At 36.6% G+C, this 144,179-nt stretch overlaps 1 protein-coding gene across 1 annotated transcript; it reads left to right on the top strand.

The window, feature by feature from the left end:
* Window positions 1-40,546: 40,546 nt before the first annotated feature.
* DNAJC10 (DnaJ heat shock protein family (Hsp40) member C10) lies at window positions 40,547-97,351 on the top strand. Its single transcript, XM_047773021.1, has 24 exons — window positions 40,547-40,781; window positions 41,359-41,423; window positions 42,292-42,639; window positions 44,143-44,308; window positions 46,351-46,401; window positions 52,094-52,176; window positions 52,617-52,748; window positions 53,327-53,420; window positions 54,914-54,991; window positions 65,062-65,105; window positions 65,734-65,871; window positions 68,924-69,013; window positions 70,132-70,245; window positions 72,166-72,280; window positions 77,157-77,284; window positions 77,589-77,705; window positions 82,229-82,330; window positions 83,810-83,965; window positions 85,055-85,188; window positions 86,096-86,149; window positions 86,680-86,827; window positions 93,247-93,366; window positions 95,327-95,431; window positions 96,555-97,351. Exons 3-24 carry the CDS (start codon window positions 42,436-42,438, stop codon window positions 96,564-96,566), a joined length of 2,385 nt encoding a protein of 794 aa, XP_047628977.1. The 5' UTR covers window positions 40,547-40,781; window positions 41,359-41,423; window positions 42,292-42,435; the 3' UTR covers window positions 96,567-97,351.
* The last annotated feature ends 46,828 nt before the right edge of the window (window positions 97,352-144,179 follow it).

Genomic DNA, 144,179 nt, shown 5'->3' on the forward strand with positions numbered 1-144,179 from the left:
ACTAGCAACCATGCGCACAAGCAGTGGCAATGAAGGCACTGAGAGAAACCTCTGGTAGATGTGGTGGAAAGTGGAAAGTGCTGATTCTCAAATAACAACTGAAGTAAGAGAAATCACAAAATTGTGCTATAGTGCCACCTACTGAAAAACAAAGGAAAGGCCTCTAATTACTAACGAATTGTTAGAATCAAGTGAAAAAAAGAAAGGTGTTCAGTACTTCAAATGTGCCAGCAGAGGAACAACTTGTCAAGTATGATGAAAAACCATGGGAATACTATGTTACAAAATAAAAATAACAGTTCTCTAGAAACCAAATTTAATGTCATGGAAATTGCAATGTAAATTACAGAGAGTTCAAGACAGCCATCATACACTCAAGGAACCACAGAAAAACTGAGAAAAGCAGTTTAGTTAGTTCAGGAATAAAATTAACAGAAGGAATACTGTATCAAAGAGATTAAAACTCTAAAAAACAACCAAATAGGAGTTCTTTTGTGGCAGCAGGTTAAAGATCCAGCATTGTCACTGCAGTGGCTTAGGTTATTGCTGTGGCACAGGTTTGATCCCTGGCCCAGGAACTTCCACATGCCATGGGTGTAGTCAAAATTGTTTTCATTTTTAAAAAATTAAAAAAAAATTAAAAAAAAACCCAAACAGAAACTATAAAGCTGAAAAACTCAATAAATGAGATAAAGAGCACATTAAAAAAAAAAACACTGGAAATAGAGCAGACAATATAAAAGAGAGAATTAGCAAGTTCAAAGATAGAAATCTAGAAATGATACAGGTAGAAGAGGCAGAACTGAGATCTTTAAAAAAAAATGAAGAAATTCTATGAAAATGATCCCACTTCATTAAGAAGGGCGACTTAAGGATAATGGATATGTCAAAAGAGGAAGCGAGAGAGAAGGAAGCAGAGAGTTGATTTAAAAAAATAATAGTGGAGGAATTCCCAAACTTGGGGAAGAAACTGGATATACAAGACCATGAAACTAAAAGACCTGATTTCCTTAACACAAAAAGACCTTCTCTGAGACACACTATATAGAAACTTTCAAAAGTCAACGACAAATAATTTTGAAAGCAGCCGCGGGGGGGGGGGGGGGGGGGGGGGGGGTGGAGTTGATAACCTACAAAGTAACTCCCATTAGGCAGATCTCTCAGCAGAAACTCTACAGATCAGGAGCAAGTAGAATGACATACTTAAAATATTGAAAGATAAATGCTGTCATCCAAGGACACTCTACCCAGAAAAGTTACCTTCTAACTAAAATGAAAAAAGCAAAAGTATACAAAACTTTAAGAGATAGACAGACAGCATCAGAAAATCGAAACTCTGTATCAGTATAAGTTGTTAAGCACTTAGGTCATAAAGGTTAAAGGGTGGAAAAAATGGTAAAAATAATCACAACTACCTCAATTTCATAATGATCTCATAACATAAAAAGGAATAATTCAAGACAACAGAGACATAAAAGGGGAAGAGGAAAAAGCAGAACCCAAATAATCAAATGAAGATGAGATGCTATCGGTAGAAAATGAACTATTTTATCTATTTTTTTTATAAACCTCACATAACCACAAAACATAAATCTAGAGCAGAAACATGAAACATGAAAAAAGAAGGAACTGAGAAAAACAGTGAGGAAACTACCAAATTAAAAGTACAGCCAGAAACACAAGAGGGAAAAAAGGAGATATTGAGCAACCCAAAAACAAAAGATAAAATGGTAGTACTAAGTCCTCATTTATCAATAATCACCCTAAATATGAAAGGCCTAAATTCACTAATCAAAAAACACAGAGTGGCTAGATGGATTAAGAAACAAGACCCAACTATATGCTGCCTCCAGGGAACGCATCTCGGTTCTAAAGACAAACACAGATTTAACATGAAGGGATGAAAGATGACAATCCAAGCAAGAAGCAGTCAAAAAAAAGCAGGTGTAGCCATACTTATATGAGACAAAATAGACTGCAATCCAAAAAAAAAAAAAGAAAAAAAAAGGTAACAAGAGACAAGGATAGGCATTGTATAATGATAAAGGGGACAATTCAAGACATAACAATTACTAACAATCATTAATACATATGCGCCTAACTAGGAGCACCAAAATACATAAGGCAGTTAATTACTAATAGACCTAATGGAATAAACTGACAGCAACAAAGTAATGATAGGGGACTTTAACAACCCACTTACATCAGTGAATAGATCATCCAGACAGAAAGTCAACAAGGAAATAATAGCCTTAAATGAAACATTAGGTCAGATGGACTTGATAGATTTATAAAGAACATTTCACCCAAATGTAGCTGAATACATATTCTTCCCAAATACACAAATAGCATCTTTTCTGACCACCAATACTGGAATTCATCTTCTAAAAGAAAGCTGAAAAAAAAAAACCCACAAATGAATGGAGATTGAATAACATGCGACTGAACAACTATTGGTACTAAAAGGAAAGTTTTTAGCAAGAAAACCTCAAGAAAAAGACAAGTCTCAAAGAGTTATTAGTGAAAGAAGGCTCGTGAGAAAATAGATTATGAAACCCAGAGTTCTAATCGAAGAAATGAAAGGCGATTGATTTTTACATAGAGAAAAAAATGGGCAAAAAATTTTAAAGACAAAAAATATGAAAGAATTTATAAAAGTGATTTGTGTAATCATAGGATTATTGATGCTTTTTTAAAACTTCATTACCTTTTCCATATTTTGAAAGTAAATTATTTTTGTAATCTAAAAAGCAATCACTATTATGGGCAAATTTAAAAATCTGGAAAAAGCATTCAAATTATAAAATTTAAGAATTTAATAGCTATAACTGATAAAATATTTCTTTCTTTGAAAGACACCTTTTAGGAAGTTCCCGTCGTGGCGCAGTGATTAACGAATCCGACTAGGAACCATGAGGTTGCGGGTTCGGTCCCTGCCCTTGCTCAGTGGGTTAACGATCCGGCGTTGCCCTGAGCTGTGGTGTAGGTTGCAGATGCGGCTCGGATCCCCCGTTGCTGTGGCTCTGGCGTAGGCCGGTGGCTACAGCTCCGATTCAACCCCTAGCCTGGGAACCTCCATATGCCAAGGGAGCGGCCCAAGAAATAGCAACAACAACAACAACAACAATAACAACAACAAAAAAAGACAAAAAAAAAAGAAAGACACCTTTTAGAATTTCATTGCTCATGTGATTTCAAAACCAAGCATATCCTGAACTATATGGAGCATACAATGATATAATTTCTTGTAGATCACTGTTATAAAATCATGGTGTAAGTTTAAATCATAGAACTACATATTTATGTATAGTTTTTTAAACACTTCTAAAATTTATTTTTAAGTTACTTCTCATTACATAATGTCTTGGATGTTAGGCATTGACTTTTTGTTCTCATTTTTTTTCTCTCTCTTGAGTTTGTTAGGCTGATTGCTATAGCTGTTCTAAAAGTTATAGATGGATTCATCATTTGAGAATGTCAAAAGGCCAAATTTTCCCAAATCCCAATCCTTCTGGTCTACCAAGATGCCAGAAATTCCCACCATTAGAGTCATTCCTGTCCCTGAAGATATTATGTCTCCAGGAAGCCTCTATTAAAATAGGAATGTGTTAGGGGAAAATGAGGCTCATGAAAGCAGTAGTGCCTATTGGCATGATGAAAAGAACATGTGCCTTGGGGTCTGACACATCTAGGTTTAATTGTTGGCTCAGCCTTTTGCCACTTATCTATGTGACCATAGAAATTTGTTCAACATATCTGAATCTTAAGTTCCTTACCTACTATTCTTTTAAAGACTCATAATATTCTTTTAGTTATTATTTGGTATAATTTGAGGAAGTAAGGAAACTGGATCTTAGTATGCTCTGTCATATTTCCAGAAGGATACATACATCTTTTCTACACCACTCCTTCCCCAGAAAAGGAAGAGAGGCTGACCTGATTGATTTACAGGGTCAGTGCTTCATTAATCTATGCTGGCCAGAAAGCAAGATACTATACTGCTACATAGATAGGAGACTACCTCTTGTCTTCTGGGGCCTGCCTGCACTCTTACACAGTAGGTACCTGTAGTTTGGTTTTTTTAAATTTTGTATTAAATATTATACCAATTTCTGCTGTAATAGCAAAGTGACTGAATTATACACATATATACATACTTTTTAAATATTCCTTTCCATTACGGTTACCCAGGATAATATATATATAGTTCCTTGTGTTATACAATAGGACCTCATGTCTATCCATTCTATATGTGATAGCTTGCATCTACTAACCCCAAGCTCCGAGTCCATCCCACTCCCTCCCTGCTCCCCCTCGGCAACCGCAAGTCTGTCCTTGATGTCTGTGAGTTTGTTCTTGTTTTGCAGATATGTTCATTTGTGTCATGTTTTAGATTCTACATGTAAGTGATATCATATGGCATTTGTCGTTCTCTTTCTGTATTACTTCACTTAATATGATAAGCTCTAGTTGCATCCACGTTGCTGCAAATGACATTATTTCATGTTTACAGCTGGGTAGTATTCCATTGTATATATGTTAGGTACCTGTGTTTTTAATCTTTATGTGTTAAGCAGACCAAGAGGGTCTGCTTTCTAACCTGCAAGCAGATAGATAAATAACAGGCTGATGGATTCCAAAATCTAAGCTTGGAAGGAACTAGGAGGCATTTCACAGCCTTCAAATCAACTTTACCAGTCGTATATTTGAAACCTTGAGCACTATTTGAATTAGGTCTCTGATGCTATATTCTATTGACCAGAACCCTGGCAGGGAAAAGAGGTGGGTGATATAATTGAGGCAATAACCCCTACTATATAACTCAAATAATAAATGTAAAATAACAGTCACTGTGCCTGGAGCCAGGTAGGTACTCTACAAATGCTAGTTCCTCCCCTACTCCTTGAGGAATTTACCAAGTTGAAAATTTGTTCTATTTTATATTAAATTCCTCTCTTGCATCAGAACAGCAGCAAAGACAGTCAGCATTTTCCTCTGCCACTACAAGGTTGTTATCATTCACAGAATGCAACTCCCTTATACAGGTCTCATATACCCTGTTGCTAGTCCTAAAATACAGCTCCTCAGGACAACTTTCAAGCACCAGATTTTAGAATGCTGATTAGGTATTTATAAGGAAAAAGTGGTTCTTTGCTTCCTACTCTAATGTCTTATGAGAATATATCCTAGATCCTAAATATACCTTTGGATCCTAAAATTCAACTTTTGAGAATCTAAAGGTAAGAAGTCTAATGCAGCAAAGATTTGGAGTTCTGTTGTGGTGTAGCAGGGTAAGGATCCAGCATTGTCACTGCAGCAGCTTGCATTGGTGCTGTGGTGCAGGTTCAGTCTCTGGCCTGGGAACTTCCACATGCCATTGGAGCAGCCAAAAATAAATAAATAAACAAAACAGCAAAGAATTTATGCAAAACGATACATCAGCACTGTTTATATTAGTAAAGGAAAATCTAGAAGCAAATTAAAAACTGGAAATAACCATAGGGTGACTGGTTAAATAAATTATGCTAAATTCATTTGGTGAAATATACGGTACCTTATCGTTAAATATATGTTTTAAAAGATTATGTTGTAATATTGAAAATATTTATATTAGGAGTTTGAGTAGAAAGAACAGAATAAATATTTTTACAGATCTGTTAAAAACAGAAATGAGGCACAGAAAAGTGCTGATAGTAGTTATATTGGGATAGTGGATCCATGAGCATCATATTCTTTTTCTACTCCTTTTTGTGCCTGTTCTTATTATGAATAAATATATTTTTTTCTTATTAAAGCCAAGAGACATTTGCATATAGTGAGCACACAACATACCCCATCACCAAAGCAAAGGGGTAAAACATCCTGGCTATGCCTTCATCTCCCCTTTAAGGCTATTCTTAATGTTCATTTCAAGCTGATTTCATCTCTAAAAATACTCATGTGGGAGAACATGAGAACACAGTGTATTTGGCCCTGAGACCTCTAGTTCCCAAGGAATGTCTACAGACACTTGGCAGCACTTGTCAACTAACAGGAGGATCAGGCAATAATGTTTTTCAGTTATTCTTAAGTATTAAAGACTACAAGACTATCCCTGACATAGCCCTTGTCAGTAATAATGTTAGTGTCTTGATCCCTGTTTGACTCAAATCTCTGTGATTATTCTCTTTTAATCATAACTCAAGAAGCAATAAGTATTAATACTCAGGCCTCAGCTCTCACCCTGAATCTTTCCAAAGGAAACCAGGCTAAGAAATTACATTCATCAAGGTAACTCATGCTTCTAGACAAAGCTCTGTATGAAATAGCTGACTATACCCTCTCAGGAGGCAATTTACTCAATTTCTTTTCCCAGTAAAGAAATGGGTATGACCTGCTGATTATTGCAGGTTTATAGGTGCTGCATTTTGGTTAATGTACCAAATTTTAGGACCAAATTTTCCCTACTTTTTAGCTTCTAAAAATTGATATTATCATCTCCCTGAGGAGATAATAAAGCACTATGATTTTGATATACATAATATACTTTGCTGAAAACATTTAAAATCAAGAATTTAGATTATGATTTTACACTATAACGTAATTGTTATCCCCCCAAAAAAAGGAAAAAAAAAAGAGGCATTTCCTTGTGGCTCAGCGGTTAACAAACCCAGCTAGGATCCATCAGGACACAGGTTCAACCCCTGGACTCGCTCAGTGGGTTAATGATCTGGCATTGCTGTGAGCTGTGGTGTAGGTCACAGACGCAGCTCAGATCCCGTGTTGCTGTGGCTGTGACATAGGCTTGCGGCTACAGCTCCAATTCGACCCCTAGCCTGGAAACCTCCGTATGCCGCAGGTGTGGCCCTAAAATAGAAAAAAAGAGAGCGAATTATTAAGGAGTTTCTGCTGTGATACAATGGGATCGGCAGCCTCTCTGCAGTGCTGGGACAGAGGTTCAATCCCTAGGCCAGCACAGTGGGTTAAGGATCCAGCATTACCTCAGCTGTAGCAACAAGTCACAACTGTGGCTGGGATCTGATCCCTGGCCCTGGAACTCCATATGCTGGAGGGCAGTTGAAAAAAGGAGTTATCTTACTTGAGTAAATTCCTCTTCAAAAAATAATAATAATAATAGAATATAGAAGGTTATTTTAAAGTGTGTAGAATTTTAGATGACAGTCATGGGCACTTAAGAAATATTTCCCCTAAGCCTAGCAACATAATAAAATACCATTATCTACTGTAAGAATATTTCTGTAGAAAGAATATGTTTGTTTGCTTTTTCTTTTTATGTTACTGTTTGTGAAGGCTTATTATGTATCAGCCTTTTTAAAGACATGTTTTTTTACAATTCTTGAAACAAATCATCATTATGACTATTTTATAGATAAGGGTAAAAGAGGTTAGCTCATTTGTTCAGAGCTAAAATGACATAACTGGAATTCAAGCCCAGGTCTGTCTCAAAGTCCTGTGATCACTACTCTGAAGGTGCTGCCAGGTCATCAAACTCTGTTTCTCTCCTGAAGAAAATGGACAAGAGCTTATTCTCCAACTTTCCCTTTTCATGAGGAAAGCCACTTTCTCTCTGCCTTTGTCATTATATCACTCTTCTTAAAATCACAAGTACTTTTATGTAGGCCACATTTTCCAAGAATAAAAGTTAGTGTTTGCTCTCAGTTTGGCTGCAATGTGAGGACACCTTACTCTCGTGGCTTAACTATCTCCAGAATACAACATAAGGCAAATTAGTTCTGGGGGATTTTCCCATTTAAAAAAAAAATGTAACTCACAGAATGCATGTTCTTATTAATTTTCCTTAAATAAAATATCTCTTTTCTGATATGAATGTTCTGCTTACTTCATGCCCTGTTCTGGTTATATTTTATTTTCATTCTAAACATTGTCTGCTTATTTTTTAAACCTGTGTCTAAATAACTAAGAATGCTAGATGTGTCTGAAACTACCTTCTTGCTTTCACTCTCTTGTAATTCTAGACAGTCTTCAAAGACATGACAGAGGAGATGTGATCTCCAGAGTCTGTGGTCAAAGAATAGAACCTTTATTCCAGTAAAAGTAACTGACTGAGACAATGCTAACAAGACAAATTTAATCATTGTTTAGATGATTCCTGCATTTTATGGTAATATTTATTCAAAGACTGAAAATAAACAAACAAGTACAATCTAAGGTAGGCAAAATTTGGGGCTGTAGATGCTAGGTTTCACTAAAGAAACCAATATAGAAATGAAATTCTAATTGTGAATGAAACCTTACCAAGTGTAATGAGTAATAATTTATTCATTTGAATATTTATTGGATACACACAATATGCAAAGCACTGTGCTGCATTCACTGAAGGGTGCAAAGATGAATGGGTAGGTTCTCTGCCCTTACAAACTTGCACTCAAGCGAGAGAAAGGAGAAATGTACACAAAAGTTTGTACAGGACACCCGTCATAATATATGTGCATGGGAGTTCCCTTCATGGCGCAGTGGTTAACGAATCCGACTAGGAACCATGAGGTTGCGGGTTCGATCCCTGGCCTCGCTCAGTGGGTTAAGGATCTGGTGTTGCCGTAAGCTGTGGTGTAGGTCGCAGATGCAGCTCGGATTTAGCATTGCTGTGGCTCTGGCATAGGCCGGTGGCTATAGCTCCGATTAGACCCCTAGCTTGGGAACCTCCATATGCCGAGGGAGCGGCCCTAGAAAAAACGATGTGTGTGTGTGTGCGTGCACGCGTGCGTGCGTGCGGTGAATTATCAGATGAGGTCAGAGAAAATAGATACTCGTCTTATTTTTCATAATTATAAAATAATTATGAAAAGACATTCCTAAATAAGGAAATTTTTGTCATTAATATTAAACGAGAGCAATATTTTTAAAAGCTATTTTCTTAATTATTTAGGTGACCTTATTATAGGCCATATTAATAATTTTTGCATTCAGTTAATCTAAATTCTTTATTAGCAAAGTGACTAGTGTTGCCCCCTCACCACACCACTGATGTGATTAGTATAAATTCAAGTCTTCTCTTATTAGAAAAAAAATTAGTAAATAGTCAAAATATATCAGTTTGGATTTTTGTGAATTATTCACTCTCTTTTTGATCTGTCAGATGGGTAAATCACACAAAGTACTTTCTAAAAAGATAACCGTTACTGTTTAATGTTTCAATTATAATGGCAAATAGAGCTGGAAGTTAATGATATGAAACCGTTCATGTATTTTAAGTTTATTGTTAAAGTGGAACAGAACCAACCAACTTGTTTTAGATAGACTAATAAAGCAAAATAGAATTTCTTTTCAGAAAGGGGTGCGGGGAAGTACTTCAAGATATGTATTTCATGTTATGTAAAAAATCCTACTTGGGATTTGCTCTTATTTCTAATAACTCTTCAGTCTCCGATGGCAATTTATTTTTAAGTTTCTCCTAAACTAATTCCAATTTACATTCTGGAAGAAACAGGCCTATCTTCTACTCACTAATTTTCACTGACCTTGAAAGGTTAGTGGCTCCCCATTCTAAAAGATCTCTGATTAAAATGTGGGGGTTTTTTGTCTTTTTTTTTTTTTTTTTGGCTTTTTAGGGCTGCACCCATGGCATATTGAGGTTCCCAGGCTAGGGATCTAATTGGAGCTACAGCTGCCAGTCTACGCCATAGCCACAGCAAAGCCAGAACCGAGCCGCATCTGCACCCTACACCACAACTCATGGCAACACCGGATCCCAAACCCACTGAGTGAGGCCAGGGATCGAACCCGCAACCTCGTGGTTCCTCATTGGATTCATTTCCACTGTGCCACGACAGGAACTCCCTGATTAAAATGTTTTTATAAGCAGAGGGAACAGTTGGAAATTCTGATTCTGAACAGGGAGCTGGAATGATCTGAGAGAAAACAAAGAATTTTAACATAGCTAAGCAGGATTTACCTCTTTAGTTGAGTCAAATTTATGTCTCTATTCTACAAAAATTATTTATTAAAAATCTATTATGGTCCAGACCTCTTCCAATACAAAACCTAAAGAAGAAGAAATATCACAAAAGAAATTAAAAGTCTTTTCTTGCTTTTGATAGCCTGGGGAGGTAATCAGGCCAGGTTATGAATTCCAGCTCTACCAAATAGCTGTGTTTCCTTGAACAAATCATTTCACTGTTCTGAACCTAGGATTCCTCATCCATGAAATGAGTCAATTATGCATACCTCCAAAGAGACTGAGGAATAAAAGTAATAAAAGACATAAAGTAGTTAGTAGAATACCTGATGTAGTACAAACCATCTATAAATGATTAAGTTTCTAGCTCTAGTCAGATCTCATTGCCTTAGTTACATGAATGTAGGGGTTATAGGAAAAATATTACCAGCTATAAAATTTCAGTTCTTTGAAGCTCATATTTCCTACTCTTATTTCTTCATACCTCTCCAATCAGTTTTGCCTTTCAATCACCAAGTTGCTGCAGGTGTTTAGGACTTTGTAAAATTTAACATCCAAGGTGATTGATCCAGGAGTTCCTGTCATGGCTCAGTGGTTAGTGAACCCAACTAGCATCCATGAAGAAGTGGGTTCAATTCCTGGCCTTGCTCAGTGGTTAAGGATCCAGTGTCGCTATAGCTGTGGTGTAGGCTGGCAGCTGTAGCTCCAATTGGACCCCTAGCCTGGGAACCTCCATATGCCGAAGGTGCGGCCCTAAAAGGCAAAAAGACAAAAAAAAAAAAAGAAGAAGAAGAAACCAAGGTGATTGATCTGGCAGCGAATCTAGAGCTAGAGAGGGAAATGGAGACACACAGGATACACAAACTAAAAATGGAGTTGAGATCATTAAAATGAGTAAGGGTGTTAGGTAAATATTCAGCTACACAATTCTTGGGATAGAATGGGAAAATTAAGTCTACTTGGCACTTGGATTGACCAGTGGTTCTCAAACTCTTGTCTCAAGATCCTTTTACACCCTTAAAAACTGAGAATTTCAGGAGTTCCCATTGTGGCTCAGCAGAAGCGAATCTGACTAGAAACCATTAGGTTGCGGGTTCGATCCCTGGTCTCGCTCAGTGGGTTAGGATCTGGGCATTGCTGGCCATGAGCAGTGGTGTAGGTCACAGGTGCAGCTTGATTCTCGCGTTGCTATGGCTGTGGTGTAGGCCAGCAGCTGTGGTGTAGATCGCAGATGTGGCTCAGATCTCATGTTGCTGTGGCTGTGCAGTAGGCTGGCAGCTATAGCTCCAATTGGATCCCTAGCCTGGGAACCTCCATATGCCACTAGTGCAGCCCTAAAAAGCAAAAAAAAAAAAAAAAAGAACTTCAAAAAGCCTTAGTTTATGTCTATTGTCTATTAATATTAGAAATTAAACTGAACATTTAAAAATATTTTATTCATTTTAAAATGACAAATCCATTACATATTAAAATATATGTTTATGAAAAATTCCCCCCAAATTAATGAAGATGACAGTATTTTACATTTCTACAAATTTTGTTTATGTCTGGTTTTATAAAAGAGGGCTAGATTTTTATATGCATTTCTACATTCAGTCTGCTATGATATGACACATCACGTGGCCACTGGGAAATTTCACTATATACTTGTAACAGAATGAGAGTGAACAAAACACAATTAACATCTCATTATTATGAAAGTGTATTTGACCTCATGGATATGTGAAAAGATACTGGAGTCCCCAAGAGGCCCTAGGTCATACTTTATGTCCTTAAGACTGATTGAAGTGTTTAAAGATTTTTTTCCCTCAGATATATCCTGCATACATGAAGGTTTTTTTTTTTTTTACAACTGACAAATTGATAAAGTAGAAACAAAATCAAACAAAACCTTTAGTGTTTAAGAATGTAGAAAAGAATATTGAAAACTTCTAGGTATCCTCAAGGACCAGTTATCACATACAATGATTTTTCAAACAAAAATCCTATATGAAGTGAAGGCTTGCTCTCTGGAAAAACACTTTTCTCTCACAGCATAATTTGGTAGCTCATTTTGCCCTATTAATAGTGGTTGGCACTCTTTGCTGGCTCAGTGGCATTTTTATGAATTGAACAAAAACAATAATAATGAAGATAGGAAGAGATAGGCATAGTGACAGATGTTTGCTTCAATCAACTTGGTGACATTCCACCCCTTAGCTTTGTAAATTTAAAAAGTTACTCAGTGGGTTGAAGGTTTGGGATTAGCATATTAATGTTGTAGTGTATGGAATGATTGCCCAACAAGGACCTATATAGCACAGAAAACTCCACCCGATATTCTGTGATAATCTAAATGGGAAAAAGAACAGATGTGTGTGTGTGTATATATATATATATATATATATATATATATATATATATACTTCTGAAAAAAGAATGGATATGTGTATATATATACTTGGATCACTCTGTCATATAGCAGAAATTACCACAAGATTATAAATCAAATATACATCAAAGAACTTTTAAGAGAATTTTTAAGGGGGAGTTCCCATCATGGCTCAGCAGAAACGAATCTGACTGGCAAGTACCCATGAGGAGGCAGGTTCAATCCCTGGCCTTGCTCAGTGGGTTAAGGAACAGGTGCTCCTGTGAGCTGTGGTGTAGGTCACAGAAGGGCCTTGGATCCCACGTTGCTGTGGCTGTGGTGGAGGCCAACAGCTACAGTTCCAATTCAACCCCTAGCCTGGGAACCTCCATATGACATGGGTGTGGTCCTAAAATGACCAAAAGAAAATTTTTTTAAGGAGTCCCTGTTGTGGCTCAGTGATAATAAACCCAATTAGTATCCATGAGGATGCAGATTAGATCCCTGGTTCCACTCAGTGGGTTAAGGATCTGTCATTGCCATGTGCTGCAGTGTAGGTCTCAGACACGGCTTGGATGTGGCATTGAATGTGTCTGTGGTATAGGCTAGCAGCTGCAGCTTTGTTTTGACCCCTAGCTGGGAACTTCCATATGCCTATAGGTGCAGCCCTAAAAAAAAATAAAATGAAAAATAAATATTTTGTAAAAAGTTATTCAACTAATTAACATTGCTGATTAATAAAGGGAAAGGTATTGAAGAGAACATTTTTACAAGTAGACTGGGTCTTTGCACAATAAATTGATCTTGATTTGGCAAGAACTAACCTTTCAAATAAAAAAAAATTATGGCAATAGAATTAACTACAGAATAATGCTGATTTCATTATGATGTTCTAAAACTTTCTTATAAATAGAGTAATTGCATTAAAGTATCCACTACTATTGAGAGAACATATCAGATTTTTGTGATCAGTTATGCCAAAATAATTGTTCGATCTAATACTAAGCTCTTGTTGAAATGTCTATTACAGAAATTAAAACCTTTCAGTGGAGAACAGGATAGAAGCCTATATCAATATGTGAGAGGCTGCTATTAGATATAACAAGTCAAAAAGGTATCATCACCTGGTCAGGCACTTGTATCCAGACAGATAGGATACAGTAGTTCACTGTTTAAAAATTTCAAAGAGCCTTTCATTGTCTGCTCCCTTTCCTGAAATTCTATTCCCTCATTTAGAGATAAAGAATGCTTGTCCTTTTTAGTTAGCATCTCCATTCAACATTGAGGAGGATTCTCTGCATATTAGTATGCATTTGAAATTTAAAATTTTTATTTAATATTAGTTTTGAGTATATATTAATTTAGGCAAAAGGTGCATTTAGTTCTATTTGATGTTTTAAAATATTGAGAAGGGGAAAAATAAATAAACCCTGGAAACAGTATTTGCTAAAGAAACTCCTTTAGGTATAAAATAAACTCACCAAGAAGCAAGGAGTCATAAACTTGAAGGTGATTACAATGAGTAATATATTCCAAGATGGCCAAAATAAACTTTTTGATTGAAAAAGACAGCTTAAACACACACACACACCTATATTCTTTTGTTTGTTTTCTTGTTCTAGTCACAAAAATTTAAAGGGCACATGGCTGCTAAAGCAAGCAGAAGTTGCACAAAATAAATAATGGTTCTGTCTTATCCATAAAAATTCTGGTTAAATAGAAACCAGATACATATTAGCGATGTAAGAAAGTCTAGGCCCTCAAAGCATTTTGATTTTATACTGGTTGTAAAAAAAGGAGTATGAAAGAGTAGCAGTGGTTTAAACGAGTTTCAAGATTTTTAGGATCAGAGGTGAGAGAAAATTTATGCTTCTTCTTAAAGCAGAATGAGGCAACTCAGAAGTAAATTTGGCAGTGAAAATAATAGAGTAGGCATAACAATTATTATGTGTCAGGCACTGTTCCTAAGTGGGTCACTTCTACAATGGTTCTTTTCTTCCTCATAACAATTATTTGAGGTAAGCACAAGTTTATTCCCTTTTTTCATCTAAGTAGTCCATGGGCCAAAGAAGAATGGGAAACTAGAAAATATTTTTTAACTGAATAAGAATGAAAACACAAGTGAGATGCTAATAAAATGGTACTAGAAAGAAATTGATAGAGGAAGAGGGACCAAGATGGCAACATGAGAGCCTCCAGAATTTCCCTCCTTCCACCAATGTATCAAATGGAGCTACACATGGAGCAATTTCCTCTGAAAGAAATCCATGAACTAGCTGAGTAACTCCTACACAGTGGGCAAGTGAAAATGTACTCACAAAGGTAGGTAGGAAAAGCTGAGATACCTTCTTGCCACAAACCACACTCAACACAGCACCATACAATCAGGAAGGAACCCCCTGGTTCCAACTTCTCCCTGAGAAATTCTCCCAACTTTTAAGACTCCCACCCAAGAGACAGACCCCCAAGACACCTGGCTCTTGAAGGCCAAGAGAGCTTACATCCATGAGATCCCTAAAACTGTGGGAAAGAAAGAAACAGTTCTTAAAGGGTGCATGAACATTTGCCACTGCTATCACCCTGGGGTTCCGGGGAAAAGGAACAGGCAAATATGCCCATCTTTCCTGGCTCACTCCAACAATGAAACCAGGTCACCAGTATCTCTCTGAAAAGAGCTTCTGGAGCTCCACTTTTCCAGCTGCTGCCTGAGGGATGGGACTCTGAATTGCCTGGCTCTAAGAGACAACATGATTTGATTCACAAGTCCCAAGGACTGTAAGCAACCAAAGTAGCAGTTTTTAACAGGTGTGGGCATGAGCACTGTCCCTGGCTATCCCTTTAGGGCTCAATACAGAGGGAGCAGGTAAAAATACCAATTTCCTAGTCTTTCCCTAAAAGGCATCTGACTGCATACTTCACAAGTTGCTGTTTTAGGATCCAGCTTGCAATGTGACATGTATCTAGTCTGATGGTGATCCTCACAGAGACTGGGGGAGCTGGTGGTCATACCTCTCACATTCTCACAAAACTTGCATGCATGAGTCCTACAGGACAATTTCCAAAAAAAAAGCAGTTTTTAAGTTATGTAGGAGCAACCCCCAGAGCTGTACACCTGTGACCTAACAGATATAGAGAGATAATTTCAGCCAACCAGAAGCAGACTGCACATTCTCCTTATATACCTATCATTCTCTAGGACAGATCATATGTTGGGCCAAAAAACAAATCAGTAATTTAAGAAGGTAAAAATCATATCAAACATCTTTTCCAACTGCAATGGTATAAATCTAGAAACCAATTACAAAAATAAAACTGGAAAATTCAAAAATATATTGCAATTAAACAACATGCTGCTAAACATCCAGTGGGTCAAAGAAGAAATCAAAAGAGAAAAAGACTTTGAGACAAATGAAAATGGACATATAACATACCAAAACTTATGGGATGCTGCAAAAGCATTCTAAGAGGGAAGTTTATAGCATTAAATACCTACTTTATGAAAAAAGAAAGACCTTATCTAAACAACCTAACTTTACACCTCAAGGAAGTAGAAAAAGAAGAACCAAACTAAGCCCACAGTTTGTAGAAGGAAAGAAATAAGATCATAGCAGAAAAAAATGAAATGGAACCTGAAAAGAACAATGAAACAAAGAACTGGTTTTTTGAAAATATAAACAAAATACTCAAGCCATTAGCTAGACTTGCCAAGAGAAAATGAGATAGGACTTAAAATTATATAAATGAAAGAGGAGACATTACAATTGATAACACAGTAAAACAAAGAATCATAAGAGACTACTGTGAACAATCATATGCCAACAAATTAGATAACCTAGAAGAAATTAGTAAATTTCTAAAAACATTCAACCTACCAAAACTAATCATGAAGAAATAGAAAATTTGATAAACTCATTACTAGTGGGGAGACTGAATCAATAGTCAAAAATTTCCCACCAAAGAAAAGCCCAGGAACAGATAGCTTCACAGGTGAATTCTACAAAATATTCTAAGAAGAATTATCACAAATCCTTTTCAAACTCTTCCAAAAAATTAAAGAGAAGGGAACATTTCCAAACTTATTTTTTACAAGACCAGCATTAACCTCCTACAAAGCCAGATATGGCCAATATAAGAAAAGAAAATTACAGGTCAATATCCCTAATGAATACAGATGCAAAGATCTTCAGCAAAATATCACCAAACCAATCCCAACAATACATGTAAAGAATCAAACACCATGATTAAGTGGGATTTTTCCCTGGAACACATGAATGGTTCAACATATATAAACAAATTTAATATTAACCCATTAACAAAATAAAAGATAAAAATCATATGATCACCTCAATAGATACTGAAAAAATATTTGACAAAATTCCACATTCTTTCTTGATAAAAACTCACAACAAACTTGGTATAGAAGGAAAATATCTGAAAATAATAAAGGCCTTATGTGACAGGCCCACAGATAAAATTGTACTCAGTAGTAAAAAAGCTGAAAGCTTTTTCTCTAAAATCAGGAAGACATTCTCATCACTTTTATTCAATATTAGAAATCCTAGCCAGAGCAAATAGGCAAGAAAAAAAATACATCCAAATTCAAAAGGAAAAAGTAAAATTGCCTCTATTTGCAGATAACATTTTATACACAGAAAATACCAAAGACTGCACCCAAAACCTATTACAACTAATAAACAAATTCAGTAAGTTTGCAGAAATCAAGATACAAAAATCAGTTGTGTTTTTATACTCTAACAACATATAACAACATATATCAGAAGAAAAATTAAGAAAATGACTTCCTTTACAAATGCCTTAGCAGGAATAAAATTTCTAGGAATAAATTCAACCAAGGAGGTGAAAGGTCTGTAACCTGTGAACTATAAAACTAGAAAGAAACTGAAAAAAAAAAACACAATCAAATGGAAAGATGTTTCATGCTCATGGATTGAGAGAATTAATACTGTTAAAATGCCCATACTACACAAAGCAGCCTATGGATTTAGTGCAACCCTATCAAAATTCCAATGGCATTTTTTGCAAAAATGAAATAATCTTGAAATTCATACAGAACCAAAAAAGACCTCAAATAGTCAAAGCAATCTTGAGAAAGAACAGCAAAGCTTGAGACATTATAGTTCTTGATTTCAAACTATACTGCAAAACTATAGTAGTTAAAACAGTAATGCATTGGCACTTTTTTTAAAAAGGCATATAGATCAAAGGAATAGACTGGAGAGCCCAGAATTAAACTCACTCATATATGATCAGTTCATTTAGGACAAAATAGAGAAGAATATACAATGAAGGAAAGATAGGCTTTTTATATTTTTTTATTTTTATTTTTTTCATTTTTATTTTTTAATTTTTTTTGTCTTTTTGCTATTTCTTGGGCTGCTCGCGTGGCATATGGAGGTTCCCAGGCTAGGGGTCTAATCGAGCTGTAGCCACTGGCCTACGCCATTGCCACAGTAATGCGGGATCCGAGCCGCGTCTGCAACCTACATCACAGCTCACGGCAACGCCAGATCTTTAACCCACTGAGCAAGCGCAGGGATCGAACCCACAACCTCATGGTTCCTAGTCGGATTCGTTAACCACTGCGCCATGATGGGAACTCCCAAGATAGTCTTTTTTAATAAATGGTGTTGGGAAAACTGGACAGCCACATGTAAAGGAATGAAACTGCACTACTCTCTTACACCATACACAAAAGTCAACTCAAAATGGACTAAAAACGGGAACATAAGACCTGAAACCATTAGACTTTTAGAAGAAAACACAGATGGTGAGCTCCTTGATATTGGTCTTGGCTATGATTTTTTTTATTTGACACCAAAACAAAGCCAACAAAAGCAAAAACAAATAAATGGGACTGTATCAGATTAAAAGCTCAGCTCACCAAAAGAAACCATCAACAAAATGAAAAGGCAACCTACCAAATATGAGAAAATATTTGCAAACCACATCTCTGGTAAGGAGTTAATTCCCAAAATATACAAGGAACTCATACAACTCACTATCAAAAAAATAATAATAATAGTAACCCAATTATAAAATGGGCAAAGAGCTAAATAGACATTTTCCCAAAGAAGACATAAAAATATCCAACAGGTACATGAAAAGGTGCTCAACATCACTAATTGTCAGGGAAATGCAAATCAAAACCAGTAAGTTATCATCTCACTCTTGTCAGTACGTCTGTTATCAAAAAGACAGGAAATAGGAGTTCCTGTTGTGGCTCAGCAGGTTAAGAATGTCCATAAGGATGTGGGTTAAGGATCTTGTGTTGCTGCAGGAGTGGCTTGAATCTGGTGTTGCCATGGTCGTGGTATAGCGCTGCAGTTACAGATCCAATTCAAACCCTAACCTGAGAACTTCCATAGGTGCACAACCATAAAAAGAAAAAAAGATAAGAAATAAATTTTGGCAAAGATGTGCAAAAAAGGGAATCATTGTGAAACTGTTGATAGGAATGTAAATTGGTAAAACCACTATGGAAAACAGTGCAGAGATTACTCAAAAAGTCAAAAAGAAGAGTTCCCTTGTGGCACAGTGGGTTAAAGATCTGGCATTGTCACTGCATTGGCTTGGGTTACTGCTGTGGACTGACTCAAACCCTGGCCCAGGAACTTCCATGTGCCATGAACATGGCCAAAAATAAATAAATAAAATAAAATCTCTTAGAAAACTACACAGTTAAAAAAAGTTTAAAACAATTACCATATGACCCAGCAGTCCCACTTCTGGATATATAACCAAAGGAAATGAAATCATTACTCAAAAAGATATTTGTACTTGTGCATTAAAACATGATTCATAGCAGCCAAGATATGGAAACAACGTAAGTGTCTGCCATTAGATGAATGGATAAGGGAAATGTGAAAGATAGATACATACATATATATACATACACACACACACACACGAATATTATTCAGTTTTTAAAAAACAAGAAAATCCTGCCATTTGAAACAACACGGATAAATCTGCAGAGCATTATGCTGAGTGAAATAAACCACACACAAGACAAACAATGCATTGTATTACTTCTATTTGGAATTAAAAAACATTCAAATTTATAGAAAAATAGAGTAGAATGGTAGTTGCCAGGGCGGGGGGGGGTTGGGAGAATAGAGAGACTGGTAAAAAGGTACAAATTTTCGGGTGTAAGATGAATAAGTCAGACAATACCACTAATGTAAAGTATAGTGACTATAGTTGATAATTCTGTATTTTATCACTGGTATTTGCTAACATAAAATTTATATGTTAACAACAACAAAAAAGCAAATAAGTGATGAATGTGTTAATTCAATGGTAGGAATTATTTCACAATAAATATGTATATCAATAAATCATAATTTTGTCAATTATACTTCAATATAGTAAAAAAAGGAATTTATAGCTTTATATATTTATTCTAGAAAAAGAACAAATGTCTCAAATCAATAACTTAAACTTCCATCTTAAGTAAAACATTTAGATCAATTAAACCCAACGAGAGCAAAAAAAGACAATAAAAAGAAAAAAATCAATAAAATAAAAAAACAAAAATTAAAACAAACCCTGATTTTTCAAAAAGATCCAAAAAATTTATCAGTCATTAGTTTAATCAAGAAAAATGATAAAAATAAGGTACAATTAACCAAGGTCAGGAATGAAACAGGAGGATCACTATATATTCCCTAGACACTAAGGATAATAAGGGAATAGTATGTATAATTTTGTACCAATAAATTTTACAAATTAAATAAAATGGACAAACTACTTGAAAGAAAAAAATTACTCAAGAAATGGAAAATCCAAATATCCTAATAAAGAAATATATATAATTTTAAAATTATATGAAAACCTTTTTATAAAGAGTTCCAAGTCCATGTAAATTCAATGTGACTTCACAAAATATTTAAGGAAAAAATAAAAATAAATCTACCTTTAAAAAATAAATAAATAAATAAATAAATCTACCTTTAAAAATCAAGGAAAAAATACACCTCCCAACTCACTTTATGAGGCCAGCATTACACCTGTCCCAAAAAAGCAAACTCTTGAACCTGGCTATCCAAATTCAAATTCCAGTTCTGTCCCCACTAGCTGCACACCCTTTGACAAGGTAGTGAATTCTTTGTGCCTCACTTCCCCCTCTGTAAAACTGACACAATAATTTCTACCTCAGAGGGTTTTATAAGAATTAAATGAATTATTGTGTGAAAAGTACTTCAAACAGTGCCTGGTTTATAGCTCATACCATACATGCTAGCCATTTCCTGGTTTTCAATTTATTTCTCTCATTATCCTTTAAATTGATTCTTCTCACTTTTCTTCGTAGTGGCCATTCAGATGGGGTATAGAGGATAACAGGAAAGGAGAATTTTCTCAAAAAGTAGAAAGAGAAACCATGGAAAATGTGGTAAAAAGACCACCTCAGGAAGCTCTCATATTTGTTAACTACAAAACTTAATTTTCCTGCTTTGCTTTTCCCATCTTACAGGATGTGATATATGCTCAGGATTTTGATGTGTTTATGTCTGTTTCCTATTATACATTTTTTCAAATGTGAATTTTTCCTGAAGCAATCTTGTTGTTTTTCCAACCTTGTATATTGGTGTTTGGGGTTCCTGATAATGATGTTCTTAGGACAGGCGCATCCCTACCACTAATTCATTCTAGGCCCATAACAAGGGTTGGATCCCAACATAGTCCAGATGGAGCAGCAGAAGACCTGCTACAGCAAGTAACAGCATGTTCACAAAAAGGGTTATTAGTGGGAAAAACTGGGGGAATCCAAATGAGTAGTAGAGGAGTACTCTTGTGGAACAGCAGATTAAGGATTCAGTGTTGTCACTGCAGTAGCTTGGATTGCTGCTGTGGCACAGGTTCGATGCCTGGCCACAGGTTCAAGGGGGGACCAGTGCCCTTTTGCCAAACTTCTGCATGCCATGGTCATGACCTAAATTTTCTTAAATAAATTAATTAAGAAAAAAAAATAAAACAGCAGAGCTAATGGTATAGTACCAATGTTGAAACCTTAGTTTCACAAATATCCCATGACTTTGTAAGATGTTAGCATTGGAAAAGCTAGGTGAAGAAACTCTACTATCTTTGTTCCTTTTCCATAAATCTAAAATTATTATAAATTTTGTTAAATTTCAAGAAAGATAATTAAAAATTAAAAAATAGAACTTTCAATTTATACTGACAGGACCCTGGAGAGCATGTGGAAAATTAATTCCAAGGATATTTAGACCAAGAGGTCCAGAATATATGACTCAGTGGGGCCAAATTCATTGACATAAGCGCACTTTCTCATTTAATATTTTGTCTTTAACACCTGAAGTAGTCTTAATAATCTGTTAGGTTTACTAAATGAAGCCTGGATTAAATGATGGTGTGTGGCTAATGAGATCAGAATGTCGAACTTCCTTGGAATATTGTAGAGGTAGAAGTCTAAGTGCTCAGGAAAATGGGTAAATTGAAATGGAGCTATTATACTCTGTCACTCCCAAACCATCCCTTCAGGAGAACCAAAAGAATATTACCTTCACCAAAGTATTAATAAATGCACTGGGAAGAGGGGCAGCAGCATCCTCAAAGAGCTCTGTGTGGTACATTCTATAGGTTAGAAATGTTGGTGGGGAAGGTTGTAGTAGAAATGGGCTGCTTGATCTCATTAAGAATAAGATCCCAGAACTGTAGAGACCAGGTGGTAGAGTTCAGCTGGCAGAGATAGAAGGGTACAATCATTATGACGGTGGAATGAAAATCAAAGTATTTTGACCCGAAGTTATCTGTAGCAATGCTTAATTGACTACAGGTCCCAATAAATAAAAAAGATAGGCCGCTACTAAGGTACTGTTTGACATTTATAGAAGGTCTGCAGAGCAGAAAAATAACTCAAGTCACCATAGCTGGAATTCTTACCTGGCTCTTACCTGGCTCCCAGAAGTAACCAGCTCCCAAACATGGAGTCCCTCAGTTGACAGAAATTCCTACAAGATGACAACGGAAATATACTGTGATTTTTATCTATGGGCCCTCCCGAGAGAGACTAGTGCCCTTTTGCCAAAAGCCCTTGCAAAGGTGAAATAACCAGGTCTTCTGGGAATTTTCAGATACTAGTTCTGAGTTTTCGCTGATCCTGGAAACTCGGCATGCCACCATGATCCACTAAGCAAAGTAGGATTTACGGAGTTTTAGCCTGAGTCTAATTAGTGGGCCAAGAGGATGTGGACCCATCCTGTGGTTATTTCCCCCGTCCTAGAATCTGTAACATAAATAGATATGCTTGGTAACTGGTACAATCTCAGAATCCCTGGAGTTGGTTCCTTGAGGGGAGGCGGGGCTTTTATGATAGAAAGGGCCAAATGGAAACATCTGAAACTGTTGCACACAGACACAAAGAAAGCAATCTAAAAGCAAGATCACATCTCTGGGTGAATTTCAACACTAGTACTACCATTAAAGGCCTGAGACAGGCAGGGTTAGTAGTTCCTAATATGTCCTCATTTAACTTGTCTTTTGGCTGGGCCAAAAGTCATTGACTCTTGGAGGAAAAAAAATAGTGATGCCAAAGGAAGTTATATTTTCAAATATAGTTTCTTAGCTGAAAAAAATCTAGCACAGTCTTTGGCATGGTATGCAGCTGTTAACCTGTTAAACTCTGGGTTTTTTCAACTGGATAAGAGCAAACAGAAGCAATTTGCAGGTACCTGGCACTGACAACAATATATTTTTTATAATCTTATCCCAGGATTAAGTCAAATCTCCTATTACCCTAATATGGTCTAGTGGGGCTTTGATCATCCTGATATCCTAAAGACCATAATACTGATACTGATCCATTATATTAATGTGGAGCAGGTAAATAGAATATACCAGGCCTTACTAAGACATACACATGCAAGAGAATACAGGATGTGCTACACTGGTAAAATTTCTAGAGGTCCAGTGGCCTAGGACATGTTGAAATATTTCTCTTAAAGTAGTATAATGGTATGAGTTGATATAAGTTATAATGCTATAAGTGGTATAAATAGTATAATGGTATGATTTCTCCATCTGTCATGAAAGAAGAAGTTAAACATTTTGTGGCTTCTGGAATTTTGGAGGCAATATTTATAGTATTTGGATGTTTTATAATATTTATAATATTTACTCCAACTCATTTATCAATTAATTCATGAGACTTGTCATCTTTTAGATGGACCTGAGTTAAGAAAGGGTCTGAAATAAGTAGATCTAATGATGTGATGCAAATGGTCCTATCACTTGGAACTTAGGACCAGCAGAACTAATGATATTGAAAGTGTTGGAGTTCCTGTCGTGGCTCAGTGGTTAACGAATCTGACTAGGAGCCATGAGGTTGCGGGTTCCATCCCTGGCCTTGCTTAGTGGGTTAAGGATCTGGTGTTGCCCTGAGCTGTGGTGTAGGCCACAGATACGGCTCAGATATGGTGTTGGTGTGGCTCTGGCCTAGGCTGGCAGCTACAGCTCCTATTGGACCCCTAGCCTGGGAACATTCATATGCCACGGGTGTGGCCCCAGAGAAAAAAAAAAGAAAGTGCCTTTGGCAGACGAGACACTATGAGGTGCTTCTGATATGCCCCAATAGAAGAATCACAGCCTAGCCTTTAGAATTTTGTTATACGGCAGCTGTATCCTCTTTTACCAATGTGAAATTAGCTCTCAGCTTTCTCCTAGACCCTGGTAGATAGTAAATGCCTGACCCTGGGCTACCAAGTAAACTGAACCATAAACTGTGTGCTATCTGATCCACCAAACCATAAATAAATTTCTAGAACTTCTCCTGTTGCCACCACACTCTCCCACACAATAGAGATAAGAATGAGTGCATGTGTAATAAGAATGGTAAGTGTAGTGTCCATGTGACAGAGTGTCTGTGCCCAGAAGTGCAATGTTACAAGGGACAAGGTAGAAGATGGGCATGGCCCTGGTTGGGTGGCCACAACAGTGGGTCAGGAGATAGCAGTGCCTCCATATTGGTGTCCATCCAGCCACTGGCACAGGATGTAGTCTAGGCTTCCTAACTGATTGACCAAGTTGGGGTAGGAGAGAAAAGGAGAGATTGTGGCCCAGCAGAAACAAATCTGACTAATATCCATGAGCATATAGGTTCAATCCCTGGCCTAGCTCGATGGGTCGGGGATCCAGCATTGCCGTGAGCTGTGGTGCAGGTCACAGATGCAACTCGGGTCCCAAGTTGCTGTGGCTGTGGCATAGGCTGGCAGTTACAGCTCCAATTTGACCCCTACCTGGGAATTTCAATGTGTCACAAGTGCAGCTCTAGAAAGCAAAAACAAACAAACAAAAATCTTCAGCCATTCCACCATCAGAATATTCCATTAGTAGTTTCACTTCCAGTTCCAGCTGACCTCTCCTCTTCTGCTTCACCTCCTGTGCAACTCCCTGTCAGGCCTTATTAACAGGCATAGAATATTGACAGTCGGTATCTCCCCAGGTCTTGACATTCTTAGCAAGTGTATTGCTTAAGAAACTTGGGACTTTGAAGGACTAGTTCCTGCAACGAGTTGGCATTATCTATTCCAGTCCTTGAAACTAGTCGTACTGCTCTATTTGGGCTTTTCCCACTTCTGCAGTAGGACTTTCATCTGTGGTGCCTTGGTATGCTGGGCCAGACGCCCTACTTTGGGGGGCCAATTGTTAATCGAACAATATCAATTACTCCAGGGCTGTATAAAACTCCTAAGAAAGAAGTAGTAGTTGTGCAGGTCTTCCATTACCTATCACATCCTGGGCTAGGACCCAGGCATCTAGAAGGGCAGATATTAAACTCAGAAAGACCATCCTGGCCCTAGTGCTGTGGGATTTTGATTTGAAAAACACTAGTCCCTAATGCCATGATCAAGGCTCAGGATCTAAAGCTCGTGGTTGCACATGTGGAACCAGTGGCTTGATCTTAAAATTCTGCCAGGATTTGAGGTCCTTAAATACTCAGCTAAGGCTGATTTCTATGAAAATTAGCAAAAGGTCAAATCCCTTTCTGAGAAGTAAACCTGCAAGGAATAAGTCTCAGACAAACATAAGCTAAACTTTTTTTTTTTTTGCCCTTTTAGGGCCACACCCACGGCATATGGAGGTTCCCAGGCTAGAGGTCTAAACAGAGCTGTAGCCACCAGCCTATGCCAGATCTGAGCTGCATCTGTGGCCTACACCACAGCTCACGGCAACGCTGGATCCTTAACCCACTAAGCAAGGCCAGGGATCAAACTGGCAACCTCATGGTTCCTAGTCGGATTTGTTTCCACTGCACCACAATGAGAACTCCTAAACTTTTATTCTGCTTTATTCCTTTATATATTTTCAGTGTACATATTTAAAGTTCTTTTTGTAATGAAAAATCTCCCATTTCCTTTCATGCAAAATCTTCCCTCTTTTTAGACCTAATTGATTCTTTCATAGGAAAAAAAAAAGCTTTTAACTGCAACAAAATGTATAAGGTTATCTCTCTCACAGAGAATAAGTATATTACATTATGATATAAAACAGTGTTGGTTCCTTTCCTTTACCCCTTCTTCACCTCTTATTTTAAATTAGATGGTTTTTGGAGTTCCCGTCGTGGCGCAGTGGTTAACGAATCTGACTAGGAACCATGAGGTTGCGGGTTCGGTCCCTGCCCTTGCTCAGTGGGTTAACGATCTGGCGTTGCCATGAGCTGTGGTGAAGGTTGCAGACGCGGCTCGGATCCCGCGTTGCTGTGGCTCTGGCGTAGGCCGGTGGCTACAGCTCCGATTCAACCCCTAGCCTAGGAACCTCCATATGCCACGGGAGCGGCCCAAGAAATGGCAAAAAGACAAAAAAAAAAAAAAAGATGGTTTTTGAGGGGGGTTATTTTTTGTTTTGGGGATTTTTTTTTTTTGCGGGGGGGCTTTTTAGGGCCACATCTGAGGCATATATAGAAAGTTCCCAGGCTAGGGGTTGAATCAGATATACAGTTGCCTGCATACACCACAGCCATAGCAACGCAGGATCCACGCAGCACCTGCAGTCTACACCACAGTTATGGCAATGCAGGATCTCCCACCCACTGAGCAAGGCCAGGAATCGAACCTACATCCTCACGGAAACTAGTCAGATTCATTTCCGCTGCACCACAACAGGAACTCCTTAAATTAGATGTTTTAAAAGAAAAAATAAACCAATTTCTCATATAGTGCTTATCACTGATGTCTGATTTATACAAATACATACCAGGTTTACAATTCTTGATGAGAGCTCATCTTTCTTGGAAGTTTTCTCCCACGTTTGCCCTTTCTTTTGATACTATTTCATATTTGTATGTGCCCCAGAATCTGCTTTAACTGGTAGATTAGCACCTCCCAGGGCTTCTGTCCTATGTGGCTGGCACAATTCTAAGCCCTACTACTAAGAAATGTGGCATATTCCTCTTCTCAATCTTATGCAGTTAACTCTACTGACATTGCCACCAGAAATTAAGCTCATTTATCACCACAAATCCCAGGAAGAAATGAAAATCCATTTGTTCCTGAGCAGGCAGTGCAGTCCCATCTTTTGGTTTTGTGATAAGAGCACTGTTTTACCAGCAGAAACTCTCATTCATTAGTAGTGGAAATGCATGATGGTATAGCCATTTTGGAAGTGTTTACAAACTTCTTTTTAAAATAAGCATACATGTACCATACAACCTAGCAATCACACTCTAGCAGCTTTATTTGCAATAGTCCAAAACTGAAAACAAACAAAATGTTCTACAATAGAGGAATGCTTAAACATACCATGGGATACTTTTTAGAAACAAAACCAATGGAACAAACTATTGACATCTGCAACAACTTGGATGAATCTGAAGGGAATTAGGTTGAATGAAAACTCAAATGTCAAAATGTCACTGGCTTATATAACATTTTCCAAATGGCAACATTAAAAAGATGGAAATATGTTTGTCAGGTGAGGGGTTATAGGGTGGGGGAGGGTAATCTTGTGACTAAACAGGTGACATAAAAAAGACCTTTGTGTGGTGGTGAGATAGTTCTATATATTGAGTGTAATGCTGGTGACACCATGGCACAGAACTATGCAAACATATCAATGTCAATTTCTTTATTTTAACATTATAATTATGTAAAATATACTCACTCGGAAAAATTGAGTGAAGGCTCACAGGACATATTTGTATTCTCTTTTTTAAATTTCTATGAATCTATCATAATTTTAAAATAAAAGATTAAAAATAAATAAACTTAATGGCTCTATATCTTTTTTTTTGTCTTTTTGTCTTTTTTAGGGCTGCATCTGCAGCATAAGGAGGTTCCCAGGCTAGAGGTCTAATCAGAGCTGCAGCTGCCAGCCTGCACTACAGTCACAGCAACACCAGATGCAAGCCGAGTCTGCTACCTACACCAGAACTCACAGCAACTCCGGATCCCCAACTCACTGGGCAACGCCAGGGATTGAACCTGTATCCTCATGGATACTAGTTGGGTTTGTTAACCATTGAGTTGCGACAGGAACTCCTATTTTTTTAATTGAATTCGAAGTTAAAAACTTTCTCATAGATAAAATCCTAGACCCAGATAGCTTCTTTGGTGAATTATACCAATATTCAAGGAAGAAATAATTCCAAGTCTACACAAACTCTTCCAAAAAATTGAAAAGGAGTGAATGCATCCCAGCTCATTCTATGAGTACATCATTATGCTGATACCAAAACCAAGCCAAGACATTACAGAAAACTGGAAGCTAATATCCCTCATGGAAAGAGAAGCAAAAATCCTAAACAAATTTCAGAACATCAAGTATAACAATATTTTAGAAGGAACTAGATTATGACTAAGTGAATTTATCAAAGAATTCGAGGGTGGTTTAGCCCTCTCCAATTCACTATGTTAACAAACTGGAGGGGGAAAAAAATGTGATCATCTCAATAAATATAAACAATTCATTTCAGAAAATCTAACATCCATTCCTAATAAAGCCTCTCAACCAACTAGGAGAAGGGAATTTTCTTAATTTGATAAAAGTCATCTACCAAAAAAAAAAAAAAAACCTATAGCTAACATCATACTTATTGGTGAAACACTGAATACTTTCCCCTTAAGATTACAAACAATTTGTTCAGCACTTCTCTGCCTTGTACTGAGGTTCTAGTCAGTGCAGTAAGGCAAATAAGAGACATAAATAGTATTGGTTGGAAAGAAGAAATAAAATGTCTTAATTCATAGACAATATATTTTTAACAGAAAATCCATTGTAATCTACAAAGTTACCAGTTAGTTAATTTAATGATGTTGCAAGATATAAAATATGTAAAAATAATTGTTACTGTATACTCACCATGAACAAAAAATACTGAAAAATGTAAATTATAAAATTGAAAACAGCATAAAAAATAAAGTTAATACTCTCTCAGAACTTTGAGGAAAACATGTCTTATAGTATTTAGTTTGCCATTAATCTGAATACCATGTGTGCTTTTTTCTTCAGAAGCATTTATTATTTTGTTCATTCCTTTGAGCTTGTTTTATCACAAAATATGTTTTTCATTCATGTTGTTCAGTACAGTATTAATCCTATTAATCTAAAAAGTTGAATCTCCTACTATAGTGAATTTGTCTTTGAAATTTCTTACACAGCCTCTTCTCTCTCATCTCATCTTGGAATCTCTACTAGAGTTCCCAACTTCTCAAATCAATAGATCTATCTTTTTGTAATGTAGTCCTAGAAAATTCCCCATTTGATCTTCCAGCTTGCTGGTTTTCTGTGGCCATCTCTCTACTCAGTCCATCTTTGTGATTTTTATTTTAATGATTATATTCTTAATTTGCAGTTGCATTGAATTTGCTTCTTTGTTACAACAACCTGTCTTGGTCTCCAAATTTTTTGGGGGGAAAGGGGGACAAAGGGAAGAGGGGTGTACTTTTATCAGTATATTTATTTACAAATAACTTTGCTACTCTTAATTCACATATTAAATTTACTAATCTATTCCTTCAACAAATACTAAAATCTACTCTTTAACAGACACTTCTAGGATATCACAGAAAAAGGCAGACACTATTTTCTTTTTTTTTCTTTTTTTTTCTTTTTTTTTATTACTCAAATGAATTTATCACATCTGTAGTTGTATAATGATCATAACAATCTGATTTCACAGGATTTCCATCCCACAGCCCAGGCACATCCCCCCACCTCAGACACTATTTTCTGACTCCACGTATCTGCCATTCTAGTAATATAAGTAAAGTTGAATTTTTATCATTATTTTTTGCTAAAAATAAAGAATTAAAATTTTTTCCTCCTTGCCCTTAGCCCCTAAAGATCACCTGTGTGCCTCCTGGGGTATACATAACCCACTCTGTGTGCACTATTAACCTTTCTTTTGTTAGTCCTATTTTTTGTTTGTTTTATTGTTTTTTGTTTTTTAGTTTTGTACCTTTTTGGCTGAGTTGTTCTTCAAATTTTGATGGTTCTTAGTTATGCTATCATTGTTTTTATAATTCATCTTGACAGTCTATGTGTATATATTATTATGTATAGTAGGATCTCCATTCTGTTCATGAAGGAAGGAAAAATGTGCCACAGAGGAATGTGTTAATCATTAATTTTCTGAGTATGCCATCTTCTCCTCTCTTCTAGAAAACCAGGACCTTTCCTTGACACTTTGAAAAATCTCATGTCCTCACTGTACCTATCTGGCAGCAGATGCCTCCACAGTTTACTTCTTGATTAGTCGGAGGAGAAAAGAGTTAACATAGCAAACCTGATTGCTATCCTTGGAAAGTCTTGCTGGCAAGTTGGTCTTTGTCTGTGGTCTGGAACTTGGCTGGTAAACAATTTCCAGATGCAAAACTTTCCTTAAATGGCAAAAATAATTCACTGTACCTAAACTCTAAAAGAATGTGTTTTGTGCTGAACATTTACTTTCCTTCTGGAGGTCTATGATTTTGGTATCTGCTAAGCAGAGAACACCTCCCGCTTGCCAATAAAAATCTTAGCCACTTACTCTCAAATGAGCTTTCCTGGTACACAACTTTTGCATGTGTTGAAACAATTTGCACATATTGTTACAATTCATTGCTGGAATTGTGCATTCCCCACTAGAAGCTTCCACCTGGTTTTCTCCAGACTCTGTGCATGCATTTTTTTCCCTTGCTGATTTTGCTTTGTATATTTTCCCTATAGTAAATCTAGCCATGAATACAGTTATATTCTTAGTCAGATGGGTAATTCTAGTAAATCACTAAACTTGGGGATAATCTTGAGGATACCAAATACAGGGGTCCATCTGTATAACTACCCTAAATTCAGTGCCTCAACCAACCAAGATCTCCAAGTTCCTTCATCCCCACATCATTCTCTTCTTTACTTAAAAACACCCAGAGCCGGGAGTTCCCATTGTGGCTCAGCGGAAACGAATCCACTAGGAACCATGATGTTGTGGGTTCAATCCCTGGCCTCGCTCAGTGGGTTAAGGATCCAGCGTTGCCGTGAGCTGTGGTATAGGAGGCAGACGTGGCTCAGATCTGGCGTCGCTGTGGCTGTGGCGTAGGCCTGCAGCTATAGTGCCGATTAGACCCTAGCCTGGGAACCTCCAAATGCTGCAGCATATGGAAGTTCCCAGGCTAGGGGTCTAATCAGAGATGTGGCTGCCAGCCTACACCACAGCCACAGCAACATGGGATCCAAGCTGCCTCTGTGACCTACACCACAGCTTAAACTAGTGAGAGAGGCCAGGAATAAAATTTACATCCTCACGGACACTATGTTAGGTTCCTAACCCACTCAGTCACAAGGGGAACTCCATAAACTTCTCTATCATCTCTAAAGATTTGAGATGTGATAAGCTGTCAGGCACATTTTACCCATTTATAACCCTGGTCCACTATTTTTTATCAAGTAAAATGGGAAAAAAAATTTTCATTAGTACTGTCAACTTATATTTGCTTTTTGTTTGCTTTCGTTTCAACTTAGCAATTATTTATTTAGTAATATTGCCCAAAAAAGCCGATGTATACAAAATATATATACAGATATGTGTATATATATGTATACATTATTATGTATGTTTTATTATGACTTTTTAAAGTATTTAATTACCACATAACTTTTTTGACACTATAAACTATAGTGTCAAAATAATTGGAATGTAGGAAAATAAGCATAAAAAAATGGTCAGTTATAGCTAAAGGAAGATCTGTTTATTGGAGATGAAAATGTGAAATTACAATTATCATAGAAATATAAGCAACTGCAAATTTAACTAAATTCAACACATATACTAAATATCAATTCTACCAGTAGGTGCTATAGGTGATTTTAAGACATCAGCCAATTTGTCTTTATAAATTAGGTCTCATCTAATAGAGTATTACAATTTACCCCCCAAATCAAGCACCTGTGAGATTATTATAAAAATTTCTATGAACATTCTATGAAAAAAAACCCACCTTATTTAGCTTAAATAAATGCTGTCCAAACTATTTCAATTAATTAAATGATCATAGACCCCAGATCAAGACTGGCCAGGTTTGGAGTTCCCGTCATAGCTCAGCAGTAACGAATCCGACTAGTATGGATGAGATGGCAGGTTTGAGCCCTGGCTTCACTCAGTGGGTTAAGGATCTGGTATTGTAGTGAGCTGTGGTGTAAGTCACAGATGTGGCTTGGATCTGGTCTTGCTGTGGCTATGGTATAGGCTGGCAGCTGCAACTCCAATTGGACCCCTCGCCTGGGAACTTCCCTATGCCACGGGTGCAGCCCTAAAAAGACAAAACAAAAACAAAAAAAACAAAAAACCCAGCCCAGTTAGAAACCAGATTCTACTACTTACTAACTTGTAACATTGGGCAAGTAGCTTAAACTGTCTTAACCTCAGTTTCCTCATCTGTAAACTGACATAATGATTGCACTTACCTCCCAGAGTTGTTATGACGATTAAATGTGTTCCTATAAGTAAAGTTCTAGATATGGTGCCTGGGACATATAATGCATATGTAAGTTTCAGTTATTCAGTTACAATTATCATTTCACAGGGTTATAGTTTCATGTCATTCATTTACATTTGAATATCTTTAGACAAGTCACTCATCAACCTTCCTGGGCCTCAGTTTCCTCCTTTATGAATGTAAGAAATAAACTTCATGACCTCAAAGATTCTACCTGGTTCTAAAATTCCAAATTTATTAAAGAATTATTTTTTTATTTAGAAACACCTGTACTGTCCTCTCATTCAATTCTTCACTTGAGCCTAAAACTTGAGTCCCTGTGAAATGTATTGTTTATATCACTCATTCAACATTTATTATATTTCTACATGTGAATTTTTGATCTTCATGCCTGTCCTCCAGACCAGACAATATGAACCTAGGGACAAAAGATCTTCTTTCCTCTTTGTACATAAAAAAATATTGATTCTTCATTCCATCATAATGTGTGTATTGAATAAGTGCCAAGCATTGTTCTAGTCAGGCACCGAGGGAAAAAAGTAAATAAAATCTGATTCCTCGTCTCAAAGAATTCATTACAGTAGACCAACCACTGAAATATAATTACAATATTGTATGATAAATAGAATAATAAAGGATGGGGTGATCAAATATGCTTGAATGGCGCACAGAAAATTATTTTTTAGAAGAAACATGAACTACTTCTTAAAAGATGAATAGCAATTCCCCAGATGGAACTAAAAATGAAATGAAACAGTCCCCTTGTTATAACATATCTGATGTATATATGATGGGGCTGTTGTTGTATCAAGTTTTGATTTATTATACTGAGTCTGGCAAGGCTTTGGTTTCCCTGAAGCAAGTGGACATCAATTATCTGAAGTAGAGATCTCTCTTCAAACATCTTTCTCTTTCCTACTATGATGAACTCATCATCCTATATATTCTGCCATTTTTTTTCTTGAATCTGTTTATTTTTCTTCATCTGCACTGACTCCATCCTAGTCCAAGTCATTATCATCTATAATCTGGGCCACTGCAGTAGTCTCCTAGCCAGTTTTCCTATATTTACTATTGCCCTCTTACTATACATTATTCAAACTATAGCTAAAATGATTATTAAAAGATAATCCTGGCCCTTCCCCATCATGAATAATTCAGACTGAAAGCCATTAGGTGGCTTTGGCGCAATGTTAGAGCCAACCAAGGTGAGGAGAGTGTTTATATTAGGGGATGGTAGAGAGATGAGGGAGTCAGTGGCTGCATACTGGAGCTATTTCAGGGTGTCCCTGTGGGAGGGCAGCCTGGCATAGGTTGGAATGTGTGAAGTGAGTGGAGCATCTGCTCAGGAGAGCAGTCCAGTATAAAGTATGGGAGCCCAAGTGGGCTGAAGAGGGCAACTGCACAGGAGAGGTGCTAGCATCAGCAACAGTTATACAGGGAGAATTGAACATTATGTATATATACAGCAAGGACAATGGGAATCAGTTTTCTCATTGTCAGGGAGAGATGCTGCATATATGAAAAGGAGAAGAGAGTAAATGAAATGACTCCTGTATTACCATATTGGAATTTAAGGTACTGGTGTGAACTCAAAGTTTTATACATATGTAAATGTGAACATGTGTGTGTGAATGTGTATCCCTACAAACATGTATTCCCAACTACTGTCCACTGATAAGACCTGGGAGTAACAGCATTCCAAAAGCATGCAGCATGGTTAGCATGAAGAACTTGCTATCTAAATACCATTCTCCAAAATAACAAGGACTTATAGAAATGGCAGCAGGAAAAATCCTGGATGAGTCTAGAACATCTTACCATACACTAAAAGAAGCATACTCAAAAAATGATAAAGGAGTTTCCGTCGTAGCGCAGTGGTTAACGAACCTGACTAGGAACCACGAGGTTGCGGGTTCGATCCCTGGCCTGGCTCAGGGGGTTAAGGATTCGGCATTGCTGTGAGCTGTGGTGTAGGTCGCAAACGCGGCTCGGATCTGGCGTTGCTGTGGCTCTGGCGTAGGCTGGCAGCTACAGCTCCGATTGGACCCCTATCCTGGGAATCTTCATATGCCACGGGAGTGGCCCTAGAAAAGGCAAAAAGACAAAAAAAAAAAAAGATAAGGATTGTTGGAGTTCTTTTATGGCTCAGTGGGTTAAGGATCTGGCCTTGTCACTACAGCAGCTTGGGTCACTGCTGTGGTGTGGGTTCAGTCCCTGGCCCGGGAACTTCTACATGCCACAGGTATGACAAAAACAAACAAACAAACAAACAATGATGGAGATTGTCAAAGAAATGTGAAAGTCAGTTTAAAAGAGTTCCAAATGGTCAAATCTAGAAAATTTTAGGCATCTAAATAATAATAATGGAATAATGGATTTTAACCCTTTAAATAAAATAGGAATCTATGAATCCATAACATAAATCAGTGAGTAAATTGAAAGTTTGATGAAGTTTTAAAGTATCTCCTCACAAAACTCTTCTTAATTTCAAAAAGGAAAAATGTGACTTTACAGTGGAAAGGCCCCACAGACATTTCTTGAATCAAACGATCAAATTTAACACTACCAATAATGGGTTAAATCAGTATTTGGGACCACATGATAACATGCAATTAAAAAAATACTGTCACTTCTATTATATTCCTGATAGAGATGCATAACTTAAATGTAGTCATGAGGAAACATCAGACAAACCAAAAAGAGAGACAGCTGAAAAATAACTGACCTGTATTCTTCGCAAGTTCAAGGCACTGAAAGTTACAGAAAAACTGAAGAACTGTTTCTTCGACCTGACGGAGAATAAAAAGTTATGACAACTAAATGAAACTTGTAGTTCTGCTCTGGATCCTACAAAGACATTACTGGGACAACTGGCAGAAGCTGCAAAAGATATGAGGATGAGATGGTGATAATGTATGTTAATTTTCTGATTTTTAATGATCATGTTGTGGACATATAAGAAAATGTCCTTGTTTGTGAAAAATACACACCACAGTTTTGGAAAATAATGGGGAAACGTCAGCAACTTACTCTCAAATGGTTGAGGAAAACAAAGTTATTCGCACAATACTTTGAACTTTTTTGTAACTTTGAGATTGTTTCCAATTTTTTTAAAGCAAAATAAAAATGATGATGATGATGACATTCCACTGCCTACAATTTCTCTGTGACTTTTTATTGCTCTTAGAAAGAAGACGAGAATCCTTAAAATGAACTATAAGACTGCATGAACTTGTTCCCGTCTACTTTTTCAGTGTCATAGTGTTGACTCTTTTTGGCATACTGCATTCTGTTCATTTTGTTTCTTAAACAACCCATGGATTTTTGAAGTACAAAGCCTATGCACTTGCTGTTCCCTCTACCTATAACATTCCCTAACTCCTTACCCATATACATTAAATTTCTTTTTTATTTTATTAATTTTGATAATACCTTTTCAAAACCTTTGTCCCCCAAAGTAGGTCAGTTCCCCATTATTTACTCTCACAGCTCTGTGTATTTTCCCTTCATAATTTAGATTAGCTTGAATAAAAGATTAACATGTCTTCCATCATCCTACTTCTTTGGGGCAGAGTTACATCTTTGCTTACCACAGTACTCAAAGGACCTAGCCCAAAGGACAATAAATGATTTTAATAAATAAATGAATTGTTTACGATCAATCCATTCACTTGTGCTCTTGACTCTCTGCTGTCTCTGCAGCATCCTCCCTCTATTTTTTGGGTCTTAACCAGCTATTAAACTTATTCAAGTCTTGGCTGATAGCATTTCCTCTTTTGAATCCACATCCTCCTTGAATTACCTGCTTCTCTCTTCATCCAAACTTTCAAGAGAGTCTTATAGATTTACAATTTTCATTTCCTCCCATTCAATTTCCAGTCCACTGAAATCTGACTTTCACCCTTACCATCCACTAAAGGTGTACTTCCTATGGGGGCTATAACCTCCTAAATGCTAGATCCAATAAACAAGTTTTAGTCAGTATCTTACCTGAATCATTTGTATTAACTTCTTTGATGTTTAGTTCTTTTTGAGAATCTCTGATCATCTCCTTGATGTGCTCTTCTTTTTCAGGTCACTTCTCAAATTAACAAGTTTCATTCAAAAAAAATATTTATTTAGTATTTATCACATGCCAGGAACAACTGGGGATACAATAGTAATTAAAACAAACAAAAATCCCTATCCCTGTCTTTTTGGAGCTTACACTCTTTTTAAAATTAAGGTAGAATTCACATGTAACATTATATTAGTTTTGGGTGTATAACATAATGATTTGATGTTTGTATATATTGTGAAATGATTGCCACAATAAGAATTTTACAGAACTTGCTTCTTGTGATGAGAAACTTTAAGATTGATTCTCTTGGAGTTCCCGTGGTGGCGCAGTGGTTAACGAATCTGACTAGGAACCATGAGGTTGCGGGTTCGGTCCCTGCCCTTGCTCAGTGGGTTAACGATCTGGCGTTGCCGTGAGCTGTGGTGTAGGTTGCAGACGCGGCTCGGATCCCGCGTTGCTGTGGCTCTGGTGTAGGCCGGTGGCTACAGCTCCGATTCAACCCCTAGCCTGGGAACCTCCATATGCCGCGGGAGCGGCCCAAGAAATAGCAACAACAACAACAACAACAATAACAACAAAAGAAAAAAAAAAGATTGATTCTCTTAACTTTCAAATATACAACATGGTATTACTAACTATAGTTGTCATGCTGTACATTACATCCCCAGGACTTATTTATCTTATAACTGGAGATTTGTACCTTTTGACACCTTCCATTTTACCTACCCCCACCCTCTGGTAATCACCAATCTGTTCTCTGTATCTATGAGCTTGTTTTTTGTTTTGTTTTGGGGTTTTCTTTAGAATGCACATATAAGTGAGATCACACGGTATTTTCTCTGCCAACTTATTCCTCTTAGCATAACACCCTCAAAGTCCATTCATGTTGTCTCAAATTATTTCATCCTTTTTTATGGCTGAGTAAGATATATACTTTCCTTATCTATTCATCCTTTAATGGACATTTAGGCTGTTTCCATAATCTTGGCTACTGTAAATAATGAGCATACAGATGCACATATCATTTCTAATTAGTATTTTCATTTTCTCCTGATTAAAAAATACCAAGACATAGAATTGCTGGATCATATGGTAGTTCTATTTTTAGCTTTTTGAGGAACCTCCATAGTGGTTTCCCCAATTCATATTCCTGTTAACAGTGCCTGTGTTCCCTTTTGTGCATATCCACTCCAGCATTTGTCTCTTTATGACTATAGCCATTCTAACAGGTGTGAGGTGATATCTCATTTTGGTTTTGAGTTGCATTTCTGTGATGATTATATAATAGGGAAGAAGCTTTTTATTCTAAGTTAATAACAAAAGGGCTGTTGCCTATAAGCTTAAATTATCACAATGGCCCATCTCTGGGACCCCTGCCTCCCAGGTAATAAGTATTAAACTAAAATGCCTTCGTTTAGCTCATGGGAAACATTCTGACCAGGCTCACTTGTGAGTGACTGTAAGCAGAAAGAAATTAACACATCTCCAGAGGCTTTCCAGACCAGGAAATAGTTTGACTTTACTCCTCCCCTTTTAGTATAAAAGAAGCTTGGGAGTGCCCATCGTGGCATAGCGGAAACGAATCCGACTAAGAACCATGAGGTTACGTGTTCGTGTTCTATCCCTCACCTCCCTCAGTGGGTTAAGGATCTGGCGTTGCTATCAGCTGTGGTGTAGGTCGCAGAGGCGGCTTGGATCCCGGATCCCGATTGGCTGTGGCTGTGGCGTAGGCCGGCAGCAACAGCTCCCATTAGACCCCTAGCCTGGGAACCTCCATATGACGCAGGTGCAGCCCTCAAAAGACAAAAAAGCAGCCTGAATTCTAGTTCAGGCAAGATGGTTTTTTGGCACATGAATATGCCATCTTCTTGGCCTGCTGGCTTTCTGAATAAAGTCACTATTCCTTGCCCCAACAAGTTATTATTTATTGGTTGATTGTGCAGCAAGCAGCAAGCTTGGACTCCGTTGATGTTGAGCATCTTTTCATGTAAGCATTGGCTGTGTGTATTTCTTTGGAAAAACGTCTATTCAGATCCTCTGCCCACTTTTTAATTGGATTTTTTGTTTGTTTTGGGTTTTTTGTTTTTTGGGGTTTTTTTTTTTTGGCTATTCAGTTATATGAATTCCTTATATATGTTGGATATAAACCCTTTATCAGATATATGATTTGCAAACATTTTCTTTCTTTCCATAGATATTGATGTTTCATTGGCTGTGAAACATTCTTCATATTAGAATTCCCCAAGATTTTATCCTTGGTCCACAGCTTTTCTTATTCTGCATACTTTCTCTTGGTAATCATGTTCATACTCATGGGTCTAACCACCACCACAGATAATTGATAAAATTGTCTATTTGATTTTCCATGAATTTTATGCTGTATATCTTTATTTGGACATATCCTAGTAAAACTGAAATAGACATATCCAGATCAGAATCCTTTTTCTTTTCCCTAAACACATCTTCATTCAGTGAGTGGTACTCAGACACCTAAATCAGAAGTTAACCTTAAATCCTTTATCGCTCATATCAACAAAGCACCATTTCTTGCCCAATTTACTCTGTCTTAACATTCTCCTAACTGCTCTCCTTTTCTCCAGTCATGTCCTGTTTGTATGCACTCTCTCATAGCTACAGAATGATCTAAAATACAGACTCAGTACCTTACTTAAAAGCTTTAATTAGCTTTCTCATTACCTGCAAGATACGGCTTCATGGTGGAGTAAAACCCCCATCATCTAGCCCCTGCTTGATTCTCTAGTTTTATTTCTGCTTTTCAATTTAAAGATTTTGGTGGCTCACAATGCGGCATAATGATTAACATTACAGTCTTTGGAGCTAGGGTGTTCAGGTGTGTATAGTTTCCTCACCTGTGAAGTGGATATAATAAATCCCTATCATATAAGATTATTTGGATTCAGGCATGTTGGGTTTCAATGTTCTTCCCTTTGTTCAATCTGTTACCGTTTATCCTGATATTTTTCCACCTTCTGAATTTTTTATGAAAGTCTCACTCACTTCTGTCTCCAGGATTAAGTCTGTAGATTTTGCTTTTGTTGTCTTTACAGTTTTTAAATTGAGTTGTAAGATATAGCTCAGGAAAATGTACTCTTTTCAATGTCATGTGTTTACCAGAAGTCCACATGTTAATTTACTCTAAGGAAATTATGAATTAAGAACACAACAATATAGGTTAGACAATGTTTATTGCTTCTTAATTTATAATGGAAGAAAAGACTATTGTCAAAGTAGCTAATATAAGATTAAAGAATTTATGTTAAAAAAAAAAGATTATTTGGAGGACTGAATTAACTCATGTGTGCTTAGACCAGTTCCTGGCACTTACTAGCTGTTATATTAGGTTGCTTCTATTATTTCTGTCTTTGTTCTGACTACTTTCTCTTACTTCTAGAAATGTCTTCGTTTTGTTACGGATCCTGCATGGTCAGCATTTTTTAATAAGCTGCTATTTGATTTGCTACACGAAATTGTTACCAATTACAATTTATTTCATACTATGGTTGATGTCATAAGCCAGCATCCTCTTCATCATGATGTTTTTTTCTCTTTTGATGGTTGCAAATGCAGCTAGTTCAATTCTAGTTATATTGCAGACCAAAAATGCAGTTTCTATTCCATATTACTTAGACATAAAGATGCGAGAGAGGAGTATGGACAACTCCTCAAATTCCAGTTGGAATGACTAGGAAGACGGGCAATGCCGCAGAATGCTCTAATGTTTGTTACCCACACACATCCATGAATATTTTTATTTTCCCCAAATTTCCTACTATCTCTTCAACCCTCTAAATTGACACTACAATCAATGTCATTTCAGTCAAGCTACCCCTTTCCCGCAAAATTTCCCCTTTCTGCCCCCCACCCCTCAACCAGAAAAATCCTCTATAGCCCTACCTTGCCCGACCTTTCCCTTTAAGAACAGGGTCAGAGGGAAACTACACGCCTAAACCCGCCCTCCGCGGGGCAGGGGTTCCCGTCACCACAGCAACTGGAGCAGGAAGGGGCGGGCCTTGTCGTCTCACATCTAGCCTGCGGCATGCGCTGGCTGCGTTGACGTGGGGGCGCGGGCTTCGTCGGTACGGCGCTTCCCGCAGCTCGGGTTGGAGCCGGAGCCGGAGCCGGAGCCGGATTCTGCACAGACAGCCACGTCAACCTAAACCTACACCTCCCTCCCCACCCTGCGGTGCCCACAGGTCCTTCGGCTAGTCCTCCCTAGCGGCGTTCTCCACGCCTTTCCCACAATGCCCCGCGCCAGTCCCCGCCCCTCCTCGCCTTGGAGACCGCCGCGCGAGGAACGGACCAGAGCCGGCCGCACTCTTTGCTGCGGGTGCGGCTGGTTCTCCCCCGTTCCGGGCGCGGCGGGCCAGCGGCTACCGAGTGCGTGCTTCACTCCTGCACGCACAGCTTGTGCTCTATCGAGTAGGATCCGCCGACGGGGATTGAAAATGGGGGAGTAGCTGCAGGAGGCGACCCCGCAACAGTGAGGTGGGCATGGATGGGCCGGGAGCCGGGGACCGGGGTTCTGCTGATGCTGGCCGCGGCCTGAGACCTCCGGGAAAGGAGGGGCGAAATGCCCTTGTGCAGGAATCCCCCTCCTCTTCTCTTCTGCGCCCAGTTTATTGTGTTCTCGCTCTCAGTCGTTTTCCTTCCTTCTACCTGCACCACCCTTCCTCCGCCCAGCGGTTCCTCGCTTTTTTGCTCCAGTTTCTAACTTTAACTTCAGTTATCCAGGTTCCTTTCTCCGTTAGTCCAACCTGAGATTGCACACACCAGCAACACTTGACAGTCTGTTTCACCCACGTTTCCATTTTTCCATTCTTGCATCCCATTCTGGAGTGGTGGCAACATGGAGTTAACAGTGTTGCATTTACCTGCAGCTTCCACCTGTCCCCGCAGCTTGGCGCTGAGCGAGTCAGGCACGCCCACACGTACAGAGAACCACCACTAGGCAGGGAACGAACCCCACATGTACCAGTGGTGTTTGACAGTATGTTCTCTATTTTTTCCTAAGCTTTGTTTTCTAGTCTAGATGTTTATTAATCTCTATCATTATATTTTACAGAGGTTTTTTTTTTTTTTGGTGGTGTGAAAAGGCGGAATTAGAAATGAACCAAAAACCATTCACAGGTAAGGAGAAAAAAATTTTAAAAAATATTTAGGATTAAATGAAGGAAGGAGGAATTGAGGATGCTAGAAAGATTAGATTTTTTTTTTTCAAAGCATGAGATCTTTGGAACTCAACTATACAAATTTCCACGTGATCTTATTTTTACCCTACACAGCTGAGCATGTCGGAACTGATTCCTTTTCTCTTTTTGTTTTTCTGTTTTTAATTTATGCCAAAGGAAAACGTTGCAATAAAATTACACCATTAACTTGCAGTTATCCTACTAGTTATATAAAATAGTATCTACTTAAACATAACAAGCATTTTCTGAGAAAATTCAGGGCAAAGAAAATGGCTTATTGTGTATAAGTTGTCTATTTCAGTAATATAAATTCACTGCCGGTTTTGGACCAGTTGTATAAAATATACAGACCCTTTGGAAGATCTCCTCCTTCTTTCTAGCATTCTCAAAAGGTATTTCCTATAGGCGGGTCGATTGAAATGAAAACTGGATAGCCTTAAAAGGGGTGAAGAAATAACCAAAAAGGAAGCAAATGAAAAGGGCAGTGCTTAAGCTGGGTAGAAGGAGGAAGGAAACGACCCCCCCCCCCTTGGTGTTCAGGTGCTGATCAAGGCAAATTGCTGGGTTGGTTTGTAAAGTGTTCTAGCTGACTGCAACCATATAGCTACCTTTTGCCTTTATTTGCTCTCTTGAGTGATAGCAGGAATCTGGCTACCTAGATATAGAAGGGGGAAGAGGGCCCCCAGAGAACCAACCTGACTTGCCATTTACCAGAGATAGTATTGCTGGCCATGTCATTTGTAACATGTGTTGTTGAAGGTGTTTTTTATTAATATATTTTTAAGTACCCAATTTTCTCTTTTTAGATTAACATTTTGAGACACTTCATGATGCCTGATTCACCTTTGAAGTAATGTGGAGAGAAGTTCTCAAATTTGCATATTACATCAACTGGAACCAGTGGCATTATCTTAATGTTCACTTAAGTCAGAACTTCTTCAGGAAAAACAATGGGAGTCTGGTTAAATAAAGATGCCTATATCAGAGACTTGAAAAGGGTCATTCTCTGTTTTCTATTAGTATATATGGCCATTTTAGTGGGTACAGATCAGGATTTTTACAGTTTACTTGGAGTATCCAAAACTGCAAGCAGTAGAGAAATAAGACAAGCTTTCAAGAAATTGGCATTGAAGCTACACCCTGATAAAAACCCGGTAGGTAAAAATTTCTTTTTAAACTTATCTAATTAATGTGTCTTGGTAAGTTTTGCTGTATATTTAAATTATTTTAAATAAGTGCTCAAAATGCTTAAGAACAATCACGTCAAAAACCATAATTCAGCTTCTGTACTAAAAACAGAAGAAGCAAAATATTCTAGGTTTAGAACAGTGTAAAGGAATGTCAATACTGAAAATGTAGTTCCCTTTTAATTTGAAAACTAATTTCCAACAGTTTTATTACAGATATTAATCCCAAAAAAGAAGTAGTTTTCTTAGTAAAGCATGTTAAAATCAAGTATTCTGGAATGGTAACAGAAAAATTATTTCTTTAAAACTTGGAGAATTTGTCTTGCTAAAAATGGCAATAATAGCTAATGATAGAATGCTTAAACTTCAGCTGTTTTCTCCCATGTGTAAGTCTAAGAGTCAGAATTTATAAATTAAAACTTGAGGGCAGCCACATCCAGTTAATTTCAATTATAAATATTTGATGATGTATCCTATAATCTTTCAAAAAACATACTGTTTTTTTTCCTCTTTTTAAAGTTTTACTGAAGTATATTGATTTACAATGTTGTGATAATTTCGGCTGTTCAGGTGATTCAGTTCTACATATACAAACATCTGTTCTTTTTCAGATCCTTTTTCCATTTAGCTTTATCACAGAATATTGAATAGGGTTCCCTGTGTCATGTAAAAACCGTATTAGTTTTAATTCTTAACATATTTTTATAATTCATTTTTTTCTTAATGAGTTTCACTTGTCATCAAGGAGAAATATTTAATTTTTGTTTTCTATATAGAATTTTAAATAAGATTATTTTATTTTGATTTCATGAAACTGATCACTGGAATCAGTATTTCTCTAAAACTCCTGTTAATTGGTAATCTTTTCCTGAGGTCCACATTCTATTTAGAATTTTTATTTCCTCAGATTTTTGTTTAAAATTTCAGAATATTAGGTTTCTATATGAAAGATGGTAGACCACCTGCAACTGAGTATTTAGATGAAAGCATTTTTCAGAAAACAATTCTATGAAACAGTTTTTGAGTTGTTTCTGTGATAGTTCTTATTTAATTATCTGATAGATTAGGGTACATACTTTTTTTAATTTATTGAGTTTTGCCTCAAATAGAAAAATAACCTGTAAATTTCTTTGTGATTGTTTTAGAGGTAACACATAATATTTACAATATTAAGCATTTCCAAGGGTTCACTAATCGGTTTTTTCAGTTGCATGTCTTAGAAGGTGTGCATTTTACAACCATCTCTGTCAACCTTCAGAGGCGTCAATTCTTATTTCTGTTACTTTTTTAAGATTGTAGTTAAACTTTAAAAACATTTTACTTTTTACTTCAATGCATGATTATTTATACTGTACTCTTCTTTATCTTGGTATTCTCACACAAATCTCATGATTAAATTAAATCAATATAGATTCTGAAGAGACTTCATTGTGTATCTGAAACAAATATTATATCTAATATTTTTAATAGAATAACCCAAACGCACACAGTGATTTTTTGAAAATAAATAAAGCATATGAAGTACTCAAAGATGAAGATCTGCGGAAAAAGTATGACAAATATGGAGAAAAGGGACTTGCAGATAATCAAGGAGGAGGCCAGTATGAAAGCTGGAATTATTATCGTTATGATTTTGGTAAGGTGATATGATATTCATTATGAAAATCCTTATTTATTTCAGAAAATTTAGAAAGTTTTCTTTTATCACTTAGTTTATGTAGATAATATGTGTCTCCTTGACCCTTTTTTTAATATAGCAGGGGAGTGGAATTCAAAAGGAAAGTCAAGTAGCATGTAGATATCTGTATAGATATGAAGGTGTTTGATCATAATCTTGTTAAATTTTAAAATAAGGATTACTATTTAACTTGAAAACATATTTGTATTAGGAGTTCCCTGGTTTCCTAGTGATTAAGGATCTGGAGTTGTCACTATGGTGGCGCGGTTTTGATCCCTGGCTTGGGAACTTCCATATGCTGCAGGTGTGGCAAAAAAAAAAAAAAGTTATTAGAAGTTAAATACTGAAGGAAGTTGCCTTGTGACACAGCAGGTTAAGGCTCAAGCATTGTGGCAGCTGTGGCACGGGTCACAACTGCTACTACAGGTTCAATCCCTGTCCTGTGAACTTCCACCTGTTGCAAAAGTGGCAAAAAAAAAAAAGTTAAATACTAAAGCCTTTCAGTATTTTTAGAGCATCTTATTTTCTGAGACTGACTAAAGTTTCCTTTACTAATAATGGTCACTTCAATAGAAATGCCATACTATCTTTTTTGCTTTTTAGGCTCGCACCTTCGGCACATGGAGATTCCCAGGCTAGGAGTCTAATCCAAGCTACAGCTTCCAGCCTACGCCACAGCCACAGCAACGCGGGATCTGAGCCACATCTGCAACCTACACCACAGCTCACAGCAATGCTGGATCCTTAACCCACTGAGTGAGGCCAGGGATCAAACCCACAACCTCAAGGTTCCTAGTCGAATGTGTTTCTGCTGCACCACCATGGGAACTCCGCCATACTTTCTTAATTAATGATGATTAATAACAGTTTAAGGTCTTGACAGGAATGAGAAATGAGGCAAGAGCTGAGAGAGAAAACAAGTTAAAGAGATTGAGGGAGGGGGAAAGTAAACACAGGTATCGAGGGAAAAGGGATTCTTTATATACCCAGTAGTTCCTGTAGTCATTGATTAGCCTCAAATTCAGGCTAAGAACTGAAAGTATGCTTTTATCTTAGACTGAATAAAATATTTTCAGTTTATATTTAGAGAATTTGTTTCTCAAGACTGAATTTCTTTTCAAAATAATATTTTCAAGTATATTCACTCTTGCTTGCGAAATCTGTAACAAGTGTCAACAATCTACATTTCACAGGCTAAATCCAGCATGTCACCTGCTTTTATAAATAAAGTTTTATTGGAATACAGCTATGCTCATTTATCTTCCACACTTCAGGGGCAGAAGAGTGGTGACAGAAACCATATGACCCACAAAACCTAAAATATTTACTGATCCCTGATATATATCCATCATTAACATTTAGATATTTTATAAAGTAATGAGAAATTTTCTCACATTAATAAAATTTATATTAATAATTTTGCTTTTACCTCTGTAAATATTCTAATTATATAAGATTTTTAGCAATGTAAAATATTTTTAAATAACACTTACTGAAAGAACCATGCAGTCTGAAAGTGAACGAGGTCTGTAACCTAGTTAACAGTAATGTACTGTGCCAGTTTCTTGATTTGGATATTGTACTGAAATCATGTAATATGTCACTGTTAGAGGAAACTGGGTGAAAGGTAAATGGAAGTCTGAACTATTTTTAAAGTTTCCTGTAAGTGTATAATTAATTCAAAATAAAGAAATTTTAAAAAAATGTAATAGAAATTTTCTGTGGAGTTGAAATTATGTGGATATTAGGAAACCCTTACACACACACTCCTATGACAGTCCATATCAGGCAACTAATACCTTTTGATCACTTTTTAAATGTATCAGCAGTAGTAGTATTTACTCTTTGCTTTCCTCTTAGTATGTTTCACATTCTTCAACTTTGAGATTTAATATAGTAATCTGATTTTTGATGATTGAAACAAATGTAAGACTTTTTTGTGGTAATTTATTTTTATGATGAAGTTTTAATTTTGTAATTTTATGTACTTTTAAAATTAGGCATTTATGACGATGATCCTGAAATCATAACATTGGATAGAAGTGAATTTGGTAAGTTTGTGGGCATATGATTCTCTAAAAACTAGTTTAAGACCAGTCTTTTAATTAAAACTCTTAAGGACAAATGTATTTAGAATTTAGAAATTTTTTGAATTTTAGCAGGGTAATTTGGCATTTGCTATATTTCAATAATGTTCTATAATCATAGTTGAGAGTTTCACAGTTTCTTTTATTATCATCAACTTTCCTTCTGTTATGTTAATGAACTTTTATGACTTTCCTGTGTATTAGCTAGTTATTCCTGTCATATCACAGATGAGGAAGTGAAACCTTAGAAGTGCTAAGCAACATCTTCAACATTTTATACTTGTGTTTGTTTATAACTGATACATTTGAAATAATAATTAACCAATATCTTATTTTTTCCATATTTTTTCACATTAAAAACTTTTTACATTTAAGATATGAAAACTACAAAATTATACATGCAGTGTAATACAAATCATACAAAAGGTGTACACATATATGCATAGAGGATAAAAGCTAGATGAGAAGAAAGTAAAGTTCTGATAAAAAATAAAGTTCTTAGCAGAATGTGGGGCAGTATACTATTTAGAAAACTCTAGTTTTTTAAAAAATAATATTTATTAAGTGAAATGCGTAAGTATGTATGCCAAATAAAAGAAGTAGGAGTGCCCATTATGGCTCAGTGGTAACGAATCTTACTTGTATCCATGAGGATGCATGCCTCCCTCAGTGGACTAAATATCCGGCATTGCCATGAGCTGTGGTGTAGGTCACAGATGGAGCTCAGATCCTGAGGGGCTGTGGCTGTGGTGTAGACTGGCATCTGCAGCTCTGATTTGACCCCTAGCCTGGGAACTTTCTTATGCCGCAAGTTGTGGCCTTAAAAAGCAAATAAATGAACAAAGCAAAATTAGAAATTCTCAAGAGTTCCCTTGTGGTTCAGTGGGTTAAGGATCTGGTGTCATTATAACAGCTCGGGTCACTGCTGTGGTGCAGGTTCAATCCCTAGTCCAGGAACTTCTGCATGTGCCCAGAGTGGCCAAAAAAACCAAAAACGAGTAAAAATAATACATAGCTCCCATATCAGTTCAGGAGAAGTTTGTATGCCAGATGAGTTTCCTGCAAATTTGCAAAAATACTCTTGGTTTTAGAACTTTTGTATTTCAGAGTTTTGAATGTGTGTGTTTATTTTAGAAGCAGATTTAATTTGATTTGTGTGAAAATGGATATAAAAATAGAGTTTTACTACGCTTTGCATTGCATTTTAGAAAACCTTAAACATTGGATTAGATTCTTATACTTTCAAACTTGTACACATATAACAACATATTCTTTTTTTCTACTTCAAACCAATACATTTTACCTCAAATCAAACTTTAGTTTTATTCTGCTATATTACAGTCTCATTTAGTTTAGAAAACTAAAGTAGCATACCAGTTGCAAAATATATGTATATAATTTCTCATTATCATTTCCTAACAATGTGTTACACTTGATTTGGTGCAGTTCCTTCTAAGCAAGAATTGCATCATATTCTTATTTTCTACATCATGTATTGGTGAGTTCAGGCCTGCAGGGTTGCTATTCAGTACTTTGTTAAAAGTCTTAGGGTGAACACTTAAACAAGTTCTAAGCAAAATGAATATCTTCCCTACAAAGGAAATGGAGGAAAATCTGATTCATTTGTATTTTTGATAGAACTGATAGTGATGTCACAAGCTGGCAGAATCATAACTTTTTGGTATGTAGTTATATGAACCTATTGCTTTTTCTCTGATTGTTGTCTCTCATCTGCTAGTCTATCAGTAAGCATTTTGTAGTCCTATGGGGCAGAAAACTTTGGAATTACAGATAGAATTGGAGGAACTGAACAAAACTTGCAAGCTGACTAATCCACGAATCCACCCTAAGGAAAGACCTCCCTAATGGTTATATTGCACATGGGTTCAGATTTGTCACTGTGGAGAAGAGGTTAAGAGCTGCTAATAGTTCAGATAGAATTCCAAATAGTTAAGAATAAATTAAAATAAAAAAATCCTAGAGACAATTTTTCAGAAGTAATTAACTAACATTGATAGGTTCAGTACAAAGTTGCCTGTGTTCAGTCTGGGCTCTAATATTACCTTGTGTATTACTAGGCTAAGACAAAGTTTTAGTTGAAGAGGCTGAGGGAGGATGGCAAGTATGGATGGTAGTATCAATTTGTGCTATGTAAATTTCACAGTAGCCTGCTTGGTTGTGGGTTTCTTTCTAGTAGCAGTGGTTTCTGTTGGTTTGGGTTGCTTGTATTTTGTCCAGGTCTACAGTTGTCATGGAAGAGTTAATCCAAATTACATAGTTTACTTTCTACAGGAGTGGAACTCTTAAATGTTGAGCTATAGTACATAAGAGAAAATATGACTAATAAACTCACTTTGAAAGCTTTGAAAATGTTCTTATCCTTCCCATTAAACATGATGCATTTTATCTTTTTATTTGTCATAGAAAAGTATTATATGATTATTATAAACAAGTTCTAGGTGGTATTTGCAAAAGCAGAGAACATCTTGCACTTAACACTAGTTGTTCTAAATAGCACCCACACAGTATAGGCATCCTTTTGAAGATAACCTCAAGAAATTAAAAAGGAACTCAAAGTATCTATGCCTTTTTGTTCATTTTTGTAGGCTAAGAGAAGCTTTTAGCTATGGTTGCACAGATATTAAACAGACATTAACTGTAGCTGTGTAATTTAGAAGCTGGAAATTGCGTTTTGAAATATACTTGTGCTATTCTGGGTTATTGGGTTATGCAGAAACATCCCATTGAGGGAGTTCCCACTATGGCACAGTGGGTTAATGATCCATCTTGTCTCTGTGGCATTGCCAGTTCGATCCCCGCCCTGGCGCAGTGAGTTGAGGATCCAGCATTGCTATACTTTGGTGTGGGTCACAGATGTGACTTAGGTTTGATACCTGGGAACTTTGATGTGCCATGGTTGTGGCCAAAGATTGGGGGGGGGGATCCCATTGAGCTGTGATAATATAGCCTTAAAAATATTTTTAATGTTATTTTTATTAACAACAGTGGGACCTGAGCACCTAAGTTAGAAGTACTCTATGAAAACAAAGTATCTAGATGGGAGACATTTTTTTTTCCACTTAGAACAAGTTTTGTGACAAATAAATGCCATTCAGATTTGTCATACATCATTTTTTTCCATTCTAGTTTTATTGAGATATGACATACAGCACTGTATAAGTTTAAGGTGTACAGCATAATTTGGCTTATATCCATCATGAAATGGTTATCCAAATAAGTTCAGTAAACATTCATTGTCTCACATAAATAAAAGATTAAAGAAATAGAAAAAAATTTTCTTGTAATGAGAACTCTCGGGATTTGCTCTTAAAGATCTTAATATATAATATACGGCAGTGTTGATTATAATGTTGTACATTACATCCCTAGTACTTAATTGTCTTATAACTGGAAATTTTGTATGTTTTAACCAACTTCATCCAGTTACCCTCCCACTCAACCCCACCTCTGATAACCACAAATCTGATTCTTTTTCTATGAGTTTGGTTTTGAAGTGTAATAACCTATGACACGGTTTTACCTATTACACAGCATAGTGATTTGGTATTTCTGTACATTTCAAAATGTTCACAGTAAATCTAGTTATGATATGTCACCATACAAAGGTATTTCATAGCTATTGACTGTACTCCCCACTGTGTACATAACAATCTATATATGTGTGGTTATTTTAAGTTGCTGATCTCTTAAAGTCAAATACATTTTAACAGCCCTGCATTTTTACTCCCCTGACTACCGTATTTACTGATTTGATACCGTATTTTATTTCTTTTTGTTTTGTATATTTCTCAGTTACTTATTGTGGATATATTGTTCTTTAACCTTCCTGCTAGCTTCATACATGACTGATTTACTACCTTTATGGTATATTTGTCTTTAACAGTGAGGTATTTTTCCCTTCCATAACTTTCATGTTTCTAGTTGTGGCCTTTTCTTTTTCACTTGGAGAAGTCCCTGTAACATTTTTTGTAAAAGCTCATTTCATGGTGATGAACTCTTAGCTTTTGCCTCCTTGTAAACCTTTTATCTATCCTTCAAATCTTAATGAAAGCCTTGCTCCATAGAGTACCCTTGGATTTAGGGTTTTCCCTCATCACAAAATATAAAGATGTTCAAAGAACACATGAGAAAATTGAATGAACAGAGTGAGAAGTTAGAAGGTTTTAAACAAAGAGCTAGAAAATATAAAGAAGAACGTAACATGAAGAATACAGTAACTGAAATGAAAACTACGCTAGAAGGAATCTACAGTACATCAGATGATACAGAGGAATGATCAGTGAGCTGGAATTCAGAGTTGTGGAAATCACTGAGGCTGAACAAGAAAAGAAAAAAGGGAATAAGGACAGTTGAAAAGACCTTTGGAACAACGTCATGTGTACTAGCTTTTGCATTATAGGTATCCCAGAAAGAGAAGAGAGGAAGAAAGGGGTAGAGAACATACAAGATTTTACCTAAATTCATGCCAGTTAATGGTCTAAGTCAGCATGGCAATTATTTTAGTAACCTATACAGATTGGTCTATTTGTCAGACTTTCTAAACTTTATCAAAGAACAGCTGTTAAGCCCTAATGTATACACTTTTCCTGTAGAGTATGGATTAACTATTTTTCCCATAGATCCATGCGTCTTGCAATTGAAATATGAGTGAACACTGAGTCCTACATATGTTACTAATTAACCTTAATTATTCAGTTACACATGTAGAGAATAGCATGCATGTTTTGATTTCTCACTATAATTTGCTTTAACTTAAATTTTTCTTTAAAAAATTACTGATAACTGAATTTGATATAGAATTACATGGAAACTCTTTAACCAAAAAAAAAAAAAAGAATGTCTTAACCTTTTCATCATCCTTAAGATGATAAAATAATTAAGTGAATAAATTTTTTTTACTTACTTTGAGGTCATCTTTTTATAATGAGTGATGTATTGTTGGGTAGATATTTTGTAGTGTTCAGGTCTATTATTTTAACAGCTATACTTATTTTGAATTGTTAAAAACCTTGATCTAATAATATCTCAGATAATACAGTTTTCCAAGGTATATGTCTTATTAAGAGCAGAGATTAATTCTTAAAGAAGACTCATGTTGAGTAGTAAACAGACTGTAAAATGAAAAAAAAAAAGAGCAGAGATTAAATTCCTCACCTTCCTTAATATGTTGAGTAGGTCTTCATTCTTTCAGAACCTGGAGTAGCTGTCAGAATTGATTGACCACGTGTATATGCTTCAGATGGTAGAAGAGGAGGTTAAATATCAGTCTGTCACTGCTTCTCATTTCTCTCATCCACACAAACTTTCATATGAGGTTTTGTCCCTTGCTTCCTTGTGTTGCTTCCTTTCTTTTTACAGCTTCGTGGTGACATGGCTCATGCAGTTTGAGGCTGCTTCTTACTCAGAGTTTGGAAGAGGTTTTTTTTTTGTTTTTGTTTTTTTTAAGGTATAGCTAATTTGACAGTTGAAATAGTATGTTTTCTTCTTATAGAAACAAATTCTATAGAAAATGATAAAGGCAATATAATAGATACACAACTATTTTTTATTTTGATCTTAATGAAAATTTTTAATTAAAATATGCACAAACCTTTAGTAAATAATTCTGAGTTGTTTCCATTTTATGTACTTTTAGATGCTGCTGTTAATTCTGGAGAACTGTGGTTTGTGAACTTTTACTCTTCAGGGTGTTCGCACTGCCATGATTTAGCTCCCACAGTATGTATTTTTTTACATCCTGATTATTAAAATTTTATTATTTACAGTTGATCTGTTGATTTTTTTTAATATGTTAGGATTTTTTTTCTATTAATAGTAATTTTAACTATCAATTATATTTTTTCACATGTATATGGTTTTATTTGCTAAAAATATTCTAAGAATATATAGCTTGGAGTTCCCTCTGTGGCACAGTGGGTTAAGATCAGTCCAACAGCAGTGGCTCTGGTCACTGCAGAGGTACAGGTTCAATCCCTGTCCCAGCGCAGTGAGTTAAAGGATCCAGCATTGCCACAGCTATGGCATAGGTCACAGCTGCAGCTTGGATTTGATCCCTGGCCAGGGAACTTCCATTATGCTGCAGGTGTGGCCATAAAAGAAAAAGGAATGTATAGCTTGGAGGAGATAGATGATCTTAAAGAAAAATTTTTTTCTCATAGTGGAGAGACTTTGCTAGAGAAATGGATGGATTGCTTCGAATTGGAGCTGTTAATTGTGGCGACGATAGGATGCTTTGCCGAATGAAAGGAGTCAGCAGTTATCCCAGCCTCTTCATTTTTAGGTCTGGAATGGTAAGAAATAAAATTGGCATTTTTTTTTAAATATGTGAAACAGTATAACAAGGGAAATATTAGCGAAAACACAATATGTGAACTTGTAGAATGTTTTCATTTTTCAGTATTTTAGGTGCCATCTAACTATGCTCTAGTTAGTCATAAACATTTTTTGATTTCACTATGAATACCTTTAGATGCCATTACTTTGATTTCATTCTTTTCAAATTAAATGTTTTCCAATTTATTTCTATCTTTAAGAATGTAATGTAACCAATATGCTTATTTTATTTTATAGTTTACAAAGTATTTTACAGGTATTTTCTTTCATTGAATATAAAGTTTTGATTTCCCTTTTTTCCCCCAGTATTAAATGATAAAACCGAAACTAAAATCTTTGTAAATAGTATTATTCAAATGTCTGCCATGGAATCTATGCAGTCAAGATTCTCAGAATATCATTTAGAAATACACTACTATTGAGAGATAGATCTTATTCAGAATAATATTAAATCTAATACTGAGTCTAAAGTATTTGGTATGAGTTTTAAAAAGGAAATTAAAATATGTTTCTCTTTTTATAAATAAAAAAATAGGCTGCAGTAAAGTACCACGGTGACAGATCAAAGGAAAGTTTGGTGAATTTCGCTATGCAGTATGTTAGAAGCACAGTGACAGAATTATGGACAGGTAATTTTATTTTCATAATTTCCTTGATTTTCAAAGACTTTAAATTGGTATTTTAAGTTTTTCAGTGACAGTGGTAACGTTTTAGTCATAATACTGATTTTTTTTTTGGTCTCTTTAGGGCTGCACCCACGGCATGTGGAGGTTCCCAGGCTAGGGGTCAAAACAGAGCTGTAGCCGCCGGCTTAGGCCACAGCCACAGCAATGCATGATCCGAGCCACGTTTCTGACCCACATCACAGCTCACAGCAACGCCAGATTCTTAACCCACTGAGTGAGGCCAGGGATCGAACCCACATCCTCATGGATGCTAGTTGGGTTCACTAACTGCTGAGCTACAACAGGAACTCCATAATATTGAAATTTTAAAATATCTTTTCCATGCTTCCTATAAGGCAGTTGTGTCATTTGTTCGGAACTCCACTGAATAGTAGACATTTAATTAATTATATTTACACAGAAACCGAAACAATTAAGATATAGGATATGAGATGGGACTGGATGAAAAGGCAACTTTCAAAGTTTAGCTAAATGTTTTGTAAACCAAATGTTGTATTACTTTCCTAAGTATATTACATCAGGCAGTAAATTCTTGCCTTTTCAGTTTAAAGTTTAAAAACTCTTCTAAACTTAGGCTTTTAATTTATCAAGTGACTTTAGATGGGTCATTTAAATACTCTGTACTACCCATGAAACTATTGATAGTATTTGCTTCTAAAGGAATGCTCATATCATTCATTGAATACCAGTTATGTCTCTGAAACCATGTTAAATACTAGGGCTTCAGTAATAAATTATATAATCCCTGCCTTGCAGGGCCCCTGTTAGTAAACCATTAAGATATAAGGCAGTGGAATTTCTCTTGTGGTACAGCGGGTTAAGGATTAAGGATCCAGTGTTGTTACTGCAATGACTTGGGTTGCTGCTGTGGTTCAGGTTTGATCCCTGGCCCAGAATTTCCACATGCTAGAGTGTAGCCAAAAGGATAAATAAAATAAGATACAATGCAGTAACTATTATGATAGAGGTAAGTTTAGGAAAGCATGAAGTATATGAAAGAATTCAGGTGAGGAAAAGAGGAAGGGTTAGGAAAAATTTCTTGAATGAAGTCAGTCAAATCCAGTCTGTCTTAAAAGTGAAGAAGCCTTAAAAGTCACTGTATTTGGAAAACTGGCAATATTTCATGAATCTAACCAAAAAATGAGTAATTTTTTTGAGAATGATGTTAGGAAGAATATGGTGGGCTGGATGGGTAGACAAAGCTCAGATCACAAGGGGCTTAATTGCGAATTTGAGTTTCTTAAGAAAATTGTTTAGATTTTATGCGATGAAAAAAGTCAGTGTAGGAATTTGACATACTGAAGATTTTTGGGGACTCCTGAAAACTGCGCATAGTTTATTGGAAATGGGTGAGATTAGAATGGCAAAACCATTTAGAAACCAGTTTCCATTATGGAATAGTAAGTAAGCAGAAATTTGCTTTATTTTCTCTTAAGGAAATTTCGTTAACTCCATTCAAACTGCGTTTGCTGCTGGTATTGGCTGGCTGATCACTTTTTGTTCCAAAGGAGGAGGTAATATTTGTTATCTCATTATGATGAAGAGACTATGACATTTGATTTTCAGTTGACAATCTTTGTTTTTCTAAATTTACTGAGATAAAATTGACATAGAACCTTCTATAACTTTAAGGTATACAAACTGTTGATTTGATACACTTAGGTGTTGCAAAATGATTACCACTGTAGCGTTAACACCTCATTCTGTTATGAAATTAATTACTATTTATTTTTTGTGATGAGAACAGTTAAGATCTGTTTTTTTTCAGTGACTTCCAAGTATTTAATACAATGTTATTAGCTATATGCTATACATTAGATCCCCAGAAACTATTAATCTTATAACTAGAGATATGTACCCTTAGACTAGGTGAAAATCTTAAGTATGCTACTATAACTGATTATTTAATACTTCAGAGTTCTATTTATACCCAGTTATAATTTTTTAATTTAATGAATATTTACCTTTTTTATTATTTTACACCTACAGTTATAAAATTATTAATTTCTTGTGGTTGCTGAGGGGGAGGGAATGGAATGCCTGGAAGTTTGGGGTTATTAGATACAAACTATTGCATTTGGAGTGGATAAGCAATGAGATTCTGCTGTATAGCACAGGGAACCATATATCTAGTCACTTGTGATGAAACATGATGGAGAATAATGTGAGAAAAAGAATGTGTGTGTGTATGTATGTATGACTATGTATACATATACATTTACGTAGTCATGTATACGTATGACTGGATCACTTTGTTGAACAGCAGAAATTGACAGAACATTGTAAAATCAACTGTAATAGAAAAAATTAAAATCTTGCAAAAACTATTTCTTTCTTCTTTCAAGGTATAGATTTATAATATTGTGTTAATTTCAAATGTAAAGCATAGTGATTCATAATATTTGTTTTTTTGTGGATTATATTCCAGTATAGGTTATTACATGATATTGGGTATAATTCCCTGTACTATACAATAAATCCTTATTGCTTGGCTATTTTATGTATGTAGTTTATATCTCTCAATCCTAGACTCTTAACGTATTCCTTCTTCCCTCTCTCTTTCCCCTTTGGTAACCATAAATTTGTCTTCTGTGTCTCTTTTTCTTTTTTGTATATAGATTCATTTGTATTATTTGTTAGATTCCACATGCAAGTGTAGCATATATTTGTCTTTCTCTGTCTGACTTCACTAAGTTATAATATTCTCTAGGTCCATCCTTGTTGCTGCATATGTCAGTATTTCATACTTTTCATGGCTGAATAATATCCATTTTATCTGTACCATATCTTCTTAAACCAATTGTCTGTTGATGAGCACTTGAGTTGTTTCCATGTCTCGGCTTTTGTAAATAGTGCTCCTGTGAATACTTGGTGCATTTATCTTTTCAAATTAGAGGGTTGTTTTGTTTTGCTTTCTGGATATATATATATATATATATATATATATATATATATATACACACACACACACCAGGAGTGGGATTGCTGGATCATATGGTAGCTCTGTTTTTAGTTTTTTTTAAGGAACCTTCATTCTGTTTTCCATGGTGGCTACACCCACTTACATTTCCAACAACAGTGTAGCCATTCTTTTTCTCCATACCCTTTCCAGCATTTGTAATCTGTAAGACTTAATAATGATGGCCATTCTGATTAGTGTGAGGTGATACCTCATTATAGTTTTGATTTGCATTTATTTAATAATTAGTGATGTTGAATATATTTTAATGTGCCTGTTAGCCATGTGTATGTCTTCTTTGGAGAAATATCTATTTAGGTCTTCTGCTTATTTTTTGATTGGGTTGTTTGTTGTTTGTTTTTTCATTACTGAGCTCTATTTTTTTTTATATTTTGGAAACTAAGTCCTTGTCAGATCGTTTGCAGATATTTTCTACCAGTTGTAGTTTGTCTTTTTGTTTTATTGATGATTTCCTTTACTGTGAAAAGCTTTTAGGTTTTATTAGTTCCCATTTGTTTATTTTTGCTTTTATTTCTTTTGCCTTTGGAGACCGATATATGAAAATATTGCTACAGTTTATGCCTGAGAATGTTTTGCCTATGTTTTCCTCTAGGAATTTTATGGTATGATGGGATGCCTTATATTTAGGTCTTTATATTGTTTTGTATATGGTGTGAGGGAGTATTCTAATTTTGTTGATTTACGTGTAGCTGTCCAGTTTTCTAACACCATTTGTTGAAGAGACTGTCTTTTGTCTATACTCTTGCCTCTTTTGTTGTAGATTAATTGGCCACAGGTGTATGGGTTTATTTATTTCTGGGCTTTCTCTTCTGTTCCATTGATTGATCTATATGTCTGTTTTTGTACCGATACCACACAGTTTTGATTACCGTCTTTGCTATATATTGTGAATTCAAGAAGTGTTATGCTTCCAGCTTTGTTCTTTTTCCTCAGAATTGCTTTAACAGTTCTTGGTCTTTTGTGATTTCATATAAATCTTAAGATTATTCTAATTCTGTGAACAGTGTCATGAGTATTTTGGTAGAGATTGCATTAACTCTGTAGATTGCTTTGGGTGGTGTGCCCATTTTAACAACATTAATTCTTCCCATGTAAGAGAATAGGATATCTTTCCATTTCTTTGAATCGTCTTCATTTCCCTTTAACAGTGTATTTTCGTTTTCACTGTGTAGGTATTTCACCTCCTTGGTTACTAGGTTACCAGGTTATTCCAAGGTGGTTTTTTTTTACGTGATGTTAAGTGGGGTTTTTTTTTTTAAACTTGTATTTCATCTGTAGTTTATAGAAACATGACAGATTTCTGTGTGTTAATCTTGTATCCTGCCATTTTACCTAATTCCTTTATTAATTTTAATACTTTTTGAGTGAAGATTTTAGGGCTCTCTATATAGAGTATCATCCTCTTCCTTTCCAATTTGAATACCTTTTATTTCTTTTACCTGTGTGATTGCTATGGCTAGGAATTCTAATACTCTGTTGAATAGAAGCTGTGAGAGTAGGCATACTGGTTTTGTTCCTGAATTTAAAAGGAAGGCTGCCAGCTTTTCACAGTTGAGTATTATGTTGGCTGTGGGTTTATCAAAATGCCCTTTATTGTGTTGAAATATATTCCCTCTACACACACTTTGGTGATGAGAGTTTTTATCAAGAACGGATGTTAAATTTTATCAGATGCTTTTTCTGCATCTGTTGAGATGATCATGTGGTCTTTGTCTTTCCATTTGTTCGTATAGTGTATCACATTGACTTATTTGCATATGTGGAGCCATCCTAATGATCTGGAATGAATCCATCTTGATCTTGGTGTATGACCCTTTTAAGGTGTTGTTGGATTCAGTTTGCTAATATATTGTTGATAATTTTTTTCATCTATATTAATCAAATATACTGATCTGTAAATTTCTTTTTTGTGGTATCTTCATCTAGTTTTGATATCAAGGTAATAGTGGCCTTGTGGGATGAATTTGGGAGTGATCCCTCTTGAATTTTTTTGGTATAATTTGAGAAGGATAGAAATAAGTTCTTCAGTGAAGCCATCTGGTCTTGGACTTTTGTTTGAAGACTTTTTTTTTATTATTATTACAGATTCTATTTTATATCTAGTGATCAGTCTGTTCAAACTGTTTCTTAGTCAAGGCAACTGTATGTTTCTAAGAATTTGTCCATTTCTCCTAGACTGTCCAATTTGTTGGCGTATAACTGTTCATTGTATTCTTTGATTTTTTTTCTATTTCTGTAGTGTAAGTTATTTCTCCTCTTTTCTTCTTGATAAGTCTGGCTTGTTATTGATTCTTTTTTTTTCTTTCTCCTGGTCAATTTTATTTATTTCTCTCTGATCTTTAAATTTCATTCTGCTGACTTTGGGATCTGTTGTTCTAATTCTTTTAGGTGGTTGGAGAGGTTGTTCATTTGAGATTTCTCTTGTTTTTTTTGAGGAAGGACTATATTGTTATGAACTTCCCTGTGAGAATTGCCTTTGTTGCATCCCATAGATTTTGTAATGTTGTGTTTTCATTTTCCTTTGTCTCAAGGTATTTTCCAGTTTCTTCTTCGATTCCATTTTTGACTCATTAGTTTCTTGGTAGCATGTTGTTTAGCCTCCACGTATTTGTTCTTTTCTCATTTTTCTTTATGTAGTTGTTTTCTGATTTCATACCATTGTGCTCAGAAAAGAAGCTTTAAATTACATGTGTCATCTTAAATCTCTTGAGCCTTGCTTTGTGACCTAGTATGTACTCTGTCCTAGAGAACATTCCATATGCACTTGAAAGAGTATGAATTCTGGGCAGGCGGGTTGGATGTGGTGTCCTGTAGAAATCTATTAAGCTCAACTGGTCTACTGTGCCATTTAAAATGGTTGTTGCCTTATTGATTTTCTGTCTGGATGATCTAGCCATTGATGTGCATGGGGTGTTAAAGTCTCCTACTATTCTTTTCTCTTTTTTTTTTCTTTTTTGTCTTTTTAGGGCTACACCCACAGCATACAGAGGTTCCCAGGGTAGGGGTCAAATCAGAGCTGTAGCCTCCGACCTATGCCACAGCCACATCACATCTGAGCTGCATCTGCACCCTGCACCACAGCTCATGGCAACACCAGATCCGTAACCCACTGAGCGAGGCCAGGGATCAAATCTGCATCCTCATGGATACTGGTCAGATTCGTTTCTGCTGAGCCACAGCAGGAGCTGCTACTGTATTATTTTCACTTTCTCCCTTTATGTGTGTTAGAATTTGTGTCATATATTTAGATGTTCCTATATAGTGTGTATATATGTTATATTCTCTTCTTATATTGATCTCTTTGCCATTATTTAATGCCCTTTGTCTGATACAGGTGCTGCTACCTCTTCTTTCTTGTCACTTCCATCTGCACAAAATATCTTTTTCCTTCACTTTCAGTCTGTGGGTGTCTTTCACCCTGACGTTAGTCTCTTGCAGTCAGTATATTTTAGGTTTTTTTTTGTTTTTTTTTTTTAATCCAACCAGCCACTCTTTTGATTAGAGCATTTAGTCTCTTGACATTCAAAGTAATCATTAGTAGGTATGTACTGAAGACCATTTTAATTGTTATTTTCCAGTTGTTGTCATAGTACTTCTTTGCTTATTTCTCTTTTTTCTTTTGGTCTGATAATTTTCTTTTGTAGCATGCATGGGTTCCTTTCTTTTTTGGTTTCTGTGACTCTGTTGCATGTGTTCGATTTGTGGTTACCATGGAGTTCATGTCTGTTGACCTATAACTAACATGCTTTAAACTGATACTCATCCAAGTTCAAAAACGTTCTAAAAGGTGTACATATTTTTACTCCCCTCCACCATGTTTTATGATTTTGATGTCTTGTCTTAAAATCTTCATGCTTGTCCTTTTACTGTTTATTGTAGTTACTTGCTTTTACAAATTTTTTTGATTGTTTACATACTGGTTTTTTTGTAACCTTCAATCCTTACCATATATTTGCCTTTCCTATTGTGGTTTTTCCTTTCCTGTAGTCTCACTGCTTTTCTATTTAGAGAAGACCCTGAACAGAATTCTTGCAGTTTGTGCTTGTCTGAGAAATTCTTTATCATTCCTTCTATTCTAAATGATAATTGTGCTGTGTAGAGTATCATAGCTTGCAGGTCTTCCTTTTCAGAACTTTGAATATATCATGCCACTTCCATTCTGGCTTGTGAAGTTTCTACAAAGAAATTAGCTCATAGATTTACGGGGGTTCCCTTTACATGACACTTTTTCTCCTGATGCCTTTAAAATCCTCTTTTTATTTTTAAATTTTACTATTTTAATTGTGACATATCTTGTTCTGAGTCAGTTTGGGGTCATCTTGTTTGGGACATTTGGTACCTCTTGTGCTTGGATATCTGTTTCCTTCTTTAGATTTGGGAAATTTTCAGCCATAATTTCTTCAAATACATTTTTTTTTATATACTTTTTTTTGTTGTTGTTGCTATTTCTTGGGCCGCTCCCGCGGCATATGGAGGTTCCCAGGCTAGGGGTTGAATCGGAGCTGTAGCCACCGGCCTACGCCAGAGCCACAGCAACACGGGATCCGAGCCGCGTCTGCAACCTACACCACAGCTCATGGCAACGCCGGATCGTTAACCCACTGAGCAAGGGCAGGGACCGAACCCTCAACCTCATGGTTCCTAGTCGGATTCGTTAACCACTGCGCCACGATGGGAACTCCTTAAAATACATTTTGATCTGCTTCTTTCTCTCTCTCTCTCTCCTTCTAGAACTGGTTATGATAGTTTTGCACGTTTTATTCCATAAATTTCACATTTCTTTTTTTTAATTTGTCTTTCTGTCTGCTCTTCTGATAAGGTGATTTCTATTATTGTCTTCCACATTACTTATTCATTCTTCTGTGCCCTTTAGTCAGCTGTTCATTGATTCTTGATTGCTTTATTTAAAAAGTTGAATTAAGTATTTTTGAATGGTTCATCTTTATAGTTTCTAGTTCCCTGTTACAGTGATCTGCATTTATATTGATAATCTGTCTTAATTCATTTAACAATTTTATTACCACCTTTTTGAACTTGAAATCTGGTAGGCTGGTGAGCTCTGTTTTAATTTTTTTTTTCATTTTGTAAAGTTTTATTCAAGTATAGTAGATTTACATGTTGTGATAATTTCTTCTCCATAACAGTGATTCAGTTATACATATACACACACCCATTCTTTTTCAGATGCTTTTTCCAAGAATATTAGGTAGAGTTCTCTGTGCTATGTAGCAAGTCCCTGTTGACCAATCCTTCCATATGCCACAGTGTGCCTATGCCAGCCCACACCCCAAATCCATCCCTTCCCTGCATCTGTCCCCTTCATTAACCATAACTTTGTTTTCAAAGTCTGTGAGTCTGTTTCTGTTCAGCAGATAAGTTCCTTTGTATCCTTTTAGACTCCACACATAAGGGATATCATATGATTTGTCTTTCACTATTTGACTAACTTCACTTTGTATGATAATCTCTAGGTCTATCCACCTTGCTGCAAATGGTGTTATTTCCTTCTTTTTTGTGGCTGAGTAATACTCCATTGTGTATATGTGTCACATCTTCTTTATCTCCTTACTCTTTTAATTGGGAGTAGTTCCTCTGCCTTTTCATTTTATTTAACTTTCTCTGACTCCATGAATTTGGGAGAAACTATTATCTATTATGGTCTCAAAAGGGTATTTTTTTATGGGAGCATCCCTTTGTAGATTGCATGTGTACATTTCTTTGGTGCAAGTACTGATTTTGATATGGACACCAGCCGCATCTTTCTTCAGGGTGTGCTCGTTACCACCTTGAATAGGGCGTGTGATTGGATTTGGGGGATCTAAAGCCTGTGCAGGGTGTGAGACGGAACTTGTTCTTTGTTCCATGGCTGGTGTTGCCCTCTCAAGGGCTGGGTCTGGTCCCCAGATGCCCTGAGGTGGGGCTACATTCCCCTTAAATACTGCCCTGCCTGCAAAGGAAATGATTGATGAAGCAAGGCCTGTGTGCTCACAGAGGATCAATATGGCACCTGCGTAGGGTGTCTGAGGCTCTACTCAGATGCATTCCAAGGTTGTGTCCCTTCCCTTGTTGTGTTCATCCCAGTCAAGTGCAAGGCTGCAAGAATTGAGATAGATGTGCCACCACCAGAGAGCGTCTCAAAGGACCTGTGTGACCTGGATCCAAGGCTAAGCTGCTGTGTATACTGAGTAGAGCCAAAGTGCTGGTTCTTCTGGGAGACAAACTGCAGTCTCTGCTGGGAGGCAAACTGGAGGGTACTTCTCTGGTATCACCCAACTGAGTGCTGACAGAGGCCACCTCTGCCCAATCTGGATCATATCCCTGGACCCCTAGACTGACTTTGTAGCCAGACTGAGTCTTTTTCCAGGGCTGGGTTGGCCCAGATCTTGTGCCAAACTGTGGTGTAGAGTGCACAGGGATGGGGTATTCACGTGACTCAGATTGGAGAGTTTGACAAGGGGCAGCTACCAGTGCAAAGCTCTCTCCACTATGATTGTTGGTAAGCCAGCACACATGCACTCCTCATGAGTAGAATCTGGGCTTCTCTAGCCCTTCTCTCTGTCCCAGTGGTTCTCCCAGCAGCCAAGGGAACTTGTCTCCTCCTTGCAGGACCCCAGGACTGGATACCCAGTCTGTGGCTCAGCCCACTTGCTCCCTACAATGAGGGTCTGGTCTGCCTGTGGGGACCTTCTCTTCCTTTTCACATCACACTCGGGCAGAGGTTTCCAACTCAGGGCTTTTCTATTCTACCTGGTTTTATGGAAATCTTTTTTGCAACTTTGGTGGTTTTTTTTTTTTTTTTTGGTCTTTTTGCCTTTTCTAGGGCCGCTCCCACGGCATGTGGAGGTTCCCAGGCTAGGGGTCTAATTGGAGCTATAGCCGCCGGCCTACGCCACAGCCACAGCAATGCGGTATATGAGCCGCGTCTGCGACCTATACCACAGCTCACAGCAACACCGGATCCTTAACCCACTGAGCGAGGCCAGGGATCAAACCTGCAACCTCATGGTTCCTAGTCAGATTCGTTAACCACTGCGCCACGACGGGAACTCCTTTTTTGCAACTTTGATTGTACAGTATTTCTGCCATTTTTTCCATTAGAATTATTCCACGTGTAGATGTATTTTTGATGTGTTTGGAGAGGTGAGTTCCACGTCCTCTGTCTCCATCATCTTGATCTCTCCTCTGAAATTACTAACTTCTTAAAGTACCATTTATAGTTTATGTTTGGGCAAATTTTTCATCTTAATTATACTCATGGTAAATTGTACCATCAGATAGATAAAAATGTTTTTGACACTTTGAAAAAATAATTAGTTGTTGACAAATACAACCCTCCCAAAATAATGATTTTTTTTTGCAGTTTTTTATTTTCCCTCTTTTCATATCAAAAATGAACACATTTGCTTCATAAATTTGAGGATGATTTTCCAATTCTAGGAAACTTTCCCCTAGTAAAATTAAGCTGAAAGTACATTACCCTATACAAATGGTGAACTCTATTTAGGCAGTAGGACTTTTCCCCATACTTTGCCTCTCAGCCTTTATGCTGCTGTGTTGAAAAGGTATTAACTTCAACTGAAATCAACCACTCACCTTATCTGGTAAGGCCCTTCTTTTTTTTGGTTTTGTTTTGTTTCTTCTTTTTTGTCTTTTTAGGGCTGCACCTGCAGCATCCAGAGGTTCCCCGGCTAGGAGTCAAATTGGAGCTGAAGCTGTCAGCCTACGCTACAGTCACAGCAATGCTGGATCCAAGCTGTGTCTGCGACCTACACCACAGCTTATGACAATGCCAGATCCTTAACCAACTGAGCAATGACAGGGATCAAAACCACATCCTCATGGATACTAGTCAGGTTCATTAACTGCTGAGCCACATCGGGAACTCCTGGTAAGGCCCATCTTAAGGAAGTTATTGCTTTGCAGCAAAAGTTACCTGATCACCCCTAAACTTTGTCATTGAAGAGTTTTGTCTTATTTTGGCCTAATGCACATGTTTCTGTCCATTCTACAAGTAAAGAAGACTTAAAACTTTCTGATACTATCTTACTTGCACCACAGGTAGATTGGTTTTACCTCTCTTAGTAAGCTCTTAAATGATACATGTTTCTTCTAAATCTGTCTCATATCCTAGGATTCATATTTACAGAACTTCCATAAATATGGTGAAAAAACTATTTTAAGATTATACTGTATTTTAAGAATTTTATATATACAGTTATCAAATAGGTCTATTGCATTTTATTACTCCAAATCATGACATCCTTTGTATAAAGGAGACTGTTGATAGGAGAAATTGGAAAATAAGATCCTAAAGAGTGTTTGTGAGGGAATTCCTTCTTTTTTCTTTAGCTAGAAATCCTGAGTAATGAGAGAGAATGAGAGTGAAGAGAGGGGGAGAGGAGAAGGGAGGGAAACGGGTGTGGGGAGGAAGGAAAATGAGACTTCGACCTATGTGTCTACCAAGTAAATAAAGGTCTCAGTATTTACCAGCACAGCCCAATTAATAGCCTTAGAATCAACATGATAGTTGTGGAGGAATGGTGAATGAAAGTATAGACTTAATAAAGCTGAAACTGCTTCATAAGTTTTTTTCCCCCCTCCCAGATTGTTTGACTTCACAGACACGTCTCAGGTTAAGTGGTATGTTGGTAAGCATCAATTATTTTTAAAACTATCACCATTGTTAAACATTTAAAAACTGATTCCACATGTTTTTTTTGGTCATTTCTTGAAGACTTAATTCACTTGTTGGTGACCTTTCTTGTTTTATGATAAGTGTGTTCATAAGTATAAGTTTCTAATTAGCTAAGTTTAGGACATTTTAACATGTCGTGCTTTTGCTGTCATTCACTTCTTAGTATTCTATAATTTACTTACGAGTTCCTCTTTAATCAGAGAGTTACAGTGTTTTTGTCATTTCCAAACTTCATTTTTTTTGTGTGTGGTTTTTTGTTTATTTAGCTCTTATGATATTATGGTCAGGGAGTGCAGTCTGTGTTGTTATTGTAACACTATTGAAGCTTCCTTTGTGGGTTAAAGTTTGCCCCTTACTGTCCTGTTTATACTTGAAAATATTTCCTATGTATGTTAGGTATAGTTTATTAATCTATTAGATCAAATTTATTGATCATGTTTTTCAAATTTGCATCATTTTTCGAGTGGTCTTTTAAAAGTTTAATTTACAAGTAGAAAAGTTGTTGTTTTGCTAAATATATATCTTTTTAACCTTTTCTTCCACTTACAACACTACCTGATTTTTGTTTCTTTCCATTTTAGGATGGTCTTGTTAATGTAGGATGGATGGACTGTGCCACCCAGGACAACCTTTGTAAAAGTTTAGATATTACAACAAGTACTACTGCCTATTTTCCTCCTGGAGCCACTTTAAATAACAAAGAGAAAAGCAGTATTTTGGTATGAATTGTTTTAATCTCTTTATGTATAAACATATACATTCAGATATATCATTTTATAAACAATGAGAAACAAAGAATATGTTTATATCATCTAATTATAGAACATTAATTATTTAGAACAAATATTTAATTTCTGGGATCCTCTTTAATATGCACTTCCATTTATAAAACTCAGCTATAAGGATTATTTTTAAACTGGCATAAACCATTATACTTTTAAAACCCAAAGGTATGGAATACATTCTTAGGTTATTAAATGATTATTTACTGGTTTCATTTATTTACATATTTTCAAAAGTTAAAATATACATCATTGGTTTGGGGTGGAATCTGGTAACTGTTTTATTAAAGTATTTTGTTTGATTCTGATATAAACTCAGTTTGACAATCTATTGGTGTGGTTCACCTCCCTAATTTTATGAATGAGGAAGCTGAGGTCCAAGGTAGTTATCAAGGAGCTGAGACAAATACCTGGGATATCAGATTAGTCCCTATGGAACCTCAGAAGAAAAGAAAACTTTAAATAATTATGTGACATACTTCCTATAGTTTTCTAAATTTTAATTTTTTTGATGTTGATAAAGATTACACATATTTATTACATAAATTTACATATGGTACATAAATGTATAAAGAAAGATGCAAAATTCATTAAAGCTAAATCACCCATTGGCAAGCACCATCAAATCTTGGTACATACCCTTCTAGATCTCTGCTTATATACACATGCAATTATAGCTTCATGCAGACAACTTACCAGTTTTATATTTGGCCAAGACCTCTGCTCCACTCCAAACATAGATATCCTACAGCCTGTTCAGTATCTCCCCTTGAATATTAATTGATGTCTCAAACTTAGTTTTCTATAACTATACTCCTGCTGTTTCCCCATAAACCTGCTCCACCCAGTTTTCCCCCATCTCAGTTGATGAAAATGTCGTCTTTTATCATTAAGGCCAAATACCTTGGAGTCATTCTTGACTCCTCTTTTTCTCATACGCTATAACCTATACCCTATTCATTAGGAAAATCTGTGTTTCTGTCTTTAAAATCTTTCCATAAGCCACCTCCACTGCTACCAGAGCACTTAACACCTTTTAATGTACACTATAATTTACTTATTTACTCTCACTATTTTCTCCTGCAGTAAATTTTTGGTTGAATTTTCCTTTGTTAAATCCCAAATGCCTAGAAGAGTATCTAGTACTTAAGTACTATATTTAGTGCATATTTATGTGCCTTATGCTGTGTGTGTCCCTGAATAGTAATGTATACAAAAAATCCTATAAATTTGTACATCAATCACAAATAAATCAATTCCTGAATAGTCATCCATTGACTACAGGTGACATACTTAATCAGTCCTCTCTTGGATTAATTATCTATATACTTAAGTTGTTTCTACTTTTTCATGATTATAAGCACTGTTGTAATAAATTATCTTGTTCACCTTTGTACACTTCTTCCATTATCTGTTTAGTATGTGATGGCTACAGTAGTTTTAAATTCATGTTGCCAGATTGCCCTGAGAAAAGCTGGATTTATTTACACCTGCCATCAGCGCATGAAGATTACCTGTATGCTGGCCAACACTTAATTCAGGCTCTTGACTTCAGTACATAATCTCATATTTTAGTGAGATATTTGGGTGTTTTGATATAAAACAATAAGCTCAGATATGACCTTAGTAAATATAAAGGAGTGATACTAGAAATGTGATCACACAGAGTGATGAATTAGAAGTCCTTATCTCTCCTATAAGCATTCAAGTTTTTAAAAATGTAAAATACTATGCTGGCTAAATATGTCTGGCAGATGAAATTCAGAGGCTAGACAATACCTTTATAGGTGTAACTGCCAGATTTTACTCTTAACGCAAAGATGTTTATAGTGAGGTTGTGTGGATCTATAATTTACTGTTTATATAAGCTGCTATAGGTATATTTTTAATAAAATTTTCTTGATGAATGTGACTAAAGTGAATGAGCTGTAATACTGAGGCACAAGTTTTTTGTTTTGACCTTTTAAGCCCTTTGATAAATTATTTCATAAGTTTTTGAGAATATGCTGTAGATTTTTTTTTAAGCAGAAAAGCTGAGTTTTCTGTTCTTATGTTATAGACATTATTTCTATCCATATAATTATTCTCTTGTCAAACACAATTAAACTGTGAATACAGTGGTAGTTCCTACAAGTTTTTAATGAAATTTTAGGTCTTTCGAGTAATATTTGAACTGTCAAAGTTTATAATTAAAGGTATACAAGTAGATATAGAGTTCTATGAGAAAAATATCCTGAGGATAAAATTTGGACAGAAATAAAGATTTATTAGAATTGAAATATGCCTATTTCTTTTGTTTGTATTTTAAATAATCAACCTAGATCTAAAATATATTTAAAATAAATCTATCAATATATTTTACTCTACCAAACTCAGGTGGTTTGGTTTTTAGACATTATTTCTAAAAACCTCCATAATAAGCAAGGCCTATTCCAGTCTTCCAGTAATAAATTGTTCTTATCTTAATTCCTATTACTGATTGGGGTAGGAAACATCTTAGATCATCAAATATTCTAGTTTTTTTAACAATTTTTAAAGAATTTGTAATGCATTGTCATTCTGTAAAATATGGTTGGCATTTAAGTTAAACTGAACATAATATAGCTTTTTTTCCAATGAACCAGAGGTGACTCTGGGTTATTTTGAGGATTATCATAGAATATGCAGCATAGTTAATGGAAAATTCCAGGTAAGAAAATACCTAATAATGACCTAATAATGAAATTTATTTTACATAACTTTTTTTTTTTAAAGAAACAAGCCTATTATACAGCTTTTTAATAATTGCCAAAATATGACAAACTCACTCTCTTTTTTTCTTTTTTTCTTTTTTTTTTGGAAAAGGACAATGTTTAGAATAATTAGCTTGAAAACTGTAACCTCTATGATTTTTTCTTTTCCCCCAACTGAAAACTGAAAAAAAAAACAAAGACACTAAAATAAACAGACATTGATTACAAAGATTACAATGTATTGTCTTTTATTCTAGTTTCTTAATTCTTTGGATGCTAAAGAAATATATTTGGAAATAATGCATAATCTTCCAGATTTTGAACTACTTTCAGCAAACACACTAGAGGTAATATTTTTATTCATAATGAAAAGTAATAAATGTTAGTAACATTTCAGATCCTTTTTGTTTTTGTTTTTGTTTTGGTCTTTCTAGGGCTGCTCTTTGGTGATTGGAAGTTCCCAGGCTAGGGACCGAATCGTAGCTGTAGCTGCCAGCCTACACCACAGCCACAGCATCGCCACATCCAGTGTCTGAGACCTATACCGCAGCTCAGCAATGCTGGATCCTTAACCCACTGAGTGAGGCCAGGGATTGAACTTGCATTAGCATCCTCATAGATAATAGTCGAGTTTATTACCACTGAGCCACAATGGGAACTCCCAAATCCTAAGATGTTAAAATCAGCATTGGCTTTCAGAGAGAAAGTAGCAGTTTCAAAGGATTTTATCTAGAAAAGATTTTATGTATATATAAAGGATTATATACATGTATAGAGGAATTTATATCTATTATATAAATATATATGTATGTATGTGTATGTATATATATATAGTATACATATATGTGTATGTATATATATATATATAGTATCAGTTGATTCTAGATTAATGCTAGAGTTGCTGGGTTATGGGGTTGCAACTTCAGGGTGGCTTTGTAGTTAGGGAACACCTAACTAGTCCTGAAGGTAGGCTTTGTGAGAATGCCAAAAGCAAGATTTTTATCACAAAGCAACTTTGGATCTAATCTGGAACTTCATGTTCTCACTTATAGAACTATTTACATTGTTCACTGAGAATTAGGAAGCAACTTTAGAAATAATTCAGATTGTACTAGAATCAGTTTTTTTTCTACTTATTGATCCCAGAGTTTTCTAACTATATCCTTACCAAACATTTTGTTAAACCTGAAAAATCTGACTTCCCCAACTTTCAACTTTTTCGCTGTCATTAAAACTATATATTTATTTCTTGGCACAGTCATCTTACTGTATGATGTTATAATTTAGTGACTCTTTTCTGTAATATTTAGTTGATTTATATAGCATTATTCCAAATAAAGTATAAATTTTAGGCAGTATTTAGAAGTAATGGGTAGGATAGTTATTAAGTCAAGGGAATAAAAATTAGAATTCTTAGGATTTCCTATCTCTGACTTTTTTATCATTTTTCTAAATCACTTTCAAGGATCGTTTGGCTCATCATCGGTGGCTCTTATTTTTTTACTTTGGAAGAAATGAATTTTCAAATGATCCTGAGTTGAAGAAACTAAAAACTCTACTTAAAAATGAACATATTCAAGTAAGAAAATGTATTCTGCCTAGTTTTCTGCTGTGTACTTTCTTTTTAATCTAGTACATAATATGGTTTTTTTTTTTTTTTTTGGTCTTTTTGCTATTTCTTTGGGCTGCTTCCGTGGCATATGGAGGTTCCCAGGCTAGGGGTCTAATCGGAGCTGTAGCCACCGGCCTACGCCAGAGCCACAGCAACGCAGGATCCGAGCCCCGTCTGCAAACCTACACCACAGCTCACAGCAACACCGGATCGTTAACCCACTGAGCAAGGGCAGGGACCGAACCCGCAACCTTATGGTTCCTAGTCGGATTCGTTAACCACTGCGCCACGACGGGAACTCCATAATATGTTTTAAATAACAGAAAAATACTCACTTGAAATTCTAGATTGAGAAACCGTAAATGCTTTTGTTCTTCTGTTTTCTTTTTTCTATTAAAAACTAAAATACCTGAAAAAAGTCAACTTTCATTTCTCAAGTATTTGCTATATGATAAATCTGTATTATACAGTTTTTCTGAAATACATACAAGGTATCCACCCCTTTTTAAAATTCGTATTTCTTTATGGAGTTCCTCCTGTGGCACAGTGGGTTAAGAATCTGACTGCAGTGGCTCAGGTTACTGCAGATGCATGGGTTCAATCTCTGGCCCAGCACCATGGGTTAAAGGATCTTGGTGTTGCCATAGCTGTGGTGTTGGTGGCAGCTGTGGCTCAGATTCAGTCCCTGGCCCGGGAACATCCATGTGCCATGGGTGCAGCCAGAAAAGAAAAGATTCTTATTTTTTTGTGTAGTTCATGCTCATTATTTTAAATTAAGATGTATATAAATAAACACAAAAATAAATTAAAATAGATACCTAAAAATTACCCATATTTTCACCACTATTAATAATCCTAAGAATTTACTGTATAATCTTTCAAAACTTTTTTTATATGTGTGGGCATATGTATGTTATTTGCACACATGCTCATATTGTAACAGTCATTGTAGTAGACACACATGTAAATTTACATATATACTTTTTAAGCAAAATTTTTTCACTATATTCTCTTATGTAAAATCTTCCATTCTATGATACAAACTTTTCCACATACTAGTGAAATGTATTTGTGTATATGTGTATGTGGTTATGTGTATATGAATTCTCATCCAAAAGACTAAGCAGTATTTCACTCTATAGTTACACCATAATTGTATATCAAAAGCATATACTGCAAACATGACTTTTTGAACCAAAGTTACATATTTTTAAAAATTTTTATCCTCATTACTACAGTCCTAGAAAGCTTATATCAGTTTATATTCTTACTGATAGCATATGAGTAACAATTTCTCTGCACCAGTGCCAACCCTTTCTTTATAATCAGCACTATTCCAATAGGCCAAAAGTGTTGTTAATATTACTTATTTATTTGCTTTTTACTTTATTTTTTTTTGTATGTCTCTGCCCCACTTTTTTCTCCTGATGGGATATTCATCTTTTAGTTTTTTAGTGGATCCTCTCTTAAATGATGCAAATATTTTTTCTTGGTTTATCATTTGCCTACTAGGTTTTCGCCCCCCACACTGTTTGAAAATGTCAACCCTTTTCTAATATATCTGCTTCTACAGTCTTACTCAAGAAGTTCTCTCTCTCTCTCCTCCACCCCAAGATTATATAAATATCCTCTACATTTTTAGAAGGGTGGATTTCTTAAACAATATTTTCTTGGAAATTTTCTCAGATTTTTTAAATCTCAGGCATTTTTTTTTTAATTTAGTTTCATCGTTAAATGTAAACTAATGACTTCTGTCTCTTATTTTCATGGTCTGTTAACTTCTGTTTAGAAACTGTGTTAGAGCAATGTCATTTGGGGGTTATCGCATGAATATTTAATTGAATGGATAAGATTTGTGACAGATTGAACCTTCTCTTTCTACTTTAGGTTGGCAAGTTTGACTGTTCCTCTGCAGCAGACATCTGTAGTAATCTCTATGTTTTTCAGCCATGTCTAGCAGTATTTAAAGGACAAGGAACCAAAGAATTTGAAATTCATCATGGTAAGAAGGGGAAAAATGATTAAAAATTCTTTATTTTCAAGTAGTAATTTTTAACTATACTTTTTATCTTGTTTTATATAGATGTTATTATAAATAACTATGCTTTCATTTATTAGTAAATTGTTTCTTGCAGGAAAATATATTTTGGATTATGTATAGTTCTTTTTAATATACCTTACTCTTCTTTTTAAAATAAATCCCTTTTTTCTACACAATATTTTGATCAGTGTTTTCAGCGAAAACTCTGGTGACATGTCAAGCTAGTGAGGAATTTAAGGGTCTTTCTTGATGACACAAGCCACACCTACAGTTTCCATTCCAGTGTGCCAAATGTAGCATTTCACCCATTATGGTTAATGTCTAGATAGTCTTTTGGATTTTTCCGACATTCAACAACCAAACATCTCCATTAACTGCTTTGTTATCAATCTTGAAGTTATAATTATAGTTCTGTGTTTCTTGGGACTTTAGCCCTCTATCATATAAATACAGTTCCCTTCCTAGGGTTTGGGAAACATCATCATACCTGCCCTGAAAAAGGTCAAATGTAGCAAAAGAGACATACAAATTACTACTGTCACACAGTTAGTAAATAACAGATATTGATATTATACTTATCATGTGCCAAGCACTCTTAGGTGTTAGAAATATAAAGCTGAAAGACATGGACTCTACTTTAAAGAGGTTTAAAATATCATCTAATGGGTTAAGAGGATGGAGATTTATGAGATAATGTGAAAACTGTTGTAATGGCCATTATGTATAAATTATAAGATCAAATAAAGGTGAGGAGGTGATGTTTGAATTGAGGTGACATTTGAATGCTCAGTTTCCCAAAACAAATATAGAAAAGAAGTGAGGCCCTGTAGGCTGAAGGAACTATGTGAGCAAAGACTTGACAAGATAAATTTATAGTAACTACGGATTATTCAGTACATGTTTATTCAAAACATTTAATCAAATGTTTTTCTAATGGCTTTTGCATATTTTGCATTTACATATTTATGTTCACAACAGTCTAACAAAGGAGAAAACTGAGATTCAGAAAGCTAAAGTTACTTCCCCATGATAGATAACTAGCAACTGATCAAGGTACATTTTGTGTCAGAACTTGTTTTCCTAGGCTTATAGCTGTGCTGAACTGTGCCACATCCTGAAAGTGCTAGAACTGACCTAAGTTTTACTAATGGAGTTCTGTTCTTTATCACTTGTGAAGTGTTTCTCAGATTCTCCCTCTATTCTATGCTTGCTGCCTCATTTCATCTTCATCAGTCCTTCATCTGCTATAATATCCTTTAATGCAATGCCTATCTCGTAACATTTTCTCTTTACAATTGTTTTATGCAGAGTTATTACCCTAGAATACCTAGAACATTTACATGTCAATTTTTGCTTTGAATCTCCTGATCTCTTTTAGAGTAAACTACGGATTCCTTAGCATAGAAGCAATGACTTTGTCTGTCTTGCTCACCACTGTATTTCCAGCACCTAAAATGCTGGTGTATAATAGGAATTCAGTAAATAGTTGTTAAATTAATAGGGTACATTCACTGTCCCCCTCTGCCTATTTTTTCAGCCTCATCTCCCACCTCTGCCCTTCCAAATAATCTTTTCTCCAACTACTTGTGGATCCTTGAAGATAGGATCTTTCCCTCCACTTGCCTTCACACAAAATTTGTCTTCCTCCTGCATTGGTTATTTCTTATTGCCCCTCAAAATAACTTAGCAAACTCCAAGTCACCCTTCAAAACTTAAAGCATTTTCTGCTCTGGGAGTATTCCATGAATACTCAAGTACTTCCTTTTGTGTGTTGTCACTAACTTTATAGCATAACTTTTATTATTTCCTTGGATTTAAATATTGTGGAGTTCGCATTGTGGCTCAGTGGGTTAAGCACCTGATGTTGTATCTGTGAGGATGTGGGTTTCATCCCTGGCCTTGCTCAGTGGGCTAAGGATCTGGCATTGCCACAAGCTGTGGCATAGGTCGCAGATGTGACTTGGGTCTGGTATTGCTGTGCCTATGGCATCGGCCAGCAGCTGCAGCTCTGATTCGACCCCTGACCTGGGAACTTGAGTATGCCACAGTGCAGATGTTAAAAAGAAAGAAAGAAAAGAAATAAGTAAGTAAACAAATAGGTATTGAGGTATGTGCCAGTACTAGGGAGTAGGAAAGAATATGAACTACCATTAATTTCTATCTTGAAGAACATTATGGATTGGTAGAGAAAACAGACAAGTAGATGGGCAAATTTTAAAATGTCTTTGTTTAAGCGAGTATTATCTATTTCTGAGTAGTAAATTATCCTCAAATTTAGCAGCCTAGAAAGACAAACATTTATGAACTCACACAGTTTCTGGTATTTAGGAATCTGAGAACAGTTAAGCTGAGTGATTCTGGCTCAGGTTTTCTCATGAGTTTGCAGTCAAGGCAGTTAAGGGCTATAGTCACCTAAAGGTTAGATTGCAACTGGCAAATTTGGTTCCAAGCTGACTCACAGGATAGTTAGAAGACTTCAGTTCCTCACTGCATTGGCCTCTCTGTAGGGCTTGTCACTTTTCCCAGAGTGAATGATCAGAGAGACACACAAACACAGAAGCAGTGATGTCTTTTATAATCTGATCTCAGACAAGATAAACCATCATACCCACTGCATTCTGTTGGTCACATACACCAACCCTGGCACAGCAGTAGTATGAGTACATGAGGTAGGGGTCATTGCAGGCTGTCTTGGAGAGTGACTACCAAAGCAGATGAGTATGGGTTACATTCAGGAACAGCATCTAGGAAGAGCAATTTTCTGAGGTTGGAGAAAGCAATCTCTTCATTGAGGTCTAAAGTAGAAGTAATGGTTATACAAATAAAGAGGTGTCAAACACATTTCCAAGCACTGGAACCAGCAAGTGTATTCATAGACTTTGAAATTAGAAAGAGCCTCTTTCATTCTTAGAAAGAAGGAATTTTTGGATAGCTGGAATGTTGAGTGTTAAAAGGAAATGAGACTTGAGGCTGGAGAAGGCACCAAGGGTCTTCTGTCAGGTAAAGTAATTTGGAGTCTATCCCAGAGACAGAGTAAAACATTTTAGAAAGGTGATTGGTTGCCTAGAATGAGTAGAAGCAAAATCGGAGGAAGGGAGAGCAAGTCTGATGCAGTTGTGTATGAAAGTGTTGGCTGCCTTTTCTAAATCATGGTGATGTACATGAGAAGAAGTGAACAGACTTTTTAAATACTGAGAATACAAAATCAGTATAACTTGATTATGTTTAGATGCAGGGTAATAAGAAAAGGAAGTTGAAGTTTCTGACTTGGTGAATTGGCAATTGAATGACTGATAGCACCATTTGGTGGGGAGGAGTTGACATGAGGTAGACACTCCCCGTTCACAGTTGAGTATGGGTCTAGGACTCAGCAGTAGAATTGGGACTGAAACTGTATATACAGATAATCACCATATCAATGATAACTGAAAATTTAGGTGAGGATGAACTTGTTTAAAAGTGAATAGAGAGACAAGATCAGGATTCTATAGATCATTTTTAAGGAACTGTCAAGAGGAATTCATGAAGCAGTTCAAGCAGCGGCAGCCAAAGATTTAAAAAAGGAAAATGTAGTATCAGTTATCACTTTATTTAAATATTTATGAAAATGTTTCTTCTACTGGGCTGTGAGCTCCTTAAGGAGAAGGTCTGTATTTTTTTATTTTGCATATCCAGGGCTTGACATACAGTAGGTGCTTGACTTAACATTAAGTGAATAAATCAAAGGGTACATCGGAAAATGAACTGTGTACTGGGCCAAAGAAAGCTATTATTTGCCAAGCCAAGGAGTATACTCTTCAGATAGTGGCACATCATCAAAGGGCTTTAAGCAAGGGGACAAGATGATCAGACTGTTTTTGTAACTTCCCTGAGGTAGCAATGTGAAAATGAAATAGTTAATAAGGAAGACAGGACAGAGAGAGTAGCTTGGTTAATTCAGTTGGTCGGACTAAATTTAAGCAGTAGCCTAAATTGGAGTGGAAGATGGTAAGAGATAGAATAGAGTTATGATATAAGGGTAATGAAAGAAGGCAAGATTGATTCTGAGAAGTCTTATTTAGGCACCTGGTGGATGATTATGCCACTGCCAAAGTAGGGAAGGTGAGAAAAGGAGCAAGTTTAGGGAAAAATAACTCACATTCAATTTGGATATGTTATGCCTGAATTGTTTATATGACATCCAGGTAAGTATTTCCACTAGGCAGTTAGATGTACAGATTTTGAATTCATAAAAGAAGTCTAGGCTGAAGAAACAGATTTAAGAGTTAGACCATAGGAGTTCCCGTTTGGCGCAGTGGTTAACGAATCCGACTAGGAACCATGAGGTTGTGGGTTCGATCCCTGGCCTTGCTCAGTGGGTTAACTATCCGGTGTTGCCGTGAGCTGTGGTGTAGGTTGTAGACGCAGCTCGGATCCCACATTGCTGTGGCTCTAGTATAGGCCAGCTGCTATGGCTCTGATTGGACCCCTAGCCTGGGAACCTCCATATGCCACAGGAGTGGCCCAAGAAATGGCAAAAAGACCAAAAAAAAAAAAAGAGTTAGACCATAATAATAGTTTAGGTAAGCAAAAAGAACTTAACACTGCCTCTGTGGATGAAAAAACTTTTCAGAGATCTTGACATTTTACCTGATCCTCCAAGAAAAAGAGTAAAGGGTTTCTCCTGGCGGTGCAAACCTAGGTATATATAGTATACAGAACACTAAACCCTCCAAAAAATAGTTTGTTTATAAGTTTATCTTCTTCTCTTTAAATATAGAATGTATTTCATATAAAAACTTTGAATTATTTCTGTGGATAAAAAGAATGAATTTTAATTTTTCTCTTTGTTTCAAAGGAAAGAAGATTTTATATGATATACTTGCCTTTGCCAAAGAAAGTGTTAATTCTCATGTTACCACACTTGGACCTCAAAATTTTCCCACCAGTGACAAAGAACCATGGCTAGTTGATTTTTTTGCTCCTGTAAGTTATGTTTATCTGTCAAATTTCAATATTGTCAGATTTTCTTTTGTCACAGCAAAAAGACATTTTCTAGGTAACCTCTAACCATGAATATTAGAATCATGTTACCCAGTTTTGGCCACTATCACATATTTCTTCTAAGAAAGTGCTGATATACTTGGCTTTCCAAGGATGGAGTATATAAATGCATAAGAATTGCAATTAAGTATGTTTTGTCTTTCTTAGCATATTGCTTGTTGCAGAAATGGTGTGTGTTTTTTGTTTCGCTTGGCTCAGTGCTTATGAATATTTTTTTCTTTCATAGTGGTGTCCACCATGTCGAGCTTTATTGCCAGAGTTACGAAAAGCATCAAAGCATCTTTATGGTCAGCTTAAGTTTGGTACACTAGATTGTACAGTTCACGAGGGACTCTGTAACATGGTAAGGCAAAGTGTAACCAATTTATTCTAATTAATGTTTTTGTAAAATGTTTTGGCAGCCCATTGTTAAAGCAATAAAATAACTTTCAAATGTGCATCTGCATTCAGAGTAGGAACAAATTATTCAAACAAATAACCTCCCCAAGAATGCTGTAGTATTATCACTTGATTAAAACATGTATAGATAATCTGTGTGACTCAGTGTAGATAGGGTCTTATTTATGAAACTCAAGAAAAATATTTAGTTGACTTGATAAAATATGATTTTTCAATTATTCTTTTTTTTCCTCCTGTCTTTTTAGGGCTACACCTGTGGCAAATGGATGTTCCCAGAGTAGGAGTCAAATCGGAGCTGCAATTGCCAGTTTATGCCACAGCTACAGCAACACCAGATCTGAGCCATGTCTGCGACCAACACCACAGCTCACGGCAATGCCGGATCCTTAATCCACTGAGTAGGGCCAGGGATTGAACTCATGTCCTCATGGATACTAACTAGTCAGGTTCATTACTGCTGAGCCACAATGGTAACTCCCCTTTTTTTTTAGTTTAATATTATCTTTTGTCAGTGTATAGTTTTTATTGTCTTCTAAATGTAGCTAGTAGAAATAAATTAAGCCTTTTGAAACCTTTATTTACATAAAAATAATTTTTTAGATTAATGTTCATTCTTTAGTTTTAGGAAGAACTAGAAATTATAAAATATTCTTGGGGAAGAAAACTAAATCAAATCAAGCCTCCAGATATCATTGTATAAGAAATCCAATAACAGGGGAATGTGTTAAGTGACACTGTGTACATACAATCTTTAAATCTCAGCTTGTGGAGAACTTTATAGGATAGACCCTAGTTTACTGTACATAGTCACTGAAAGAAGGAGAAAAGATATTTAAAAAGACTTACAAGATCTGTCATTCAAATGCAGCATTTAGTTAGGCCTTGTTTGGATGCAATTCCAACCAACTGCAAAAAAAAAAAAAAAGATAATTGGGAAAACAAACACAGGATTTCTGATGATATTCAGTAATTATTATTACAAAGACATACAGATGTTCAAATTGCTAATTATTTGAGAAATGCAAATCAAAACTACCATGAGGTATCCAGTTAGAATGGCCATCATCAAAAAGTCTATAAGTAACATGCTGGAGAGGGTGTTGAGAAAGGGAATCCAGCTATACTGACTGTTGGTGGGAATGTAAATGGGTACAGCCACTATGGAAAACTGTATGAAGGTTCCTTGAAAAACTAAAAATAAAGGTATCACATGATCCAGCAAGCCCACTTCTCGGTGTATATCCAGAAAAAACAAAAACACTGCTTTAAAAAAAAGAAAAATGCACCCCATTGTTCATAGCAGCACTGTTTACAATAGCCAAGACCTGGGAAACAACCCAGGTGCCCATCAACTGGCAATTGGCTTATGATATGGTTGGCTTAAGAAGATGTTGAGTTTGGGGTTGGTAGATGCAAACTATTACATTTAGAATGGATAAGCAATGGCGTCCTAGTGTACAGCACAGGGAACTCTGTCCACCCTCTTGGGTTAGAATATGATAGAAGGTAGTATTAAAAAAAAAAGTATGTATATGTATGACTGGGTCACTTTGCTATACAGCAGAAATTGAAGGAACATTATAAATCAACTATAATAAAATTTTAAATAAAAACAGGAAAGAGGAGTTCACATTGTGGCTTAGCAGCAACAAACCCAACTAATATCCATGAGGATATAGGTTCGATCCCTGGCCTTGCTCAGTGGGTTAAGAATCTAGCATTGCTCTGAGCTGCAGTGTAGGTCACAGATGTGGCTCAGATCCCATGTTGCCATAGCTGAGGTGTAGGCTGGCAGCTGCAGCTCTGCTTTGACCCCTAGCCTGGGAACTTCCATATGCTGCAGGTGTGGCCCTAAAAAGCAAAAAAAAAAAAAGAAGAAAAAAAATAAAACAGTGAAAAAAAAGAAGATAAGGTATAGATACAATGGAATGTTACTTGACCATTAAAAAGGATGAAATATTGCCATTTGGAGCAACATAGATGGACCTAGGAAGTATCATGTTTAGTGAAGTAAGTCAGAGAATGATAAATATTGTATCACTTATATGTAGAATCTAACATATATATATGAATGGAGTTCCCTTGTAGTGCAGCAGGTTAAGGATCTGGGTTGTCACTGCTCTGGCACAGATTTGATCCCATCTCGGGAACTTCCACATGCGCTTAAATGCATGAATAAATGAATGAATGAATAAGAATATATACAAAACAGACTCGCAGACATAGAAAACAAACTTATTGTTGCAGGGGGAGGGAAGAACAAATTAGGAGTATGAGATTAACATACACACTGCTATATATAAAATAGTTAAGCAGTCAGGATTTATTGTATTGCACAGGGAATTTAATATCTTGTAATAACCTATACTGGAAAATAAACAGAAAAGTACATATTCGAATCATTTTGCTGTACAGCTATTGATCTGTACAACTGATCAATAGATTTTACAATATTTTGTTCTAGTTGTACAGCAAAATGACTCAGTTACATTATGCTTCAATTTTTAAAAAGCATCGTGTTTAAAAAAATAATAGAAGTAAATGTAGAGTGATATCTACACGTGTCCCATGTGAGGAATTTCATTCCACATATGCACATGCATGTGCATACATACACTAAGTAAAAATTATGAATGTGGAGGAATTTGGCTACGTTAAATGTTAAAACTATTGCCAGTGATAGAAAAACACTTTAAAGTCAAACAACAGATTGAGGAAATATTTGCAGCACATATAACTTGACAAAACCTTAGTATTCAGAATATTTAAAGACTGCAAATCAGTTTTTTAAAATAGGAAAAAATGAGGTTTATAGCCATTTTATAAAGGAGAAAATTCAGTAAATGTGGAAAATGTTCAACTTCATTAGTCATCAAGAAAGTACAAATTATAGCAATAGTCATACACCCTCCCCATCCATCAAATTAACAAAAATTTAGCTGACAGTAGCAAGTACATAAATAAATAAATTATCCAGGCACATGGTATAATAACCAAAGAGGATTTACAACTAGATCTCTTTTTTTTTTTTTACAGCGTGGGTAAATCTCAAGAATATAATGAAAAAAGGTTGCAGAGTAGTATATAGAATATGATAAAATTATAGAAATTTTATAGACACTCAGACATTACAGTAGACTGCTTAGGGAGACATACGTATGTAGCAAAAGTGTAAAAACATCAATGGATTGTATAGATGCTTACTTCAGGGTATTGGTTGTTCCTGGTGTCAGAGTGGAAAGGAAATGGGATCAAGAACGAGAACTTCCAACAATCTGCCAGTACGGCAGAGAAGTTAATCATCCCAAAATGGAGCAGAGGGATATGTGGGTGTGTGTTAGATCATCTTCTCTCTTCATTATGTTTGAAATGTCATTAAAATATGTTTTTCAAATAAAATAAATAGGGCCTTTGGTTTTAAAGGTCTTGTATCAAACTCTTTTATCAAATTCACCTGGAATAGAGGCCAGGATTCACTTACTAATTGGTTAACTTTGACTAAATTATTTAATCTCTTAGTACCTCAGTTTCCTCATCTATAAAGTTGACTTACTAATTTTAGCTTCTGAATAGAATTGTTGTGAGGAACAGATTGGAAACTACATGTTTTATTGCTAAAAAGGTGCTAAATACGTCAGATATTAGGTAAAATTATTGTTTTGTTCACATAATGGGTTTTTTGTGCTCATTTTCAAAAATTTGATAAATGTTTCCATTATTTTTTTCTAAAGTTATTTTTTAATCCTAGTAAGAGACTCTAGTTTGCCAATGAGTACTTGTCAAAATTGAGGATGCAAAGCTCGGCTACAGCAAATCCACAGGGATCTCTTTATAATGTTTTTAAAAAGAAAAATTAAAACTTTAGAGAAGTGTTTTCTGGGTTGGTGTTCATGATAATTCTGAGGAAATTAATTTTTACCATAAAAATTGTCTTGAACAAAGAATAAACAACAACCTCATTCTTAGGGTATGATTAACCTAAAATATGATTGTGTACACATGAATTACTTCTTCCCTTATTCTTGGTATTTGTATTTCCTTGATTTTCTTTTACTTCTAGACAAGTTGGAGTATTATGGTTTTAAAAAAACAAAAAACAAAAAACAAAAAACGCTGAAGCTAGAGTTTAGTCTGCTCTTTACGTCGTCACCTACCGTGCTTCAGGAGAGTAGAAAAATACCGAGCTCATAATTATCCATGCTTGCTTCTCAGTGTTTCATTACCTGTGGATTTTATGGCTAATGGAGTAGCTAGCTATAAATAAGGGTTGTGTACTGCTCAAGAGTGCCACTGTAAATCTATTTCCTTTACTAAATTTGGCTACACTAAAATTTTTCAGTCACCAGAAATTTAGCAATGAGTTCTTAAAATCTTGTTACTTAAATAAAGGCAAACTGGTTATAAATTTAAAACAAATAGGTAAAATGTATAAAATCTTTGTGTAATATGTGTTCTCATTTCTAACAGTATAACATTCAAGCTTATCCAACAACAGTGGTGTTCAACCAGTCCAACATTCATGAGTATGAAGGTCATCACTCTGCTGAACAGATCTTGGAGTTCGTAGAGGTACTTTTAAGTTGTAGCCTATGGCTGTAAATCCTTCCATGTATGTATACACTTTGTATGAATATTTAATAATGTTTAACAATAGGATTTATTATTTTCATGCCAGAACACTTTCTGAGAAGAAAAAAAAATTTTTAATTTTCTAATGTTTTGCTCCTGTTACAGACTTATTCTCAGAGGTTATAGCAAGTATATCTTTCATTTGTTACTGAGTATAGTGCTTTGTACTTAGTGGACATAGTTATTATTGATTGAATGCATAAAATTGTACCTTTTACGTAAACCCATGTTACCCCCTTTCTCTGGTAGAACTGCCACACATTATTTCTTTTAGGTCTCTTGTAGATGAGATAGCTGTGAGCCCCATTCTTGGACAATTTTGAGAACTGTGTGGCTAAGGACAGTCTTACCCCAGCCACCAATGGAGGGCTTCTTCAAGGCCAGACAGTTTTGCCAAGCCTTCTGTGTTTTGAGCCCAAAAGTGCCCTACATCTGCAGCATCTCCTTTTTTCTCACTAATGGTCGTAATTGACCAAAACAGTTACAGGGGCCTCCTAAGAAAGAAATGAACAGTTCTAGCTTATTATCCACTCAGTGACCATTCTGTCCTCTGTCTTACTCATCTCTTCCTCCTCCTCCAGAATAATAGTTTTTTTTGTTTTGTGGCGTTTTTGACTATTTCCCCAGGAAGCTAACATCTTTGTTAGGGCTACCTGAGTGTGCATCATGATAGACTGAAGCTCTATTAAAACAGCATTTGAAACAAATGAACTATAGAGAGCTTGTGCAATATCTCCAGTCAGAACGTTGGAAAAGTAGAAAAGTGAGCTTTCCATTAATAACTAAAGGATCATTTGCAAACCAGCTATTGGTTCCAGAAAGAACTGTACGGCCTATGACATCTGGGCAGCTCTTGGAACTCTTGTCTCCTCTTTTCTCTACCTAAAATGATTTTAGTGATACATAGAAATAAGGAAATACACCTTGATTTAAGAAGACTGATGGGCAAAATCCAAACTTAAAAAATAAGGATCATTTCTTCCTTTTTAAAATAATTCACTGTAGATTCTCTTTAAATATCCGTTGTATCTTTTGATTAGTTCAAAAACAGGAAATTTTCCCTTTTTTTTTTTTTTTCAGGGCTGCACCTATGGCATATGGAAGTTCCCAGGCTAGGGGCCAAATTGGAGCTACAGCTGCCAGCCTGCACCACAGCCACAGCAGTGCAGGATCCGAGCTGCATCCTTGAACTACACTGCAGCTCACAGCAATGCCAGATCCTCAACCCACAGAGGGAGGCCAGGGATCAAACCCTCATCCTCATGGATGGTAATTGGCTTCATAACCCACTGAGCCACAGCAGGGACTCCAAAAAAAAACAAAAAATTTTCTAAATGAGGTATTATTTATACAGTTTGCAAAGAATATATGAACTACTCCTTTTTATATTTGTTATAATGAAAGCTGTATTCTCTTAAGGATCTTATGAATCCTTCAGTGGTCTCCTTGACACCCACCACTTTTGATGAACTAGTTAGACAAAGAAAACCTGACGAAGTCTGGATGGTTGATTTCTATTCTCCATGGTGTCATCCATGTCAAGTCTTAATGCCAGAATGGAAAAGAATGGCCCGGGTATGGTAAAATAGTTTATTGTAAATCTTAACATTTACTAAGAATTCTTGTTTAACGGAATTATTTTGAAATTGAAATGAGTGAACCCACTTCTGGATTAGCACAGTTCTGATGGTTTTTTACATACCCATTAGAAGTCAACTGTGTTTCTGTCTGGTATATGAATGGTATAAAATAATTACCCTTTTTCTGTGTCTCTTGGTACATTTTTGACCACATTTCTGCTAAATGTGAACCCAATATCCCCTTTATTTCCTACTATCTTTTTTTTATTATTTCATTTTTAGAGCTTTAAGATAGTTTCTTAACAATATTGTCAGCCTTAAAAGTAAGGGGAAAAAGTGGCCTTGATCAGTGAAACAGTTTTTAAAATTTTATACAAATAAAATCTTATAAATCATGAAAGATGGAAAACAAATTATTTAAATACCAGAATGAAAATGCAATTATAATTTTATAATTATTTCCGAGATAATGAATGACCAAGGAATTAATTTCTGATATCTTAACATTTAATATAATTTTCAACTCTTTCTAATAAACTTTTAATTCTGACATAAATTACTATGCTATCTGTAACTCATGTCTCCATATGAAAAATGGTCTCTCTTTAAAATACCATGGCAAAGAACTTCACTAGTTCTTCATTTCTTAACACTTTGGTTTTTTTACTTGTTTGTTTATTTTGGGGTTTGTTGGCCACACCCCTAGCATATGGAAGTTCCTGGGCCAGGGATCTAATCTGAGCTGCAGCTGTGGCAACACCAGATCCTAACCCACTGCACCACAGCAGGAACTCCACACTTTGAATTTTAGAGATACCTAATTTTCCTGGTTTAACAGATGAATAAAATCAGTCATTTAAACCACAGTAATTGTAGCAAGCTCTTGACTACAAAATTACATTTCCTGTTCATTACCATAAATGTTCTATTATGTTTTAAGCCCTTACCCATTTTTCTTCAGTGAAAATCACAGATAATTATTATAGTAACCATTGCACAGTGACATTTTCTTGATTATAAACATAAAATAATAGTGGAGGTAATTTTATTCTAATTACTTTGACTATTTTTTTTTCTTTTATAGACATTAACTGGACTGATCAATGTGGGCAGTATAGACTGCCAGCAATATCATTCTTTATGTGCCCAAGAAAATGTTCGGAGATATCCTGAGATAAGATTTTTTCCCCAAAAATCAAATAAAGCTTATCAGTATCAGTAAGTGTTCTCTAAAATCTGAAGACATTTATATAACCATTTATTTATACAGTTTAACTAAATAAAAGTTAAACCAGCAAGTACTTTGGCGGAGCCTGCCATGTTTAATTTAAGATAGAGCGCTAATGAGAAATTTAGAAGGTGAACAATGAACAGTCCCATTGATTGTGAAGCTGACAGTCTAATAAAGGAGAAAATAAGGAGAAGAAGAATATGTATTAAGTCCCTGTTTGATTTCAGGTGCTATACTGGATGGCTTTTTTGAGCATATTATTTCCACTAGTCCTCACAAATACACAGAGAAATAAGAATTATTAGCCTTCCTCCTATTCCAGATAAGTAAACTGATGTACATAACAGATAACTTCCCCAAGTCACACAGCTGCTAAGGTTTGAAGTTGGGATTTGAACTCAGGCCTGACTTTGTGTCCATGCTATTTCCAAACCCTATATGACACTTCAAGTAAGAAACTCAAATCTAACCATAGAGTCGAAGGAGAAAGGGATCACAACTATGAGAGGAAATCATGAAAGGCTGCATTTATGAGGTGGCTTTTGACATGGGTCTTAAAGTGAGTAGAAATTTGACAGTAATAACTGGAGTAAAAACTCAGAAATTAAAGCTTTGGACATTTTGGGTTTTCCTATTACCATGTGTCTGTAGGAGCTGTCTAGTAGATATCTAAACATTCGAGTCTGTCTGGAGCACAAAAAGACATCAAGACGAGGGAAATATATTTGGGAAGCCCTGTAAGCAGTATTTGTAGCTAGGTTTATCTGAGAAAGAGATTTAGATGAGGTCAGTTGACTAAAGTTACCCTTTAAATTGGTAGAATGAGATTGTTTTCTGAAAGTATTCAGTAATAGAAAATACTATGTACAACTTACATATTTTTTCTTCTCTTAGTAGTTACAGTGGTTGGAATAGGGATGCTTATTCCCTGAGAATCTGGGGTCTAGGGTGAGTACTTAAAATATGGATTATTATATAAATGCTGTCTACCTTCCTGTCACGTGTTTAGCTAAATGTACTGAGTTATTTAAGGTTCTAGCATTTTATTTTATTTTATGTTTTGCTTTTTAGGGCTGCACCCACAGCATATGGATGTTCCCAGGGTAGGCGTCAAATCGGAGCTGCAGCACCCTACACCATAGCCACAGCAATGCCAGATCCTAGCTGCGTTTGCGAACTACACCACAGCTACTGTCAACACCAGATCCTTAACCTGCTGAGCAAGGTTAGGGACCGAACCCGCAACCTCATGGTTCCTAGACAGATTCGTTTCCGCTACGCCACAGTGGGAACTCCCTAAGGTTCTAGCATGTTAAAGTACTTTGTAAAGAATTATAATTTACCAAGATAAAGTTTTGCTTTATTTCATTATCAGTCTTTGAAGTCATTTCATAAACTTAGAAAGATTTACAATATTCTTCTTTAGATGTTTGCTTTGGTTTTATATAATGAAAAATAATTTTGATTCCTCACCACAGATTTTTACCTCAAGCATCTATAGATCTAACACCTCAGACTTTCAATGAAAAAGTTTTACAAGGGAAAAGCCACTGGGTGGTTGATTTCTATGCTCCTTGGTGTGGACCTTGCCAAAACTTTGCTCCAGAGTTTGAGCTCTTAGCTAGGGTAAGTCTTGTCCATTTACTTAAGTAAGTTGGGGGCACGTGCAGGTTTTAATAATTAGATAAAACATTGTAAATATAATTTTTTAATTTTCTCAGAGTTTAAAAAAACTCCATTCTATTTCTACGACTGTAATCTTTACAATAGATTTCTTCCTTCTTTATTAAAGCTTTTAATTAATGTCCCTTATCTTGAATGATGTCATCTATCTAACCATAATAGCCAGAAACTTCACTTCTGCTTGTTCTTTATTTCCTTTTCGTCACCATTACTCTGCTGCCCTCTAGGCAGTCACTAGATCCTGTCAGTTCTACTTCCTGAATGCCTTTCAAATCTGTCATCTCCTATACATTTCCTCTACCGTCCTCTTTGTTGTTGGTGGTTGGGGTAAGACTGTCCTTAGCCACACAGTTCTCAAAATTGTCCAAGAATAGAGCTCACAGCTATCTCATCTACATGAGACCTAAAAGAAATAATGTGTGGCAGTTCTACCAGAGAAAGGGGGTAACATGGGTTTACGTAAAAGGTACAAGTTTATGCATTCAATCAATAATAACTATGTCCATAAGTAAGTAGACTTAATCATATGTGCCTTTTAACTAGTTTTGTGTTTCCAGTCTGCCTTCTTCAGTTCTGCCTTGATGATTCTGAGATAGCACCTTTTCTGGCTGTTAACCACATTTCCTGACATATATTCTTTTTTTTCTTCATTTTTAAAAGTTTTATTGAAGTGTTTGATTTACAGTGTTGTGATGGTGTCTGCTGTACATGTACACCCATCCACTCTCTTTCAGATTCTTTTCCAAAACAGATTATCACAGAATATTGAGTGGAGTTTCCTGTGCTATACACAGCAGGTCCCTATTGTCCAAGTCATTCCATATACCACAGTGTGCATGTGCCAATTCCCAACCCCTGGTCCATCCCTCCCCCCTCATCTGTCCCCTTTAGTAACCATAAGTTTGTTTCAAAGTCTGTGAGTCTGTTTCTGTTGTGCAAATGAGTTCATTTGTATTCTTTTTTTAGACATGTAAGTAATATCGTATGATTGTCTTGCATTGTATAACTTAGTATGTAATCTCTAGTTCCATCTATGTTGCTGCAAATGGTATTATTTCCTTCTTTTTATGGCTGAGTATTATTCCATTGTGTGTGTGTGTGCATGGAATATTTTCTTCCATCCTTTCACTTTGTTTGTAACTGTCCCCAGAACCAAAGTAGGTCTTCGAAGACAGCATATATATGAGTCTTGTTTTTGTATTCATTCAGCCAGACTATGTATTTTGGTTGGAGCATTTAGTCCATTTACATTTAAGGTAATTATTGATATGTGTGTTCTTACTGACATTTTGTTAATTGTTTTGGATTTGGTTTTGTTGGTCTTTTCTTCCCTCCTTATGTTCTTTTCTCTTGTGGTTTGATGGTATCCTGCATTTGTACCCTCCTCTTCTCACAGTTGCTAGTTTTGAGAGCATATTTGTGTGTGGATGACTTCCTCCCTTTACTATATGCTTGCCTTAACCAGTGAACCTTCTCATTTGTAATTTTCTTGTTTCTAGTTGTGACCTTTTCTACCTAGAGACGCTCCTTTAGTATTTGTTGTAAAGCTGGCTTAATGGTGCTGAATTATCTTAGCTTTTGCCTGTCTATAGGTTTCTCCTTCAAATCTGAATGAGAGCCTTGCTCAATAGAGTATTCTTGTTTGGAAGTGTTTTCATGTCATCGTTTTAAGTATTTTGTGGCACTCCCTTTTGGCCTGCAAATTTCTGCTTAAGAGTCAGCTGATAACCTTACTAGGGTTCCCTTGTTTGTTTGTTTTTTGTTTGTTTGTTTTTCCATTTTTTTTTATTACTCAAATGAATTTATCACATATGTAGTTGTATAATGATCATACAATCTGATTTCACAGGATTTCCATCCCACAGCCCAGGCACATCCCCCCACCCCCCAAACTGTCTCCTCTGGAGACCATAAAAGTTTTTCAATGTCTGTGAGTCAGCATCTGTTCTGCAAAGAAGTTCAGTCTGTCCTTTTTTCAGATTCCCCATGTCAGTGAAAGCATTTGATGTTGGTGTCTCATTGTATGGCTGACTTCACTTAGCATGATAGTTTCTAGGTCCATCCATGTTGCAAAAAATGCTGGTATTTCATTCCTTTTAATGGCTGAGTAATATTCCATTGTGTGTATGTACCACATCTTCTGGATCCACTCCTCTGTCGATGGACATTTAGGTTGTTTCCATGTCTTGGCTATTGCAAATGGTGCTGCAATGAGCATTGGAGTACATGTGTCTCTGCAAGTTGTGGTTTTCTCTGGATAGATGCCCAGGAGTGGGATTGCTGGATCAAATGGTAGTTCTATGTTTAGTTTTCTGAGGAATCTCCATACTGCTTTCCACAGTGGTTGTACCAATTTACAATCCCACCAACAGTGTACTAGGGTTCCTTTTTCTCCACACCCTCTCCAGCACTTACTGTTTGTAGACTTTTGGATGATGGCCATTCTGGCTGGTGTAAGGTGCCTTGTTTGTTAATTTCAGTATTTTCTCTGTCTTTAGTTTTGGTCAGTTTGATTAATATGTGTCTCAGGGTGATCCTCCTTGGGTTTATTTTATACAGTATTCATTTCGTTTCCTGTATTTGAGTGAGTGAGTCTCGTCCCATGTTAGGGGAGTTTTCAGCCTTTATCTCTTCACATGTTTTCTTTGGCCCTTTCTCTTCTCCTTCTGGAACCCCTGTAATGTAAATGTTGGTGCATTGAAAGTTGCCTAGAGTTCACCTAGACTGTCCTCATTTCTTTTTGTTCTTTTTTCTTTATTCTCTTCCATGTCAGTGATTCCCACCAGCCTCTCTTCCACCTGCTTATTCATTCTTCTGCCTCCAGTAATATGCTCTTAGTTTCTTCTAGTGAACTTTTTATTTTGGTTATTGTGTTTTTCATTTCTGCTTGTTTAAATCTTAAAAATCTTCTATCTTTGTTAAATATTTCTTGTAATTTATCAACATTTATCTCCATTTTTTCCCCCCGAGACCTTGGATCTTCTTTATTGTCATTATTCTAAAGTCTTTTTAATGGAGGTTGCTTATCTCTAGTTCACTTAGCTATTTTTCTGGGGTTTTGTCTTGTTCCTTCATCTGGCTCATCTCTCTCTGCCTTTTCATTTTATGTAGCTTTCTGTGTGATCTCCTTTTTGCGGGCTATGGAGCCAGAGCCTCTCTTGCCTCTGGTTTCTAACCACCTTGTGGGTGAGATTGATACAAGGGCTTGTGGCAGGCTTCCTGCTGGGAGGGACAGGTGCCTGCCTACTGGTAGGTGGGGCTTTGGGTGTGATTAGAGGTGGCTCTGTGCAGGGGAGTATCTTAGGCAGCCTATTTGCTAATGGGTGGAACTTTGTCCTCACCATGTTTGTTGTTTGGCCTGGGGCTTCTCAGCACTGATGGGTGGGGAAATTCTTCCAAAATGGCCACCTCCAGGGGAGACACACCACTGATAAGACCTGGGACTTCCACCTCCAATGTCCTGCCCCAACAGCAAGCCACAGCTGCACACCCCTATCCCTCCACTTTCCCAGGAGACCCTCTAAGACCTGCAAGTAGGTCTGACCCAGGTTCCTATGAAGTCCCTACTTTGCCTTGGGACCCAGTGCACATGCAAGCCTGTGTGCCCTCCAAAAGTGGAGTCTGTCTTTCCCCTAGTCCTGCGGAGCTCCTGCACCCAAGCCTCACTGGCCTCCAGTGAATGCTCTGGGCTCCTCCTTCCAGAGCCAGAAACCCAGGCTGGGGAGCCTGATGTGGGGTTTGGAACTCTCACTCCTATTTGAGAGCCTCTGTAATATAGTTACTTTCCAGTCTGTGAGTCACCTACACAGCAGGTATGAAATTGCTTATACTGAGAAAGCATCCCTCCTATCATCTCAATGTGGCTTCTTTGTCTTTGGGTGTAGGTATCTTTTTTGTTACCTTCCAGTCTATTTTGTTAGTAGTTGTTTAGCAGTTAGTTGTAATTTTGGTGTTTTCATGAGAGTAGGTGAGCTTGAGTCCTTCTACTCTGCCGTCTTGTCTCCAGAGCTCCTGCAGCCATTTTCTAACCATTATGATGTTTGACTACATAACAAATCTAGAATTTTCTCTGGTAATTCTAACAAAAATGTTTTACTCCTTTATCACTTAAAAACTGAAAAACTTAGCTATGTATTTTGTAATGCACTTATATCGGGAATATAGAAGAAAACTATTTAAAAAGGTCATTCAACAAATCCTTAACACCTAAGCATTAAGCCAAATACTAGAACTAAAAAAAAAAAAAAAAAAGGAAAGACAAAAATTCCATGTCTTTAAGATGACTTTAATCTAGTTGGAAGATAAAATGCAAATAAATATATATAAATCAACAGGACCATTACTGGTGAAATTAGAGTGAAATAAGAATATCAGAGTCATTCCTGAAGGAGACAAAAAGCTCCACATTAAAGTTAGTATTTGAGATGAGAATTACCATTCATGTTGGAATAGCTAGGAGTATAGCACTTGAAAGGGTCGCCTGGAGAGTACCCTTAAGCCAAGAAGTCAGAATTTGCAAAGATGTAGGGACATGAGAGAGTGGAGCATACTGAGGCATCTCCACTGTTGGTCCAGCAGTCCCAGAGGATAAAGACAAAAGAGGAGAGGCAAAACTGAGGCTCAACAAACTGGCCAGGAGGAGATGGTTTGGTCTGCTTGCCTATACTACTCAGATTACACACTCTGCTTCAGTGATTTCGTATTGTTCAGAGTGTAATCTATAACAACATTGGAGGAGAACTGTTAGGGCAGGATCCATTTTATATTTTAGAAAGATCCCTTTGAATGGACTGAACATGGGCCAAAAGGCCAGAGAAAGATGAGAACACCAGAAACAAATTGGTTCCCTTCTATAACTAAAAGTACAAGTCAACTCGATTTCTCTGACCTTCACTCTGAGTGATTGTCTGTGCACAAATGTTTCTGCCTGCAGCTTCGCTGGTACCCTAGCACACGTTAGTCTGCCTTCAAGTACCCCAGCCATTGGGACAAAACTAGACGCAGCAGAGACAGTTTAATTGTCCTGAAGCGAGAGGTGATAGGCAGTGGTCATAGAACAGAACAAATATAAGATATAAGAAGTGAATAGGATTTAGTGTTTGTGACAAATGTGGGAGGAAAAAGTCTAGGATGCCTTAGTTTCTGGCCTGAGCTGAGTGCATAGCAGGACAAAGAAAGAGTAGATTGAGGGGAAGGAATTCACTTTAGAAATGTCATGTTTAAGATGCTTATTTAGGCAAAGCAGGCCAGTACATGGTTGACTGAAATTGTTGGGAAAGGTGAGGGGATTTCTCACAGTGAAAAAATTAATGAAACTGACTGGGGAGTCCATAGTGGCTCAGCAATAATGAACCTGACTAGTACCCATGAGGATGCAGTTTCGATCACTGGCCTGACTCAGGGTTAAGGATCTGGCATTGCCGTGAGCTGTGGTGTAGGTTGCAGTCGCAGCTCAGATTTCACAGCTGCAGTTCCAATTCAGCCCCTAGCCTGAGAACTTCCATATGCTGTGGGTGTGGTCCTAAAAAGCAAAAAAAAAGAGGAAGAAGAAAGGAAAAAAGAAACTGATTGGACATTTTATTTTGAGGGGCAGATGGAGGAGGAGATCCTTATGGTAGAAATGAGGAAGACTGGCCAGAGGCATGGGATAGCCAAGAGAGAAATGTAAGTGCCAAGAAAGAAAAGCATAGAGAAAGGAAGTGGTCAGCAATGTCAGACACCCTTCTTGGAGTGAGAAGTGTCCATTGGTTTGGCCAAGTAAAGGTCATTTGTTAACTTAGAGCAGTTTCACTGGAGGAGCAGTAAGAATAGAAGCTAGCTAAAATGTGTTGATAATAAGCAGGTGAAGAGGAGGTGGTAAAAGAATAAACTACTTGAAAAAAGAGAAGCAGTGTTGTAGCTAGAGAAACCAGAGCAATTAAGGAAGAACTTCTTTCCTGGTCTTCTGCATATATGCTGAAGAGCAGTAAGATCTGACAGGGAGGCACCAGAGAATGTGGGCATAGTCACCCAGCAGATGGGACCAGAGATAGGAGGGAGGATGAGGACAGAATCTGAGATGTTTGTGGTGTGACAGGCAAGCTGTGAGTAACAGGAAGAAAGGGGTAGTTTAGGGTAAAGCTCAGTTTTCTTGATAAGGCAAAGGAGAGTTTATTTGCTATCAGAGGATATGTAAATAGGAGTTTTAGAGCTCAGAGGAATTTGGAAACAATCTTGTTTGAATTGGAAAAGATTAAAACTACATTTTAAGTAATAAATCCTTAGGTTTGTAAATATTTTAAACATGTAGTACTGTATTGCTTTGTGGTTGCCAAAGCAGTATATGCCAAAGAGAATGACAAAGCATATTTTTCTCTTTTCAGATGGTTAAGGAAAAAGTGAAAGCTGGAAAAGTAGACTGTCAGGCTTATGCCCAAACCTGCCAGAAAGCTGGTATCAGAGCCTATCCAACTGTTAAATTTTATCCCTATGAAGGGACAAGGGTACGTATAGGCTTTCCTCTGTGTGCCTTTCCTTTCACAGGCCAAGCTCAGAAGGTTTGCTTTTTGTCTGAGTTATGCTTTTATCCAGTCTCTTTCCTTTTGTCATTTTTTATTTTATTGCATGTAACTGAAACAAGCTTCTTTTCATATATACACCAAGTGATTTTAAAAGATTTTTCTGTCTCAAAGTTCATATGATCTTCATTGCGTTAAAATTTTTATACTCATGAATAGGGAAACTACTAAAGAGACATTCCAAAATACTAATAATGGTTTTCTGTGGGTGACAGAATTCAAGGTGATGATTTTGTGTAAAATTTTGTATTTTCCACTTTCATAGAATTAACATTATTATATTTCTAATTTTCTTTTTTGTAAAAACTAAGAATATACTGTCATAATACTTTTGAAATAGCCTTAGTACCGGAGCATTTACCTTTATTAGTTTAGACTGTAAAAGCTAAGAGTTCCTTGGTTTAGTCATAATTTCTTCTTTGAGCTACTGATAATAATTTTTTTCTTCTCAACAAAAAAACTAGATGTCTACCACTAGGTCTTAAAATTCAGATAATAGGAGTTCCCTGGTGGCTCAGTGGGTTAAGGATCTGGTGTTGTTGCTGCTGTGGTGCGAGTTCAGTCTCTAGGAACTTCCTCATGGCTCAGGCAAGACCAAAGGGGAAAAAAAAATTCAGGTGATAACCTCTCCTGTGTCATTGATACAAAGGTGTATGTTTTTCAGTCATTATAATTGCTAATTGAGAGGACTTGTTAACCTTTGCTGTCCTCCCAAGTAAAAGAATAAGACATTTTTGACATTAGAACTGTAATATGACAAATATTTGCCTTGTATTCATGTTTCCTAGTAAAACATTGAAATAATTTCAAATATTTTAAATAATGCTTTTTTGAAAAAGGATATCAGATTAAGATCTTATCTATTTGTGACTATAATTTATTTTGATATAAAGCTAAAGGAATTAGACAATTTCAGGAATCTAGACTTGTCATCAGACATGTAGATTTTTTCAGTGAAGCATTTTGATTTATGAGGAAGCTACTTCTGTCTTAAGAACAGCCTGGGGTAAGCAGAACTAAATGAGAATAAAGGAGTTTTATATCAGATCCTAAGTCTTCATTCCTTTGGAATCACTAGCTTCCCAATTCTCAGAACACATAGGAAATATATGACATGATAGATGACATTCTACCCTATTCAGGTAGAATGATGTTAAGGAAGTATCAATATAATGAGCAGTCACAGAACTAACAAGGCGATACAGGGAGCTGTTTGAAAACGTGGTGTTACCACATGTCCGCTGGAGCCCGGAGGACAAGATTAGGACCCAAAATAACCCTGTCCAAACAGAAAGGCAGGGTTGGCATCCAGAAGTCCATCAGATAAGGCCAAAGCAGAATAAGGACTGAAGTGAGAAATACAAACCAGGTGAGCAATTTTACAGAAAAACAAAATCCTAGTATACAGTTTGGAGTTCCCACCAGGAAGAAGGAAACAACAGGTGGCTCCAGATCCAAAATAAGCAGGTCTGGATGTATTGACCTGTCCCTTGCCCAGCTTTTTAACCACCTTTCTGCTGTGTGCAGATAAGAACCAGGAAGTATATATATTGCTTTCCATTGTTACAGTTGGGCAGGGTTTTGTCTATGCCAGTGACTGTAGATTAGAATAATTTGAGTATTCTGGGGACATTTTATTCAACTTTGAGGCATTTGGAGTTAGCAATGTATTTTAACCAAGGAATTAATTTACATGTTTCCATAATGGTATTGTTAGTAGTTATTTCAGGTAAATTATTGGTTAACTGCTTTTGCAGCAGCAGTTACTTAAATTTGAGTTTTAAACATTGAAATTTTAAGGAATATTATCAAGTTTCTTAGATAAAAATGTCATGTTTTGATGAGATACTTAAAAAGGTTATAAGAATAATATTTTTAATTTTAGAGAAATATTTGGGGAGAGCAAATAGATTCCAGAGATGCTAAAGAGATTACTACCTTAATATATGAAAAATTGGAAAATCTCCAAAATCATGGAAAGAGAAATAAGGTAAGAAATCTAGAGTTTACTTTGACAAACATTATCTAAATTTATCCTCACTATATATTCAATACATGTATCAATAAACAGTAAAATGAAGCTTCAAAAAGTAGTAAGGTAGGTAGAAATTTCTTTGGAAAATGTGACAATCAGAATATAGCCTCTAGACACTGAAATGCTTAGAAATTTGGACAAGTAAAACCATTTAACAGAGAAATAGTGACTATGGCCATAAATTAAAAGCATTGTTTTTATTGTGTTTTAGAAATAAATATACAGGAACCTCCTAACACATTTTGAATAGCGTGTTTTGTTTTTTCTTAATATAGTCAGGATGTATTAGAACCCACATTCATGTTGCCCCCTCTTGAATTATGAATCTACCAAGAAGCAATGCAATCTCTTTGATGCTATTTTTCAGAGGGCTATTCATTTCTTACTTTTTTAAGTCATTGTCTTTCTGGGACATACTTAGACCAGAGTTTATGAGTGCTGGCATGCTTTCTGAATGGAATTTAATACAGTCATGGGTGAGGTTTCTTGGATTCTTTCCCTGTAAGGTGAAAAGACAAAAGAAAAGCATAGCCTCTCACCATCAGGCTTCATCGAGTCATGTTAGACCTATAGACCCTAGGTATAGGAAGCTTTACAGCCTGCTTCGTGAATTTTGTTTTATCCAAAACTAAAAGATAGGAAAGAGAAAGTTACGAAACTTTTTTATCTTTGTTTCAGTGAACAAAAATGTTTTTCTCATGTTTTGGCTGGTAGTTTTCTCAAGATGCTTTATTTTTTAAATCGTGACTTTTATCTCAAGTTAAACATTTGAAATAAAAAATATTAGTCTTAAAATAGAATATCATAACTAAAATTAAGAAAAAGAACATACCAAAATATGACTTGGAAAGTGTGGTAAACTATAATTGGTATTATCTGCCATGGGCAGGTAAGAACTGTGAGATATCCTTTTCCACTGTTATGACAGATAAAGTATATTTCGTGTGGTGATCTATTAAATAAGAATATTGAGTAATTTCTTCTGAAAAGGTCAAATTTAAGTCAGTGTTTTTGTTTGTTTTTAACATTAGATGTTGAAAGAGAAAGGAATTCAGTCTCTTTTACATTATTATTGTAGGATGAACTTTAGTGATGTTGAAAATGAAGATATTAACAGATGGTATCAGAAGAGACCTGTTCAGAATGTTACTTCATTCTTGATGAGAATAAATGAACGTTACCTTGGACTTGTGATTGCACCACCTGAGTTCTGTACAACTACCGGGTCTGCAGACTTTTCTGTAAATGTCCAGACCATAAATATTTTAGGCTTTGTAGACCATATATGGTTTTTGTCACATAGTCTTTGTTTCTGTTTTGTTTACAACCCTTTAAAAATTGTAGAAACCATTCTTAGCTCAGGGCCATACACAAATAGGCCAGTCACAAGCCACATTCAGCCCATGACCACAGATTGCCGACTCCTGGGAAGATATTTAGACTGGCTCAGATATGAACCTGCTCTGTGATCTACATACACACAGATTTATCCAAGTGTATTTTATCACAAAGTTTGAGGTTGGCCTGAAAAGACAACTTGGTTTTCAGTTACCTGTTCTAAGAATTCTCTAAAATTGATTCCCTGATCATATATTTTCATTTAAAAAACATACAGTGTGGGAAAGTAAACAGACACCCTATTGTCATGCTATATTGTAGTAAAGAGATTCTTCATTTTTTTGTTGTTGTTGTTTGCTTTCTGAAGGTTGAATTTATTTTAGTTTTCACTTGAGAAAAAAATTTTGCAACAATAAAGAAATCCTCTCGATTTCTACAGCATCCATAAGTATGTAACAGGAAAAAATATTTATAGCAATTAACTGGTCATTGTACAGTATCCCAAATTAAAGTATTTTGAGTTCTATGTTTTAAAGATATGTGGTCATTTTGGAATTGCTTTCATAAAGGTTTTCCCTGTGATAGTAATTGATTTTTGAAACATATTTTCTAATTTTTTTTGACTTTTAGACTTTCTCTGTTCTGATGTGTATCCTTTATTTAACATTTGCCTTTTTTTGTTTATAGTTGTGGTTTTTCAATCTTATCCAATCTTCATTATTTAAATTAAGAAAAAATTAACTTTGCAGGTTTGTTTCACTGTAGCTCATAATACTATAGACATTCCAATTATTTACTACTAGAGGCTGCTATATTCACATCAATGATGGCATAATAAGTTATTTTTGTAAGAAAATCAATTGCTTAAATCTTAAGAATGGCAACTTTCAGTTTTTTAGTTGTTCAGACTCAAAGAATCCAACTGTTTTTCACTTGCATGTTAACAAAACATTGTGACATGTAATTATTTTAGTTATAATTCAGAGTTTATGGAATGGTAAGAAGCCTAATTGATCAAAAAGGTCAACACATTTTTTTGAAAATTTAAGTTTTCTCAAAACCTGCTTGAATTATGCTTTATTAAATAGGGAGAGTTTTGTTTTGTTTTTTGTTTTTTTGTGTCACTTAATCCAGTTCCCCAAAATTTCAACATGAAGATTAATTTATAACTACAATTTATTATTGCAAAGTAATGGATATTTTTTCTGTTTCAGGTCTAGCCCTATTTTCCTATTTTCTCCCACGTTGTTTCTATTGTATCTTGTTAACTTTTTACCTTGAATTCCACTTTATACACATGGGCACAGAACACTCACCACTTGTGACCTTCGTTTTACACCACCTTTTTGCATTATGATCAGTAATGGCAAGCGCACTTCATTTATTACATTTTCAAAGTCAGCTTTTTTCTGTAAGTATTCCAAAATAAAATGCTTAAAGTTTTGGTAAATATTTCCTGAAATTGTACCAATTATGTGAGTAACAGTGGACACTGAGGAGTGTGCAAAAGTAAACCTAAGGCATAGTTTTTGTCTCCCCAGTGTCTGCAATTCACAATTCTGACACGTAACCCATAAACAAGCTTTCATATGTATGTATTCTGTTACTTATGAGTAGAATTCTGAACTTACTGTTGAGAAACATCTCATGCAGGAAATGAAATAGTAAACATTCTTTGGAACTGCAACTGGGCCTAAGTCTGTGCCTGTGGAATCAGCTCAAAATCCAGGGCTACCTGGGAGTCATGTTAAGTAATATGTATCATGAAAGTAGCATACATTAGGAAGTTATTTTCTGCAGTCATATCACTATCACTGCTTATTTCAAAACGGCTGGCAGTATTAAAGGTTTTAATGCCCACACTAGTGCAGCACAGACCTCCACAGTGCCAGGTATATGCCATTTCTCTCAGCAACAGTTTTTGTGTGCAACCAGCTTTTGGTAACAGCACCATTTCTAGCACACCAGAGTGCATTCTGTTAGGGAACTAGATTTGAAAATTAGATACATTTAATGTGGCTATATGAAACCATTTAGAATTTGTATTGGGGACATTAATGATGCTTGCCTGTTCCAGTTTCCCCAATTTTATTTAATGTCTTCCATCCCTTCTTCATTTAAACTATGCTATTTTAATATTGTAAAGGTTTTCTTTAAAGTTGTCCTTTGTTTTCTAATAGTATTCAAAGCAGGAATTTTCTTTGAATTATATAATTATCAGAAAAGACAGCGTGTTTCCTATGGGACACATTTTTTACAAAGATATTTAGTATAAGAAAGTTTTTAATGATACAGTATTTTTTAGCCATTTTAACCATTTTTGTGTAGTGTAGTAGTTTAGTCTTATTCCTTAGGTCTACCAACAAATTCAGATGTCTTAAATTAGACATGTTCAATCCATCAAGACTTTTTAAGAAATAATACACATTTTAAATTAATAAAATGCATTTTAAATTTCTATAATGGTATTTGCAGAATAAAATTGATTCTGAAGAAGAAAAGGAAATAATCTTTCTGGTAGTAAACTACATATGGACCAAAACTTTAAATGTATCCAAATTTTCTAGTGAATAATCTTTTCAGTAAGACTAATAAAGAAAATTAGGTCAAAAGTATAAATGTATTATTGATTATATATAAAAATGTTAGTGATTCATGGCTTGAGTCATTTTCTTTCATATTTAATGCTGCATTTGCACATAAGTTCTTGTACAATTGACTCTTCAACAGCACAGGCCTGAACTGTGCAGTTTCACTCAAACCTGGATTTTTTTTTCCCAGTAAAAAGGTTCTATAGTAATACATGATCTATGGTTGGTTGAATCCACAGATGCAGAATTTCAGATACCAAGGCCCAACTGTAAAGTTATATGTGGATTTTTGACTATGCTGGGTGTTGGCAACCCAAAACCCCATATTCTTTAAGAGTCAACTATACTGTCACTTGTTAGTGGTTGGATATATTTTGTGAGAGGTGACTAAACAGAATAATGGATGGAGGCTGACACCAGACTGCTGCATATCAATATTAAATCCAGAAATGTGGTTTCTTGACCACTTGATTGCATTATCTTGTCACTTGAGTAGATTCCTTAGTAACCTGCTGTCCTGAAAATTAGTAATCATATTCAAAAAAGTCTGTGCTGATACTCATCAAAATAATCTACAAGTTAATTAACTACTGATGGAAAATTCTTCATTAACAGCTGCATATTTTACTGGAGAAGGTAAAAAAATTTTTTTAAGAATCAGTAGGTTCTGGAGTTCCCATCGTGGCTCAGTGGTTAATGAATCCAGCTAAGAACCATGAGGTTGCAGGTTCTATCCCTGACCTTGCTCAGTGGGTTAAGGATCCGGCATTGCCATGAGCTGTGGTGTAGGTCAGAGGCAGCTCGCATCTGGCGTTGCTGTGGCTGTGGTATAGGCTGGCAGCTACAGCTCCATTTCAACCCCTAGCCTGGGAACCTCCATATGCCATGGGTGCGGCCCTAGAAAAGGCAAAAAGACCAAAAAAAAAAAAAAAAGAATAGGTTCTGAAACAAGATGGCTCCTAACTTACCTCCTGACGTGGACATGATAAATCTACAGCTACATGCAGAACAATTCCCTCTAAAAGAAATCCAGAATCTAGCTGAGCAATTCTTACACATCACATGAATGAGAAAAAACCTACATTGTAATGGGTCAGAGCAGTTGAGACACAGTCTCACCATAAACCCTGTCTAGCACATGACACAGTCATGAACTCATGACTACCAGTTTCTCCCTGAAGATCAAAAGTATGGACCCCACAGCTGGTACTCTAACTTTTAAGACTTGGATCTCCATAACATATAGCTGGCTTCGAAAGCCAGTAGGGCTTGCATCCTCAAGACACATAAGGCTTGTGCAATCTGAGAAGCAATTCCTTACAGGCTTGTATTGACTCACCATGTCTAATCCTCCAACACCTAGCACTGAGGCAACATGCCGAAGCTTGCCCAGTCTTTACTTGAAAGAGGCATATTTGCTTACTTCAATGCTTTAGCTTCTAGCTTAACATACTTCTAGGAGCTCATTTTAGTACTCTCTGGAGACCATGGAGGCTGACAGGCACCATATTTGTTTTCTCCCTCTCCCTCACTCCAGATCACTGGCACCTCCAGGGAACAAGTTTGTGCAAGCATCTAGCACCCCAGCTATTGTACCTGCTGCCCAGGGGACACCTAATGACCAGTACTTGTGAATCCCATAGCACTGTAGCAAACAATTTGTAACTGGCTATCCCCCCAAGGCTCAGAGCAAAGAGAGCAGATAGAAATGCCATCTCCCAGTCTTCCTCTTTAAGAGGTATATTTGCATATTTTTAAAGCAACTGCTTGAGAATTGTCCCCATTCAGCCTGCATCTAATTGCTGACTGAGATCCTCCCATTTGGGACACCAGTGGGACCTAGTATACCTCCCACTATGGAGCACCACTAAGAAGCCTACCTAGAAGATCACAAAGGTATGAGAGACAGATAAGAGCTAAGGCATAGTTAAAATGCTAAGATTCATCTACACAAGACCACTCCTTTGAGACGAGGAGAGGTGGTTTTGTCTAATGCAGAGAAACCAACACAGAGATTCATGGAAAATAAACAGAGGACTATGTTCTAAACAAAACAAGATAAAAACTTCAGAAAAAGACCTTGATGAAATGAAGATGAGTGATTTACTGAATAAAGTTTCAAAATGCAGTCATAAAGATGCTTACTGAAGTCAGAAGAATGATGCATGAATGAAGTGAGAATTTCAACACAGAAAATATAAAAATGCACCAAATAAAAATTAAAGAGCTAAAAAATATAGCAACTGAAAAGTTCAACTGAGAGGTCAACAGATTGAAGTAGAAAAAGGATCAATGAAGTAAAAGACAAGAATTCATCCAATCAGAGCTGCAAAAAGTAAAATAAAAAGAGTGAAGAAAGTTTATGACACCAACAAGCAAACCAATATTTCCATTACAGGGGTCCCAGAAACAAAAGAAGGAGAAGGGGAAGAAACCTTTTTTAAAATGACTATAGGCATATTTTGAGGCCCAGACTGCTCTGGCTGGGCCTCAACAGATCTCTGGAAACTTGCATAGAAGTTTCATATATTGAAAGTTATGCTGGATGAGATTAAGATGGTAGAATAGGACTGGAGCTAACCTCTCATAAAAGAAACGAAATTGAGAGTTCCTGTTGTGTGGCAGAAACGAATCCGACTAGGAACCATGAGGTTGCAGGTTTGATCCCTGGCCTCGCTCAGTGGGTTAAGGATCCGGTGTTGCCGTGAGCTGTGGTGTAGGTCACAGATGCGGCTCAGATCTGGCATTGCTGTGACTGAGGTGTAGGCCAGGCAGCAACAGCTCCAATTAGACCCCTGGCCTGGGAACCTCCATATGCCATGAGCGCAGCCCTAAAAAAAACCAAAACAAAACAAAAACCAAAAAAGGAAGAAAATTACAGCCAACTGCTTAACAACCTTCAAAAAATAGAGTGGAAACTAGTAAAAAAGATAACCTACTCCAGAAGACAGAGAGGAGGCCACATCAAGATTGTATGAGGGATGGTTATACAGTATAAGCAAACCCATTCCTGTCAGGTAGGTGGCCCACAGACTGGAAAGTACATCTCAGAGTGAGAGTTTTGATCCCCATCTCAGGTTCCACTCCTGGGGATCTGCCACTGGGAGCAGGAGCCCCAGGAGCATTTGGCACTGAGGGCCAGTGGGGCTTGTGTGCAGGAGCTCCATGGACTGGGAGAAATGGAGACCCCACTCTTGAGAGACGCACACAGTCTTTCATTTGCACTGAGTGTGAGGGCAAAGCAGAGACACCATAGGAATCTGGGTCAGACCTGCCTGCAGTTCTTGGAGGATCTCCTGGGGAAACAGGGTGACTGGCTCACTGTGGGGGAAGAACACTGGAGGCAAAATTCTCAGGAGTAATCATCAGTGGGAACTCCTCTAGAGGTGGCCATTTTGGAAAAAATCTGGCCCCACCCATCAGGGCTGAGAAGTCCCAGGCCAAACAACAAAACTGGGTGAGAACACAGCCCCACCTATCAACAAATGGGCCTAAAGAACCCCCAGGCACACAGCCACTTCTAATCACACCCAGAGACAAAGTATCACCCACCAGAGGGATAAGAATCAGCTCCAGCTATCAGTGGGCAAGCACCAGTACCAACCATCAGGAAGCCTGAAACAAGCCCCTGTATCAATTTCAGCCACAAGGGGAGTAGACCACAGAAGGTACAACCCTATTGTCTGCAAAAAGGAGACCATCCAAAAAAAATCTATACAAAATGAAAAGGCTGAGAATTATGACTCAGATAAGGGAACAAGAAAAAAATAAAAATACAAACAGCTAAGTGATCTTGAGATTACCAACCTCCATGAAAAAGACTTTAATTATAGTAAGGATGATTCAAGATCTTGGAAATAAACTGGAGGCAAAGATTGATAAATTATAAGACACACTGAGCAAAGAAATAGAAGATTTAAAGATTAAGCAAGCAGAGATGCAAAATACAATAACAGAAATAAACTTCACTAGAAGGAACCAGTGGCAGAAAACAGGAGGCAGAAGAACAAATAAGTGAGGTGAAGGACAGATTAGTGGAAATCATGGATGTGGAAAAGAAAAAAGATTGAAAAGAAGTGAAGACAGTCTAAGAGAACTCTGGGACAATGTTAAATGCACCAACATCCATATTATAATGGTGCCAGAAAAAGAAAAGAGACAGAGAAAGGGCCAGAGAAAATATCTGAAGAGATAATAGCCAAAAACTGCCCTAACATGGGAAACAAATCATTCACTCAAATCAGGGAAGCACAACAAGTGCCATATAAAATAAACCCCCCGAGACACATATTAATCAAGCTGACCAAAATTAAAGACAAAGAGAAAATATTGAAAGCAGCTAGGGAAAAGAAAAACATACAAGGGAACCCCAACAAAGTTATTGGCAGATTTTCAGCAGAAACTCTGCAGATCAGAAGGGAGTGGCACAGTAAAGTAATGAAAGGAAAAAAACCTCCAACCAAGATTATTCTACCCAAGGCTCTCATTCAGATTTGAAGGAGAAATCAGTAGCTTTACAGATAAGCAAAAGCTAAGAGAATTCAGCACCACTAAACCAGCTTTACAATAAGTACTAAAGGAATTTCTCTAGGTGGAAAAGAAAAAGCCACAACTAGAAACAAAAATATTACAAATAACGGGCTCAGTGGTAAAGGCATACATATGGAAATCATCCACACACACAAATATGCTACAAAAATCAGAAATTGTGAGAAGAGGAGGGTACAAATTCAGGATATTGGAGATGCACATGCAATTAAGAGACCAACAACTTAATACAATCTTGCAGCAGTTCTCATCATGGCTCAGCGGAAATGAATCCATGATGATGCAGGTTCAATCCCTGGCCTCACTCAGTTGTTTAAGGATCTGGTGTTGCTGTGAGCTGTGGTGTAGATCACAGATGCAGCTCAGATTTTGCATTGCTGTGGCTGTGGTGTAGGCCAGTGGCCACGGCTCCAGTTCAGTACCCCCTAGCCTGGGAACCTCCATATGCTCTAGGTGCGGCCCTAAAAAGAGAAACAAACAAACAAAGCAAAAACCTCAACAAAATACTAACAAACTAAGTTCAGCAATACATTAAGAGGATCATACACCATGATCAAGTGGGATTTATACCAGTGATGCAAGGATTTTTCAATATCTACAAATTAATCAGTGGGATAAACTGAATTAACAAACTGAAGAATAAAAACCATATGACCCTCCTAATAGATGCAGAAAAATCTTTTGGAAAAAATCCAATGCCCATTTCTGTTATTAAAAAAAAAAAAAAATCGGAGTTCCCGTCGTGGTGTAGTGGTTAACGAACCCGAATAGGAACCATGAGGTTGCGGGTTCGGTCCCTGCCCTTGCTCAGTGGTTTAACGATCCGGCGTTGCCGTGAGCTGTGGTGTAGGTTGCAGACACGGCTCGGATCCCGTGTTGCTGTGGCTCTGGCGTAGGCTGGTGGCTACAGCTCCGATTCGAACCCTAGCCTGGGAACCTCCATATGCCATGAGAGTGGCCCAAGAAAATGGCAAAAAGACAAAGAAAAAAAATACATTAAAAAAAAATCCAGAAAGGGGGCATGGAGGGAACCTACCTCAACATAATAAAGGCCATATATGACAAACCCACAGCTAACATCATTCTCAATGGTGAAAAGCTGAAATTGTTCCCACTAGGATCAGGATCAAGACAAGGATGTCTGCTCTCACCAATACTATTCAACATAGTTTGGGGAGTCCTAGGCATGTCAATCAGAACAGAAAAAGAAATAAAAGGAATCCCAATTGGAAAAGAAGATGTAAAACTATCACTATTAGCAGATGACATGATACTATACCTAGATAATCCTAAAGAGTATTAGAAAACTATTAGAGCTCATCAACGGATTTGGTAAAATTGCAAGATACAAAATTAATACAGAGAAGTCAATTGCATTTCTATATTCTACAATGAAAGATCAGAAAGAGAAATTAGAGAGACTAAAAAAAGAACAGAAAGGAGTAATGAAGTATTATTCAACAATACAATAAAAGGATCAAGTATGATTTATATTAGAGATTCAAGGCTGGATCAACATCTTGAAATCAAATTATCTACAAGTCACATTTTAAAATGAAGGATAAAAGCATATGATAAGCTCAATAGATGCAGAAAAAGGCATTTAACAAAATTTAACATCTATTATTAGTAAAAGCTTTCATGAAGGTAGGTATTGAGAGAATATGCTTCAACGTAATAAAAGCTATATGACAAACTAACAACTTACTCAGTGGTGAAAAGCTGAAAACTTTTTCTCTAAGATCAAGAATATAAGGATTCCTACCCTTGCCACTTTTATTCAGAGTAGTACTGGAAACCCTAGCAGAGCTATGAGGCAAAAAAAAAAGAAAGAAAGAAGGAGAGAGAGAGAGAGAAAGAAAAAGAAAGGAAGGAAGGAAGGAAGGAAGGAAGGAAGGAAGGAAGGAAGGAAGGAAGGAAGGAAGGAAGGAAAGGAAGGAAGAAGAAGAAAGAAAAAGAAAGAAAGAAAGAAGGAGAGAGAGAGAGAAAGAAAAGAAAGAAGAAGAAAGAAGAAGGCGGAAGAAAGAAGAGAAGAAAGAAAAAAGAAAGAAGAGAGAAAAAAGAAAGAAGAAGAAAGAAAGAAGAAAGAAAGAGAAAAGAAAGAAGAAAGAAAGAAAGAAAAAGAAAAGAAAGAAAAAGAATGAAAGAAAGAAAAGAAAGGAAAGAAGAAAAGAAAGAAAGAAAGAGAAAGAAGAAAAGAGGAGAAAAAAAAGAAGAAAAGAGAAAGAGAGAAAAAGAAAGAAAGAAAAAAAAGAAAGAAAAAAAGAAAGAAAGAAAGAAGAGAAGAAAGAAAGAAAAAAAAGGAAGGAAAGAAAGAAAAAGAAAGAAATTGCATCCAAATAAGAAGGGATGAAGTAAAATGATCTCTACCTGCATATGACATGATATATATAGAAAACCCTGAAGGCTCTTAAAAAAAAAAAAACAAAACTGTAGTAAAGTTACAGGATACAAAGTCAATACACAAAAATCATTTACATTTCCATACACTAATAAGCTGTCAGAGAAATTAAGAACACCCATTTATAATTGCATCAGGGATATCTAGGAATAAGTTTAAGCAAAGAAGTGAAAGACCTGTATGGTAAAAACTATAAGACATTGATGAAAGAAACTGAAAAGACTTAAATAATTGGAAAGATATCTCATGCTCATGGATTGCAAGAATATTATTAGAATGACTATTCTATGCAAAGCAATCTGTAGATTGAACACAATACCAATCAAAATTCCAATGGTATTTTTCACAGAAATAATGTTAAAATTTGTATAAAACCACAAAACACCCCAAGTAGCAAAAGAAATGTTAAAATTTGTATAAAACCACAAAACACCCCAAGTAGCAAAAGAAATCTTGAGGAATACTATATTATATTACAAAGTTATAGTAATTAGTATGTTATTGGCACAAAAACAGACACAGAAATGAAGGGAACAGACTCAAAAGCCCAGAAATAACTCTGTACACAGTCAATTTTTGACAAAGGAGCAAAAAATATACAATGGAGAAAGGATAGTCTGTTCAATACATTGTGTGAAGAAAACTGGATAGCCACATCTTACAAAAGAATGAAACTGGACAACTGCTTTATAACATACACAAAAATCAAATCAAAGTGGATTAAAGACTTGGGCATAAGGCCTGAAGCCATAAAACTAGAAAACTAGGCATCTGTCTTAGTAATGGTTTTTTTTTTTTTTTTACTTAACACCAAGAGCAAAAATAAACAAGTGAGACTACATCAAACTAAAAAGCTTTCACACAGTAAAGGAAACCATCAACAAAAAGAAAAGACAGCCAGAAAATATTTACAAATACTAGAAAATATTTACAAATCATATTATCTGATACAGGGTTAATGTCCAAAATACATAAAAACTCAATAGCACAAAAAACAAACAAACCCAAACAATCCTATTTTAAAACTGGCAGAGAGTTTGAATAGACATTATTAATCCAAAGAAGATGTACAATTGGCCAAGTACATGAAAAGGTGTTCAACATCAGTGACAGGAGGGAAATGCAACTCAAAACCACAATGTTCACCCAAATGGACCAGAAACCTTAAAAAAGATGGCCTACTCCAGAAGAAAAAGAGGAGGCCACATCAAGAGGTAGGAGGGGCAATTTCACAATGTAAACAACCCCATACCTCCCGGGTGAGAAGCCCCACAGACTGGAAACTAACTGGTTCACAGAGACTCACCTACAGGAGTGAGAGTTCTGAGCCCCACATCAAACTCTAACGTGTGGGGATCTGGCACTGGGAGAAAGAGCCCCTGGAGCATCTGGCATTGAAGGCCAGTGGAGCTTATGCGCAGGAGCTACACAGGACTGGTGGAAATGGAGACCCCATTCTTAAAAGGTGCACACAGACATTCAGGTGCACTGGGTCCCAGGGCAGAGCAAGGTCTCCATAGGAATCTGGGTCAAACCTGACTGCAGTTCTTGGAGGACATCCCGGGAAAACAGGGGTGAATGTGGCTTGTTGTGGGGGAAGGACAGTGAAAGGAAAGCTCTCGGGAATATTCAGCAGCAGTGCCTTTCTCTGGAGGTGGCCATTTTGGGAAAATCTGGCCCCACACTTCAGTCAGTGCTGAGAAGCCCCAGGGCAAACAACAACCCAGGTGGGATCACAGCCCTGCCCCTCAGTAAACAGGCTACCTAAAGACCCCTCAGGCACACAGCTGCCTCTAATCCCATCCAGAGACTAAGCCCCACCCACCACAGGGATTAGAATCAGCTCCACCTACCAGTGGGCAGGCATCAGCCCCTCTCATCAGGAAGCCTACAGCAAGCCCCCATACAGACTTCAGCCACAAGGGTGAAGGGCAGACACCAGAAGTAAGAGAGGCTACAACTCTATTATCTGTAAAAAGGCCACCACACCAAAAACCTATAAAAAGGAAAAGACAGAGAACTATAACTCAGATGAGGGAGAAAGGAAAAACCCCAGAAAATCAGCTAAGCAATGAGGAGATTCTTAGCCTCCAGGAAAAATACTTTAGACGGTTGATGGTGAAGATGATGCAAGACATTGGAAATAAACTGGAGGCAAAGATGGATAGCTTACAGGAAACACTGAGCAAAGAGATACAAGATATAAAACTTAAACAAGAAGAGATGCAAAATACAATAACAGAAATAAAAATTCACTAGAAGGAGCTAACAGGAGAATACAGGAAGCAGAAGAATGAATAAGTGAGGTGGAGGACAGATTAGTAGAAATTACGGATGCAGAACAGAAAAGAGAAAAAAGATTGAAAACAAATGAAGAGAGTCTCAGAGAACTCTGGGACAACGTGAAACGCACCAACATCCGTATTATAGGGGTGCCAGAAGGAGAAGAGAGAGAGAAGGAGACAGAAAAAATATTCCAAGAGATAATAGCCGAAAACTTCCCTAACATGGGAAAGGAACCACTCACTCAAATCCAGGAAGAACAACGAGTACCACATAAAATAAACCCAAGGAGTAACACCTCAAGACACATAGTAATCAAACTGACCAAAATTAAAGACAAAGAGAAAATCTTGAAAGCAGCTAGGGAAAAGAAACAATTAACATACAAGGGGACCCCAATAAAGTTATCAGCAGAGTTTTTCAGCAGAAACTCTGCAGGCCAGAAGGGAGTGGCATGATATACTTCACATGATGAAAGGAAAAAACCTCCAAGCAAGATTACTCTACCAAGCAAGGATCTCATTCAGATTTGAAGGAGAAATCAAAACCTTCACAGATAAGCAAAAGCTAAGAGAATTCAGCAACACTAAACCAGCCTTACAACAAATACTAAAGGAACTTCTCTAGGCCAAAAAGGCAAGACAGCAGCAGGAAACAAAAATTCCACAAATGACAAGGCTCACCAGTAAAGGTATATATACCGTAAAGATACGAAATCATCCATGTCACAATTATACCACCAAAATCAGAAATCATGAGAAGAGGTGGGTACAAATGCAGGACACTGGAGATGAACTTGCAATTAAGAGAACAACAACTTAAAACAATCTCATATACATGTAAACTCTTATATCAAAACTTCAGAATAACTGCAAACAAAAATCTACAATTGGAACATAAACAAAGAAAAATCAACTCAAATACAACACTAAAGATAGTCATCAAACCAGAAGAGGAGAGAACTAGAGAGAAAGAAAGAAGAACAATAAAAACAAATCCAAAGCAATTAATAAAATGGCAATAAGAACATACATATCCATAATTACCTTAAATGATAATGAACTAAACACCCCAACCAAAAGACATAGACTGGCTGAATGGATACAAAAACAAGACCCATATATATGCTGTCCTCAAGAGACCCACTTCACTTCTAGGGACACATACAAATTGAAAGCGAGGGGATGGAAGAAAATATTTCATGCAAACGGGGATCAAAAGAAAGCTGGAGTAGCAATACTCATATCAGACAAAATAGACTTTAAAAGGAAGAATATTTTAAGGGACAAAGAAGGTCATTACATAATGATCAAAGGATCAATCCAAGAAGAAGATATAACAATTTTAAATATTTACACACCCAACATAGGTTCACCACAATATATAAGGCAACTGCTAACAACCTTAAAAGGACAAATCAATAATAACACAATAATAGTGGGGGAATTTAACACCCCACTTACAGCAATGGACAGATCAACTGGACAGAAAAATCAATAAGGAAACACAGGCCCTGGATGGTGCATTAAACCAGAAGGACTTAATAGATATTTATAGGACATTCCATCCAAAAGCAACAGAATCGCACATTCTTCTCAAGTGCTCGTGGAACATTCTCTAAGATTGATCACATCCTGGGCTACAAATCCAACCTTGGTAACTTTAAGAAAATTGAAATCATATCAAGCACCTTTTCCAACCACAATGCTATATGACTGAAAATCAACAAGAAAAAATCTGCAAAAAACACAAATACATGGAGACTCAACAACATGCTACTAAACAACCAATGGATCACTGAAAAAATCAAAGAGGAAATTAAAAAATACCTAGAAGCAAATGACAACAAAGATATGACACTCCAAAACCTATGGGATACAGCAAAAGCCGTTTTAAGAGGAAAGTTTATAGCAATACAAGCCCACATCAGGAAACAAGAAAAAACTCAAATAAACAAGCTAATTTTACATCTAAAGCAGCTTGAGGGAGAACAGACAAGACCTAAAGTTAGTAGAAGGAAAGAAATCATAAAGATCAGAGCAGAAATCAATGAAATAGAAACAAGAAAACCACAGAAAAGATCAATGAAACAAAAAGCTGGTTCTTTGAAAAGATCAACAAAATTGATAAACCCTTAGCCAGGCTTATCACGCAAAAAAGAGGACTCAAATTAATAAAATTAAGTTATTAGTCTATAAAAAAAAACCCCACAATGATATAATAGCCATTCTAATAGGTGTGAGGTGACATCAGAAAAGCAAGAAATAACAAGTGCTGGTGAGGGTGTAAAGAAAAGGAAACGCTTATTCACTGTTGGTGGAAATGTAGCATGATGCAGGCAGATGGAAAACGGTGTGGAAGTGCCTCAAAAAATTAAAAATAGAACTACCACATGATCCACCAATTCAGCTTCTGGGAACTTGAAGGAAATAAGAACACTAACTCAAAAAGATATCTGTGCCCTTAGTTAGCTAGGTGTTTTCTTCCTTCCCTAGGCAGGCCTATGCCCTATCTCAGCAGGAAGTATTTACTGAATGGTCGTCACCCAATATCCCTTTTATGCATAAAGAGGCATAACACACCTGGAGGGGGGAATGATAGGGATGGAGTAGGCACAATATTTGTAGAAGTCCTGGTAGAGGCTCATAGATAGAGAGGGAAATCTAGGGGACTTTAGGAGATCACTCTATGTTAATAAGTTGCTCAAAAATCCATCAGAACAAGGCAGGCTTGCTTGACTAGTGGAAGGGTGAGAATTGTCTCAGGTCATTGGGTGGGGGATGGGGTGAGGCCTGCATTCAGATTCAGACCAAGGGCAAGAGTTTGAGGACCACCCTTCAGCTGATTTGAATACACACCTTACTGAATACCAAGGAGGGAGCTACTACTCCCAGAAAGGAAGAGGCAGTCTTTTCCTACCCCCACTCCCCTTGGATGATAAAATTGTGGCCCACCAGATCCTCAGAGCAGAGCTTCCTTGCCTGCCCACTTGAATCTCTCATAAGCATCCTATCCTAATAAATCTATTTCTTGCCTATCAAAAAAAAAAAGATATCTGTACTCTTTATTTAGTTCAGCATTATTTATATTCAATATATAATGGAATATTTTTAGCTAAAAAAATGAGGAAATCCTGCCACTCTACTTAATGGGATGAGTCCTGAAAGCATTATGCTAAATAAAATAATTCAGACAAAAGACAAAAACTATATAATCTCACGTATATGTAAACTCTTTGAAAAAGAGAAAAAACTGAACTCAGATACAGAGGACAGACAGAAAGATGGTTGCCAGAGGTAGCAGATGGGGGAGTGATGAAATGGATAAATGTGGTCCAAAGGTACAGACTTCAACTTCTAAGATACATAAATCCTAGCAATGTAATGTACAGCATGATGACTATAATTAACAATATTATAATTAGAAACTTGCTAAGAAAGTAGACCTTAAAGTTCTCATCACAAGAAAAAAAAATTGTAACTGTGTGTTGCTTGATATTAGCTTACTGTGGTAATCATTTCACATGTATATGTATCAAATCATTATATTGTGCACCTAAAACTAATACAGGAGTACATGTCAATTGCATCTTAATTTTAAAGAAGAATGAATGGGTGAAAATAAGAAACCAGAAACTTAGAAAACTCAAATTCTTTTTTTAATAATGATTTTTATTTTTTCCATTATAGCTGATTTACAGTGTTCTGTCAACCTTCTGCTGCACAGCAAGGTGACACAGTCACACATACATTTATACATTCTTTTATCTCACATTATCCAGCTCCATTACAAGGGACAAGACATAGTTCCCAGTGCTATATAGCAGGATCCCATTGCTTATCCATCCCAAAGGCTATAGTTTGCATCTATTAACCCCAAATTCCCAGTCCCTCCTACTCCCTCCCACTCCCTCTTGGCAACCACAAGTCTGTTCTCCATGTCCATGATTTTCTTTTCTGTGGAAAGGTTCATTTGTGCCATATATTAGATTCCAGATATAAGTGATATCATATGGTATTTGTCTTTCTGATGTACTTCACTTAGTATGAGAGTCTCTAGTTCCATACATGCTGCTGCAAATGGCATTATGTCATTCTTTTTTATGGCTAAGTAGTATTCCATTGTGTGTATATACCACATAGTCCTAATCCAATTCTCTGTTGATGGACATTTGGGTTGTTTCCATGTATTGGCTATTGTGAATAGTGCTGCAATGAACATGCAGGTGCATGTGTCTTTTTTAAGGAAAGTTTTGTCCGGATATATGCTCAAGAGTGGGATTGCTAGGTCATATGGTAGTTCTATGTATAGATTTCTAAGGTACCTCCATACTCTTCTCCATAGTGGCTGTACCAGCTTACATTCCCACCAACAGTGCAGGAGGGTTCCCTTTTCTCCACACTCTCTCCAACATTTGTTATTTTTGGATTTATTAATAACGGCCATTCTGACTGGTATGACATGGTACCTGATGGTAGTTTTGATTTGCGTTTCTCTAATAATCAGTGATGTTGAGCATTTTTTCATGTGCTTGTTGGTCATCCGTATATCTTCTTTGGAGAAATGTCTCTTCAGGTCTTTTGCCCATTTTTCCATTGGGTCGTTGGCTTTTTTGCTGTTGAGTTGTATAAATTGTTTATATATCCTAGAGATTAAGCCCTTCTCAATTTCATCATTTGAAACTATTTTCTCCCATTCTGTAAGTTGTCTTTTTGGGTTTTTTTTTTTTTATGGTTTCCTTTGCTGTACAAAAGCATGTCAATTTGATCAGGTCCCATTAATTTATTTTTGCTTTTATTTCTGTTGCTTTGGGAGACTGACCTGAGAAAATATTTGTAAGGTTGATATAAGAAAATGTTTTGCCTATGTTCTCTTCTAGGAGTTTGATGGTATCTTATCTTACATTTAAGTCTTTCAGTAATTTCAAGTTTATTTTTGTGCATGGTGTGAGGGTGTGTTCCAGTTTCATTGATTTACGTGCAGCTGTCCAGTTTTGCCAGCACCACTTACTGAAAAGACTATCTTTTTCCCATTTTATATTCTTGCCCCCTTTGTCAAAGATTAATTGACCGTAGGTGTCTGGGTTTATTTCTGCATTTTCTATTCTGTTCCATTGGTCTCTATGTCTGTTTTGGTACCAGTACTACACTGTTTTGATGACTGTGGCTTTGTAATATTGCCTGAAGTCTGGGAGAGTTCTGCCTCTTGCTTGGTTTTTGTTCCTCAGGATTGGTTTGGAAATTCTGGGTCTTTTGTGGTTCCATATACATTTTTGGATTGTTTGTTCTAGTTCTGTGAAAAATGTCATGGGTAATTTGATAGGCATTGCATTGAATCTGTAGATTGCTTTGGGTAGTATGACCATTTTTACAATATTGATTTTTCCAACCCATGAGCATGTAATATCTTTCCATTAAAAATCAGAATATACATTCTTCTCAAGTGCACATGGAACATTCTCAAGGATTCATCACATACTGGGGCACAAAGCTAACCTTAACAAATTTAAGAGTATAGAAATTATTTCAAGTATCTCCTCTGATCACAATGGCATGAAAGTAGAAATCAAGCACAGGAAAAGAAATGAGAAAAAACTAACTACATGGAGACTAAACAACATGCTACTAAAAAACCAATAGGTCAGTGAGAAAATCAAGAAGGAAATTAAAAAAATATCTTGGGACCAATGATATTGAAGACAAAACCACTCAAAATCTATGGGATGCCACAAAAGCAGTGTTCAGAGGGAAATTCACAGCAATACAGGCCTTATTCAAAAATGAAGAAAAATCTTAAATCGACCACTTAACCCATCACCTAAATGAATCAGAAAAAGAAGAACAAACAAAACCTAAAGTCAGCAGAAGGAAGGAAATCATGAAGATCAGAGAGGAAATCAATAAAACAGAGATTCAAAAGACAATAGAAAAAAATCAGTAAAACCAAGAGCTAATTCTTTGAAAAGGTAAACAAAATTGACAAACCTCTGGTCAGATTCACCAAGAAGAGGAGAGAAAAAACCCAAATAAAATCAGAAATGAAAAAGGATAAATCACAATGGATACTACAGAAATACAAAAACCCATGAGAGAATACTATGAACAATTGTATGCCAACAAATTTGACAATCTGGAAGAAATGGACAATTTTCTAGAATCTTACAGCCTGCCAAAACCGAATCAAGAAGAAACAGACCAGTTGAACAGACCGATCACTAGAAATGAAATTGAATATGTACTAAAAACACTCCCTACAAATAAAAGTCCAGGACCAGATGGTTTCACAGGTGAATTCTACCAAACATACAAAGAGGACCTGGTGCCCATCCTCCTTAAACTTTTTGAAAAGGTTGAGGAAGAAGGAATACTCCCAAAGACATTCTATGATGTCACCATCACCCTAATACCAAAACCAGACAAAGATACCACCAAAAAAGAAAACTATCGGCCAATATCTTTGATGAATATAGACGCAAAAATTCTCAACAAAATTTTAGCCAACCAAGTCCAACAACATATAAAAAAGATCATACACCATGACCAAGTGGGATTCATCCCAGGTTCATGAGGATGGTTCAACATATGCAAATCAATCAATGCCATACACCACATTAACAAAAGAAAAGTCAAAATCCACATGATCATCTCAATAGATGCAGAAAAAGCACTTGACAAAGTCCAACATCCATTCATGATAAAAACTTATGAGAGTGGGTATAGAGGGAACATACCTTAACATAATCAAAGCCATTTATGACAAACCCACAGCAAATATGGAGAAAAGCTGAAAGCCTTCCTACTAAAATCTGGAGCAAGATACTTATGGCTACTCTCAACCACTGTTATTCAACATAGTATTGGAAGTCCTAGCCACAGCAATCAGACAAACAGAAGAAATAAAAGGTACCCAAATTTGAAGAGAAGAGGTAAAATTGTCATTGTTTGCAGATGACATGATACTATACATAGAAAACCCTAAAGACTCAACCCAAAAACTACTTGAACTGATCAACAAATTCAGCAAAGTAGCAGGGTATAAGATTGACATTCAGAAATCAGTCGCATTTCTGTTTACTAACAGTAAAATATTAGAAATGGAATACAAAAATACAATACCTTTTAAAATTGTACCCCAAAAAATCAAATACCTAGGAATAAACCTGACCAAGGAGGCGAAAGACTTATATGCTGAGAACTGTAAAACATCAATCAAAGAAATTAAAGAGAATGCAAAGAAAACTCAAATTCTTAATGAATATATTACTAAATGATAAGATTCTGGCAAACTAAAACATGGTTCTGAAACCATTTAACAAGCAAAAACCCCATCTATGCATTGAAGTATCTGTTGCAGGCCATTATGTTAACATATTTGGCTCTGGCACCAAATATATTGTTACTTATGTAATATATGTTTGTGTGTGTGTGTGTGTATATATATATGTGTGTGTGGGTGTGTGTGTGTATATATATATATATATATGTGTGTATATATATATATGTGTGTGTGTGTGTATATATATATATACACACACACACACACTTCAGGAACCACTGCCAGCTGAAGTCAGTAATACAGGAAAAATTTAGTGGTCTTAGTGTATTTAGGAAAAATAGTTAATTCACAAAAAATATTTATCTCCCTTTTTTCTAATTACCATGAAAATTATGAAGGTAAGATAAAGTCTATATCATCTTTACTTTTACTCTATTTTGAGTAAATTTAAATTTAGACTTAACCGTAACTAGTCATCAACATTTCTCCCCTTCTGTGTTTCAAATATCATTTACTTTCTGTTTTGTCACAGCAGTGAAAAAAAAATTTGTGATTAATAAAAGTGATATGTGTATTTTTATAATGAAATTTTCAGGCTTGGAACAGCAACATTTCATATAGTTTAGTATAAAAACTGAGATTATTGCTAGATCAACTACATTGTGATTTTTTAAAAATACCTCAGCAATTCATTATTTCCCAAATAATAGTAACCAAAGAACACAAGACTCAATAACATATCAAAATGCCTTGATGTAAATCACCGTATTAGGGATTTATAAGCTAATTTAATCATTTTTAAGTAATGATAAATTCAAAAGGCAAAAAACCATTTTACTACAGAGATTAAGCACATTTCAGAACTCATTTTGTTGATGTGTTTTGCATAAACTTAAAAAAATTCTAAATAAATTTTTCTACCTCCCTCCTCCCAGTATCTTTTAGGAGCAAAGCCATGACTTTCTTATGTTCTATCCTGCTCTGTTTTTATAACCCAGAGATATATGTATAATGTATATTCTAATTAATAATCAGAAGTATTGTTCTATATTGCTAAATTTATTAAAATTCATTTGTCAGTGTTGCCATAGCTACAGTATAAATTGCAGCTGTGGCTTAAATTTGTCCCTGGCCCTTCCATATGCTGCAGGTATACAAAAAAAATTAATATGTCAGTAATTCAACTGTGATAAGAATTACTGGCTAGAAGTTGTAATCATTTTATGCCTCAAAAGTTGTAGAGATGTTCTATAAGTTAATTAGCAACTCTTAAAATGCTTAGAGGGTATTGTAGATATTATGAAAAATTTTTAGAAGTTAGTCATTTTTATTGTACACTTAAGGTAGCTTTATTGATCAAGAAAGCACTTATTCCTTTGAAAGGAGCTTTCTTAAAGAATTTTTATGATTTCATAATTACTTTTTTCTTCATGAAAGTCCCTATGATAGACTTCTCTGAAGGATCTTAATCAGAAATAACATCAGGCACCAGTAGATGGCAGTGATAAACAAGCAGAAAAATAGAAGGTATTTCATTAACAGAAAATGCTATTTATATCTCAATATTTAATGAGAATTCACACAGCATACTTTGCCTTTTTTTAACTAAAAAAATCTTGAATATCAGTCACATACATTTTAGTATGAGAAACTCCAAAGAAACTAACACTGTACTTCGTATTCAAAAGTGTAAAATCTAGTATAGCAACTAAGACAAAGAAATACTAAACATGTGAATGATATAAAAGAATAAATTTAAGAAAGTCATATAGACACACGTACTACTGTAGACATGTGATTATATATGCATATATTGAGGCTCAATGATTCTCAGTCATGAAAATGGTGCCTAAGTAAATATATAAGAATTACTTTTTAAGAAATCATAAACACGTAAACATATATTGTACTAATAGTACCTTAATTTTTTTCTTCTGTTTTGCTGCCCCATGGCATATGGAGTTCCTGGGCCAGGTATAAGATCTGAGCTGCAGCTGCGACCTTACCACAGCCATGGGAATGGCAGATCCTTAACCCGCTGTGCCGTGCCAGGGATCAAACTTGTGTCCCAGTGCTCCAGAGACACTGCCAGTCCCGTTGAACTACAGCAGGAACTCCAATAATACCTTAATTTTTTATGTATAATTCTCCTCAGGATTTTTGGTGTTTTAATAATGCTTTAATTCATGAAATAAGAGGCTCACTGTTTGGGTAAAAAGGGTTGCTCTTCTGGTCAAAGAAATATTATATTTGCTGGATACTAGTCCTGGTTCAACTACTTACTAAATTTGGACAAACTGCTTACTTTATTTCTCAGTACCCAGATCATTTGCTAAAAAAGTAAAATTATTTCTTGTACCTACTTCATCAGATAATCATGTAGACAAAATGAGATAACATGTTAAAAATATATATGCAGGCAACAGAACAAATGACATAGTTTCTTTTAAAAAAATGGCAAGAAAAAAATACAAAAAGAAGGGTAATCTATAGATTAAAAGAGATATTAGAGAGAAGTGCTTCTGAGCTGTATTAGCCAAAGGCAATATACGGACCTAATTTAGATTTTGACTGGAACAAACAGCCTTCAAAAATATTTATGAGGAGTTCCCGTCGTGGCGCAGTGGTTAACAAATCTGACTAGGAACCATGAGGTTGCGGGTTCAGTCCCTGCCCTTGCTCAGTGGGTTAATTATCCGGCGTTGCTGTGAGCTGTGGTGTATGTTGCAGACGTGGCTCGGATCCCATGTTGCTGTGGCTCTGGTGTAGGCCTGTGGCTACAGCTCCGATTCGACCCCTAGCCTGGGAACCTCCATATGCCGCGGGAGCGGCCCAAGAAATAGCAAAAAGACACACACACAAAAAAAAAAATTTATGAGACAGTTGGGGATATTTAGAACACTGAGTGGATATTTGACACTAACTAAATATTCTTCGGTAAGGGGAATTGTCTTTAGGTGTGCTAATGGTATCTACAAAACGATAATGTCTAGGACTGGCTTGAAGATAATTCAATAACTAGAATGTTGGGGAAAACAAAATAAAACAAAACCAAAAATAGCAGGGGGATGGGGGCATAATCAAAGGGCTGGAAGTGATTGTTAAGAAAAATAAGATGGGGATATCTTATTAAGTACTGGAGCTGAATAATGAATAAATAGGTGTAGATCATAGTATTCCATATTTTTTTCTATAATAAAGTTTTTAAACTAAGTTTAATTTTTAAAAAGCAAAGTATTATCTTTATAATGAAGATATTATTGAAATTTTATACAGAACTCCAAATGATATGTTTATAATTATCTGTTTGCTGAATTAAGAGAGGTAGGAAAACTACTGCAGGATAAAGATGGAGTTGGTTGGCACTAAGCAGGGCTATTTTGGAAGAGATTATGTGCAATTCATTTTCCTTTCATTACTCCCTCCCAGCTTGGAAACTGAGAACCATTTCACTATTTAGAGCCTATGCAACTGACCCAAGCTATTAGAATGCTTGAAAATTATGATCGTTTCCTCACTCAGGTCTTAAGACTGAATTCTCAAACAGAAAGAACTGTCTTGAGATTGTCTAGTCAAACCAGACTAACAAAACTAAAAACTAATGATGCACAGAAGTCTCACCATCTTCTGCAAGGGTGATGGAAGGGGCAGGGTATACCATCTGGCTAACATGACCTTCTCTGCAGTTGCTAAGGACCATTCCCTTGACTGGCAGCACCTAGGCCTTGCCCTTGACGGATGCCACAGCTTGGAATAGCCAACAGTCAGTGGCTGCTCCTGTCAGGGGTGCTCTTTCCTGAAATGAATTTCTTCTTTCCTGCCTTGGATCAATTGATCTCTTTCTCTCCCTGCAGCCCAACATTTCACTGTTATTTTCTCAGTACTGCTTCGATACAAAAAAAGTGTACTTATGAGAAACTAGATTTTCCCCCATAAACAGCTCTTTAAGAGGTTTGCGCATCGTGCAGTAGCTATCCCAGATGATTCTGAACACCTTTGAATAATATATTTCAAGAAACATGGTATACCAAAAGCAATATAGGTAAACAGTAAATTACTATTTAACTAATGCGTGAAATGGACTCACATGGATTCTAGTCTCGATTATACACAGCCTGACCCCTCACCTCCTTCCTTCTGTGTTCTCAGGCAGAGCACAGACTTCTCTTTCACTTTGGATGTGCTTCCATACTCCTCTGAGTTCACAGTTTTCCTTACCCTTGCCCTGTGTTATCAAGTAGAGCCCATCATTCCTTCTGATGTAACTTGAATTCAGTTCTTGGGGGCACTATAGGTGCGACTCTCAAGATTCTTTACATGTCCCAGCTGTGATAGATAACATGCACATGTACAAACTGGGCCTAGAAACATAGGTAAGCTATAGTGCCCCAAGCTGGAGGCACAAATTCAATCCTAAGAAGTCTAGTGGCTTTCAAAAAGGAAATTTCCCTTGGTTTGAGAGGAGAACTATGGGAAGGATTCAAGCACCTGAACTTTTGCTGTACTACTATTTTCAAATTTCACAGCAGTCTTTGAATAAACATTTGTAAAGACTATGATGAGAAAGTACTGCCCACATCAGGAGGTAAGATCTCCAATGGAAATAGTGGGGATAAAGAGGTCAGCAAGAGTAGGAGCTGTGCAAGAGACCAGTGGTTTGGAAGTATCTCTAAAGGAATTAGTGATGGGGTAATTTGATAGTGTGAATTGTCTCCTCTTGCAATACAAACAATTAAACTGGGGCGGTACTTGATATACATGGTATAGTCCAATTTGAAACAAAATCATTTCCAAAAATCTCTCACTCATTGAAAAAATATTGGCTGGGATCAGGTAAAGAACAAATTCATGTCAACACAGTCTCGTGCTTGGTGTTTTCTGCAGCTGCAGTCCTGTGTCTAAATCAGCTGATCAGCACCAGAGGGGATGATCCAGATTCCTGGTGTTACCATGTTCATATTCAGTCTGGCTCCAGAGAGGGACACATCACCCACTAGTTTGGGGACCTCTGCTTCTTACGTCTCTAGAAATTGAAGAAAATAGTGTGAGCCTACTTTATCTACTGTTATCTACAGGTGTTTTGCTTTTTAAATGTGTATGAGTTAGAAGTTCAGACAAACCTATAAACTACTTACTACTCAACAGTCCATGAGTTAGACCAAAATATGCCTGCCAAAGCCAGAGAATCTAGATTTAGATCTTTCTATGCAAGACCACTACTGAAGGCTTATGTGCTTAATCATGACAGCTGAAAAAGTCAGAAATCTAATTTAGTCCAAATGGGTATAGAAATGAAAATTTTTCATGTAATGAAATTTAATAGTCAAAGAACATCTTAGATGTTAAATGCCTCCAAGTTGAATTAACAATTAATAGAGAACTAAGACATACTCGTCTACTAAAATCTCATGAGTAAGCATAACAAATATGTTAAAGACCACTATTTAGGGAATATGAGAGAAAACTAGAGTCAAAATGAGAAAGGATAAATAAGAAGTATTAAATGTTGAAAAATATCTAGAAAGTAAGAATGGAGAGTTGAAATATCTCAGAAAGAAGAATGTTAACAATGGGTAATAGTAATAACTCTTCCTTCAAGTAATGGTTACATCTGTGTTCATCAGTCCTAGAGGAGAGGGAAAGCAAACAAGCTTCTTCAGCACAAAGGACTATTATTTATCTCAGGAGAAAACCAGGTAATGTCCTTCCTGGGAAAATGTAAGGGTAGAGTATTTAGAAGTCTTCTAGAATGGCCTTGCATTCTGGAACTATTTTTTACTTATCACTACTGATGAGAACTCTCAACTATTTTAGACTTAGAGAAGTATCTAACACTGTGGCAAGAATATCGAGAATGTCTAGGTTTTACCTTTGGGGGGAAGGAAGTTTAAAATTAATAAAGGTCATTTTGTGACTTCCTTGGAACACTTGATTCCTTTATTTTTTTTTTAATTATGGCTAAATATGCATAACATAAAATTTACCACTTAGCATTTTTAATGTACAGTTCAATGGTGTTAAGTATATTCACAGAGTTGTGCACCCAATCTCTGGAATTTTTCATCTTGTCTTGTGAAATTGAAACTCTATACCCATTAAACAACAACTCCCCATTTTCCCTTCTGCCAGTCCCTGGCAAAAACCATCCCACTTTGTTTCTATGAATTTGACCACTCTTTATACCTCGTATAAGTGAAATCAAATGGTATGTGTCTTTTTGTGACTGGCTTATTTCACCTCAAGGTTCATCCATATTATAGTATTATCAGAATTTTTTTCCTTTTCAGAATTGAATAATATTCAGTTATATGGGTATATCACATTTTGTTTATCCATTCATCTCTCAAAAGACAGTTGGGTTTCCTCCACTCTTTGGAATCTGTCAATGATACCACTATGAACTTGAGTATACAGATATCTCTGCTTTCAGTTTTTTTGGATATTTACCTAGAATTGGAATTTCTGGATTATGTGGTAACTATATTTTTAATTTTTTGAGGAATCCCATAATATTTTCCACAGTGGCTGCACCATTTTACATTCCCACCCACAGTTCACAAGTGTTCCAATTTCTCTAACTCTTCGCTCTTCACCTTGTTATTTTCTGTTTGATAGTATCCATCCTAATGTGTGAGGTGATAGCTTGTGGTTTTGATTTGCACCTTGAATTTTTAAATATTACTTTTTCCATTCAAAATATTTTCTGGGACCTTCACTGATTTGTACTTTCATACCTTGCCTCATTTTCCCACTTGGCTGCCTTTTTCATCCTTCAAACTTATTCTGTCTTCCTCTATTAAGCCTTTGCCGACGTCTTTACTCCACATCAATTTCTAAATTTCTAATATCTCTCTACCACATAATTCAGTATTTTTTTATAAGAAAGCATGAGCTTTTTGGAGTTCCCGTCGTGGCGCAGTGGTTAACGAATCCGACTAGGAACCATGAGGTTGCGGGTTTGGTCCCTACCCTTGCTCAGTGGGTTAACGATCCAGCATTGCCGTGAGCTGTGGTGTAGGTTGCAGACATGGCTCGGATCCCACATTGCTGTGGCTCTGGCGTAGGCCTGTGGCTACAGCTCCGATTCGACCCCTAGCCTGGGAACCTCCATATGCCGCGGGAGGGGCCCAAGAAATAGCAAAAAGACAAAAAAAAAAGAAAGAAAGAAAAGAAAGCATGAGCTTTTTTCAACCCTTTATTATTCTCCAATTATGCCCTATGTTGTCTTTTAAGGTAGATTGTTAGATCCACAAGAGCAAAAGAAATTTTTTACTTGTGACCTTCAAGATTCACTGACATACTTAGGGGGCTAGATTCCTGGTAGCTTGTTCCTTTAGTTTGCCTGACTTTCTGCGTGTGAAATTTGAGAAGTTTACAAAGTAAATATTTCAGCCTTATAGAGCTGAACAATACTTAGATGTGTTTAAATCTGCTGTGTAAAATGTCAAATGTAAAAGCCGTTATTTAATGAAGCATGTTTTCCCTTTCTTAAAATAAATTACAACAGTAATAATCATGCCTTCCAGAACCAGAAATCAAATCACCTTAGTTGCTTAATATATCAGTTACATTGCCTGCTGAACTGACTTGTTTTTTCCGACTTTGCCTTTGCTTTATTCTCTTACTTCTACCAAGTAACTATATCCTTTCTCCCCTCTTGTCCAACTCTCCTTACTCTTTCTCCCTTGTTCACTATTTAAATTTTATGTCTTATTTTCAAGTAAATATTTTTAATGATCTTCATTTGGCATACAATATACACTACATAAATTCAGTGGATAAATACCCACACACAGATCTACCCTACATGAAATGTGTTCCCTCAGAAGTAGGCCAATTCATCCATTATGGGATCAAGTCATAAAAACTGAATCCAAGCAGTAATTCTCCAATTAAAAAAAAAAAACAAAACCAAACCTCTAGAGTCTAGTTTACAGTCCTCTTGAATCATAACTAGCTGGCAAACAAAGTTGGCATTCCTTGGTGTGAATAAGCCCCAACATAAAAACTTCTTACTCGGTCTCAAGAGTTAGAATTTAAGGGAGGAATGTATTCAGGTGACCATTTATACACGGTATTTTTGAATATCATTTTGGCCAAATAAGTATCAAGTGAGTTGCTGTCAAGTGAAATTTAAAAAACATACACATGTCTTGAACTTTTAAAAGCTCAGTCCAGCTAGAAGTCACTGTGTGTCCTGACACTATGCTAGGGAAAATAGATGTGTCCATGATGATTACATAGCTGTTAACAGAATATTGGCCCAAACTGCTTCAATTCCATGTCTCATCTTCAAGACATGCCTTTTTTTTTTTTCTTTTCTTTTTAGGGCATATGAAGTTCCCAGGTTAGGGGTCGAATTGGCCTACACCACAGCCACTGCAACACCAGATCCAAGCTGGTCTGTGACCTACACCACAGCTCACAGCACTGCTGGATCCTTACCCACTGAGCAAAGCCAGAGATGGAACCTACATCCTCATGGATACTAGCTGGGTTTGTTACCACTGATCCATGACAGGAACTCTATCAAGATCTCTTCAAACTGCCTTCTTCCAAAAAATTTTCCTTGACAAGTGAAACCTGGCTCCTGTAATGACTATATTCTGCTTCTCATTTCTTTTCTGCTTAATAAATCTAGCATCCAGGTATATAAATTGTACACCATGATTTGAGACACTCAAATGTAGTATAGGTAAGACACTTCAGAAACAGGAATATAATCATTATATAATAAGACTTCTGGTTAGAACTTATAGAATTATGTTTTAATTAATTACAACATGGATATGAAATAGATATTTGAAAGTCAAAAGTACATCTCACATTTCAACAATGGATGATTACAGTGTTTAGAAATTATATTTTGATGAACAACTATATGGCAACAAGTTTGACAATCTGGAAGAAATGGACAATTTTCTAGAATCTTGCAGCCTGACAAAACTGAATCAAGAAGAAACAGACCAACTGAACAGACCGATCACTAGAAATGAAATTGAAAATGTCATAAAAACACTCCCTACAAATAAAAGTCCAGGACCAGATGGCTTCACAGGCAAATTCTATCAAACATATAAAGAGGAATTGGTGCCCATCCTCCTTAAACTCTTTCAAAAGGTTGAAGAAGAAGGAATACTCCCAAAGACATTCTATGATGCCACCATCACCCTCATTCCAAAACCAGACAGAGATACCACCAAAAAAGAAAACTATTGGCCAATATCATTGATGAATATAGATGCAAAAATTCTCAACAAAATCTTAGCCAACCAAATCCAACAACATATCAAAAAAATTATACACAATGACCAGGTTGGGTTCATCCCAGGTTCACAAGGATGGTTCAACATACACAAATCAATCAATATCATACACCACATTAACAAAAGAAAAGTCAAAAATCATATGATCATCTCAATAGACGCAGAAAAAGCATTTGACAAAGTCCAACATCCATTCATGATCAAGACCCTCGCCAAACTGGGTATAGAGGGAACATTCCTGAATATAATCAAAGCCATTTATGAGAAACCCACAGCAAATATAATCCTCAATGGGGAAAAACTGAAAGCCTTCTCCCTCAAATCTGGAGCAAGACAGGGATGCCCACTCTCACCACTGCTCTTCAACATCGTTTTGGAAGTCCTAGCCACAGCAATTAGACAAACCAAAGAAATAAAAGGCATCCATATAGGAAGAGAAGAGATCAAACTGTCACTGTATGCAGATGACATGATACTATACATAGAAAATCCCAAGGACTCAACCCAAAAACTCCTTGAACTGATTAATAAATTCAGCAAAGTAGCAGGATATAAGATTAACATTCAGAAGTCAGTTGCATTTCTGTATACCAGCAATGAAATATTAGAAAAGGAATACAAAAATACGATACCTTTTAAAATTGCATCTCATAAAATCAAATACCTTGGAATACACCTGACCAAGGAGGTAAAGGACCTATATGCCAAGAACTATAAAACTTTAATCAAAGAAATCAAAGAAGATGTAAAGAAATGGAAAGATAGTCCATGCTCCTGGATTGGGAAAATCAATATTGTAAAAATGGCCATACTACCCAAAGCAATCTACAGATTCAATGCAATCCCTATCAAATTACCCATGACATTTTTCACAGAACTAGAACAAACAATCCAAACATTTTTATGGAACACCAAAGCAATCCTGAGAAACAAAAACCAAGCAGGAGGCATAACTCTCCCAGACTTCAAGAAATACTACAAAGCCACAGTCATCAAAACAGTGTGGTACTGGTATCAAATCAGACAGACAGACCAATGGAACAGAATAGAGAACACAGAAATAAACCCTGACACGTATGGTCAATTAATCTTTGACAAAGGAGGCAAGAGCATAAAATGGGAAAAAGAAAGTCTACTCAGCAAGCATTGCTGGGAAACCTGGACAGCTGCATGCAAAGCAATGAAATTAGAACACACCCTCACACCATGCACAAAAATACTCAAAATGGCTGAAAGACTCAAATATAAAACAAGACACCATCAAACTCTTAGAAGAAAACATAGGGAAAACACTCTCTGACATCAACATCATGAATATTTTCTCAGGTCAGTCTCCCAAAGCAATAGAAATTAGAGCAAAAATAAACCCATGGGACCTCATCAAACTGAAAAGCTTTTGCACAGCAAAGGAAACCAACAAGAAAACAAAGACAACTTACAGAATGGGAGAAAATAGTTTCAAATGATGCAACCGACAAGGGCTTAATCTCTAGAATATATAAACAACTTATACAACTCAACAGCAAAAAAGCCAATCAATCAATGGAAAAATGGGCAAAAGACCTGAATAGACATTTCTCCAAAGAAGATATACAGATGGCCAGCAAACACATGAAAAAATGCTCAACATCGCTGATTATAAGAGAAATGCAAATCAAAACTACCATGAGATACCACCTCACCCCAGTCAGAATGGCCATCATTCATAAATCCACAAATAACAAGTGCTGGAGGGGCTGTGGAGAAAAGGGAACCCTCCTGCACTGTTGGTGGGAATGTAAACTGGTACAGCCACTATGGAGAACAGTTTGGAGATACCTTAGAAATCTATACATAGAACTTCCATATGACCCCGCAATCCCACTCTTGGGCATCTATCCGGACAAAACTCTCCTTAAAAGAGACACATGCACCCGCATGTTCATTGCAGCACTATTCACAATAGCCAGGACATGGAAACAACCCAAATGTCCATCGACAGATGATTGGATTCGGAAGAGGTGGTATATATACACAATGGAATACTACTCAGCCATAAAAAAGAATGACATAATGCCATCTGCAGCAACATGGATGGAACTAGAGAATCTCATACTGAGCGAAATGAGCCAGAAAGACAAAGACAAATACCATATGATATCACTCATAACTGGAATCTAATATCCAGCACAAATGAACATCTCCTCAGAAAAGAAAATCATGGACTTGGAGAAGAGACTTGTGGCTGCCTGATGGGAGGGGGAGGGAGAGGGAGGGATCGGGAGCTTGGGCTTATCAGACACAACTTAGAATAGATTTACAAGGAGATCCTGCTGAATAGCATTGAGAACTATGTCCAGACATTCATGTTGCAACAGAACAAAGGGTGGGGAAAAAAAATGTAATTGTAATGTATACATGTAAGGATAACTTGATCCCCTTGCTATACAGTGAGAAAATAAAAAAAATAAAATAAAATAAAATAAAATCACTAGAACTTAAAAAAAAAGAAATTATATTTTGCATTTGACAAAGTATTAAAAGCACTTTTAAGTTAAGCTCTAAACAGTATTCTAAACGATCAGAAAATTGGATTCTCATACTCACTATGTAAGTTCAGGCCTGTTCACTTGCCGTGATCTTTCAGTTTTCATTAGAATTAAATGCATCAGCTAAAGTATGTTTTATCAAATTAACTAAGTTTACACTAATGTAGTTGGTTATCTTTGTGAGGTGGCTTTGGGAGTGTGGAACAGGATAATATTTTGAAGTCCAAAAATAACATAAAAGACATAATCATTCTCTTTTTTTTTCCTCCCAAGGCTTTTCATTAAAACTATTACCCACATTGGCATAACTGATTGGCTTCTTTTACAGCTTTATGTTTTTTCCTCAAGTTAATGCCAAAGAAATTCCATCCATGGATTTGGCACTTAACGTATCCCATTTTTTTGAAAGAACAACTCTTTGCACCCCCACAAAATACAGACTTATTGACTTCCAGCAGTCCATCTAAAATGCATGCCAGTTGCTTTCATAATAAATTGCAAGCCTTTAATCTCAAAGTGAGTAGACATTAGGTTCAACGCTTCCGCAAATGTAACACTGTGATTCTCTTTGTCATCTTTCCTTTGGCCTGTCTGAATAGGAATCAGTTATGATCTAACTGTATGAGTTCAACATAACCCATATCATTCAAAAAATTTATTGAGCTCTTATAAGGTACTAGGCTTTGTTCTAGGCATTTAAGAGAACAAAATTAAATGTCTTGATTTTGTGAAGATTTGATTCTCTCAGTGAGAGATAGAAAATCAACACAACGTAAGTAAATATTATAATATGTTACAAGGAGATATCTTATAGAATAGAGGAAAAGGTACAACAAGGTAAGAGAGAGAGGGAGTACAGGAGCAGCAAGAGGATTGTAGTATTAAATAAGGTAGGCACGGTAGGTCTCCTAGAGAAGATGACATTGAAGGAGCTAAAAGCATAGCCAGAAGGTTACCTATGGGTGGAGCATATCAGTAGTGAGAATAGCCAAAGCAAAGGCTTCAACACATGCTAGACAAGTTCAGGGAATAATAGGGAGGCTACTGTCGCTGGAATGGAATGAGCTAATGGAGAGCAATAAGGTTTGAGGAGAAACAGAATGGGGAGCCAGACCACAGAGTGCTTTGCGGGTCATTATAAGGACTTTAACTTTTACTCGGCATGAAACTGTTAAATTCCAGAACAAAACAGACGATCCTAAAAACTTTCAGACAAGAAACATACACAATAAGTTACCTATGGAATAACAAGAATCAGATTGTAATTGGAACTCTGGATATGTTGGAAAACTGTGAATGAAGACTTTCAAATGTTGAGGGGAAAGTATTTTTAATCTAGGTTTCTATACACACCTACCCAGGCACAAAGAGCAGGCAGATAATAAAAATATATTCTCTTAGTTAGTTGCTGGTATGATTCTGCTAATTGTTTATAAGAAGGCATTTAAAAAAAAATACATGAGATCCAGGCTCCAACCCAAAAGAGCAGTGAAGCAAAATCACAGGACAATGGCTGAGCAAGAAGACTAAAGATGACCCAGGTCAGAGATTGGAGCCAGAAAGAGAGGCCCTGGGAAAGAATTCTCTGAGGAGAAAGGGGAGGCTATTAGGGCACATTCATGTCTGAGAAAAACTAGAGAACATAGGAAGCAATTGTCAGGGTGTAGAAATGAAGGATGAATTCAGACTCTTCCTTGAGTCACCATAGCATTAAATCTGGAGTAAAAAACATATTTCTAACCTACCAGCTGTCTCTTCAGTGAGCTATTTTTTAATAATACATAGAAATAAAATAAACAAGTCATGAAAATGCAAATACTGTCATTGATTTTTAACTTAACAATGCAAAATAAATATACACTGACCCAGATAAAGGGAAGGGTGAGAACATTAATATCCTTATCTCTCCGAGAGGAGAGAGACTGTTGTTCAGGGGTTGCAAACTCACACAGCCCAGGAAGCAAAGTAAATGAGGTCAGTTGGGATCTGCCCCACCTAAATGGTGCAAAGCAGTTCCTTAGCTCCAAAGGATTATAGACATGGGAAACAGAAGCCCAGAGATTCCAATTTACCAAGAAAAGCCATAATCTGGATGTTTATTAAAAAGTCTTTTAGGAGTTCCCATTGTGGCGCAGTGGTTAACGAATCCGACTAGGAACCATGAGGTTGCAGGTTCGGTCCCTGCCCTTGCTCACGGGGTTAATGATCCGGCGTTGCCGTGAGCTGTGGTGTAGGTTGCAGACATGGCTCGGATCCCGCGTTGCTGTGGCTCTGGTGTAGGCCGGTGGCTACAGCTCCGATTTGACCCCTAGCCTGGGAACCTCCATATGCCGCGGAAGCAGCCCAAGAAATAACAAATAGACAAAAAAAAAAAAAAAAAGTCTTTTAATGTTGACAACTACTTTAAAACATTTTAAAAATATTCTGAGGGCTAAACAATGCCAAATCAAACCTGGGATCTCCAGTTTGTGACATTGAAATAGTAGATGGACAAGAAAATGAAGTTGTTTGAAGGCACAGAGTTGATCAGTGGAGAAGCTGAGCTGATAGAAGCAGCTTTAAAATATAGGAGGACACTCTCACCATTTCTATTTAGCAGAGTATTGGAAGTCCTAGCCACAGTAATCAGAAAAAGAAGTTAAAGTTATCCAAATTGGAAGGGAAAAGTAAAACTGTCACTATTTGCAGATGACATAGTACTACATATAGAAAATCCTAAAAACCAAAAAACTATTAAAGCTAATAAATGAATTCAGAAAATTTGCAGATACACAATATACAGAAATCTGTTGCCTTTCTATATTCTAATAATGAACTATCAGAGAATTCAACAAAAAAAATCACATTTACAATTATATAAAAAGAATAAAATACATAGGAATAAACTTAACCAAGGAGGTGAAAAACATATATGCTGAAAACTATAAAATACTGAAATAAGAAATTGAAGAGGATTCAAAGAAATGTGAAGATATCCCATGCTCTTAGATTGGAAAAATTAATACTGGTAAATGGTCATACTACTCAAAGCAATTTACAGATTTAATGCAACCCTTATCAAAATATGCAGGACATTTTTCACAGAACTAGAACAAATAATCCTAAAATTTATATGGAACTAAGAAAGATCCTGAATAGCCAAAGCAATTTTGAGAAAAAAGAACAAAGCTCATGCTTTTGTATCATGCTCTCTGACTTCAGATTACACTACAAACCCACAGTCATCAAAGCAGTAAGTTACTGGCACAAAAACAGACACATAGATCAATGCAAAAAAGAATAGCAAACCCAGAAATAAACACACACACAAGTCAATCTAGGTCAACAGAAGCGAGAATATACAATGGAGAAAAGATAGAAAACAAAGTCTCTTCAATAAGTGGTACTGGGAAAACTCAACAGCTACATGTAAAGAATAAAGTTAGAACATTTTCTCATCTACAAAATATAATTCAAAATACATCTACAATTTCCCATCTACAAAAATAAATTCAAAGTGAATTAAAGACCTAAATTTAAGACCCAACACTATAAAATTCCTAGAAGAAAACATAGGCAGAACATACTTTGACGTAAATTGCAGAAATATTTTTTGGTAAACAAAGGGGGAGCTCTCTTGTGACTCAGTGGATTAAGGATCTGGCATTGTCACTTCTGTGGCTCAGGTTGCTGCTGTGGTGCAGGTTCAATCCCTGGCCTAGGAAATTCCATACTCCATGGGTGCAGCCAAAACAAGCAAATAAAAAACCAAATGGGACCTAATTAAACTTAAAAGTTTTTGCACAGCAAAGGAAACCATCAACAAAACAAAAAACAACCTACCAAATGGGAGAAAATATTTGCAAATGATATGCCTGATGACTTAATATCAAAAATATATAAAACATTTCATACAATTCAATATGTGAAAACCTTAATATAAACGTTCTGGGGAAGACATGCAAATGGCCAACAAGTGCATGCAAAGATGCTCAATATGCTAATCATCAGAGAAAAGCAAGCAAAAACCACATGAGGTATCACCTCACACATGTCAGAAGGTTTATCATCAAAAGACCACAAATAACAAATGTTGGCAAGGATATGGACAAAGAAAACCTATTATATTGTTGACGGAAATGTAAATTGGTACAGACACTATGGAAAAAAGTATGGGAGAGTGCCTCAAAAAATTAAAAATAAAACTACCATATCATCTAGCAATTCTATTGCTGGGGGTATATCCAAAGAAAACAAAAGTTATTTGAAAAGATATATGCTACCCTACATTCATGGCAGCATTATTTACAATTGCCAAAATATAGAAACAACCTAAAAGTCCATCAATAGATGCAAGGATAAAAATGTCATATATATATATATAATTCAGCCATAAAAAAGGATAAAATTCTGCCATTTCCAACAACATGGATGGACCTAGTAAGCTTATTATGTTTAGTAAAAGAGTCAGACAGAAAAAGACAAATACTGTATGTTATTACTTATGCGTGGAATCTAAAAAAATAAAAAGTAAAAGGAGTTTCTTGTGGCACAGTGGGTTAAAGTTCCAGCATTGTCACTGCAATGGCTCGGGTCACTGCTGTGGCATGGATTTAATCCCTATCCCAGGAACTTCCACATGCCACGCCATAGCCAAAAAAAAATTAATTTTGCTTTTTAGGGACAAACTTGCAGCACATGGAAGTTCCCAGGCTAGGAGTCGAGTTGGAGCTACAGCTGCTGGCCACAGCCACAGCAATGCAGGATCCCAACTGTGGGTGTGACCTACACCACAGCTCATGGCAATGCAGGATCCTTCACCTGCTGAGCAAGACCAGGGATCGAACCTGCATCCTCATCGATACTAATCAGATTTGTTTCTGCTGTGCCACAATGGGAACTCCCCAAAAATAAAAAATTTTAAAAGTAAAAAGAACAGAACAAAGACTCACAGATATAGAGAACAAACTAATGGTTACCACTGAGGAGAGGGGAGAGTGGAGAGGCAAGATATAGATAGGGGATTAAGAGATACAAACTATTATGAGCTAAAAAAATGAGCTACAAAGATATATTGTACACCAGGGAATATAGCCATGATTTTATAATAACTTTAAATGGATGAGTTCCCAGTGTGACTAAGGAGGTTAAGAACCTGACTATTAACCATGAGATTTCAGGTTCAACCCCTTCCTCAGTGGATTAAGGATCTGGCATTGCTGCAAGCTGTGGTGTAAGTTGCAGATACAGCTCGAATCTGGCATTGCTATGACTGTGGTGTAGGCTTGCAGCTATGGTTCTGATCTGACCTCTAGCCTGGGAACCTCCATATACCATGGTGTAGCCCTAAAAAGGACAAAAAGTACTTTAAATGGAGTGTAATGTATAAAAATATTGAATTACTATGTTGTACACCTGAAAACTAACACTCTAAATCATCTACATTTCAATTAAAAAAAAAGAAAGAAATCAGAAGTTCCTGTTGTGGCCCAGCAGTAGCAAGCCTGACTAATATCCATGAGAATGCGGGTTTGATCCCTGGCCTCTCTCAGTGGGTTAAGGATCCCACGTTGCCGTGAGCTGTGGTGTAATTTGCAGACGTGGCTTGGATTCTGCATTGCTATGACTGTGCTGTAGGCTGCCAGCTTCAGCTGAGATTTGACTCCTAGCCTGGGAACTTCTATATGCCACAGGTGTGGCCCTAAAAAGCTAAGAAAAAAAGGGAAGGAAAAAATTTAAAAAACACTGGAGGGTCACGTATTGAAGTCAAGCTGGGAACGTATCTTAAGGCTTCATTGGCATTGCAAGCATACTATTTGTGCTTATTTCAGGAGAGGGCTAGCAGAAATTATCTGAGCTAAAGTTCCTTTTCCCAGCCACTTTTAAGTGCCAATGCTGGAGAAATGGTGATAAAACTATTGGGAAGAAGGAGGAAGAGAAAAGGTGTAAATGTGCAAGTCCTCACCTGCTATAATAGGAAATCAAAGCCAATGTAAAAATTAATGTATTTTTAAAGCAATATAAGCATGTTACTTAACTACCTGAGGAAGAACTAAAAAAAGTGAATTTTTATTTTTTGTTTTTTTATTTTTGGCCACTCCTACAGCATGCAAAAATTCTCAGGCCAAGGATTGAACTGTTGCCACAGCAATGACAACACCAGATCCTTAACTCACTAGACCAGCAAGGAAGTCAAAGAAGTTAATTTTTAAAATGGTTGTCACAACATATAACAAAACTACTGTTGGATTTATCCTACTTTTAGGAAATATACACTGAAGATACACTTTAACAATACGAAAATACGTATGCACAAATTTGTCATTGTAGCATTATTTATAATTGTAAAATATTGTAAACAACCTAAATGCTCATATGTAGGAGATTGGTCTTATAAACTACACTATGCACTCTCAATAGAGTACAAGGTAGCTGTGAAACAAAATTAAGTTTATCCCTTGAGAAGAAGTTCCACATAAACTGATATGGAGTGGCTTCTAATATATATTGTTAAATGAGCAATGCAAATTTCAAAAGAATATCTGTAGTATAGTATATTTGCCTAAGAAAAAAAAGGGGAAATATGAAATACATGTGTTTGCTTATTTTTGCAAAAGGAAACACAAAAAAGATAAAGAAATCAATGCAATTGGAAACCTACAAAGGGTGTGATAGATGGAGTAAAAGGGATAGAGGAGGGAACAACACTTCTCACTTCTCTTTTTGTACTTTTGAAGTCATGTGAATATTCTATATATTCAAAAAATAAAACTAAGCCAACAAAGATGAGCCCAAAATCACAAAAATGAAAGCAAACAAATATAAATGAACCCATCTATATTTCAAATGAACATAACCAAACTGAAAGGAAGGGGGCACTAGTCCAAGAAAGTTTTAAACCTGATTTGACTACATGCCTGCAGCCTAGCAGATATGCAAACAAATCTTGAATTTTTTTTTCCTCTTTCTTTCTTTTCTTTTTCTTGTTTTTGTCTTTTTAGAGCTGTACCTGAGCCACATGGAAATTCCCTGGCTAGGGGTTGAATCGGAGGTACAGCTGCTGGCCTACACCACAGCCACAGCAATGTGGGATCCGAGCCATGTCTACCACCTACACCATAGCACACAGCAATGCTGGATCCTTAACCCACTGAGCAAGGCCAGGGATTGAACCAGAGTCCTCATGAATACTAGTTGGGTCCGTTAACCGCTGAGCCATGACAGGAACTCCTTGAACTTTATTTAATTGGTATGATTTCGGTAGTGATATGAATGTAGTAATTCTTAAACAATTCTTAAACAATTGTGGATTATAGGAATGAATAAATGAGTTAAAATGTTCGGGTTGTTGAGAGCTGGGACAGTTACTATAGAATAAAGGAAGTTAAAATATGAAGGAATGAAGCCAAGAAGCTTGAAGGGTTGAGTTGGAATTGGAGAGGTAGGAAGGTAGGTGGATCGATCAAGATAGATGAGCTAGCATGATCAGCTAGGGTAGGGTGGCTAGCTAGGGTAAATGAGCTAGCTAATCCTATTGGCTCATGAAATTGAAACCATCCATAGAGGGAAAATTTACATCATGGAAATTGGCAAATGCTAAAAATCAGGACTTTCCACCCACCCCCAACTAGTTGTTAACTTTTTCCAATTCCTAGATATATAGATAGATAGATTCCCTGGCTCTATATGCTTAAAAGGCCTAGAAGAAATTATACTCCAGCAGAAATAAGCACATGTAATGTTCAGATCTTAATTTCTAAATATCACTCTCCACTTAGAAAAATGACTAACTTCAAGGCTGCAGCAAGAAAGGTACAAGGTGAGCTTAGATTATATTTTTGGGATGGAAAGGACATGATCCAAAAATGATATGGGGCACGTCATAAGGGTCACATTCAAGGTAGCTTGAAGGGTGACCATCTAAATCTGTGATATCAACTTCACCAAAGAAGATATACATATGATAAACACCAAAAGTACTCAAAATCATTAGTCATTAGGTAAATGCTTAAAACTACAATGAACCCTTCTACACACTTACTAGAATCACTAAAATTTAAAAACTGACCATTCACTAGGCTCTGGAGTCCTCCTACACTGCTATTGGAATATAAAATAGTACAACCACTTTGGAAATGTTTAGCCTTTTCTTAAGAAGTCAAACATATTTACCAAGAAGGTAAACATGTCCATACAAGTCTTATACGTGAATGTTCATGGCTTCATATGTAATTGCCCCAAACTGGAAACAACCCAAATGTCTATCAGCAGGTGAATGAGTAAACAATCTATAGGATAACCACACAAAAGAATACTTCAACAACAGAAAAAAGAATGGACTATTGATGTGTGCTGCAACATGGATGAATCCCAAAATAATTGAGCTGAAAAAAAAATACATAGTTTATCATTCCACTTACATGACTCTAAAAATGTAAACTAATCTAGTAATAGGAAGCAAATCAGTTCTATGGGGAACAGGTGAGATGGTGGGTGGCTAGAGGGAGAAATTACATAGGGACATATTGAAACTGGACACAGCTCTGTAGGGCTCCTGAGTGCAAGAGCATTTCTGTGTCCCCCATTTCTTGTTCTTAGGATATGGGCCTCATTTAGCCACCATGACCTTCCCTGAGTTCCTGGGAACAGGTTCAGGCAGTTGCTGATCAGGGAAGGGAGGGGATGCCAAGACAAGGGAGGAACAGTCAAGGACAGCTTAGAGTCCTTCCTTGTCCTCCTCCTGGCTTAACTGCACCCTAAACACAATCACCTGAAAGCTAAAGATTAGGCACCCTGAGCACAATTGCCTGTGCATTAAAGATTATTAGCATATGATGTTTTTCAGGAACTTTCCTAGTTTGTTCTAATCTCTGATCAATATGCCCTCTCCACAAGTACTATTATTGTAGGCAATAACCCAGAAGACCACCATCATGATCATACCAAAATCTCCTGACTCCAGCTTTGATGACTAAGATTCCCCCCAAAGAAAGAAGAATGCATATTCACCTCCAACCCTGATTCTTATCCAGAAACCAGTTTCTCTCCTTTTAACTATAAAACTTCCCAAAATCCTTCCCAAGGTGGGGGGGGGGGGCACAGTTTTTAAGGCATTAGCCTGCTCTGACATTCCTTTGCCTGGCAAAGCAATAAATCTATTTTTTCTCCTTTACCCCAAACTCTGTCTCCACATTTCAATTCAGCACCAGCAGATAGAGGCCAAATTCTGGCAACAATATGAGATCTTGTTTACGTATTTCAAAATTTATCAAATTGTACAATTTACATACAGTTTACTGTGTGGCAATTTTATCTCAATAAAATTTAAATAATTTTTTAATATAAAAGATAAGTGTTAACGGTAAAAAAAAGAAAGTCTGAGAAATCATTTCAGAATAAAGGAGATTAATACTTAATCCTGAACTAGATCTCATATTTAAAGGGAACGAATGCTCCAAAGAACATTACAATTGATGAAACTGGAATATGAACTATAGATTAGATATAATATTGAGTTAACATTAAGTTTCCTGAATTTGATAGTAGTGCAGTGGTTATATAATACAATATTCAACTTGTACTTTGGAAATACATCCTGACATTTTTTTTTCTTTTTGTGGCCCTATCTTCGGCAATGGAAGTTCCCTGGCCAGGGGTGGTTTGGGAGCTGCAACTGCCAGCCTACGCCACAGCCACGGCGACACCAGATCCGAGCTGTTTCTGCGGCCTATGCCGCAGCTTGTGGCAATGCCAGATCCTTAGTATACTGAGCAAGGTCGGGGTTTGAACCCACAACTTCACTGACGTTGTGTTGGATTCCTAACCGGCTGAACCACAATGGGAACTTCCAGTACTGACTGTTTTAAAGGTAAAGGGACATAACATATTCAAACTACTTTCAAATGGTCAAGAAGCTAATCCTATGTCTATTCATCTGTGTCTACATATATGCATGTAGAGTGAGAGGATGACAAAGCAAATATGGCAAAATACTTTAAAAAGTATATATATATCTAGGAAAAAAGAACAACAAAATTTGAGTGGTGGTTTCTGGTGTGTGAAAGAGGAAAGGAGAGGGCTGGTGTAAAGGATTATTACTTTATGGGTTAAGCTTCTTTATATGATTTTATTTTTTAATTCATATTTATATTTTATTACTCTGGTTTTATTTTTAAGTTTAAAAATTTTAGGAGTCCTTTACTGAGATTTTTTTTTAAAATCACTAAGGTATGCATTTGATTGTACCTGCTTTAAGAAGTCCATATTGGAGTTCCCATTGTGGCTCAGTGGTTAACGAACCCGGCTAGGAACCATGAGTTTGCTGGTTCGACCCCTGACCTTGCTCAGTGGGTTGACGATCCGGCGTTGCCGTGAGCTGTGGTGCAGGATGAAGACGCGGCTCGGATCCGCCTTTGCTGTGGCTCTGGTGTAGGCCAGCGGCTATAGTTCTGATTCAACCCCTACCTAGCCTGGGAACCTCCATATGCCGCAGGCGCGGCCCTAGAAAATGCAAAAAGACAAAAAAAAAAAAAAAGACATCCATATTGAAATTCTCTATGGGGAACTTTTTGATCTGCACAGAGTCTTTCTGGCTCCATACATTTTAGGGGTGGTCAGGGCCCCACATTCTACCCTATTGAATTCTATCCCATAGGGTGGCCCTCTATTCATAGAGTATTCTTGTATTTCCTTAACTTTTATAAGAAGATCTGTCTTTCGCCCAGCTCAGCTGGCTGCTAAAGCAAATTCTCCTACTTAACCAACAGCACAGAAAAGCTGCAATCCAGGTACTGGTCAGGAAAGAACCTCAAACTCGCTACCACTCAAAGTTTTACAAAAGCTCAATTGAGAGAAATAATAATTATGGACAGTGGCCTGCAGAATCTGCAGTCCATTCTCCCTTCTAAATAGCCTTAAATGTTTTCCTAAATTAAGCCAGACCAGCAGAGATCCACAAACCTGACCACATCTTCTGAAATTCCCACCTTTTCAGAACTGCCTTTTACTTAATTTGGCTTTGGTGTTGGTTATACATTACGACACAGTGAAGGATGTTGTAAAAAAACAGACCTATGAAAACCTGACAGCCTAACTGGAGAATAGTGTCCACTTCATTACATAGTGACTTCTTTGTGAGGATTTACAAGAAGATTTTCTTCCTGGTCTCCCAACCAGAAATAATTATGCTTCTCTTGAGCAACCAGCTTGTTTTTTATCTCCTAAATACTGCAAATCATGTAACTGATCATTTTTCCTTCTCGATTTTATCTGCCAAAAATCTTAGAGGTAAATTTGTGGTCGGTCTCTAGCAGGACGGTGAGACCTTACAATTTCTACTTTGTGCATAAACCTTATTTCCAGCTTCATTGTTGAATCAGTAAAGCATGGTGGAGCTAGAGTGCCCAGATTCAAGCCCCAGAGCTCTACCACTTACTATTTGTATGGTCTCGACCACTTCTCCATGACTGAGTTATCTGTAAAATGGTGAGATTTAATAGCACTGATTTCACATGGATGTCATCAGAATAAATTGAATTCATATGTGCAAAGTGCTTAGACCAGTACCTACTCCTCCCATCCCCCAGAAAATGGTCTATGTTTAGGCATTATTATTATTTCACCTTGCTTACCCTCACTTTTCCTTTATACTGGTTTCCTCTTCCACCAATTTTTTAATGTAATCATTCTCCTTATTTTGTGTGTGTGTGTGTGTGTGTGTAAGCCACTTTAAATGCTTCCTGGACCAAGACTGGGTTAAAAAAAAAAAAAAAGGAATGACCAAAAAAATATCAAAATGTATATAGCAGTTGAGAATAAATTAGAAATAACCAATGTGAAAATATTAACTAAAAAATAAACTATACACAATAACCACAATATGGATTATCACCTAAATTGGCTTTAATCTGCCCTTGCACCTTTCAGAAGCTACCAGAAGTCTGATCATGCCCTGATTTGCTCCTAATTACAATTTGTCCTGATGATGGGGTGAGACAAGGCTCTCCCTTGATACCACATAACTGTGAAAAGATTACCATTTGGAAGCTATACAAACCCCCTAATCAATAGACAAGCCTGTGGGAGAGGGATTGCTCTGCCTTATCCTTGATTAGATGAGGGTCTGAGCCTCTAGAGAAGCACCCCTCTGATTGCTTAGCTAATAGGCAAGGCTTCCTTTGTGTGTGTGTGGAAAGCATTTATTCAGATAAAATGAAAGTCAGATACCTGACATAAAGAAAGATGTAGGACAGAAAAGGAGGTTGTTTAAAAGCATTGAAAGGCTTTACTCTTGATGTTGAATTATACCTCAGTTATAATAAAATCCTGTTTTATTTCTCCACAATTTAAACTGCACTACCGTTATATAATGACACAAAGCCTGTCTCTCATCCACTTTTCTCACTTTCTGTCTCTGATGAAGCTGTTGGAGGGGTGGGTGCTGGTCTTGGACATAGTTCAGAGATCATCAAAAGGATCCCTTGCTGGGCAAAAAATACTGTCTTTAAACTACTAGCTGCAATGAATTAGTGCTTTGTTCCTTTGGCTAAATTACAGCACATTTTCTCCTATTGTAAGAAAAGTAAACCCTAGATGATTTCTTATATTAAGACTTTTCAAACACCTTGAAATAATACTATTGGATTTTTAACTAAAAATAGCTTTCAATAAAGGAAGGGAGATAGTCAACGAATATTTCCTCGACACCCATTTGGGGCTCCACAGGCATTGGAGGCACACTAGCACAGTATTCCCTCATGGAGCAGCTTAGTGAGGGGAGACAAGGAATAAACTGTGTGCCAGGTAGTAAGAACCACAAGTAATCGTAAAGCTGGAGAAGGACAGACTGTGATGGGGTGGGTAACTACTGAGGGTAGGTGGTCCATGAAGGCCTCACTGATGAGAGAAGAGATATCACAAAATGCCTATGGGGAGGGGATGGATTACAACTAAACCAAGAAAAGAAAACCACCCCGAGAAGGGAAGGTAGGGTCCTAGAGTTAACTTTGCTGGTGGCTGCACAGCAGTCAGGTTTTGAGTCCTAATCTAGGCTCTGTCTACTCCCTGCCCTGCCTAACCTCATCTTTCAGATGAGGATAATAATGTTTGCCCTGCCTGTACCTCGGAGTTACTGATGTTTGAGTTAACGTTTACAGAATATTTTGAGCCCTACAGGCAAGAAACATTAGGAAAGCACAAGGTACAATTATGTTGTTTTCCCCTGTATTTTTCTCCTATTTCTCTCAGTTCTGCCTGGGCTTTTTTCATTAAGGCAAATAAACAAACAGAACTGGTGGCCTATTCCTCCCTCTCCGTGAGCCCACTTCATAGGTCAATCCGTACATTCTTCATCTATCAAGGGCAGTCCTGAGACCATCCTCTATACTCTAGAGTCAAGGTCGACCAGAAGCTAAAAAAAGAGTGTTCTTCCCTTTAAAGTAAATAAACTCTCTCAGCGCATCACCCTAGACATGCTGGATGGGTTTTAACCCTTACCAGGAAGGCTCCCTAATACATTCTCCAAGAACTCATCCTCAGAAAAGCAAAAGGGGAAAAGATGGCACCCGGTCCTTGAAGTAGAAAGGAGAGTTGTGTAACTCAAATCACTGGCAGCAGCTTCCTTGTTTAATGTGTTGACTGTTCTAGGGAGGTGGACAGAACCCTGCCAGACATAATGTGCCTGTAAAATTCCATGACCCTCTTTTCACAGCCCTCAGATTGTATTCTAACATCCAGGTTCTTTTACCTACAACAGTAGAATATGGTAAACCTGGAGGGAACAGGATGCAGAGGAAGGGAAAAAAATAGGAAAATTTTTGTCAAGTAATGAGACTGGTGGCAGCAAACTTTGTGAAAATATTTGAAATTAAACTCTTTAAATACTTCAGAATGGGATTTTAAAAACAACTGTTTATTGTAGAAATGCCGAACATTTACAAAAATAGGGGAAGTAGTTTAATGAGCAGCTAATTGCAGTTTCACTAATTTTCTACTCATCCATGTGTTTCATCTATGCCCCAACCCAACCCTTGTGCCTCTGTGAACCTTTTTTTTTTTTTTGGCTTTTCAGGGCCATACCAGTATCATATAGAATTTCCCAGGATAGGAGCTGAATTGGAGCTACACCTTCTAGCCTACACCACAGCTAAAGCCACGCTGGTTCCTTAACCCACTGAGCAAGGCCAAGGATCAAACCTGCATCCTCATGGATACTAGTCGTGTTCATAACCTGCTGAGCCACAATGGGAACTCCTTCTGTGAATTATTTTTAAGCAAACCCCAGATCCATCCATCACTTCATCAATAAGTATAGTCAATTCTCATTTTTCTGGGTAGTTATGTTCTATAAATTCATCACAAACACTGAATGAGCAAATATTGAACCACTGTCCGTGAAGGAGAAACAGGGTTAGTTTCCTGCAAGCCTCAGGTTACACTGTGGACAACTGATCAATATGTAGCCCTGTTTTATGCATGTCTGTTTAAGGACACCTGATGTAACATATAATATTGATTAATTAACATTGAACTCAGTCAATCACACTGTAACTCATACCTGAAAGAAGGTTTCCTCGTGCATGGTATTGCTCAGAGGCCATTTTAAGCCACAAAATAACCAACAAAAAGCACAAAAACATGGAACACATGACACTAAAAAGACTGTGAGGTCACTTGTTTACAGTATAAGAAGTGAAACAAGAAGGCTGAGAGCCATCCTGCACAGCTTCAGCTGAGAATGTGTGTGCCTTGGACAGTGTCAACTTTGTGTTCCTCTGCATGTGTCTGCAAACAACCATGAAAACATCATATCAATTATGAGGGATAGAAATACATTCCAGTGAATAGGCAGATTCAAAAATTCACAAGAAATGAGGATCAATTTTTTGACATGTATTCCATGTCAAGATTTTTTTTGAACAGCACCATACCTTTATTTTTTACCTCAAGTTAACAATAAAAATAATGGTTTTTTTTCTTTTTATTTTTATGGCCACATCTGCAGCATAGGAAAGTTCTCAGGCTGGGGTCAAATTTGGAGCTGCAGCTGAGGCCTATCACAGCCACAGCAGCACTTGATCTAAGCTGCATCTGCCACCTATGCTGCAACTTGCAGTATTGCCAGATCTTTAACCCATTGAGCGATGCCAGAACTCAAACTCGCATCTTCACAGAGACAACAATGGGTCCTTAACCTGCTAGGCCACATGGGAACTTTGGGGTATTTTTAAATGACATTGGTCATTTAATAATGACACTCATTCAATAATGACATTCATTTAATAATGCAAATTAAATATATCACTCATTAATTCAAATATTTATTAAGTGCCTACCACATGCTTTAACATTGGATGAAACAAGGATAAAATTAGAGCAATAATTACATAATGCCCAATCTCAAATATGATAATCATTTCAAATAAATAATCCAAGGGTTTTAAAATTTTTTTTCTAATGTATTTTTGAAGGCACGATTCCCTATCATCATGAGGCTCCATCCTGTATAATAATATAAAATTATTAAGAAAGTGTACTTTGGAGTTCCCATTGTGGTGCAGCGGAAATGAATCTAAGAACCATGAGGCTGCGGGTTCGATCCCTGGCCTCCCGCAGTGAGTTAAGGATCCAGTGTTGCCGTGAGCTGTGGTGTAGGTCGCAGATGCAGCTCGGATCTGGCTTAGCTGTGGCCGGCAGCTACAGCTCTGATTAGACCCCTAGCCTGGGAATCTCCATATGCTGTGGGTATGGCCCTAAAAAGACAAAAAAAAGAAAGAAAAAAGAAAAAAAGAAAATGTACTTTAATTCCTCACATCCTTGAGTATTTGTTAGCTAACCAATCACTATACTGCTCGCTTTATTTCTGCCTTTTGTGTTGCTATATAAAAACCACATCAATGAATATTTTTAGTTGTTTAATATCCACTTAGTAAATTTCCATTTGTAATATGACTGAGATTCTGACTTATAACAGCAATTATATTTTTCAAAGATGGCAAAATGCAAGAGTTCCAGCAATATAATTTATCTAAGATAATTACCTAAAATATGGTATTAGACCACTTTCGAATACGTAGAAAGTTTTCTGTTATCAATCTTGATGGCATTCCTCTAAAAGGACTCTGGATCCAATTTTTAAGTTATCAGTGTATGAATGGCTGGATCTACAGACAATTGGAAACATAGGTGGTACATATACCAAGACTGTTTTATTTTATTTCTATTTTCAAATAAATTTCCCTTAAGTGTATTATTCCCAGAAACACTTCAACAGTGTCATGGAACAATCATCTTTTTTTGATGCTTGAAGTATTAGAAACCAAAAACATATTCTTTTCTAAACAGTGAAAATTATAGTACTCAAGCTCTCAATTTTAAATAACAATGGAAATTATAATGAAAAATGCATACTTTCAAGTAATTGCATTTGGCCTATTATTCCTACTTAGTGTGAGACTGCCATATTTAAGCATGTTAGTGTTTTTGTGTTCTAGACTC

The sequence above is a fragment of the Phacochoerus africanus genome, chromosome 3, assembly GCF_016906955.1.
Source record: "Phacochoerus africanus isolate WHEZ1 chromosome 3, ROS_Pafr_v1, whole genome shotgun sequence".
Classification (NCBI taxonomy): Eukaryota; Metazoa; Chordata; class Mammalia; order Artiodactyla; family Suidae; genus Phacochoerus; species Phacochoerus africanus.

Excerpts from the sequence above, each read along its gene's own strand:
- DNAJC10 (XM_047773021.1), top strand. The coding sequence starts at position 42,436 with ATGGGAGTCTGGTTAAATAAAGATGCCTATATCAGAGACTTGAAAAGG. Across the intron at positions 46,402-52,093 it reads ATTGGATAGAAGTGAATTTG|ATGCTGCTGTTAATTCTGGA; the intron begins GTAAGTTTGTGG and ends ATGTACTTTTAG. Across the intron at positions 65,106-65,733 it reads TCAGGTTAAGTGGTATGTTG|GATGGTCTTGTTAATGTAGG; the intron begins GTAAGCATCAAT and ends TTTCCATTTTAG.